Source organism: Arvicanthis niloticus, chromosome 1 (genome assembly GCF_011762505.2).
Source record: "Arvicanthis niloticus isolate mArvNil1 chromosome 1, mArvNil1.pat.X, whole genome shotgun sequence".
Taxonomy (NCBI): Eukaryota; Metazoa; Chordata; class Mammalia; order Rodentia; family Muridae; genus Arvicanthis; species Arvicanthis niloticus.
In genome coordinates this window covers 137,094,821-137,238,999 of record NC_047658.1, presented here as the reverse complement: position 1 = coordinate 137,238,999, position 144,179 = coordinate 137,094,821, and the positions used below count along the sequence as shown (strand labels likewise).

Below are 144,179 nucleotides of genomic sequence, written 5' to 3'. Positions count from 1 at the left end.
GTAAAAATCTGCCACAGGAGGAACGATGATCCATAGTCAGAAAAGTTACTGCAGCTTAAACAGGAAACCCTTCCTGTTCAGGAGTCTCAGAGCCACGGTTTGCAAAAAGTGCAGCTATTGATTAATGCAATGTAGTGTCAATTAGATGTACATTCCTGAGGTCTTTTATCTATTGTAGCTCTGTCTTTTTCTTTTCATTACATCAGGTGGTATATTGCCCTGTAAATTGTGGTAGTGGTACCAGGAATAAAAAAATTAAGGAATTTTTAACTTAAAAAAAAAAAAAGTCTTTATGTCAAACAGCTGTCTTGTCCAACAGGTAACCTCTGGACACATAGGGCTTATTAAGTTTGGATTTAAGCCACAGTTTGAAAATCATAAAAACTTTACTTCTTTTGTGATACTGGCTAGGTATCAAACACTCCCGAGCCACAGCCAGTTGGTGGTTGCAGCAGAGAATGGGTACACAGAATACTTCCATCACTGAGAAGTTCTATTGGACAGCACAGAAGGATTCACATTCACATAGCCACTAATGATTATACAAACTGAGACCTGCTTTAAAAGAAACCATGGATGCCGAAATAGAGCAGGTGTGGCTCTAAACAAAGCAAGACTGATCTTGAGGAGTTAATCTCTGAAGCTGGGTCTTGAGGAAAAAGGAATTATATAATTCTCTCTGCTAACTGTATATTGAAATTTTTCTAGAAGAGAGAGGGAATACTTTTTTTTTTTTTTTTTTTTTTTTTTTTTTTTTTTTTTTTTTTTTTGGTTTTTCGAGACAGGGTTTCTCTGTGTAGCCCTGGCTGTCCTGGAACTCACTCTGTAGACCAGGCTGGCCTTGAACTCAGAAATCCGCCTGCCTCTGCCTGGCCTCGAACTCAGAAATCTGCCTGCCTCTGCCTATGAATATTCATTTTCTTTCAACAATAATAAAAATGGTCTACATGTCACATGATATTGACAGCATGTCACACATTGTTTATATTTTGGCATGTATGGTGTCCAGTACTTCGTGATTATTATGTAAAATGTCCCCAAAAGCTTTTTACCAAGCATATGAAGTTATTCTTTCTAAAGGCTACTACTCAGTTTTATACTGCATTTGAACAGTCCAGTGTGGATGACTGTACAGAGTGGATTTGAAATGTAAATGGAGAAGACTGAAAGTTACTGCCCTGAGAGAAAATGGATCTGACTGGCATAAGTGAAAGAAGGTATAAACCCACAAGCCTACAGTTAAGGAGGTTTTGACAAAGCTTTCAGGAAAACACAATGAGAACAGGATCGTGTCTTCAATACGATAATGGGATAATCTTCAATAGATGGCACTTGGGAAATGGACTGTCCACATGCAGAAGAATGGGCACAGACCTTCTCTTCACTCTGTAAGAATCAGTTATAAAACAGAGCAAGGACTCACAAAATGAAGAACCCCCCCCCCCCAGATGAAGAGCAGTGAAGGAAATGTGTGGGGAAAGCTCTGTAGCATACAGAAGAGATCTCTCAGATGTGACCTCAGGAGCCTGCAGGTAACTACAGGCTAAGGGAATTGCATCAGCCTGAAAGGTTTCTGTATAACCCACACATCTGGGTATTTGTAGATAGTATTTCAGATAAGGTGATAAAATCTAAAATCTGCAAAGAAGTCAACAGCAAGACAATAATCTCTTAAGTAGGCAAAGGTCCTGAATGAGCATTTCTTAAGACAAGACAAATGGGGAACATATTTGAAAAATACTCAACATCTATAATCACCATAGGCATGCAAATCTAAACCACAATGCTTATCACTGTACATCTGTTATACTGCTTGCTATCTTTTAGATAACGTGGGAATGGAGGTGGCAAGGGGGAATTTCTACACTGTTGCCAATCATGAAAAATGTATAGTCTTTCTGGAAAATGTGAAAGCTCCTCGAGCCACTAAAAGGAGAATTACCATATGATTCAGCTATCTCAGTACTCGTCATGGCCCCGAGTGAGTGAAAGAATCTCCAGACTAGAACTTTCACGGCACCGTTACTCAGAACGCCTAATACATGGGAAGACGCCAGATGCCCATCGATGGATGAAGGCATGTTTTAAAAGATGTTAGTTTCTGTGTGGAATGGGATACTATTGTCTTTAAACAAACAAATAAACAACAACAACAAAAACAAGAGAAACAGGGCATTCTGTCGATGTGGCAGTGTGGACAAACCTGGATGGTGCTCTACCGAGTGAAGCTAGGCACAGAGATAAACACTACAGGATCTCACTTATGTGAGAAATCTTTAAAAGCTGGGCTCATATGTTAAGTAGAGAATGGAGTGGTGGTCACCAAAGGCCATTGGAGGGAAGAGCTGAAAAGTGCACACACTAGGCAGTGGGTGCAAAGTTGGTGAGACAGGAAGGGTTCATGCTGGTCACAGGGCAAAGCAGTTAAAATGCATTAATATTTCAGACTACATAAAGGCGTATTTAAATCTTTTCACAGGGAAAGGATACGTGATTGTGATGATGGGTTGAACAGTTATCCTGATTTGACCACTCCATAATGTGTACATGTATCAGAATATTATCTCATAACTACATACGACTATTTGTCGATTTAAAATAGATTAAGTTTACAGGAGTATGGGGCTGAGACACTGAGAGGATAAAGCTATAGAGTTGCTTCTCTCCTTGTACATTTACATAGGCTCGGATATGGATCTCAGGTCATCAGACTTACAGATCAAGCAATTTTACCCACTGAGCTATCTTGTTGAGCCGATAACCCAGCTTTATAGGTAAAAAAACCAAATAAATAAATTACATTACATTGCAGCTTCAATGCATGAACTCTCCTGATTCTGCTTCCTAAGTATAAGGAATGAGAGACAACAGAGAGAGAGGGGTTGTGTTGGATAAATAGCAATGCAGGTCCTCAAAGAGAGCACACTCCTGTGGGAAGGAAGGACTAATGAGTTCTGTTTAGAGATGCTGCAATCAGGCATCCCTCTGCAGTTAGAGGGAGGAAGCAATTGGCCACAAGCATCTAAAGTCAGCAGAGGGACAGAGACCCTAAGGCACTGGCATTCTGTGACTAAAACAAAGAGAGTGAACTGAATGATCTCTGGTTCTTCTGGACCTTGTTCTCATCTCCATCTCTCCATCCTCAGGAACACACAGACAGAGTGGGGCTGTGCGGCATGACTGGGGCTTGTACAAGCATCTTTTGTGAACACACAAAGCAATGAGATTAGTGTTTCAAGAGGTTGCAGGGTGGAAGAGAGGGCCAGGGAGTTCTGATTATTATTCTAGTCAGCTACATCAGTAATAACAAAAGCCTAACCTGATTAGTGCAATGGGCATGAAAATGAGGGTACGGACTTGGAGAATAATTGTGTTAATTAATTACTCTTTGAAGATTTGAGGCACATGGGCCTACTCAGAACATCTCAAGTGGTAGATTCTGAAGAGGACTGAGGAAATTTAAAAAATGAAACTATTTAGAGCAGAGAAATGGCTCATTGTCAGAATGTTACACAATTCATGTATCCTGTTACTTCAGATTTACTCAGCAGATTTCTGACTACACATGACTTCAGTACCCCATAGCTTTTACTTTTAGACTTCGTTTCCTTCCCTGTGTGTGTATTCTTTAGCATCTGGATGTCTTGCATTTTAACTCCCTATGTGGAAGGTTGCTGGGTTGAATAAGCCATTAGAAAATATAGAATAGGCTCGTTAAGAAGCTTTGCTATTCCACTGTAGGTTTCTTCTGAGATCCCAATCCTTCTTTAGCTTTGTTTGCACATCATGAACAAAAACATCCTCTGGTGAAGTTCAAAATAAAAGTTTGGTTTGTTTGCACTCTTGCCAGGAGAAGCTGGTAGGCATCTAACTCCTGGAAACCTTCCCAAATGGTGAGTTTCTCACAGTTTCTTCCTTGGCTTTAAAGTCTAAAGAATGAGTTTTAAAATGTGCCATGATCGAAAGTATCGCTCAAGATTAACCATACATATATATCCACAGAGTCTAAAAGATGAACCGTTGTGCCAATTTGTCAATTGGCAATGGGGAATTCTAACTTATCAGGACCTAAACTACTGACATGCAACTTACACATTGCCTCCACTAGGAAGACTCATCTGCTTCTGCTGCAAGAAGAAATATATAGTCACCAACCCAAAAATTAAGCTCGAACCGTAGATGACAAGAGATTGAAGTACTAAGAGATACAGAGATTTTGAGTCTTGACAGTGAAGGAAAGTCCCAGGGTGAGAGTGTGCAAAGCCTGCAAGGAAGCAAGTACACACAGGCCGTGAAGCAAGGTGACCCATGCATGCAGCTGATGAGTTTGTTCATGCAGCTCTGGTGGAACTTGGCACTAATCAATGAAAGGCACAGAACGCTGAGCAATGAAAACAGAGCCAATTAGAAGGACAGGAAAAAGAACTCTTAAGTCATAAAACGCTATAGAGGCATTCTGGAAATGTGCTGGTACATGCGTTTTTTTTAATATCTTTTTTAATTTTATAATTATATTTATGTACAGAAAACTTATCGGTGTACAATTAACCCAGTTTAGTGGCGAGTTCTTTAGCCTTCGACTTTTCCAGCTTGGCAATGTGAGCCACAGACTTAGGACCCAGTGGAGGCAGATCTCATCATATCTGCCACTCTAATTGGTCCTAATAGCTCCCACCAACTTCCAAGTTAGCCTGTGTGAAGGCAACAGTGGTGCATGTCTTCCTGTGGACCAGGCACCCCAGCCTGGTTTTCCCTTGATGATGCAATAGGGCACCCCCATCTTTCAACACAGGGCAGACAGGAAAGCCACCAGCTCAATGGGGTCTACATCATGGGCAATCACCACCAGCTGAGCCTTCTTGTTCTCCACCAAGGTGGTGACTGTATTGACTCCTGCTCGGAGGACAGATGGTCTCTTAGTTGGGACGTCCCCTTTGCCAGCAGCCTTCTTCTCAACACAGGCCAGAAGCCTTTGTTTCTTCTCTTGCTTTGTCTCCTTCCTGTACTTGTGGGCAAGCTTAAGCAGCTGAGTAGCTGTTTGCCTGTCCAGGGCCTGGGTGAACTGGTTAATGGCAGGAGGTACTTTGAGCCGCTTATGGAGGATGGCTCTTTGCTGCTGCAGCCTGATGTAGCACAGCCATTTGAAAAGCGTGTTAGATCTTTTTTGGGTTGGATGTCCTGCACAATGCCGAAGTTCTTGAGCCTGTTCTCAAACAAAGGATTGACTACCTCTTTGGCCTCCTGTTTCTTGACGACGACGGGAGACGGGCCACCTTCTTCCCCTTGGCCTTCTTTCTTTTCGGCATCTTGCTCGGCTGATGGAGAGTGCTTTTAAGATCTTTGAGTCTCCATATAAAAACAACATCTGGGGCTGGAAAGACAGCTCAATGGGTAAGGTGCTTTCTGCACATGTCTAGCAACCTGAGTTCAATCCTTAGAACTCACACAGTGGAAGGAGAGACTGGATTCCTGAAAGCTGTCCTAAATATACATACACAGCATGATGTGCACATGCCTTCTTTCACACTCACATAATCATCACCATCATCATCTGCAACTACATAGTACACCAAAATACATCACTTATGACACAAATAATAAGTTATCCCCACAAACCCTAAAACACAAGTAGTTACAAAACTCCCAGAAGAAACTACAGGAGAAAAATTCTGCAGCCTTTGGTGTACACAAAGATTTCTTAGGATATAAAAAATCATGAACTATAAAATAAAAATTTATAGTTTGAATATCAATTTTACAAAATTACCAAATTAAGATAATTTACACCTCAGAAGACACGGCTAGTAGTAGTGAAAAGACAAGGCTGGCATCATGGCAGGCACCTGTAATCCCAACACTCTAGAAGCTTGCAAGTTTGAGAACAGCTTCAGCTACACAGTGAAACCCTGTCTCAAAAATTAGTAAATAAATCAGCAACCCAAAAAGGTATACTATATACATGAGATTTATATAACTAACAGCAGACTAATGTTTCAAATAAAGAACACTTAAAATACAATAAAACAACTTGATTTTTAATTGACAACATACTTAAACACTAGACAGGAAAAGATCAAAATAGCCCTATACCAATAAGAATATTAAAAAATTCAGCATTATTAATTTAATTTAACACCAATAAGGTACAACTCTCCAGTCATTAGAATGGCCACACTCAGTCTGAAATATTACTTGATGAAGGCCTGGAAGCTCATCTGGTTTTGGAAAAGCCAGTGTCTGAGAGACTAGTGTTGGAGGAAAGAAAGGCTTTATTCTGGGGCCCAAGGAGAACAAAGTAGAAGCTTTTGCTAACAAATCAACTTCTTGACTCCAGGGAGTTGTGGGTCATAGACGCAGTGGGGAAAACCAGGGAGAAAGACAGACCAGTGGAGAAGAGAGATATGTGTGCCTTTTCAGAGAACAGATAGAGATATTTTGGGTGTCATATCTGTTTGTTCCTTTCATGTTCCAGTGTTCCCAGTTATGGTGGCTGGTAGGTGTCATTTAAACTTGAAGAAGGAGAGAGACCAAGCAAGTCCAGGTCAAGTGACCCTTGTGTCGTAGTTCTAGACAAAACATTGCTTAGTGGTCTACATGTCTACACAGAGATGACTAAACTCTGACCCAAACACAAAGGCCACAGGGAGTCAAACACAGTAAGAACACAGAGATGCCAAGGCTTTTCATCTGATCCTACTAAGCTACCAGACATCTGTAGGCCCAAGTAAAGGGTTAATGGTTTCCTCAAAAATAGACTCCAGGTCCCAGAGAAATAACCTGGATATCCTTTATCATCCTATCCTATGGTGCAAAGTTATCTCACTGCAAAGCTAGTGGGAAAACAGACTCATATCACCCTGCAGTGTAACCTTCAACACTAGGGATCGTGTAAGTCAGTAAGAACAAGCAGACTTACAGAGTGTATCTAGGTTTTTGCTCGGTAACAAAATGCCAAGTGTTGGTGGAAGTATAGACCAGCTGCTTTCTCATGCACTGGTCATGTGGGAAGAAGAAAATTATTATGGCACAAAAATCTACTAAAGGTTTGCAATATACCTACCTTAGGATTTCAGCCACCCCACAACTAGATATTAACCCAAGAGAAATGTAAACATATATTTTTGCACAATGACTTGTGTGAAAACATTCAAAATGGTTTCATTTTAGCAGTCACCCCAAACTTAAAACAATATAAACGTTCATCAAGAGCTGAAATAAAATACCCATTTAAAAAGTATACTGAGCAATAAAACTGCTAAGCCATCCTTAGCCATGCAAACTGGAGGAACCTCATTTATTTGAGTAAAGGAAGCCATACCAGAGGCATGCCTATCTATTTATATAAAGTTCTAGAAAATGAAAAATGAGAAACGGCTTATAATGACAGAAAGCAGACTTGGGTTGCATGGGCCAGAAGCAGGTGGGGGATTTGACTGTAATTAGACAATGAGAAGACTTGAAGGACTTCCTCTTGGTACCGACACAAAGGTATTGTATTGATCTGAATGAGAATAGCCCCTATAGATTTTTATGCTTGCACTTGGTCTGCAGTTAGTTGAACTGTTTGGAAAGGATTAAGAGATGTGGCCTTGTCTGAAGAGGTGTGTCATTGGGAGGTAGACTTACAAGTTTCAAAAATATATACCATTCCCACCCCCTCTCTCTTTCTCCCTCTGCCTCATGTTTGGAGACCTAGATGTAAGTTCTCAGCTACTGTCCCAACATCATGCCTGCCTGCCTGCCTGCCTGCCTGCCTGCCTGCCTGCCTGCCTGCCTGCCTGCCTGCCTGCTGCCTGCCTGCCTGCCTACTGCCTGCCTGCTGCCTGCCTGCTGCCTGCCTGCCTGCTACCTGCTGCCTGCTGCCTGCTGCCTGCTGCCTGCTGCCTGCTGCCTGCTGCCTGCTGCCTGCTGCCTGCTGCCTGCTGCCTGCTGCCTGCTGCCTGCTGCCTGCTGCCTGCTGCCTGCTGCCTGCTGCCTGCTGCCTGCTGCCTGCCTGCTGCCTGCTGCCTGCTGCCTGCTGCCTGCTGCCTGCTGCCTGCTGCCTGCCTGCTGCCTGCTGCCTGCTGCCTGCCTGCCTGCCTGCCTGCCTGCCTGCCTGCCTGCTGCCTGCTGCCTGCTGCCTGTTGCCTGTTGCCTGCCTGCCTGCTGCCTGCCTGCTGCCTGCCTGTCTGCCTGCCTGCTGCCTGCCTGCCTGCCTGCCTGTTGCCATGCTTCCTTTCATGATGATCATGGACTCACTCTCCAAAACTGTAAGCCTCTAATAAATTTTTCCTTCTATAATTTGCCTTGGTCAGTATGTCTCTTCACAGAATGTAAAAGTAACTAAGACAGGTATAGGGAGCTATAAAATTCATAGACTATTAAGTATACTTTTAAAGTAGTTTTGCTTCTTTTATGTAAATTTTCCTGAAGGTGGTCATTTTATGTGTCAACATAATTATACCATAATGTGCCTAGATACATCGTCAAACAGTTCTGAACATTTCTGTGATGGAGATTTTTGAATAAGATTAACTTTCAGTCAGTAGCCTGAATAAAAGATATTATTCTTCCTAATAGGAATGGGCCTTATCTAGTCAATTGAAGACCAAACCAAAGGGAAGGACTGATTCTCCCCCAAGTAAGAAAAATTTTTTTCATATCTGGTTGTCTTTGACAATCATCTTTTCTTTAGATGTCTTTACATTTGCATCTTTACTTTTTTTTTTTACTCAGATTGAATCATCAGGATGTCCAGTCTCAATCTTAACAGCTTTTGGACAGGAACTACACTCCTGGCCTTCACAGCTGTCAGACCTTCTGACTCAGACTAGAGAGAAACCATCAACTCTCCAGGCCTCCATCTCCCCACCTCACCTTGAAGATCTTTGGACTCATCTCCATACTTGCATGAGCCAATTCTCTATAATGATACTCCTTACATAATATAGATACATATATGTATGAATTCTGTTCATGTATTTGTGTGCCCATGTTTGTCTAAATGAAGAATCCTTATTGTTTAACCCAACATTCCCCAAAGTAGTGTGAGCCTTTATGTTTTTTCTTTTATTTTTTTAAGAACTATTATCTTTTTGTAAGTTTTTGTTATTGTTTTGCTGGGTTTTTTTTTTTTTTTTACATTTATTTAGTTAGTTCACGTGTGTAGGTCAGAGGACTAGTTACAGTTGGTTCTCTTCCCACCATGTATGTACCAGGGATCCATCTCAGGTTACCAGCATTGGCAACATGTGCCTTCACCCTCTGAACCATCTTTCTAGCCCTTTATATTTTTCCAAATAACAATCAACATTCCTGAGGTAACTGTTTCCTGGAACATCTTTTGAAAAGTATCTCTGAGGGACTAGAGCAGTGGTTCTCAGCCTTCCTAACGCTGTGACCCTTTAATACAGTTCCTCATGTGCTGACCCCCAACCATAACATTATTTCATTGCTACTCTATAACTGTAATTTATGAACTGTAAACTGTGTGTTTTCCAATGGTATTAAGTAAATCCTGCAAAAGGACCATTCAGTACTCCCCAGCAGTTATGACCACTGGGCTAGACAACTCTCAAGATCTACAAGGAAGCTTACAATTGTCTCCAACTCCGTTTTCAGGAGATCTGATGCCCTCTCCTGATCTCCTCTGGCACAGCATCCTTGTGATGTATGGATATGCATGCAGATAAAACACCCATATGTAACCAGGCTTTTCCACCCATGCCCCAGTTCCCAAATAATGACTTGGAGGGTTGTTATTTCTTAACAAATACCTAGGCCCTATGCTTTTGCTTGTTCCCACTAGCTTATAACTTATATTAACCTGTTTAAACTATTCTGTATCTACCACAAGGTTAGTTACCTCTCCTCGGTGTCATGCACCCAACTCCCCCAAGTCCCATGCCTAATTCTCAGAGTTCCAGTCTCTCTACCAGAATTCCCACCTTCTTCTCCTGCCTTCTCCTAATAGGCCATCAAGCTTGTTTTTTATTGACACATGATGTTTCCCCAATACACAAGATATTCTTTCTATACCCATACATATAAAATAAATTTTTAAAAACTCTGCACCTTGAGGGATATGGTAATACTGGAACTGAGTAGTGAGTATCTGAACCGAATTCAAAAATGGAGCTGATTAGACTGAGGGAAAGAGGAAGAAATAATGAAGAAAGGAGAAGGAGTTATGAAGTTGATGTCAAAGTTTCCAAGCCAGAGCAACTCTGTGTATGAGAGAGATTTAAGATGGGAAATCTTGAAGAATGTTTCTGGGAAGAAGAAAAAAATGTCAACTGACACATGACTTTGTGAAAGTTGAGGAGTCACGTTGTGTGTGGGAGCAAGCTGAAAATGATTTTGTGACAGTTGCTCTTGCTTGAATATGCTTCATCCTTTCTGAAATTGATTTTGAAATTGTATCTTTGTTGTAACAATGTAGAGGGACGAGTGTATCATGGAGCCACTGCCCTGATGAGTAAATGGACACAGTGTTTGCAGGGCTAGATTATCTGTTGTGAAGATGAGTAATTACAAATCAAGGCATTCTGGTTGGATTTTGTCAACTTAACATGAGCCAAGGTCATCTGGGAAGAAGGAACAATTGAGAAATGTCTCCATCAAATTGGCCTGTTGCTAATACTTTAAATTATTTTCTTAGTTGATTAATATGGAGGGCCCAGCCAACTGTGGGTGGTGCCATCCTTGGACAAGTGGTCCTGGATTATATAGGAAAACAGGCTGAGTAAACCAGTAAGACGTGTTCCTCTATGGTCTCTGCTTCAGTTCCTGCCTCCAGGTTACTGCTCTGAGTTCCTACCCTGACTTCCCTCAGTGATAGGCTGACCTGGGAGTTATAAAATGAAAGGACACCTTCTGTCCTTAGTTGTCTTTGGCCATTGTATTTGTCACAGTAGTGGAAGGCAAAGCAGGGCACATGGCCATTCTTGTGCTTACTGCTCCTCACACACACCCTGGCCCTTCCACCTCCGCCCTGTAGCTCTGAACCAAAAAAAAAAAAAAAAAAAGCTATGACCTAAGTAAGCTTGTTCTCCCTATAAATTATCCAGTCTCCATTGGCTCATTATAGCAAAGAATGCACAGCTAAACCAGATGCTAAGAAAACGCTGTCCTGATTGTTACGGGATTATTGCCAAGGGGAAGTTTTGGTGGCAACAGAAGAGCCGAGTCATTAGGAATAAAACTCCAAAATCAGAATGTGTCTGGAGATATTTAAATAAGCAATGGAAACTCTGAGTGAGGACAGGGAGTTGCCATGGTGGGCAAAAGGGATTGCAGCACAAGGTTGGCAGCCTGAGTGTGGATCCTTGTAATCCATGAGAAAGCTGGAAAAGATATTTTCTCTGACCTCTAAATATATGCTATGAAATGTGTGCACCCTTGTGCACCAACAGGTACACATGCATACACAAAAATAAATTAGTATCTCAAGAGAATGAAGAGAAAAAAGAGAGAAAGGAAGGAAGGAAGGAAGGAAAGAAGAAAGAAAGAAAGAAAGAAAGAAAGAAAGAAAGAAAGAAAGAAAGAAAGAGAAAACAAGCTGAGCCATTGTTCTTCCATTTGGAAACTCTGGGCCATATTTCGTTCCAGTGGGCCACTAATACCACTGACACTGACATCATTTGATACCTACTGAGTGAGATGGACCTTCAGAGATGTAACGGAAATGACCACTTCTTGGTGAAGTCCTGAGTGAGCAGGTCGGTAGCTTCAACACTGGGTGCAGAGCTGGAGAAACCGGATTATAGACCTGTTATCTATTTCAGTAATTGGGAGAATACTCGAGACAGTTTGAAAGCAGTATGTGCAGGCCAAAGAACCACAATCATGAGGAAAAACTAAATATCTTAAAGAGTGATACCCAGCATCCATTAGTTCCAAGAGCAGGTCAATGGAACAACTGAGGAAATGACCAGAATAATCAGAAAAGGGGAAGTAGTAGACGCTAGACATGAGGAACAGACCACAGGGTGCTTTAGGACCTGAATCTCAAAGTGCCATGTTAAGTCGGGTCCATGAGTGACCCCTTTCTGTGCTCAGTGTGGTTCCTGAGGCTTGAGGTAAACTTGATGGAGTTGTTCCGGGCATCAGAGGAATGGGAGAACAAAATTGAAAGGATGGAGACCTGTAAGTGGCCCTAAGGAGCTTGTGCCCAATGTGTGTGCCACCACAAAAGGAAGAGACAGAGAGGTACGTCTAAATAATCCATTAGGCTAGACCCTCATAGTGATCCGGAGAGAATGGATTTCCTGCTCTTAGCTTCATCCTGAACTTTCTTTTAGGAATGTTCTGAACTCTGTCAGGTAGGAACAGAGTAAACAAGTGACACCATATCCCAGGCCTCTGGGAAGGACATGAGTCATCGCACAGAAACAAGTCCATTTCTGGTTTTATTATTGGCTTTTTTTTTAAAGCTGCACTCTTTTTTTTAACTTTCTACTGAAGCAAAAGCAGTCATACAAATTTTCACTTGAAAAAAAAAAAAAAAAACAGAGTTTAGAAACAACTGTGGTTCTAAACAGTTCTAGAGAATGACTTTATGGAAGCAGGTTCCCAGAAGACCAGTGTCTGGTTTCTTATTCCCTATAAATACAGAGGCCAGGCCACCAGTGAGTTCTAATAAAGTTACCTGTCAAACTTGGACCCTATTGTTCGCCATCATTTCTGCTGGCAAGACCTTACCACCACACTCTTCTAATTTTCCAGTTTATGCACATAAGTGTCTGCCAAGAGAATGTTTTTAAAGGCAGAATTAGGACTCTCCTGCAAATAAAAAGTGAGACAGAGGGTAGACGATGACTGGGGAGAGAAGAGAGGAGAGAGAAGACAACGGAGGAGGACGACTGGGAAGCAAGAAGTAGAAGGACAAACGCAGAGTCTGGAAAACCCTCAAGTTATAAGGGTCTCATAGCTGGGGAACAGAGTAGTGTAGGGGTATCTGTCCAATCTAGGCTTACAGAATATATTCATAATTACTGAGTTGTGTTTTCATTGAGCGGTCCTATTCTGATTGGAGATTCAAATATCTCCCGCTACAGGTGTGCCAAAAGACTTTTACTTTTTGCCAGGGAACTAATGAGTTGCTTTGCCCTCTTCAAAGGAGAACTCAGACACACACACACACAGAGACACACACAAACACACACACACATATGTATATATATACACATATATATGTATATATATACCTCAAGGGAGAATAGGAATCTGAGGGAAGAATTGAAAAATGAAGCAAACCTAGAACAGATTGCCCCTCAACTTGACAGAATTCACTTGAACATCATGGATTAGGATCATATGAGTGACTGCAGGTTTCTAAATTTAAAGCTATACAATGGTTCATAAACCATTAGAGGCACAAGCCTGTATAACCTCCCTCTGTGTTCTAGTCTCCTATCTTTTGGTTTTTTTTTTTTTTTAAGTAAAAATTGTAATTTAAAAATATTTACAGCCAGTGCCGTTCCAGCTCCAGAAACTCATCTGTTAGGTTCCTAGGGCTCAAGCTGTCACAGCATGTGTTATAAAAATACTCCTGACAACTTAAGGCTTTTGTACTCACTCCAGATTTCTGTTCCACTGAAGTGACATCCATATTAACAATATAAATACTTTAGGAAATAGACCACAAAAGAGCATAGCTGCCCATGTTGACTGTTTCTATCTTTTGTTTTTTAAGGTCGTAGCTTTGACATTGTTTCCCCAGAGTTGAGCCATCCATGAATTAACCCTTCTGTGAATACAGCTGTCCAGATCTGCCAGATTTTCTGCGGGATTGCAACTCTGTTGGTTTCTTTTTTTTCTTCTCTCTTCTCCTTGTGTGTTTGTTTGTAACATGTTTTCTTCATGTAGCACAAGTTAGTCTTAAGCTCTGTGACCCTCCCACCTCAGCCTCCAGACCACTAGGTTACAGATGGATACCCCCACACCCAGAGTGATTTTTTTTCTAAATTCTTCTCCCCATATCTTTCTAGCCATATTATAACTGGTTGCAGTGTTTTATGACCTTATAGTAACATCATTTTCTGGATGCAAGCACTGTGGGAGAGAAACCTGTAAGAGACAGTGAGGTTATGTTGACAGTAAATCTATTAGAAATAAGTAGCCACGCAGTTCAGGAAGAGAGGAAGAACCAAGGGTCTGGGTGAATTGGTGGGGATTAGAGGCTATTAAGAAGGGTTAGAGACTTAGGAAATAAAGCTATGACTGAATGAGGAAAGTGGCTATAGTGGGATGGAGTAGTTTAGCCCATTATAAAAAGATCAAAGACTACTGAGTGCTGTGGGGAAAATACAACCATCCTTAGTCATAAAGTTCTATCATGTTTCCTTTGTCCGGAGTCCAAACTAAACACAGAAGGTATGTACTGTGGACTCTAAGCTTCTATAAAACAAAGGGACTTTATAATGCTTTTCATGGCCTCTTGCTTCAGGAATTCGGGGGAAAAAAAGGGGGAGGGACTAATGTATCAAGTTACAATAGTGTTTCCTTTAATTCCTTCAACTTTCAGTTAAAACATATCCTCCAGAATGGATTTCCTCCTTGCTGTTCTTACTGCCTCGGAGTTTAAATGGCCTACAGCTAAGCACATAAAGCATCTCTCAGGGATACTGGAGCCAGAACAGAAGCCCAAGGCTCATCTATATCCTGCCTCCAGGGTCGGGTGGTGGGGTGGGGGTGGGGGGGCACATAGCACAGGTTCTTGAAAATTGCAGAAGATCTGGAATCTGCACTACAGTCAAAAGCCTACTCCTTGGACTTTGGGTTACAAACAGAGGGAAAGAAACTCATTTAAACATCAAGCTTTTCTTGCAACTGTGTTCACTGGAAGAAATTAAGTTCATTGGAGAGAATATTAAAGTAGACAGAAAAAAATCTAAAATCCTACCAATTACAAGATTTGGTACTTGTGACGATTTCTAATTATATTTGTACCCTTAGCAGTGGTTCTGGGCTGGGGAGATGACTGGAGTGTGTAAAAGTACTTTCTACACGAGCATGATGACTGCAGTTCAAATTCCCAGAACCTACCTATACAAAAAGCTAGACGTAATGCCTGAGTGTTTGCATCACAATGCTCCATCAGGGAGACGGAAGGCAGAGACAGGAGAGAACACACACACACACATGCACACAATGGTTCTGATCCATATATATGTGTATATGTTTTTATTTTAATATATTTTAATAAAATGTCTTATGTTAATGAAAAACAACATATATTTTGTTTTGTTTTTCATTAACATATATATGTGTGTATGTGTGTATGTTGCTTTTCACTAACATAAAACATTTTATTAAAATTCACTTATCTGGGACTAAAGTTCTGCTCAGTAGGTAGAGAACTTTCATACAATACACAAAGCCCCGGGTTCTCTTCCTAGCAATACATAAATAGGCCTTGGTCGCACATTCCTGTGTAAACCCAGCACTTGGGGTCTGGAAGCAGGAGGATCAAAAGCTTAAACTTATAAACAAGCAAACAAGTAATGAAGTTAGAGTCATCTTCTCTTACATATAGAGTTCAAGGATAGCTTAGAAAAATAGTCTGCCAAAAAAAGAAAAGAAAAAAGAGAGAAAGAGAAAAAAGGAAAACTTTTTAGTTTAAAAATTACTAAAACTGGTATTTAGATGCATAAATATTAATAATCTGCTCACATAGCATTCACCAAAATTTATTCTAGATATTTGAAGCTATAATAAATGCTGAAACTACAGAGCTAAGCCATAAAATCCTAACACTTAAGCTAAAACTATGAAGAAAATAGAAAAGGACCTTTGCAATCTAAGCAAAGTATTTTTAGAACAAAAATGTTACTAGTCACAAAGAAGAACAGATCGGATCCACCAAACTTTAAACATCCTGCTCACCGGGAAAGTGCTCTTCTTTAAAAGTGAAAGGAAGAAAAGCAAGCTGAGATATAACATTTGTTCACAGGAGAGGATTTTAAGTACCCAAATGTATTTAGGTATGTGGCATTGTAAAGTTCATCTGCTATATGATGAAGCACAGGGAAAGGAAGATGCCTCTATATAAACACTATATAAACAGGGTGCCCTAAACGGAATATACAATGTCTTAAGCAAATCTGTTTAAAATTGGGCCCCAAAATAAAAAAGAAGTAACAGAATTGGAAGAAAATATTTCATATAAGAGAGGATTTGCATATGGAACGTGTGTATGATTCCCTGGAGCAGCGGTTCTCAACCTTCCTAATGTGTGACCCTTTAATACAGTTCCTCATGTTGTGGAGACCGTCAACCATAAAACTATTTTGTTGCTACTTTATAACTATAATTTTGCTACTGTTATGAATTATAATGTAAATATCTGATATGCAGGATATCTGATATGTGACCCCCCCACCCCCAAAGGGGTGATGACCCACAGGTTGTGAACCCATGCTTTGTAAGATGTGCTGAAAGGACAATCCAGTTTCCTCACCTGAACTCATGTTAAGGCACAGTCACGGCGTTGCAGGTAGTTCTTAGAGAAGTGGGGCCCAACCATGGGGAGGCAGAGGTAGGCAGATCCTACGAATTTGGAACCAACTTGGTCTGTATACCAAGTTCCAGGCCAGCCAAGTGCTACATCTTGAGACCCTATCTCAAACAAAACAGCAAAACCAGAACAATCATAACAAAAACCTCTTTTATCTTTAAACTCTAATAAATCTGTCTTCAGCCTTCAAAGAAGAGAAGGAAGACGGAAGAGGAGCGGAAGCGGGTGGCTTGCCATGAAGCAGGAGCAGCCTTGAAACAAGGAGGTTGTATACAATCGAGGAAACAAAAGCATAAGAGAGAATATCAAGACAGTAAGAAACGGGAAAGACAACTAAGTAGACTAAGGAGTTTGGATTTGGGTCTCCATCAGCAGCCAACTTCTTACATAACAAATAGCCACAAAATCTGCGAGACCTGGTGAGATGGCTAAGTGGATGTCTTAAGGTTTCTATTGCTGTGAAGAGACACCATGACTACGGCAACTCTTTTTAAAAGACTTTAAAAAGAGTCATCTTCCCATTCCTTCATAACTGCCCTCTGCCCTTGCAACCTCACTCCCCAAAAATAAAAACAACAAAAAAGAGAAAAAATAACATTAAAAAAAAAATCTCACCACGGAACCCGTAGTATGGTCTCAGTGTGTCCCACAGTATACCTTTTTCCCACACATCTTTACTGCAACGAGTTGTTGGTCTGGTTGGAGGCCTCTGGTTTCTGCTACGCTAACAATATTAAATCCTCACTGGAACTCCTTTCAATATCTTATGTTTCCATGTGTCATGGAGATCTCACACCTTTGATTATGCAGGGTCAGCCCTTTCATGCGATCCAGCAGTTACAGATGGGATAGATGTTGGAGTGGGCCAACCCAAAGCTCTGGATCTGGGCCTGAGTGCTAGCTGTGTTGTTCAGCCCGCCAGCTCTCCTGTGCCTTCTCCACCGGGGCCAGTTCTCCCACTTTGCCCAGGCGAGGAGTAGGGCCAGTTCTCCTGCTTGTGACAGCTGGTGGAACTGGCTCTTCACCATTGTGTCATCGGGATCAGCTCTCCAGCACTGCCCTGGCTAGGAGAGGGGCCTGAGGGGCTCTCTCTCCTGAGCACCACAGAAATTGTTATAGAAGAAAAGATTTAATTGAGGCTGGCTTACAGGTTCAGAGGTTTAGTGCATGATCATCACAGTGGGCAGCACACAGGCAGACATGATGCTGGAGAAAGAAGGAAAGTTTTACACTGAAAGCAAGAAGAATGAGCAATACATTGGGCCTGGCTTGAGCTTCTGAAACCTGGTACCAACAAGGCCACACCTACTCCATCAAGACCATGCATCTTAATAGAGCCACTCCCTATGTGGTATGGGGTGGGGAGCATTTTCATTCAAACCACCATGGTGGGGAAAGGAGCTTGCAGCCAAGCTTGGCTGTTGAAGCTCATTCCCAGGGACTCACATGGTAGAACTAAATGAGACTCACTCTCAAAGGTTACCTTCTGGGGCTGGAGAGATGGCTCAGTAGTTAAGAGCACTGACTGTTCTTCCAGAGGTCCTGAGTTCAAGTCCCAGCAATAACATGGTGGCTCACAACCATCTGTAATGGAATCACAGGATTCCAAACTAAATAAATCTTTAAAAAAAAAAAAAGTTACCCTCTAGCTACATGCCCACTGTGGCATACATGTTCATATGTGTGCTCATGCATGCACACACACATAGAAATAAAAATAATTGCATTTAAAATGCTTAAGGGAGCCATGGGGAAAGCTCAGCATTTGGTAAAGGCAATTGCTGGAAAGCCTAATGCCCTGACTTTGATTCCTGAGACCTAAAGGTGAAAGGAGAGAACCGAGTCCTGACCTCCATACATGCTCTATGGCATGTGCACATATGTCCACATGCCTGAAGCACGTGCAGATGCAATCAATACAATTTTAAAATTAAATTTGAAAATACATCTATTTCTTATGTGTAAGGTTGATCGAGGTATCTCCATCTTACACCGTACCTCCACCACAACTCTACCCCAAACCCTAGTAACTGCGGTGGCCGCTTTCAGATTTCTAGGACCCAGGATGAGAACAGAACACTTACTGTGTGGCCATTTTCCTTGTGATGATGGAATGGCAGTATAGTGCAGGCTTTGCTCGACTTACATATTTCAAGCTTCTTCACCAAAGGAAGTCCTGCTGGTTGAATCCACAGTTAGTATGAAACTACCTGCCTCACCAGCCATAGTGGTGCATGCCTTTGATCCCAGCACTCAGAAGGCAGAGACAGACAGACCTTTGTGAGTTAACACCAGCCTGATCTGCGAAGTGAATTCCAGGGTGCTGCACAGTGAGACCTTGTTTCAAAACAAAACAAAATGCAAAAACCCAAACCACAAAACAGAGCAAACAAACCTATCTACTTTCAGAGTAGTGGAGGTTTTTGTTTTGTTTTGGAGGTATGTCTCTCACAGGAAGATACCAATGATGCCTTGAGACATTTACGGTTATCACAGTATGGGTAATGAGAAATTATTAAACTATGTATGAAATAGAAGCCAGGGTGCTCCCAGTTTACCATGCTCAGTGATAACACACACACAGACACACACACACACACACACACACACACACACAGAGAGAGAGAGAGAGAGAGAGAGAGAGAGAGAGAGAGAGAGAGAGAGAGAATCTTTCCTAAAAGAATCACTCAGCCCAAAGTCTGCTCTACTGAGCTTGAGAACCCCTGACTTAGAAGGGAAATTTGACAAGTTAGGCAGCAACAGAATGAAAGATGTTGAATTTGAGCCATTTATTACATCCAGCTCAATCCTGAATGCGAATAGTTTTATTAGACTTCTTCACTGAGATTTTTCATAAAGAGTTATCACTTAAAATTGATAGCCTATAAGAAGTAAAACATAATATGGCAATCTAACCCTCTCAATTCCCTTCAGAAGCTTGTAGTTTCTGATTTATTTTCCCATGCCTTGTGTAATGGTTAGTGTTTTCAACAAACAGAATCACCCTGGAGAAGGGTCTCTGGCCATGCCTGTGGGGAATTACCTTGATTATGTTAAAATTGAGTGTGGCAGTTCACTAATGTGGGCGGCACCCATTCCCAGCGCTGGGATTTTAGGTTTTATAACATGAAGAACATGAGTGGAGTATAAGCACCCCTCCCCCTCTGCTTCCTAATCCTGGGTGGATGTGACAGGATGTGACAAGCTTCTTCAAGCTCCTATGGCCTTGATTCCCCCACCATGAAGGATGGGACTTTGTAACTATGAACTAGAACGACCCCTTTCTTCTTTAAGTGGGTTTGCCAGAGACATTTTATCACAGAAACAGGAAAAAAAAAAACTTAGACTGATATTGGTACCCAGAAGTAAGGCTGTTGCTGTCATAAATCTGACAGTGTGGTTCTCAGGCCATTGGAACAGTTGTGTAGCTGGAGTGTGGAAGAGCTTGAGACCTGGGATTAGAACAGTTCCAGAATGCAGGACTCCTTCCTTGTTCTCTGCTTGTTGATGGGTGTTGAGTAATGTGACTGATGAGCTTAAAGCCCCTGCTGCCTTAACTTCCTTGCCATGGTGGAGCTGTGAACTGGAATAAACCCTTTCTTCCTTAAGTTGCTTTTTCCCCAGGGTATTTTATTACAGCAACAGGAAAAAAAACTGGGACAGAAATAGCGATGGCATCGTGATGGTTAGCGTTGTCAGCTTGTCAGAATCTAGAATCCCTGGGCATGCCTGTGGGTGGTTACATGGTTATGGTGAAGTGGAAGGACTTGCCCACTGAGCTACCATTCCTAGGGGGATGCTGGGCTGTACAAAATGGAAAGTAAGGGAAGGACAATCACTCATCACGCTCTACACCCCAGCCACGGGTCATGTGACCTCAACCACCTGAGGTCATGACTTCCCCATCTCAAACTGGGAACCCAAATAAACCCTCTCTTCCTTGGGCTGCTCTTGTCAGAGTACTTCATGGCAGTAACAGGAAAAGGAACAAAAGACACCTTGACTCCCACGTGCTACTCCCACGTGTCCATCTTGGGTGCTATAGTTTATTGTACATGTAAATTACTATTAACAAGCATGTGTCACTGGCAAATGTCCCTGGTGTCATTTCTTTTTTTTTTTTTTTTTGGAAGATAATTTTATATTTATGTACAGAAAACCCAAGTGTACATTTTTAACCCAGTTTAGTGGCGAGTTCTTTAGCCTTTGCCTTCTCCAGCTTGGCAATGCGAGCCACAGACTTAGGACCCAGGACGTTGCCTCCCCAGTGGCGGCGGATCTCGTCGTATCTGTCATTATAATTGGTCCTAATGGCTTCCACCCGCTTAGCTAGAGCACCCTTGTCTTCCGAGTTAACCTGTGTGAAGGCAACAGTGGTGCATGTCTTCCTGTGGACCAGGCGCCCCAGCCTGGCCTTTCCCTTGATAATGCAGTAAGGCACCCCCATCTTTCGACACAGGGCAGGCAGGAAAACCACCAGCTCAATGGGGTCTACATCATAGGCAATCACCACCAGCTGAGCCTTCTTGTTCTCCATCAAGGTGGTGACTGTATTGACTCCTGCTCGGAGGACAGGTGGTCTCTTAGTTGGGACGCCCCCTTTGCCAGCAGCTTTCTTCTCAGCACAGGCCAGTAGCCTTTGCTTCTTCTCTTGCTTCGTCTCTGGCCTGTACTTGTGGGCAAGCTTAAGCAGCTGAGTAGCTGTTTGCCTGTCCAAGGCCTGGGTGAACTGGTTAATGGCAGGAGGTACTTTGAGCCGCTTGTAGAGGATGGCTCTTTGCCGCTGCAGCCTGATGTATCGGGGCCACTTAACGAAGCGTGTTAGATCTCTTTTGGGCTGGATGTTCTGCCCAATGCCGAAGTTCTTGGGCCTTTTCTCAAACAGTGGATTGACCACCTTTTTGGCCTCCTGTTTCTTGACGACGGCGGGGGCCGGGGCCACCTTCTTCCCCTTGGCCTTCTTTCCTTTGGGCATCTTGCTCGGCTGGAGGAGAGAGCCCTGGTGTCATTTCTAAAAGCAGTTTGAAAAAGGTAAACTTCAGAATATCCTCTAATAGGTCAGATCCCCAAAATACTGCCTATGCTCAAAATTAGTCTCCCTTGAATCATAAAAGAGCACAGAGTCATGGGTGTCCCTTTGCACAGAATGTCTGGCCAGAGATGGTTGTTGTTACCATAAAAATTAAAAACATTTCCAGAAGGTACTGATAAAGGGAGATCAGGTCAGATCCCTCATATCTGGCTTTGACCATAAATAGCATTTCTAATAGTCAAGACTTTATGTTAGGGATATGATTGAATTTAATCTTATATACACCTGTATTTAAATGTTGCTTTAGAAATGTCTGTCTTAATAAGCCAAACAGAACACAAACATGGGAACAAAGAGGAAAGCTAGCATTCTTTCATTGAACTTCATTGTGAAGCTGAGGCATAGTCTAGGGGTGCCCTGAAGGGTCACTTACACTATGGTGTGATTGGATGATATCATTCAGCCAGCACTCTGGTTTTTCTTCATAAAAGGAAAACTTAGTGTTAAACATTATGTGTATATTTAAAGCTATAGCGCTGAAGCAGAAGTCATCAAGTTAGCAAGTGGAAATTCTGGAGTATTGATACACATAAGTAGGAATTTGGCTGACATGAACCTTGAATTTGCCTTTCAGAAGTTTATTGTTAGGGAACTTAGCAACCAACAACAGAACTAATAGTTAAAGAAAGGAGGAGGAGGAAGTGAAAGAGGAGGGGGGGGTAACAAGGGAACTCATTAAAGGCTAGCTGTTTGCTCACAGACTGTTGGAGGACCAGAAGTCAGCCTCTGAGGCCATACAGCCAAAGGAATGCACAGGTGACTATGGGTGGAAGCTAACTTTCCTGAGCTCATCACTGCCACCACCCTAAGTGCCAGAGGAGTTAAGGAACCTATGATGCTCACAACACAGGGCCACAGGTTCATTTTCTGCCTGAGTCACACCATCCCTGCTATCTGTGGTCCTCTCCTCACTCTGCATTCGGAGAAATCTGAATCCCTCTGAATACATGTACAACAGCAACACCAACAATAATGCTTTAAATGAAACAGAAATATATTCCTTCTGAGTCAAGGTGGACATCAGAGGTACAGAGGTGGTGTGGTACACTGTGGAATGTAGACCAGGCAGAGTCTTCTGATGTTCTTGTTCAACTCTGCAGCTTTAGCCTCACTGTTTAACTGAGATACACTGAGATAAACTCATTGTTTATCTACATCCTAAACAACTGGGGACAGGACAGAACAAATAGACGGCACACTTGTGTTCTCCTAAAATAAATGTCCCAGGAGACAAGGGAGTCCACAGACAAAATCTCAGGTTCCTGGTATAACATCAAGCATTTACTGAGTCTGATGAATGGTTTGAGCCATCTTGACCCCGTGACAGTCCAATGATATCTGGTCCTTTCCTGATCTTCTCTTGCTTAGGACAACAGCACCCCTGGGTGTCCACACATTCTCCTGGTCCCAGCTTTGTAGCTTGTACTTCAACTCCTCACAGCCTTTCAGGGCTATATCACAGTTTTCCATCGTCAGCACCTGATAGCCAATGCATCTCAGGAGGTGTGAGCAGTGTCCCATACTGTGCCCAGGATGCCCATGATTGATGTGAGAGCTCCTTCTACAGCCCAAGTGTGGTATGCAGCAAGACCCTCTCTGTTCACTGTCCCTCGGTCTGGCTTCCTTCTTCACCACAGTCCTTTGTGGCCAGAAATGACACTCAAGCCTCTGGCTTCCTGTAAATCACATCATCCTAATTCCAAATTCCATCTCTTGGCAGAGCCTTCATGATAGCTAAAATGTGGAAGGGAAAATATTCAGTTTACCAGTGAGATAACTGACTGCATTACTAATAGGGTTATAAGTAACTTTTGGTTTAAAGGGAAATGCTTTGCTTTACCATTAACAAATTGTTTCTTTTAAGAGAAGCAAGTGCTGTGCATGCATAACAGAATAAGTTGTGATCGTTACTTGGCCTTTTAAAACTAAAAATAGAAATGCCTTCTTTATCTTATTCTGCAAAAATCTTTAAAACGGGGAGTTTTTTTGGATCTGAGGAGATGGCTCAGTTGTTAAGAGCACTGGCTGCTTTCTCCGAGGACCCGGGTTTGATTGCCTGAACCTGCACAGCAGCTCACAACTGTCTCTAACCCTGGTTCTAGGAGGTCTAATGTCTCTGTGGGCACTTTGTGCAAATGGTGCACAGACATACATTTAGGCAAAATATCTATGCATATAAATGTTTATATATATATATATATATATATATATATATATATCCTTTTACAATTCAAAGAAAAAACAAAAATTTTCTGAATACTAAGAAAGATCAGTTAAAAGGGGTTTTACCCCTCTGTGTGAATGGAAACAGTCATAAATTTTTAAAAGTATTTTTATTAATGCTTTGGAAATATTAAATTTCATGGATATATATATCTCATGTATATGATGTATGTGTATGTATATATCATAAATGAACATAAAACAGATTCTTTAAAAGAAGTATCCTTAAATGAACCATCATTAATTAGAATAAACCAGCTCAGTCCTCTCTGATTTTGAGCCCTGAAGAATTTACAATAGTAAGGTAAAAATGTACATTTTTCCCTTGCTCCTTCGTGTCTGAAAGCTAGAGCTTTTTGTCTTCCCTAACTCTGGACTTTGTGTCCCCAGTATCACCCATCTGCTTATCCCAGAGTCACCCCAAACAAAAGGACAAGACAACTGATACTTTGTTTAAAAACTGACTTTCCAAGTTAATACAATGCGGATTTTTTTTTTTTTTCCCTCGCAATCAAATTGAGGTTTGAACAACATGACGCAGTACTACACATTCATCAGGTTTCTTCGTTTCCTGTGAGGTACGGCTTTCTCTGTGTCAGTATTTAGCCTTTCCTTCCTATTAACTCTGCGTTTTGGTGTGTATTCTCACACAGCCTTGATCGCAAGAAATTCAGCTTCTTGGCATCGCTCTCTTAAGCATATGCTGACTTTATTCTTAATGAAAAGTTTTCAAATATATACAAGACCACAGATTAGAAAAGAACCCTCTATTTATCCATCACCCTGCACAATGAATTTTTATTTCATCTGTAACTCTGCTCACTTCACTACAACCACCTTCTCTCCCAACTTTTTTGAAGTAAAAAATTGTTATTTACAATCAGGTGTTGATTTTTGCCAGTATAACCAGCTCTGTGTTATGTGGGTTCTGCTGTTTTATATACCAGACTGTAACATCTTAATTAATGGACTTGCATTACATCTGCTAGACATCTGTAACTTTCACTTAAAGTTTAAGACTATTGTAACTTTCTGGGCCTAATTTGTAGCAGGAGCATGGCCGCCTCTATGTAAACACTCGGAGCTGTGCAGCTGCAAAAGCATCTCCTGCAGGAGGATCTAACTGACGACTGCCTGAAAGACCAAAGATTGCTAGTGCAAATGATGCCAGCCAATCAGGAACTGTTGTTTAGAAGAGCCGCTTTCTTGGGACCAGCTAGGGCATGGGTGGAGGGTACTAAGGAGCTTGCAGCAGTGCTCAGATGAGCTTGCTGCTGCGCTTCTCACCTGCTCCCAGAGTCTGTGTTGTTGACTCTGTGTCAACTAGGGTTAGTTGGAGAGCTGTCCTGGGCACAGGCAACACTAATTCATTCCCATTGTTCCTCAAACCTCTAGGAAGGTCCTTTGTGGTTGTTCAACAGCTTGCTTCAGTCGGTTTCACTCTTAAAGCAGGAGCGCCACCCACTGGTAAGATGTAAAATGCTGCCTCACACCGATTGTGGTTATATGGATGGCAAGGCCCCATAGATGCAGATGTTTGCTTGGCTCCCTGTTGGTGAAACTGTTTGGGGAAGGATCAGGAGGTGTGTCTCCGGAGGTGAGCTTTGAGGTTTCCAAAAGCCAAACCACTCCCTTTTACCTCAATATGCCTCCTGCTTGTGTATCAAAATATAAGGTCTCTAAGTACAAGGTCTTAGCTGTTAATAGCTCTAGTGCCACGCCTGCCTGCTGCCATGCTCCCCTCTTTGATGGCTATGGACTCACTTTGTGAAACTGTAAACCACCAAGAAACTCTCTGTCTGTAAGTTGCCCTGCCTATGGTGTTCACAGTGTAGAAGCTAACAAAGACACTGACAGAACTTAAAATTCTTAACCATTCTGAATATTTAAAGTAGATATGACTGATTTTTATATAAAAGCTTACAGTTGTGATTCTTTTTTTTTAAATTATTTATTTAATGTATATGAGCACACTGTCCTTGACACACCAGAAGAGGGCACCAAATCCCATTACAGATGGTTGTGAGACACCATGTGGTTGCAGGGAATCAAACTCATGACCTTTGGAAGGGCAGTCAGTGCTCTTAACCATTGAGCCATCTCTCCAGCCTCAGTTGTGATTCTTTTAAGATTCTAAAAGATTACTTTTATTTTTTGAAAGGATTTTTATTGGATATTTTATTTATTTACAGTACAGATGTCATCCCCTTTCCCCATTTTCCCTCCCTAGAACCCCCTATCCTATACCCCCTCTTCCTTTATGCTTTTATACCCCGTTTTGGTTACATGCATGTATTAAGGTCAGTTCTAGGTCGAGGGTCTAGCAATACAATAGATGCAAATAGTCGAGGAACAAGCAATACAATAAACACAAAGAGTCAAAGAGAAAGCAAGGCATTAAACCCAGTTGGGTCAACACTCCCATGATCACTGTTTCTAAGGGCTTGTCAGGATGACCAAAGTATCTGAGCCTACTTCCCTATCCTAGCTCAAGGTCATTTTCATGTCTGAAGCCTACTTCCTTGTAAAAGATTACTTTTAAAGATAAATAACAAGATAATTATTCTCTCTTTGTAATTGAAAATTACTGCCTGCCAGTAAAAGAAACTGGATGAAAAAACTCCTTTGTTCGCTCACACTTTGCTAATAATCTATCACAAGTTGCTTAGTTGGAAATGCACATGAGTTTTGGAAAATAAGTTTTGTTTTCTTTACCTGTACTACACAATGTTATTTCTGGTAAAGGCATCGGGGAACACATTGCTTTTCGTAATCATTCATTAGAAGAAAAAAAACTAAAATGTGATCACACTGTAATTTTACACTGCTTGAAAGATTTTGTTGGGATATATAAGCTGTGAAAGAAAGAATAAAGTATGGGGGGCTGGGACATTGTTCCTTCTATCCGTCAACTATGTGTGCATGTATGTACATATGTAAAGCTTGTCTGGGTGTGAGTGGGAGCTTGCTCCATCACCAATTGTGTATATATGTGTGTGTATGTATATGAATGTATGAGATGTTTGGGGCCTGCTTGATGGAGATTTGCTCTAACCATTCTATGTGTGGATGTGTATATGTCTGTCTTAGTTCTATAGGTATGCATGCATGTGTGTGTGTGTGTGTGTGTGTGTGTGTGTGTGTGTGTGTGTGAATTTTCCCTCTTTCCTTCTCTTTCTCCCAAGCCCCAAGGAATTGAAAGAGTTCATAGTTTTTCTGCTGCCCACAGGGAGTGCCAGCCCCAGTAAATTAAACTTGGTTCCCTCAGAGAAAAGCCTGCTGAGTAACTTCTCTAATCACTGGCTGCCATAGGCAGCAGTCACTGTAGGTATCTGGATCCACCCCTGTCAGTGGCTATAAGCACTGGCCCCCAAAAGGCTGCCTGCATCAGTTTACCCACCACATAGATGCCAAAGCCAGTTATTGGCAGTTCCTCTTTCCAGGTGTGTCAGCTTGATTACTGACACTGACCACGACATGTGCCAAATAATTCTCCAGCACACTGGATTTCTGGACTCTTTCTCAGGTTAGTTTTAAATAGATATAGAGAAGATCAGAGAGAAAACAGATTGCATGGAAATACTGCTGCATCTATGTATCCCTAGCTCCAGTCAAGCTATAGCAGACTTGGAAGATGCCACTTTGGTTCCTTTGGAAGCAACTCCTCTCTTACTCTTGTGATTAAGAATCATTATTCCAAAAAGGCTTCAGGAATTTAATTGTCCTTTTGTGCTATTTGATGTAAATATGTTTATGTTCCTTTATATTGAAGATATAAAGGAAGTCTCTATACAATAAAAATTGTCTACTTGGTCCCAGCTCGGCAGGTAAAGGCACTGGCTGCCGAAACTCATGACCTGAGTTCCAACCCTAGGACCTACTTGGTAGAAGGAGAGAGCTGATACCCTTCAGTTGTCCTCTAGTTATTCTACCTCTATCTGTCTCTGTATGTCAATGAATATAATTAAAATTTCTTAATTGATGATTTGGAGAAAAATATTGAGTTGTGTGCCCAAGTTCTATAAATTATAGAAATTTTGATGGTTTTGTCAAGGAGAAAAAGTAGACTCTATAAAGTGGTTCAGACTGCTGTTCTGCGGTGTCCCAGCTTACCCTGCACGCTTTGCAAAGCCTACGAAGCGGTCAGAGTACAATTAACAGCACTCTTCAACTCCTTCCTCTAAAGAAGGTGGGCTACTGAGGTTTCTGCTGAAGTCCCCTAGGAGAGCTAAGTAGCTCTTATCCCACTAGAGGGCACTGTGATTCTGGTCAAATGGGGGCAAGACAGCCAACCCTCAAGAATGAGAGTCCCTCATAAATAACCCTCAAGGAAAAGGTAGGCACGTGACTTCAGGCAAAAGAAGAGAAAGCTAGAGGAAACAGCAACATTGTACATTTTTTTCTAAATTCCTATCTTCTCTCATTTAGATGCTACAGTGATCTAGTGAAGTAAGCTTTATTATTCCTCATTTAAAATGAACAAAAAGGCATTTACTTTACAGATCTTCCCAAGTTCTTTAAGGACCAGCTGTAATTTAAAATAGTTACTCATCAGTCTGAGGCCTTAGTAACAATGAGCAGTGTCCCACTACTGACCCATAGTGACTGTTTGACATGATTGTGAAGTAAATCTCATATTAAACCTGAGCTATTTCAGGATTAGGCATTATTACTCATTACTCCAGCATCACATAACCTATTTAAGGACCTGTTTAAATTCATTGAGAGCCAGGTGGGGTCATGTGGCAAGGGTATCTGGTCTGAGTTGGGTTTTTGTTTGTTTTGTTGTTGTTGATTTTTCTAGAACTCAGGACTTCCTAGTGTTACTTTATCTTGGTATTTTACAAAACACTTCTTAGAACATCTGACTTCTACCAAGTGTTAAATGTGTTTTCAAATGCAACTTAATTTGAGAAAATAAATATAGGATACTCATTCCTCAAATAATGCATTTTCCTCCTGATCAAAAAATTATATGATGTCAAATGCCAGAGGTGCAAACAGACAAAATCCTCTGCTTTTGTAAGGCTTACACTCTAGAGGAAAGGGCAAATTATGAATATGATGCTATTATGTAGCGCACAGCCTCGCCGATAAGGAGAACGCCACACTCAGGATTCTTCTGACAGCATTTATTGAACAGCTCTCATGATGGTGAAAAGGGGAAGGACGCCGAGCTCAGAAAGCCCGCTGCTTAAATAGAGCTTTGGGAGACGTGCAGATCCCTCATTGGCTCAAATCTTTCATCCAATTGTCATACTCAGTTTTCGCGCCATGCGCAGGCGCATTCTCAAGTAAAGCTTCCGTGAAGAACCAGGAAGCAGAAGCCTGAGCCATCTTTTAATGGCAAATGCGGCTCCTCACACTATTATATACATAGTACACCAGAAGGTGCTAAGTGCTAAGGAGACACACAAGGCAGAGAGGGCAGGTAAATGCCCTCGAATAAGGCTACACATACTAAAGTCTGAGAAGTTCTGATGTAATGGAACAATGGTCTATAAAGCTATGATGCAGACTAAGGGATGGAGGTACCTGTCAAATGCAAACCAGCTCTTTGGGTAAGCAGGGAAAGATCCCAGATCAGTTTTAGTGATGGTGTGTTGGGGGTGGGGTGTTAGAGCCAGACACTAACATACAAGTGCAGGCACACCCTAAGTTTGTTTGGATGCGTTTGTTTTGAAGACAAGTTCTCACTAAGCAACCCTGGCTGACCTGGACCTTGCTGTATAGACCAGGCTGGCCTTAAACTCACTGAGACCCCTACTGTATTTGTTTCCCAAATACTAGGATTAAAGGCATGACGCTCTACACTCAGCCCAAGATTTTTTAACCTTATATTTTAGACGTGAGTACATATGTATACGTATGTGACTGCTTACGCGTATTAATGTACTATTAGAAGAAATCTTGGTTTTTTAATTGTGCTTATAATATTAGTCATTGTGTTGCTATTGTAAAAAAAAAAAAAAATAAGCTGTAGACCACAGAGGCTATATCAGAAAGATTACATTCACATGTAACCAAATTAAGGTAGCTTTTCTCCAAAAAAAAAAAAAAAGTATGTGTTACTTCTTAAAATCAGAGTGAAAATAAAAATGTAAATGTAAAGCTCTCTGAACCTCTGAACAGAGGTTCCACTGTCTTTGCCCTAATAGTATCTCATCTCAGGCTTATCTCTATAATTCCAGGCACCTCCAGTTCAACTACGGTTTTGTGTGTGTGTGTGTTGTTTAGTTTTGTATTAAAATCCTGTCCCATCCCATGGGTCTCATCAAGAAAAAAAAAAAAAAAAAAAGTAAGTAGAGAACTCTCTCTGGGCTTCAGTCACAGGATCCTCCGCTGAGATATTCATTACTCAAACTGACATACCACCTTGTTTTGCACATGGTATTTTCCAGGGCTAGGAGCTATGCGTTTGGCAAGCAGTCTCACCTTCAGACCATGAACATGAAAGGACCCAGCTCAGAAAAGTGTAGTTCCCCAGCCTTACAGAACCTCCTTCATCTCCATAAACCTGACAGAAATATCCACTCTCTCTATCTTAATTCTTTCCCTGAAAGGACACCCAACATCCTCCCTGTTCCTTCTTCCTTACCCCTAACAAAATCTCCTGGATGAGCTGAAGCTTCTACAGAGCAGAGAGAACTCTCTTCAGACAACTGCTCCTTTCCTTTCAGATAGACCCCGAGGGAAAACAGCAAATAGCCTTGGGAAATGGAGAACAGAAAAGGTGGAGGCAACAATCCAGCATTAATTAATGTTGTACACGTTTTCTTTTTCTTTGGTTTTTTTTTTTTTTTTTTTGGTTTTTTTTTTTTGTTTGTTTGTTTGTTTTTCGAGACAGGGTTTCTCTGTATAGCTCTGGCTGTCCTGGAACTCACTCTATAGACCAGGCTGGCCTCGAACTCAGAAATCTGCCTGCCTCTGCCTCCCAAGTGCTGGGATTAAAGGCGTGCGCCACCACTGCCCGGCGTACACGTTTTCTATATTCATATTTTTGCATATTTAACTGCCTCAATGACCCATTGAAAAGAATTTATTTATTATTTCCATTTAAGATGAACAAACTGGGTCTGTGGGAGCTTCTTAAAATCAGAATGACAATAAAAATGTAAAGCTCTCTGAACCTCATATCCCTTAGTCATTATTAAGCCTTCAAACTCCTGGGCCCTTCATTTCGTCTAAGCCTTGGCTACGATTCTAGCCATGGCTATCGATATCAAAGGTCCCTTCGAGGTTCCACTAGGTGCATCCTCTCCTACTGAGGCCAAAAAAGGCAGCCCAGCTAAAAGAACATACCCCACATACAGGCAACAGCTTTTAGGATAGCCCCCTGCTCCAGTTGCTCAGGACTCACAGAAGACCCAGTTGAACATCTACTACATACGTGTGGGGAGACCTAAGTCCAGCCCGTGTATGTTCTTTGGGTGATGGTTCAGTCTCTGAGAGCCCCAAGAGTCTATGTTACTTGACTCTGTTAATCTTCCTGTGGAGTTCCTATCCCTTTGGGGCCGCAATCCCTCCTCTTATTCTCCCATGAGTCCCCAAGCTCCGTCCACTGTTTGCCTGTGGGTGCCTGTGTCTGTCTGAGTCAGCTGCTGGGTGGAGCCTCTCAGAGGACAGCCATGCTAGACTTCTGTCTCGTGCAGGGCTTTTGATGACTCGGAAACTCCAAGTTTTCCTAGACAGGTCCATATCACAACGAGGACTCAGGCACCAGTGGCCTCTCTGCCGACATCCTTTCACATTCGCCATGTTTGACACAGCGGTACAAGAAACACACCACTCAAAAAGAATCCAACTGTACCAAAGTGTGAAGAATACATAAGAACGTCCTTTTGTTATTAGGGAAATGGTGGCTCTCCTTCTATGGTTCTTGGCCATTAAAATATTTTTAAAAGGGACTGAGAAGGAAACTCATTCATAACTATATTTAAGCTTGAGAGAAAGAGAACTAGGGAGGCAAACAGGAAATCTTGGCAGCTGCCTAGAAGAGGGAAATGGAAAAGAGGAAAGGCATGCCCTTTGCAACGGAGGTTGGCAAGCAGCTGCACGGACAAAGGGGTGTGGTGGGCTTTGGAGAAAGAGCAAGAAAGCCCAGAGTGCCCAGGAAAGCATGCTTTGGCCAGTGTAAGAAGGAAAAATTAGAAGAAAGAAAGGAAAAAAGTAGGCAGTGGTACTCCTCCAGCTCTGTCATCTATGACACACATACAGCCTGCCTAGTTGGCTCGGGTTGGCTCTACTCCGCACCTGCTACTGTCCTCCATGTTTGTTCCATGATCCTGGTATTTTGAATGTCCTGGGTTCTCCACTGTTAAGTGAAGCTTCACATAAATTCATATACATGTACACATCTTAAAAAGCAGATATATTGTGTTATATAACTTTAGCAGATATATTGTGTTATATAACTTAGGTAGATCTTACTGTTCTACCTCAACCCCTTAGGATACAGAGTAATGCATATAAAGGCAAGTTTACGTAAAATGTGTATGAATAAAGCTAACAAGTAGCTGCAGCATATAACCTAAATCGCAACACACAAAAATAACATGATTATATTTAATCATTTATGAATGGCAGCTTTGATCAGAAGGCAGTTTTTAAGGTAGGTATAGGAAGCCAGGCATAGGAAATCTCTGACCACACAACATTACAATATATGAAGTTACTTAGGTCTTTAAGAGTTTTTGAGATTGATAGTACAATTTTGAGCCCACTGGGATTGTGGACAGACAGTGTTAGATTCCTAGATTCAATGATGACCATTATAGGGCATGATAAGTCAAATCAGTGAAGTGGAATAAGGGGAGCTTATACCCTTGTAAAAATGGTCCTTGCACTGTTGCATTTCCTCTTGGACATGTAACTGGTGTCACAGTCAATGTAAACATGGGTGCCGGATACAGAGTTGTCCACACTTTGTGGTAACCCACCAACTTGAGGGTTTCACTGATGTATTTGAAAAATGTTTTCATTTCTGACTTTCTTTGTTCTGCTACTTAAAAAGCTCAATGAAAAAAAAAAACTATTGCAATATTGGAACATGGAATTTGGAATAACCTAAATCTATCCTCAGGCCACAATCACTCATACTGTGATACTGAATAAACTATCCCTCATTCTCTCAGAGGTGAGAGCTCTGTGTGTGTGTGTGTGTGTGTGTGTGTGTGTGTGTGTTTGTTTGTTTTTAAGGGTTACAAGAGGTTGCTGCCTTCAGAAAGAAGGACTATTGCTGAGGCAACCCAGAGAAAAACAGAACAAGAAGAGATCCATCCCTTTTTGACCTCACCTCTTCTTTTTAACTGTCCAGTCTCTTGAGGTTCTTGTTAGTAGAACCCAACAAAGATCCAGCTATGAATGGAAGAACTTGTTTCCAAAGCCTAACCTTAGCATCAGAGAACAAATTATACAAGTATAGATGGAGAGTGAAGAGACAATTGACAAATGGCACTTCCGGTTTCATAACAAAATTTAAACAGTGATTTTCAGTGGCTTTAGCCTAAACTCCTTAGTTTGAAATTCCCAAAGTATGTTTCACCTGCTGGTCACCATTACTTAGATTCATCATTTCAATCAGTGTTAATGGCAGAGTGATTTTCTGACTGAGGCATCCTTTTCGCATTCATTAGGTGGAGTCTGCACAGAGCAGCAGTCACTCACCAATGATCTCAATCTGAATTACAATTTGTGTGGGGGAAAAAGATGGGAAACTTGTTTATTCCTTTAAGTCCATTTTCAGAGTTGCCAACTTGGGAATCTTGAAAGACGACTAAGGGGTTAGTAACCTTTGATGTTAGAAGCTTGTCACATTTGTTCATATTTTTGATCTTTTAGTCTACTGTAGGCATTATTCTTTTTTATATTGAGGTTGTCTCATGTTACTTAAAGTGTTGGTGGCATTTTTTTTTTCTGTATCTTTTTTAGTTTCGGATTATTCTTGAAAAAATATCAGCAAGATCAACTTAATTCTATCCCTCTCGTTTGGCTCTAAATCTCAGTTCTTCAGTGAAATTAGTAATTTATCCTGAATTTTCCACCACTTGGTAAGATGCTAACAAACACCTTAATTATCTAGTGTTGAGCTACTCTGGGGAAATAATCTTGAGATGCCCTCTCTACCAATACAGCAAAGCTAGTGTTAATTATAGAACTTAAAATTGTTCAATTCTAACCAAATTGGCAAACCAATTCTGGGTATTATGTAATAGTCTTTCCCCTGCTTCTCAAGGGGGAAAGAAGGGGTTAACAATGAAAAAATAAATACAAGAGAATTATTCGTTCTAAAATATAGAGCTAAGATTTTAAATCATCTTGTGTTTTTCCAAAGCAAGAAGTCAAAAATGGTTGCCCTAAAATGGGTTCAGTTTTGCTCCTACTATTGAAATTACAACTGTCATTTGAACATGTGGGGATCAGTGAAAGAACAAATTATGGACCCCAAGATCCATCTATCTTGAGAAAAGCTTTTTCCTCCCAAAGAGTTAGAAGTGTGTTGACTGACACTAACACTACTTTTTATTCTTCTAGAAGTAAATAAGCTAGCAAAAAACAGCATGCCATCGAACCAGGTGACTGGGCCAACTCGTGGGAAGATGTCGTCGTCACCTCCTGGTTAGTGTGTGCCACTGAGGCCTTGCCCTCTTTACTCCCATCAAATGCAGCTACTGAAAATTTAGATTTTCTGGTTAACTGAACTAGGTAATTGATCTACTAAATGTCTATTCTTTATGCATCCGCTTCACATTCTTGCTAAAGAAATCTTTCTAAAATTTGATTCATACCACTTGATTCAAATCTTGTTACCTTAGGAAAAGAACCCACATTTCTTAGTGTGGAATATGATACTTTCATCATCTGCTCTCTACTTACTTTCCTGCCTTGCTCCTTACGGCCCCAGTCCCTTGGGCCCCACACCTAATGCTCTGACCCTGGCCTCTGCACTTCAGCAAGTTGTCTTGTCTACTTTGGACAATTCTCCCCCCCCCCCCCCCCCCAGGTAGCTAATTAGGACTCATTCTCAAAAGCCAGTCAGACATCACTTCCATCTGAGACTCCTGTCAACTCTGAAAATTGACTAAAAGAAATAATCAGGTTTCCCCCTGCCCTTTACTGAGCAAATTGTAACTCAGATCAAGGGAATGTTGTTCTGTGCAAACTCCCAGCTGACATCCTCTGCACCTCAGTGGATTAGCTGCCTCCATGATGCCAGGGCAGAATTATCACACTAATTCCCTGAGTGTGTGATACTTACTGTCTCCCATAAGCATCTTCACGTAGTTGATCTTTGTGTGTTCGGTGTATGTTTGTGTTCATGTGGGTGTGTGTGCATTTGTGCAAGTGGAGGTCAGAGGCCAATTTCTGGTGCCTTCCTAAATTACCTCACCTTATTGAGAAAGGGCCTCTGACTGAACTTTGAGCTCATGGATTTGGCTAGGCTGGCCATTGAGCTCTAGAGATCTGCCTGTCTCTTCCTGCTCCCAAACAGTACTGAGGTTATGTATGTACAATGGGATGCCCAGCTTTTCTATGGGTACTGGGATCCAAACTCAGGTAGTCATCCTGTTTACATAGCAGAAACTTTATCAACTGAGTCATTTCCCAAGCTCCTCTCGTATTTAATTTTTGGTGTCTAGCACTATGATCCATAAAGCTCCAGTGAATGTTTCCTGGTGAAATAAATATACAGCAGAACAATTTTTAAAAATTATCTTATCCATTTACATTCTAGTCGTTGCCCCTCTCTGGCCTCCCCTCCCACAGTTCCTCATCCCATTCCTCCTCCCCCTTACCTCCAAGAGGGTGCTTCCCCCAGACTTCCCCCTTCCCCTTCCTGGGGGCCTCAAGTCTCTCAAGGGTTACGCATATCTTCTCCCACCGAGACTAAACCAGGCAGACCTCTGCTACACATGTGCCAGGGGCCTCAGACCAGCCCATGCATGCTCCTGGCTGGTGGCTCAATGACTGAACAATCTTAGCAGCATTTTCAATTATTCTTTCAAGCTGTATTAATTTATATATACTCTGAATATACATTCCAAACACTGGAGGGTCTGTCATTGGATCTCAATGTGACTTTGATAAGTCCTTAGTATGCTAATGATGCAGCTATAGGGAAGGCATTTCTCCAGAATTCATTAACATTCCCTAAAACTGCTGACGCAGAGATTTTACAGCCAAACTTTTTCTAGGAGCAGTAAGAAAAGCAGTGAGTCTGGTACAAAATGAAGAACTGTAGATAAGATCTTAGAATCAGAACAAAAATTGATTTGTTCCATAATTATAAAGTTTAAGTATTTATATAAAAGCTCCCTGTGCTTATTAATTATGTATGCTTGAGTTACAGTTCTAAGAATTCTAGAAGATGGGACCATCTGGAAGATGGTCCTAACATCTGTATTTTAAAATAAACACCTGAAATGGCCTTGAAACAGTCCACAGAATGAGAAACACTGTTCAGAGACAGTTTCATATTACAAATTAATTCATAAGACCACCTATTTGGTCAGTCATCTTGTTAATGTGAAAACTAGCCTTTCTCCACTTTGTGTGTATATGCAGCAGAATTTCACAAAACTGAAATTCAGATTTCTTGGCAAAAATTAAGACAGAACACAATAAATAAAGGTCTCTGATGATGTTGCAAAAACAAAGAGCAGTTATTGAAAGAAAGACGAAAGAAAATCCGGCCGCCGTTTGGAACAGACCACTCCAGACCACGAGGTTCCAAAGGGGGGGGGGGGTAGGTCTATTCAGGGGAAAGGGCAAAGGTGGGGAGAGATAGGTGGGAGAGATAAGAGGTTAAAGAGAGCACGAGTAGGGGGTCATGCCTGTTTTATATGGGCGGTGACGTAGTATCTCCCAGGTAAAGGTGAGGTAGCCAGGTGGATTCTGGGAGCCTGCGGCTGTTGCCTCGGCAACGATGTGGGAGTCGCCTAGAAGTCACTGGGTTCGGAGCCTGATACCAACAGTTATAGGGGAAGTTATGTGGTGACAAAAGGTATTCCTGCCTTAAGAATAGGTAGAATTTAGACTCATCTGTTATCTTAGGGAAGGCCTCAGCCTCCCTGGCTCATCATTTCTTGTTTTAAAGTAGTACTTTATCTGTCTTTATCAGCCTTACAAAATTACCTAAGGCTGAAATGAGTGTGACAAAGGCTGACAGAGAGGAAGATCTGATCACAGACTGTTACACCTTATAATTATGGTTTTAAATAACTCATCTGCCTAAATTAAAGATACGTAGCCTCAGGAATTTGTTCTTAGAATAACCTTTGCAGCTTCCAATTAATGGGTAATTAGGATTCTAATAACCGAACTGTCATATTACAGTTTAGAAACATGTAAGGAAAATCTTGCATAACAAAAATAGAAAAGTAATTTATATAGAAGACCAGGATTCGAGAAGCTTCTTTATTACTCCAGATCAGCTTCCACCTTACTTACTTGTCTTTCCCACTCTGTTATAATCCACAGGACAAGAAATTCTAATGTACGCCTGATTTTGTTTTACTGTTTTACTTCTTTGGGTGTGGTAATGGGGAGAAAATCGTTATCTTTTAACTGACCATATTTTGCAAACAGCTTTATTATGGTTTTCCTCATTATACCCAATTAACAATTTTAATTGTATAACTCAGTAGTTCTTAGTATAACGGCATGGCATTGGGGAACCCATCATCACTATCAATTGCAGAACATTTTTATCAACCCTCAAAAAGAAATCCCCAGACAGCAGTTATATTCCATTCTTACCTCCTCCCCCACTCCATAGCTAATTAAAGTCCGTATAGACGTGCTTATCCGAGGTCTTTTATAATAGATAACGGTATCATACAGTATGTAGACTTTCGGAGTGAATTTCTCTCCATCTCCTTCCTGCCTCTTCAGGAGCACACGGATTGGAAACCTAAGGACGATACCCCTAATAAGCACCCAGCTACCTCCACACTGTAAAACCCGGACCCCCGCCTTCCAGCTTCAACCCGCCGCAGCGGAGGGAGCAGCGCCCCACCCATCCCCGGCGTCGCCTCACTGACGTCACTGCTCCCAGCCGCAGACTCCCTCCCTCCTTCCCGGTCGCGGTAGCTTTGACAGGACGCGATGGCGGCGGCCGGGTCTGCTGGGTTGCCGGCGACCGTGACTGAAAAGCAGGAGTTTTACCAGCTTCTGAAGAACCTGATTAATCCAAGTTGTATGGTGCGGAGGCAAGCCGAGGAGGTCTATGAGAATATCCCAGGTCTGTGTAAGACTACATTCCTCTTAGATGCCGTCCGAAATAGAAGAGCAGGTTATGAGGTGAGACAAATGGCTGCCGCACTGCTACGACGGCTTTTGTCCTCTGGGTTTGAGGAGGTCTATCCAAATCTACCTTCTGAAGTGCAGAGGGATGTCAAGATTGAACTGATACTGGCCGTTAAGTTAGAAACACATGCTAGCATGAGGAAAAAGCTTTGTGATATTTTTGCGGTGCTGGCCAGGAATTTGATTGATGAGAATGGCACTAACCATTGGCCAGAAGGTCTGAAATTCCTCATTGATTCGATCCACTCTAAAAATGTGGTTCTGTGGGAAGTTGCACTTCACGTTTTCTGGCACTTTCCTGGGATTTTTGGGAACCAAGATCGTCACGACTTGGATATCATCAAGAGGTTGTTGGACCAATGTATTCAAGATCAAGAGCATCCAGCAATCAGGACATTATCTGCTAGAGCTGCAGCTACGTTTGTCCTTGCTAATGAAAACAATATTGCTCTATTCAAAGACTTTGCAGATTTGCTTCCTGGAATCTTGCAGGCTGTGAATGATTCCTGCTACCAGGATGATGATTCGGTGCTAGAATCCCTTGTTGAGATTGCAGATACTGTACCTAAGTACTTGGGTCCCTATTTAGAAGATACTCTGCAGTTGAGCCTGAAGTTATGTGGAGACTCTAGGCTTAGTAATCTGCAACGCCAGCTGGCTCTGGAAGTAATAGTGACCTTATCTGAAACTGCAACTCCGATGTTGAAAAAGCATACGAATATTATTGCACAGGCTGTGCCTCATATATTAGCAATGATGGTTGATCTTCAAGATGATGATGACTGGGTAAATGCTGATGAGATGGAAGAAGATGATTTTGACAGCAATGCAGTTGCTGCTGAGAGTGCACTAGACAGACTAGCTTGTGGACTTGGTGGAAAAATTGTTTTGCCAATGACCAAGGAACATATCATGCAAATGCTTCAGAGCCATGACTGGAAATGTCGACATGCCGGATTAATGGCCTTATCAGCCATTGGAGAAGGTTGCCATCAGCAAATGGAGCCAATTCTTGATGAAACGGTTAACTCAGTTTTACTTTTTCTTCAGGACCCTCATCCGAGGGTAAGGGCTGCTGCCTGTACTACACTTGGACAAATGGCTACAGATTTTGCACCTAGTTTCCAAAAGAAATTCCATGAAATAGTGATTACAGCTTTGCTTCGAACCATGGAAAACCAAGGTAATCAGCGTGTGCAGTCTCATGCAGCTTCCGCTCTTGTTATTTTTATTGAAGACTGCCCCAAATCATTGCTAGTTCTATATTTGGAAAATATGGTAAAAAGTCTCCATTCCATCTTGGTAATTAAACTTCAAGAGCTGATTCGGAATGGAACTAAGTTGGCCTTAGAACAACTTGTGACAACCATTGCCTCCGTTGCAGATGCGATAGAAGAGAGTTTTATTCCATATTATGATATATTTATGCCCTCACTCAAACACGTTGTTGAGCTTGCTGTTCAAAAGGAACTCAAGCTTCTTCGAGGAAAAACTATCGAGTGCATTAGCCATGTTGGACTTGCTGTTGGGAAGGAAAAATTTATGCAAGATGCATCGAATGTGATGCAGTTACTGTTGAAGACACAATCAGACTTAAATAACATGGAAGATGACGACCCTCAGACTTCTTACATGGTTTCAGCCTGGGCAAGAATGTGTAAAATCCTTGGCAAAGACTTTGAGCAATATCTTCCGCTGGTTATTGAGCCTCTTATCAAGACTGCCTCAGCTAAACCTGATGTTGCTCTCTTAGACACACAGGATGTGGAAAACATGAGTGATGATGATGGCTGGCAGTTTGTAAATCTTGGAGACCAGCAGAGCTTCGGAATCAAAACTTCAGGACTTGAAGCAAAAGCAACTGCTTGCCAGATGTTGGTTTACTATGCTAAGGAGTTAAGAGAAGGATTTGTGGAATACACAGAACAAGTTGTGAAGATGATGGTTCCTCTGCTGAAATTTTATTTTCATGACAATGTTCGAGTGGCAGCTGCAGAAGCCATGCCTTTTCTCTTGGAATGTGCAAGAATTCGTGGCTCAGAGTATCTTTCACAGATGTGGCAGTTTATATGTGATCCCTTAATCAAGGCAATCGGAACCGAACCTGATACAGATGTACTCTCAGAAATAATGAATTCTTTTGCCAAGTCCATTGAGGTAATGGGAGATGGTTGTCTCAACGATGAACACTTGGAAGAACTGGGAGGAATTTTAAAGGCAAAACTTGAAGGGCACTTTAAAAACCAAGAGTTACGGCAAGTAAAAAGGCAAGAAGAAAATTATGACCAACAGGTCGAAATGTCTCTTCAAGACGAGGATGAATGTGATGTTTATATTCTGACCAAAGTATCAGACATTTTGCACTCATTATTTAGTACTTACAAGGAAAAAATTTTGCCATGGTTTGAACAGCTACTCCCGTTAATTGTAAATCTGATTTGTTCAAGTCGACCATGGCCAGATAGACAGTGGGGACTGTGCATATTTGATGACATCATAGAGCACTGCAGTCCAACCTCATTCAAATACGTTGAGTATTTTCGGTGGCCAATGCTTCTCAATATGCGAGACAACAACCCTGAAGTCAGGCAAGCTGCAGCTTATGGACTGGGAGTTATGGCACAGTTTGGTGGAGATGATTATCGTTCTTTGTGTTCAGAAGCTGTTCCACTCTTGGTAAAAGTTATTAAGTGTGCAAATTCCAAAACCAAAAAAAATGTGATTGCTACAGAAAACTGTATCTCAGCAATCGGAAAGATTATGAAGTTTAAGCCCAACTGTGTAAATGTGGATGAAGTTCTCCCACACTGGCTATCTTGGCTTCCGCTGCATGAAGATAAAGAAGAAGCTATTCAGACTTTGAATTTTCTCTGTGACCTAATTGAAAGTAACCACCCAGTTGTGATTGGTCCGAATAATTCCAATCTTCCCAAAATCATCAGTATAATTGCAGAAGGAAAAATTAATGAAACTATTAGCCATGAAGACCCCTGTGCCAAACGCCTAGCTAATGTTGTCCGTCAGATACAGACTTCTGAAGAATTATGGTTGGAATGCACATCCCAACTTGATGATGAACAGCAGGAAGCTTTACAAGAGTTACTCAGTTTTGCTTGAAGCAATTTAATACCATCCATTATAAAAGTAGCTACAAAGTGTTGTGAGTGGATTCATTACAAATGAGAGATACCATTTCTCTCTGCTAAGCATACTTCTGTGTTTCTCCAGGATTAGTGTTAAGGTCTTCTGTTTATTTTGCACGTGTCACCTCTTAAACTGTGGTTGTAACTTGTGCTTCCAGTTGTCCTGGAGTTATGTGTCACCTTTTCCCTATTTAGTGTGAAATGTATAAATCATTATTTGTCTGAACTATTGATGCTGGGCAGATGGTATACTTGGTGCCAAGATGTCTGTGACTGTCACAAGATGCAAAAAGCTCATGAAGGGAGACTTCCAGAATAAATATTTCTGGAATTGAGGGTGAAGAATACAGTGGCAGAGTTGTTCTTCCTTGGTAACACTTCTGTTTGTTATGGTGAGGGAAGGATGCTAGAAGTGAGTATGTCAAGGTACTGCAGTGGATGTAGGAGTTGTTTTCTATAATATAAGTGAATTTTTCATATGGTACTCCTGAAAAATGGCTAGAGCATGTCTAAATTCCAGTTCCTAAAGTGTCCAGCTGAGAGTTAGAAGAACTTTTAAATCTCCGTAACCAAACTGGTCTTAAAAAATTATCTAGAACTGAAACACTCATGGGTGTAGAGGAGGAAGACATTTAACACTGAAAGCATTTGACAGACTATTACAGCGTAATAAATACTAAATAGTCAGTGTTTGTGGAAGTCGGGTATTGTTACATGTTTTAGCCAAGTATTACTTTGTGTTTGTATGTCATATCTCCATTATCCCCATTTCAAACGTTAAGGGAAACCTTGATTCAGAATGGGGGTTATTTAAATAGAGTTCTGTTTTGAAGCACTTCCTGACAGATTCTACAGAAACAGTGAAACAAAATGTTATCCTTAAACATTTAAAAGAAAAGAGCTTTAAGACTAGTCATATATCGGTGTATGTGCATTACAAAACAGCTATCAATTTAGGGTTAATTACATTAAATGGAATGTCTTTAATGTTGAAGGGGTTTTTGGTAGGATAGAAAAAAAATTCTACTTAACAGAACTTCATTCAAAACTTATAAACAAGAATGTCTGCTGTGACTTCCTGAGTCTATTGTGAGTACTGTGTATGTAACAGACCAAATATGTCCAGACCAGTAAGTGCTCAATAAATTGTCAGTGTTACTACTGTTGATTGTTCTTCTACTGTGTTTTTGTTTTTATACTTTAGAATTTATTTTACATGGAATTTCCTCCATACTAGGTCTATCTAGACTACTGCAGACAGGGATATAGTTAGGATTGTAGATAGTTCAGAATTTGATATATACAGTAGTTACAATTGTATTGAAATAAATAGAAAAATAGCTACCTTGAAGTTTATGTTTTCTCTGGGTGGTGGAACTAAATGGCAACTTTTTCTCTTGTCTATAGTTTACCTACCAACAACATTTTTCTTATTAATAAAGTTTTTTTAAGTCCAAGAACCTGATTTTTCTTTCGTTGATAACTAGGATTAGTTCACGAAGAGAGTTAAGGTTCCTTCTACTTATCTATAACTCTTTCTTTTTATATGTATAAAGAAATCTTTCATCAATATACTTTTTTCATTTTCTGTAGTCTTGTGAAAATCTGACAAATGATTTGTAATTGGGCAATTGGAGTTTTGAAGTATGAGTTCTTGAATTTGAATTTTGTCAAACTTTTCCTAAGTGTTAGTTTCCCCATCTGAAAAATAGCCTAATATGTACCTTATGTGGTTGTTGTGAGAGTCAAAGAAGACAATGACTATCAAGTGCTTAGCAGCACGAGGTTCAGAAAGTGGAAGCTATTGTGTACAGTTTTGAAATAGGTCTGGTGGTTAAAAGGGGACGTTTGGTTGGCTTTAGATTTGTGAGCATTGTCAGGAAATGAAGGAAAGCCTAGCCAGACATGTTTGCCAGTTGCTGAAGTACAACTGGCCCCACCTTTTTTTCCTCATGAGCTGAGAGGTCTCTCTAAGAGAAAACCATAAATGCCAGGTAAAGACATGCATGTGTGTAAGTCTGTGTGTGTGTGTGTGTGTGTGTGTGTGTGTGTGTGTGTGTGTAATACTTTAAAAATCTGTGTTTTTGTTTCAGTATTTTACCTACAACTGGTATTTAACTTACTGAGCCCCCACAAGAAAGTTTTAAGCTATTACAGTTTTTCAGTCCTTTAAGTTAAAGTCTTTGTTTATAGAGATATAAACCATTTTGAAGATGAGATTGTCTCAATCTTTTAGTTATGAATGTTTAAATTGCATTTTGGTTTTATGTTTCATTCCAAGTTTCAAGCAAGTAAGTCTGAATATTATGTGCATTAGAAAACAGTAACATCTATTTGGGGTTTGTTAATTTCCCCCTTATTTTAAACAACACGTAGCGAGTTTTTTTTTTTTTTTTTTTTTCCCCCAGACAGGGTTTCTCTGTGTAGTCCTGGCTGTCCTGGACTCACTCTGTAGACCAGGCTGGCCTCAGAATTCCTCAGAATTCCACCTGCCTCTGCCTCCCAAGTGCTGGGATTAAAGGCATTTGCCACCACTGCCCGGCACGTAGCGAGATTTTAAAACCACACCAATGACAAGCTGTACAGCTTAGAGTAGACATATGGAGACATTTTAGTGGGATTGCATTCTCTTAAATTCTTAGCCGAACTCAAGAATACAGGTGTTTTTCGGTTTTTAAATTTCAATAGAAAACAGGATTCGTTTTCAAGCACTAGAGTTCTACAGGCTACCACTCTTCTTTTGTGGAGTCCTTAAACTTTCTTTCTAAACTTTTCTATATGCTGTTTTTATGTAAAAGTAAAACCAAACCCAGATACAAGGAAGGAGAGGCACAGAGAATATTTTACAACGGAGATTTAATCTTGTTCATTCTCGTTATTCATTTGTGTTAACAAAGGTTATCTGGTAACTGCCTTGAGAAGACTAATATTAAATTTTTTAGTACTAGCAAGGGTCTCTTGCCAAAACGAAACTCTAGTGATCGCCTTCCAGACTGTGCAATAGCGCAGGCGCTGTTTCTCCCTCCACCCCATCCCTTACAGAAGGCCGCCTATTGATGACATCATTAGTCCGCGCAACACTTTCGGCCTCCGGGCCGGTAGGGGATCCAAGTCCAGCTTTTTGCGTAGCAGGGCGGGCCCAAGGGGGGCGGGGCCATCCCGTGCTACAACGCATGCGCGCCGGGAATGGCGACGGTACTTCTTTCTTTGCTTCTCTACAGGGCTCTCCCCGGCCGGGGGGGCTGAGTGCCCTCCCCCTTTCCTCTCCGCCCCTCCCCTTACCCCCTCCCGCCCAGCGGGGCTTCTAACTGACAGTTGTCGCCCGGCCCGGTCCGTGCGCCACCTCCTCCTGCCCAGGTCCCCCGCAGGTAGACAGGGGCGGGAGGGGGTGTGAGGGAGAGGAGGAGCCGGAGCCGCGGCGGCCCGGGGCTGCGGCCCACTCGGGAAGGAGCAGAGCCCTCTTACTCCTCGCCCCCTCCCAGTGCCCCGTCGGCCCGGGAGGGGGTGGGGCGCCGAGGCCCCGCCGGCCCGGCCGGTGAGCGGGCGGGAGGGGTGTGGAGGGTGAAGCCGGCGCGGGCCGCGCGCCGCCGGGGGGAGGGGAGAGGAGGGCACCTAGCTCTCCTCTCCCCCCTCCCCCGCGCGCCATGTAACCCCGCCCCGCGGGCGCGAGCCTGAGACCCCCGCGCGCGCGGGTCCCGGCCGGCCGGCGACTGAAGGGAGCAAGGCCCGATGCGGCAGGGGCTGCGCGGCGCCGCCGATCTCTGAGGAAGCGGCCCGCGCTCACGCGTCCCCCGGCGCCTCGAGCGGCCGCTCCTCTCAACCCAACCTGGGCCTGCCGGGGGCATGAGCGTGCCGGAGACACCGGGGGAGATGGAGCGGCCGCCACCGCCGACCGGAGAAGGGAACGAGGAGGAGGTGGTGGCAGCGGCGGCCCGGGCCTCGGGGCTGGTCCGCAGGAGGAGTGACTCCTCGGTGGACGACGAGGAGGAAGAGGCGGCGGCGGAGACGACGGTGGTCGCGGGCGGTGGCTGCAAGGAGCAGGAGCTGACCTACGAGCTGCAGCAGGGCTACCGCATCCTGGGCGAGTTCCTGCAGGAGAAGCACCGCGGCCTCACCGCCCCTTTCCTGCAGCCCCTGGGGGGCGTTGCCGCCGGGGAAGAAGAGGTGGCGGACGGGCGGCGCAGCGGGGGCCGGGGCAGTCGGGTCCTCCCGCAGCAGCCGGGCCAGGGCATGTGTCTGTTGAAGATGGAGGAGAAGTTCTCCAGCGGCCAGTACAGGGGCATCACCGAGTTTGTGGCGGACTTCAGGTTGATGCTGGAGACGTGCTACCGCCTGCACGGCGTCGACCACTGGATCTCCAAACAGGGCCAGAAACTGGAGATGTTGTTGGAGCAGAAGTTGGCGCTTCTCTCTCGGTAAGCGAGCCCGGTCCCCGGTGGGACTGACAGACCGACACAAACACACCCGCACACGTGTCCGAGGAGGGGCTGGGCCAGGGCCTGGGGGGCGGCGCTGATAGGTGCTGAGTTGGTGCTGGAACCGCGGGAGGAGGAGCAGCAGCGCTGGGCGCGGGACCCGAGGGGTGTGGTGGGCCGGGCGTGAAGGGTGAGCGCGCGCACGCCGAAGCCGAGAAGGTAGCCCCCGTCCCGTGAACCCCAAACTCGGATAGCAGGTAGATAGGTTCGAGATGTAGGAGCTACGGGAGTAGGCGGAGGCAAAGCTTTTTGTAGGATGGAAGTTGAACCCGCTACTTGTAGACAGTTTGAGCATGCCGTTTACAATGGCACGTGGGGCGAAATATCTTTAGAAAAATAATTTTGCTCGTAGAGAAAGATGGTTGAACAAAATGTGTATCTTTTACTATCGGTTTCAGCTATTTGAAATTTAAGTGTTATTAAATGTTTCCTTTTCATGAGGAAATTGGATGTTTGCAGTGACAAGAAATGAACGCACCAACACAACGTATTTAAGTTTAGACTTGCATGGTGTGGGTCAGGCTGTCGGTCTGTCTTTTTCTTTTTCCACTGCTAGATAGAACAGAGGGTTTCAAGCATACTAGACAAGCATTCTACCACAGAGCTAAGAACCCAGCCTCAGACATTGTTTATTCTACTAGAAATTAGGTAATTCAAATTGTACAGTGCTTTTGGTATACATCATCTATATATGCTCCCCCCTTTTAGTAAGAGAAAACAAGTTAACATAGGACACTGAAGGTATTTTATACAATAATCACTATATAGTGAATATGAACCCAGTTAATTTAACTTTTTCAGTAGTAGAAAAGTTTTTAAATATTAGAAATGTTAATTAAAGTGGGTTAATTAATTACCAAGATTTCTTTATTTTTCGTGTATGAGAGAGTATATGTGCACTATGGGGGGGGGCATGATCATGCAGTGGAAATCAGGTGAAAGTGTCTGGCGTCTGCTATCACTCTATACTTTCTCCTTTGGGAAAATGTGAGATTTGCATTTTTTTTTAGAGACAGGAAGCTAGCAAGCCCCAGCCAGCCTCCAGTCTTCATCTCCCTTGGAGCAGGGATGACAGGTTTGTTCCGTGGTAATAGGATTTGAACTCAGGTCCTCTTAATTGAGCATCAAGAGCTGTTAAGTGCTGAGCCATCTCTACAGCTCCTGGAATAGGGGTTTGAGTATTTATTACCCGGATGAGCTTGACTGATTGACTTTTTTGGCCTGTTTCCTTGTCTATAAAATGGAGTCTGTAAAATATTATCTACTTTAAAAGGTTGCTGTGAGGAACTAAATGAGTTTTTTTTTTTAAACAAAGTCAATAATAACAGTCATGTAATTCAATGTACTGCAATAAAATGAATATTATCTCAAATCTGAACTTGGGTATTATATAAAATATGTAAAATAATGTTGTTCATTTTCCTTTGGCTTCTCATATGCTATTTTCAAATCTATTACTAATTTCACTAAAAGAATAATATAGTGAGTATTAACTCATTAAAAGGCACATTCTCTTTAAACAGACTAAAGTTGTTTTTGCATCCTGCAGTGAAATAGAAGAATTATTTGGTAATAGATTAAATGTTTACAAGTTAGCTTTGTAAGTTAGTTTTAATATTTTTTTTTTTACTGTGTTACTCTTTACAATGCATTGTGGAGGAAATGGTACATATTTAAAAAGCAGTCCATTCGAATGTCATAAATTTTAAAAACTTTTTTAAAAGAAGATTTATTTTTAACTAGTGGAAAGGAGGTCATATATGCACGTGAGTGCAGTTGCCTGTGAAGGCCACAGTTTGTCAGATTCACTGGAGCTGAAGTTACAGGTAGTTGTAAGCCACCTGAAGTGAGTACTAGGAATCAAATTCTTGTCCTCTGGGAGAGAGCAGTATGTGCTCCTAATCATCCGAGCCATCTCTCCAGTCCCACATGTCATTATTTTTAAATAGCTAAATATACTCCAAACTGATGTCACAGGCTTTTAAACACAGAAGGAACCTTAGAGTTCTTGTAATCCACCTAGTTTTATAGATGACAAAACTAGCATATAGAACGAGACAGAATAGATGTATGGAAGTTCTAAAAGGCAGCATGTAGACACAGCTAACTGGGAGAGAGATTCAAAGTTACTGTGTGCATAGCAACTCTTTGTCCTATAAAATGACAGGTTATTCTCTTTTGCATAAAAAAATGTATAAATATTATTATTCCCAACAGCTTATGCCCAGAAATATCCCCATGTGGTCTACACTTAGAATTTAAACTTGTTAGAATTTAAACTTGTAATGTTGTAAAGTTAATAAAAAATAGATGTCTCTGATTTATTAAAAAAAAAAATCCATTCATTTTCGTAGCAAAAGTAATGTGTTGGTCTCAAATAGATAGTTTTGAGAATCCCTCGTGGGTGGTTTTGTGCCAGTATTTGATATATGCAAACATTTTCTAAGTGCTAGACTATATTTGTGAATACTAAATTTTTTCTTCTTTTTTTATATTAGCTTAAAATCTGAATCGTAACTAAGCAAGTAGTTTGAGTGGGCAGAACTAAGTAAAAGCTACAGCTTCTTGGATACAAGTTGGATTTATAGATGTTCAAGAACAGTATTCCACAGACTTTTTTTTTTTTTTTTTTTTTTTTTTTTTTTTGTTTTTCGAGACAGGGTTTCTCTGTGTAGCCCTGGCTGTCCTGGAACTCACTCTGTAGACCAGGCTGGCCTCAAACTCAGAAATCCACCTGCCTCTGCCTCCCAAGTGCTGGGATTAAAGTTGTGCGCCACCACTGCCGGCTTCCACAGACTTTTTATGTGATTATGATTTTCAGAAAATAGATGACTTCATGAGTACCATAAAGTTAGGTGTGGTATGTTAGTAATTAAACCAGTTATCACATATTATCTAAGTTTTATCTTCTGAGTTTTATTTTTAAATGGTAAAAATTACTTTAAAGTTGTTACATATAAGGAGCTGGCAAGAATACTCAGTGGGAAAAGGTATTTGCTGCCAAGCCTGAGTCCTGATTTGATCTCTGGACTCCTATGATAGAGTTGAGGGAGAGAACTGACTGCTGAAAGTTGTCCTCCCACTTGTGGCATACACAACCTCTTCCACAAAGATATGTGAAAATATTTTTGTTTTATTGTGACCTGCTACATATACTATTGAGCTTTCTATTGAGCAGTTGATGAGGTATTAGGTAAAGAGGATGCCACATTATCATTAGTGAGCAGCCTATAAGAAATCCCTGTTTCATCATCCATACAGTGACAGTGACAATAAGCTAGATTAGATGGTAGTATACGTATTTCTGAATTTTCTTGTTGGAATTGACTGGAAATCTTGGCTTAGCTTATAAAGTACTCTTCTGTGTTCCATGGGAACATAGTTTGGGAATGCAGTGATGATCTGTGTTCTAGAGTGTTAGAGGTATATAGACATGGGATAAACTGCTGGCGTGGGGGCAGGAGTGAAGTTTAAAATAATGTATATCTTAGTCAAGACATTGTAGTTTTGAACTAGATGAAATTGATATCATTGAATATGTATTTGAGCAGTTCTGTACTAGATAGTGCATAAAATCCTCTAGATATATTGGTAATCATTAACTTGTTCCTTCAGGTTGACAGGTAGAGATCAGATCTGGAGACAGGAGAATACAGTGTTGGACAAGGGTACCAAGGCAGAGCTTTATATGAGAATTGTTGGTCTTTAGCAGTCTTTTGGGAGAGAGAAGGATTATAAAAGATTGTGATTAAAGTATATATACCATATATTGAAAGCTGGGCAGCTTGATAGAAGGCTAGGAAGAGTATATTATGGCACCAATAAAAGGTATTATTTTTAGTACTGTAAACTTTATCTAAAGTTTCTGTTGCACTTAAAAATATTAGAATATTATAGATTTCTTACAATAAAAATGCCTTGGTGTAGAGCACAATGTGCTTTTACTTTGTAGCCTATTAGTATGGTTGTAAACTCCAGTACTATGGCCATATACCTGAGGAAAACAATTTTAAGAAGTTTTATTCTATTTTATACTTGTATTTTAGCTTTCAGATCACTTTTAGACTATTTTCTTAAAATTAGAATTACTCAAAACAAATAATCATTTTTAGTGTCCACAACCTTATATAATATTATACATCTTTAACATTCTTATTAAATTACCTGAGCTTTGTTTGTTTTGCTTTAGCTGGGAAAGACTAATAAATCTCAGTGGTAGGTAATATTATCTACCCAAACCTTTTGCTGTATCACCTTCCGCCTGAGCCTTGTAAGTGTTCTAGAATTATTCATGCTTAGAGTTGAGGATATTGTGTGTATATACTTTGAAACAAGAGAATTTTTTTAAAAAAATTAATTGTGGTTATTGCTAAGTAGAATTTGCTAAATTTATCTACCACCCTCTTTCCTTTCCTTTTCATGGAGTCTTGAGTATCCTAAGCTGACCTTGAATTCACTGTGTAGTGGTAGGAATTGAACCCCAGGGCTTTGTGCATGCTAGAAAGGCACTGTGCCAACTAAGCTACATCCGTAGCCCCTTTAAAAAATATTCTGTATGTATTCCTAAAGTTTATATAGTAGACCTGTTATTTTGTATGTTGAAAGATTTTATTGAAAAGGTACTATTTACAAATTTGAATAAACTATATAGGTAAAAAGTTGGGTTTGAGTGTGAGTCATCAGGGCTGTGATACAGTATACTTAGTGTTGTAGTTGTAACTACACTGTAGAACTGCAGGTGTTTAAATTGTCCTTCTGCTCTCTTGCTTTTTCTGCAATGACTGTGTATTGCAGTTGTTTCTTTTTGGGTTTTGTTTTTTAATTTCACTCAAAATATAAAACCCATGAGTTTTCTAGATGCAATTTTAAGGATTTAAAATAGCTAATACTAAGGATTGAATCTAAATTTTACTACCTAGAGCTATTGAGTACAGACTTCTGAAAGTATTTTCAGATAGAAATAACTCTAAGGGTGCTATTTTTCAAATGTTAGTGTGTCTTAGAGTTCACATTTGTCCCTTTTGGTGTTGGAATCCATTAAAAGGTTAAAAATAATGAATATAGAAAATAAAACTGCTTCACCTTATAAGTGTTGCTCATCTGTGCTGTGAGGTTTGTCTTTTGTGTTAAAATCAGTGAAAGGCCATGCTAAGAGATAAAAAGCAGGAAGTGTTTGAATTGGTAATTTGGCACATGACATTTGCTGGGGGTCTTCTTTTCCCGAAGGATAGCCCTCTTTAGATACATTCCATTTGTTAAAGATATATTTTGTTTCAAATGATGGCATCCTAATTTGTAGGAAGTACAGCTTTGTTTTGTAAACGACTTGCAGGTTAGCAACTGAAAAAATTTCTAATCTAATCAAGTCTCAAAAAGACAAATCACATGATGTTTTTTCTTGTGTATATATAATAGTGTAGGGCATATAATGAAAATAAAAGTTGGATTATTGGGCATGTGAAAGAGTGAAAATAAAGGAGAGTCAGAGGTGATGGAGATTATACTCATTTTTATTCACTTATGGAAATGTTATAATAAAAACACCATTGTACAATTAGTATATGCTAACAAAAATAATTTTAAGGGGAAACTTTGGGTTGGAAAGATAAAGAGGTCAATAAATACCTGTCATTAAAGGGAGCATAAAGACCTGAATGTGGATCTCCAAACTTGTAAAAGCTGGATATAGTGGCACTGGGAGAGAGGTAGGGCAGTGCAGAGACAGGCAGGTTCCCAAGGCTTGCTGGCCAGCCAGTGTAGCCAGTTGAAAAGCTCTAGGTTCAGGGAGAGAGAGACCTTGCCTCAAAACAGAAGGTAGAGAGGATGAGAAGGATGGCTTGGTGGTTAAGAACACTGTTGCTATTGCAGAAGACCCAGGTTTGATGCCAAGCACCACATGGTGGTTCCACAATCCTACATGACTAGTCCTAAAGGATCCAGTGTCGTCTTAAGGCCTTCCTGGCACTAGGTATGCACATGTTGTGCACATATGTACATGCAGGTAAAACACTTATACACATAAAAGAAAGTAAATAAATACTGTCAAAATAGTAACATAAAGAGTGACAAAGAAAAACACCAAGCCTTGATTGCTGGCCTACATATGCATTTCTGCACTAACCCATGCATACACACAAACATGCACACATAACACAATTTTTAAAAAATACAATAAATTATAATCTATTAGCACATTATATGTGGTAGTACACATTCTCAGCCTTTTTGATCAACATCAAGAAGTCTTTTCCACAAACTGTGCACTTAGGCAGAATGTTATTTTTCCAGTAGCATTTCACACTTTTGTTTTTATTTTTTATATTTCTTATTATATGTATTTATTTGTATGTTTATATGTATTTGTACACACATACACAACACCATGCTTGTAAAGGACAGAGAACAGCTTGAGGAATTCACCTTTCTCTTTCCATCATGTGTGTCCTAGGGATCAAACTCAGATCATCAGTCTTACCTGCAAAGCAATCTTACTGGCTCATATTTTTTGTTTTAAAATTGCTTTTCAGACAAGCCTGAGTGTCCATGCCTCAAATTCCTGTATATGGAAGGTCAAGGTAGGAGAATTAATTCAAAGCCTGCTAGGCTTTATGAAGCCTTGGAAAAAAGTAGAAACAAACTACTATACCAGACTTGGTGGCGCATACTCTTGATCCTACTGCTTGATCATAGAGGCAGGGAAAATCCAAAACTAGAAAACAGCAACAACAACAAAAGGCTCTTTGAAATTTTACTAAATAAACTATTTCTACAAAGACAATTCAGAATATTTTCTCAGGTTTGTCCTAAAAACAAAAGACTGTATATCACACAGAAGGAAACAGGCCATTTAAAAAAACGCATTACATATTTTTCCTGCAGTTACAAAAACAATGTTTTTGACATATCTGAAATTTTTAAATTAGAAGATGAAAATTCTAGAAAATAATCAATGAAATTGAAGACATTTTATATTTGCTTTGAATATGTGTCCCTTGGAGTATACTACAAATACATTTGTTCTTGACTCCCTTATTTTCTTCTCTGATGCTGGCTTATCTGAGACTTCCTAACCATTCTTTCTTAAGTCAATTTCCTCTTTTGGGTCACTGTCATCTTTAATGTGCTTTGTTCTTGATAGGGTTTTGTTTTGCAACCTGATGCATAATGTCATTCCATTTATGTCATATATAATAATTTCTCTCTGAGCACAGGAATTTTTTCTACTTGGCATGCTGCTATTTAACTTTTATGACTATTCACTTGAAATTAAAAAGTAAGTAACTCTTTAAAAACAAAGGATTTTAGTAATTACTTGTTGAGTAGAAAAGAGGCTTCATACTCTCTTCCTCAAGGAAGAACAGTTTTTAGAATACAGTTTTTAGAAGCCTGATAAAATTCATGTCTGAAGTTAGGTTAGTTTGGCCAGTTTAGTGAGACCCTACTGAGAGGGCTTGGGGACACTGACCTTGCCTGCTTTAGATGAGGTGCTGGTAGGTTCAACTGTCCATACTACAGAAAGAGAGAGGGAAGAAGTGAGGAACTAACAGACAGATGTACAAGTGTGTATATAATGAAAGGTAGTGTAGGCTGGGGATGTTGGTATTACAGCACTTTAGCAGAAGGATTTCAAAGATCTCATCCCAGTGGGAGCTATACAGTGAGACCGTATCTTAAAAAAGGGGGCGGGCAGTGTATAGTTAATGGTTAATGTGTGCTAGCTATCGTCTAGACTGAATAAGAAGAGAAAGTGAGTTGAGTAACAGTATTCATTTGTCTCTGCTTCCTGACTGTGGGTCCAGTGTGACTATGTGTCTCATGTTCCTGCTGACATACTTTGCCTGCCACGATGGACTGTACCCTCAAACTGTGAGCCAGCTATCCCTCATTTCCTTAAGTTGCTTTTTCAGGTATTTCTACACATACATTAGAAAAGGAACTAATAGAGCTAAAAAAGAAAAGAAAACCACTTTGACTAACTCTAAGTTGATGCCATCAATCATACCATGATGATTTTTAAAGGAATTATAAATAAAACTATACCTTACAAAGTTTGGTATTTGGTCATACAAAGTTGGCTAGTTTTCTAGTGTTTTCCTCATTTCATTCTAAAGTATTAACAGTACTCATGATTGGTTTATCAGTCTAGAGAGATGGTTCTCAACCTTCCTAATGCTGTGACCCTTTAATACAGTTCCTCATGTCATGGTGATACCCCCAACCATTAAATTACTTTGTTGATACCTCATAACTGTAATTTTGCTACCGTTATGAGGTATTATATAAATATCTGATATACAGGATGTCTGATAACTCCTGTGAAAAGGTTAGTCATATCCCCACCCACCCACCCCTAAGAGTGGGTTATCGACTCACAGGTTGAGAACCACTGGTCTAGAGCAAGGAATAGAAAAGGCCTGTTTTGGTTGTCTGTAATATATAAAATCTTAGAAGAAGTTTTGAAATTATATTTTAACATTTTAACACTAGTTAACATTTATTGTCACTGCAACCTTGTTTGAAAGTCTTTATATATGTTGTTATTCTCATAGCTCTTAAGATACTTATGAGAGACCAGAGAGATGATTCACAGGATAAAAACACTAGTTGCTTTTGTAGAGGATCCCAGTTCAGTTCCCAGCATCCACATCAGGTGGTTCAATACCACTGTGAACTCCAGTTCCGGGGAATCTAGTACCACTCTCTCGATTCTTTGGGCACTGACACACGTTACACATGCACACATGTAGGCACTTACACATATACATAAAATAGAACTCTTTAGAAAGGTAGTTACTGATTTCATGAACTGTTTTACAAATGGAAAAATTGGGTACTAAGAGATTAGTTTACCCAGACTAATTAGTTGCGGGACCTGAATAGGAATGTAGGTGCTTTGGCTTAACAGCCAGTATTTAACCACTGTACTGTGTTTCCAGAAAATGTAGGGATTGAGAAAAAAGGAGTCTCTCTACTGAGAGACTGTGGAGGAAATGGGTATAAGGAATTTCAAGGCATAGGGGCTAGAAACCTTGTGTTGTAGGATTTACAGTATTTGTAATATTATTAAAAATAATAACATGAGTCAGGTATAGTGACATGTTCTTATTCCTAGTAGATGGCACAACAAGGGAAATGGATCTCTGAGTTTGAGAGCAGCCTGGTCTCCATAGTGAGTTATAGGCTAGCTAGAGTTACACAATGAGACCTTGTCTCAAAAGGCAAACCAACAGCAGGATTCATAAAAATAACTGTTATGGAAATCCAAAGAAACTAATTAGCAATTCAGTGATTAATGTTTGCATTATTGTTTATTAATTTAAGAAATGATATGTCTATCTGGTAGCAAAAGCTAAATGGCATAAGAAAGAAAATTTTTCTAATAAGTCTCCTTGACCTAGGGAGTTGGCTTAGGAGATAAGGTGCTTGTTGTGTAAATTAAGAACCTCAGCACTCACATTAAAAACTGGGTATGGTAATGCATTCCAGTAATCTCAGTATTGGGAAGCAGAGATGGGAGGATGCTGAGGAGCTCAACAGACCAAACAGTCTAGCCAGTTAGAAAGCTCCAGGTTCAGTGAGAGATCCTGTCTTAGAAAATAGGGTAAAGGCAATTGAGAAATATACCAGAGATCAACCACTGCTCTCCACATACCTATACACAGGTATGGCATTTGCATAAATATGTATTTTGCACATGCATGCACACTTTATGGGGAGAGAGAGGCAGAGAGAGATAGAGACAGAGACTCTAACCAGCACTATAGTCTATTACTGTTTTGAGACCACAATTGTTTCCTATATCTAATTGGTATCTAATAACTATTTCAAACATGTTTAAGCCTGTACTAATGGCTTGCTTTGTCATGATAGTAGGGGTAGTTTTACTGTTGCTAAGCCTATGTAGCTCTGGCCAAAACACTTGTGTTTTTTCAAGTTTCTTCTGTTTCATTTCCCTTATTACAGATGTCAATTAATTCTGAGCTTATGTATTTCTAATGTTGCTGCTTAAGTTCAAACCATCACCATTTCTTACTTGTAGTTTCCTAATTTCTTTTTCCTTTGAGTTCATTTTCTGTCCATCAACCATTTAAAAATATATATTGAGAGAAATTAGTAAGTGCTTCCCTGGCATTTCGGGTATGTTAAAGAATTTAACTCTGTCCTTCCTACTTATCTGCCAGACCACCTCCCTACCCCCTCCCCACCCCACCTCACCCTTCCCCATCGTCTAGTTAGTTAGTGTTTAAGTGCTATGGCTCTAGAGTGGAGGACAGAAGAAAAGCTGGGGAGAGCAGGGCCTCTCTTTCCATCACATAGGTTCTGGGGATCAAACTTGGGCCATTAGGCTTGACAACAAGACATCTCACCACCCTCTAAACCATTTCTCATCTCATGGCTGTTGAACTTGATCTTTTATTTTGAATATATATTCTTAAATTTTTTTGTGTGATTTTGGTTTGGTTTTGCATGGTTGACTCGCACTGTTATTTCCTTTACTTTGAGTTTGTATATCTTTACTACAGCAGTTGTACCAGTCCCTAGCCACACTACCTATTAGTGTCTAACTAATATGAATGAAGGCATAAATAAGGTGAAAAAACTGAGTGGTTCTATGTAGAATTTGTTAGTCAAGAAATAAAGTTGAATTCTAGCTGTTTTGTTATTCTTGTGTGCAGTCAGTTGTTACAACATCACATTTCTCCATTGTTTTGAAATACCATCTTTATGATAACATCCTGGGTGTATTTTGAACTCTCCACTCTATTGCTGATCTTTACTTATTTGTATTTTTATAATTTTGTGATTTTTAATTTCTTTTTGTGTGTGTTGGGGGGAGAGGGAGAGAGAGAATATACATGCATGTGCATTCTGCTCACATGTGTGTGGAGGCCAGAGGACAACTTAGGTGTCATCCTCAGGAACACTGTCCACCTCTTTTGAGGCAGGCCTACACTAGTGACCAGCAAGCCCCAGGGAGCTTCCCTTCTCCATAATGCTGGGATTACAGGTATATATTGCCCCACCCAGATTTTCTTACCTGGGTTTACACAGTAAAATTAGGCCCTCAGGTTTGCAAAACAAGTGCTTTTTACTGAGTGAGTCCTCCTCTTCAGACACTAAAATCCTTTAACATGTGGTAAAATGGGTCCTCTGCCAAAACAAATATTTTACCTGTTTACTTTTCTTCTATTTTTCTATAAGAAGTTTGTCTTTTTAGTAACTGAAGAGGAGAACTCACTCAGTTTTTCTATAAGAAGTTTGTCTTTTTAGTAACTTGATAGATTGGACGTTTGTAAAAACTTGTTTTGGTCCTTTGTCATAAGAAATATATGAGAAAACCATATCAATTACTGGTTCATAGAGTAGATAAATGGTATTTTTGTTTATGAAATAAAAGATTAAAAAATCAGTTCAAGCATTAAGTATTTTCTGTAGATATCACAATATTTAATTGATGTAGCCTTCTGATTTCAGTTTTGTTGTTACCTTTTGCCAGGTTCCTCCTACTTTGTTAGGACTTGTTACTTCAGTTTGGCAAAGGCAAAACTTGAGTTTTTCTCTGTAATTTTTTTTTGCAATTATATTTTTTATTGGATATTTTATTTAAATTTCAGATGGCATCCCCTTTCTCCATTTCCCCTCCCTAGAGAACCCCTATTCCAGTCCCCCCTTATCCTTTTTGCTTTTTATTCAATTTTTTAATGTTAATCAAAGGCTTTATAAGTTTGGTAATGGTCAATAACAAGATGCTCATACAATCAGAAGTGTAACCCAATACCCAACCTAGATATATCAACTATCTTTGACTGGCGGAGACACTCAAACATCCGCCTCCATGTTCCCCACCCCCCTCTCTCTTGTCACCTAGCTCCTCCTCTCCTTCTCCTCCTCTCCTTATTCCTCCTCCTCCCACCATAGCTCCTCCTACATATCACCTTTCCTGTTAAAATAATACTTTTCTCTCAAAATACAATTAGGGCATAACTATTCCAACTTGTGTCAGTAAGGTACAAGATAGACCTAATACCCAGTCCATCATTTTGTTGACTACACAGAACCTCTGTCATCTCTCCTAACTAAAAGACTTAGTTCTAAACCTGGCTTTTTTCTTGGCTTTAGAATGAATGTCAGCTGAAAACCATCCTCTCAAATCTTTTCTCTCAAAGTAAATAACCAGGATTGGCTATGAGACTATAAGTTTTCAACCCTGTCAGAAATCCAGAATGACTGAGTTAACTGAAATTATGGGAAACACAAAGCATAGCTTCTAAAACGTAGCCAATTAATAGAGACCGCTGAACACCTGGACAGTCCCTATACTACAAAATGATGGGGCATCTGATCTTCAGCCTTCTGGCCCAGGATCATCTGAAAAATTGTTTTCCAGCCTTTTACTCTAAGGTAGAGTCTGTCTTTGTCACTGAGGTGGGTTTCCTGTATGCAGCAAAATGCAAGGTCCTGTTTATGTATCCAGTCCATTAGCCTAAGTCTTTTAATTGGGGAATTGAGTCCATTGATGTTAAGAGATACTAAAGAACAGTAATTGTTGCTTCCTGTTATTTTTGTTGTTAGAGTTGAAATTATCTTTGTGTGACTATCTTCTTTTGGATTTGTTGGAAGAGGATTACTTTCTTGTTCTTTATGGGGTATAATTTCCCTCCTTGTATTGGAGCTTTCCCGCTATTATCCTTTGTAGTGCTGGGTTTGTGGAAAGATATTATGTAAATTTGGTTTTGTAATGGAATACCTTGGTTTCTCCATCTATGGTAATTGAGAGTTTTGCTGGGTATAGTAGCCTGGGCTGGCATTTATGTTCTCTTAGGGTCTGTATGTATGACATCTGTCCAGCATCTTCTAGTTTTTATAGTATCTGGTGTAATTCTGATAGGTCTGCCTTTATATGTTACTTGGCCTTTCTCCCTTACTGCATCTAATATTCTTTCTTTGTTTTGTGCACTTGGTGTTTTGATTATTATGTGACGGGAGGTATTTGTGTTCTGGTCTAGTCTATTTGGCATTCTATAGGCTTCTTGTATGTTTATGGGCATCTCGTTCTTTAGATTAGGGAAGTTTTCTATAATTTTGTTGAAGATATTTATTGGCCCTTTAAGTTGGGAGTCTTCGCCCTCATCTATACCTATTATCCTTAGGTTTGGTCTTCTCATTGTGTCCTGGATTTCCTGGATGTTTTGTGTTAAGAACTTTTTGCATTTTGCTTTTTCTTTGACAGTTGTGTCAATATTTTCTATGATATCTTCTGCATCTGAGATTCTTTCTTCTATCTCTTGTATTATGTTGGTGATGCTTGTGTCTATGACTCCTGATTTCTTTCCTAGGTTTTCTATCTCCAGGGTAGTCTCCCTTTGTGATTTCTTTATTGTTTCTACTTCTATTTTTATGTCCTGGATGGTTTTGTTCAATTCCTTCACCTGTTTGGTTGTGTTCTCTTGTAATTCTTCAAGGGATTTTTGTGTTTCCTCTTTAAGGGCTTCTACCTGTTTACCTGTGTTCTCAAAATTTTTGAGGGTGTTATTTATGCCCTTCTTAAAGTCCTCTATCATCATCATTAGAAGTTGCTTTCCTAGTGATATGGGGAATTCAGGACTTTCTTGTGTGGGAGAACTAGGTTCTAATGATGCCAAGTACCCTGGGTTGCTGATGCTTATGTTCTGTGTTTGCCTTTCGCCATCTGGATCTTCTTAGTGCTACCTGCCCTGTCTCTGACTGGAGCCTGTCTTTCCTATTATCTTGGTTGTATCAGAACTGTGTGGGGTGGGTGTTACTACTGGGGTTAGAGCTGGAACTCAAGATCTGCTCAGTGCTCAGGCTCAGACAGGAAGGAACCAGTGATCCGGGCCAGGAGTGACTTCCTGGGTCCTAGTGGGTCCCAGTTACTCCCTGTTTGGGGCTGGTATTGCTGTATCCTTACCTAAGATACTGCCTGGGTTAGAGCTCCTGGGAGGCCCACTTCTGGGTTCTGTGAGATTGGGGGCAGAGCTGCTGCCCAAGATCTGCTCAGTGCTCAGACCCAGACTGGAGGGCTTTCTCTGTATTTTTGTGCCATTATCAAAATATGAAACTTTCCTGAGTTTATAATCTACTATTTCAAACTCTCATAGATGTAGGTGTAGGTGTAGGTGTAGGTGTAGGTGTAGGTGTAGGTGTAGGTGTAGATGTAGATATAGCTTGGTAAGGAGAAGAGCCAGACCCAGGAAGCTAACTGCCTACCTTCTTTAGAGCTCATTATTATTCAGGTATCTTTTAGATAACACAGATGTATTTGGACAATGAGTTAGTAACTCAGTAATGAGCTTATTTATGTTCTGCCTGCCCCGAAACTTCTTGAATTATTCCATGTGGCAAGGAATAGCTGTAAGTAATAGTAATATGTTTGAGAGCTAACTAGAAAGCAAACTTGCCAAGGTTGATAAGGCACTGTTCAGACAGTATTTTTATATAAAAGTAAACAACTTTAGGTTTACCAATGTACCTTAAATTCAAATAAATAAAACTGAGACATAGATTTATTCTAAGTAAAATGTGTGGTTTTCTCTGGACCATAACGTTCTTTTACATACCAAAAGTTACCTCCCTTCCTGGTGCCCCCCCCCCCAGTTCTTCACCCCATCCCCTCCTCCTTGAGAGGGTGCTCCCCCACCCGCCTACCCTCCCACTCACCCCTCCCCCCCCAGCATCCTTCTTCCCTGGAGCATCAAGTTTCCATAGGATTAAGTGCACCCTGTCTCACTGAGGCCATACAAGGCAGTCCTCTGGTACACACGTGCCCGGGGCCACAGACCTTCCCATGTATGTATGTATGCTCCTTGGGTTTTGGCTTGGTCTCTGGGAGCTCTGAGGGGTCCTAGTTAGTTGACACTGTTGTTCTTCCTATGGGGTTGTAATCCCCTTCAATCCTTCCTCTGACTCTTTCATATTAATCCCTGACCTCAAACCAATGGTTGGCTGTAAGTATCTGCATTTGTCTCAGTCAGTTGCTGGTAGAGCCTCTCAGAGGACAACCATGCCAGGCTCTTGTCTGCAAGCACAATGTGGCATCAGTAATAGTGTCAGGGTTTGGTGTGCGCCCATGGGATGGATCCCAAGTTGGGCCCATCTCTGGGTTCCCTTTCTTTCAGTCTGCTCCATTTTTGTCCCTGCATTTTGTTTAGACAGGAACAATTCTAGGTTAAAAATTTTGAAGATTGGTGGGTGGCCCCTGCCTCAAATGGGGGCCATGTCTATCTGTTGGAGGTGGTCTCTTCCAGTTCCATCTCCCCACTGTTGTGCATTTTAGCTAATGTCATACTCATTGAGTCCTGGTAGCCTTTCATATCCCAGGACTCTCTAGAGGTTCCCCCCTGCCCCATAACCCCCACTGCTGCATATTTCGATTGATTCTCCTGGCCCTCTGGGCCTCCCTTCTGTCTCTCCCCATACCTGATCCTGCCCCTCCTTTTCCCCTCCTCAATCCCGCCTCACACCCAGGTTTCTCCCTCCCTCTGCCTTCATGATTATTTTGTTCCCCTTCTAAGTGAGTTTCAGGTGTCTGTCTACACTTGGGTCTTCTTTCTTATTAAGCTTCCTACAGTCTGAGTTGTATCATGGGTATTTATCTCCATGTACAAAGTTCAAAATGTGTGGTTTTAAAAGCTTACAGTGGTCTCTCTTCAGTTCTGGGTAGTACTTTTATTGATCTGCTGCTGTTTCAATAAATATCTAAGGCATAGAAATGTTTAACTTGAAGGGTCTCAGCAGTTAGTTCCTACTGAAGTTGTCTTTGACTTTTACTAAAGATGAATGCCTTCTTTCCCAGTTCTTGGCTTTTATGTTGTTCTTTCTCAGTCAGTTTGGAAAACTAAAGAGTTTAGGTCACTTACCAATTAAACTTTTGGTCTGTTTTTTGCATTTTTAAGTTAATCCTTAACTCATCTTTTCAATATTGTTTTGCTGGGTTTTTCCTTATCTGTAAGTAGTTCCTGCAATTGTGCCTTTAGAACTTCTATTTCTGCATTTATCCTTCTAAATAAGTTACTCATTTCCCATGGCTTTATTTACCAAAAGATTTCCAGGTCAGTATTTTAAGCCCTCCCTCTCTTATAAAAAATAACTTATTTCTGTCCATAAAACTTTTTTTTTCTTTTTTGTTTTTATAAAGACAGGTTTTCTCTGTGTAGCCCTGGCTGTCCAAGAACTTAGTCTGTAAACCAGACTGGCCTCAAATTCAGAGATCTACCTGCCTTTGACTTCAGAGTGCTGAGATTAAAGGTGTGTGGCACAACTTCCCAGCAGAACTTTTCTAATTAGTTAAATAACTGCTACCTCAAAAGTATCAACTATTTCTAACCCGAATCTTTGTTTTCTATTCCGACTTTCAGAAATATTTTAGGTTTTTGTAGGCATTGTCACCATTGTTTCAGCTAGAACATATCAATCATCTTTGATATCTATACCTTTAATACCATATATACACAAACTGTCAGTATGTTCATTGTTGAATCTTCATTGTTTAGTAGATGTCTGAATGAATTTGAATTATATGAATGGATATTCCCTCTTTACTTTTCTATCCCAGAAAGTCTTAATTGTGTAAAGTTACAGTTAATGGTCTTGAGAAAAGAGTGGCTAGATGCTAGAGAACTTGAGTAAAGTTCTCTAGAACTGGGAAGTATCCCTTTAATTTCCTCACAAGGAGAATGGGAAGAATGATTCAGTGGAGTATGTGCAGGCAGGCAGTTGCCATGTTAGACTGCAGTGTGAATCAAAGGACTAGCAGTTTATGTTCAAATATTTTCAAGGGCAGTGGCTGTTTTTCATGAGACTTTGACATGATTTTATGCTAAAGGAATGCTCAGGAGAATTCGTGACATATGAGTGTTGAAAACCTGTACAACAATTGGTTTTGGATCAAAGATGCTTTTTACTGAAACATTGACAAATGCCTAAATTCAGATAGTCTCTGTTTTTCAAAAGTAGAAATTAATGAATATCTTACTGAAGAACTACTTTACTAAGTTGTAGTGGGTGATAGCGTGAAGCTTTTACATAATGATAGCATTAGAAGTGCCTATTATGGTGGCTAAGAGAGGATGTTAATTACTTTCAAAGAAGTAGTCTTTGTCTAGGTTGAATCCATTTGTTTATAACTAAAAAATAAACTACAAGGCTTTGATTTTGATAGTATTGCTTAGTAGTATATGAGCAGGGGGGCTTTAGGCTAAGATGTAAAAGAGGCTAAATACATGGGAAATTTGGTCAAGGGAGGGAAGAAAACTTGCTAATACATTTTGAGTTCCAGCTTATTTATGACTAATGAAAAGAAGCTGGATTCTGTTAGAGCAAATGAAAGTCAAAGCAAGATTCTTGTTTTCTGGGTGAGCTGAGAATTTCAAGGGGAGTAAGAATAATAACTAGGGAACAGGGAAGGAACAGTAGGAAATAAGTAGTTGTGATTAGTGCTTTCTTACAGATGTTTTTTTTTTTTTTTTTTCCTGAAAAAAAGAAATCTTGGATATCAAGTACCTTAAAGATAAAAGAAAGCAGTAGTCTCCAACTTTAAAAAAAAGTTAGTATATATTATTTGTACAAAATGATTGGATTCACCAAGACATTGTCAGGTTTCTAAATTTTTATAAGCTGATCTTTGAAGGGGGGGGGAACTAGTGTGTGTACTATAGCTTGTTTGCATTTATAAATTGCAAGTAAGCATTTATCCAAGCATTAATAGTACAAAAATTATTTTTTATGAGAGCATTGTGATTTGTTTGTCAGGATTTGGTTTAGTACTTGCCTGTTGAGATACCTGAAACTTCTTTATGCTAGGTTTATTTGGATGCTTGGTTTTAATGATTAGTACAGCTTAGAACTCATAAAGATGTATACGTTTAGAAGTACACACCAGCTGCAATGACTATATTGCTTACCTAGCAAATGTGCCCAAGTTTCTGTTGAAGTCCCTAGTAAAATTTCTTTCTTTTCTAATTTCATTCAGTTGTTCTTGAAAACTAATACTCAGGTTGTGCTTTGCTGGTAGTCACCATATGCTTCTCCAAATGCATTCTCCACCCTTGTATACTCTGCTCTGTGCCCCAGGAGGCTGATTTCTAAGGACTGCATCAACTGGTCTGCCTTGTCCCCTGACTTCTGATTGGGTTCAGCCAACGGAAGGCACTAACAGGAGGACCAAGAGGTAGGAGTATTTACTTTAAAGTCTTCCTCTTTCCTGGCCTTCAGGTTGTGAGTGACTGTGCTCAGTCATTGTGTGGCGCTCTTCTTAAATTGCAGTTCTCTTGGTCTAATAACTATTCCCCATTCCCTTCTCTTCCTCTTTTAGGCTTAGAGTGGGAATAACTCCTTGTTATACCGTAGATACAGTAACACTTCATCATCTCTTCCTAGACTACTCTTAGCCTTGCCTGCACATTTGTAAATAGTCCCTGCATTAAACAGCACTTACTGTCTTTTACATGTCCTTTATTACTATTGGACCCTGGGTAATAGTTATAGTTATGTTTTAGCCTTGTGTAAGCTAAATATATTGTCTAGTTGTATTACTAATGGCATTCACATTGCTTTTAGTAATATAAAAAACCTCAATAATTGGAAGCATTTCTAAATATCTGGTTTTAATAGGTATCTGTGTGTATTTATCAAGTAAATAGCAAGTATATTTTATATCAGTTTTAAGTATTAATTACTTAACATCAATTTACTTCTTGTTAATACTTGTTTTAGTCATTGTAAGTAGAATTTAGTCTCTGAATTCTGAAATTCAGAATGTATTAGTGTAGAAGACATTTTATGTTTTAAAGGAAAAAAACAATAGAAACAATGGTAAAAACTCAGTGACTCAGCTATAATTATTGCTAAGGTTTTGTGTATAGTTGGCATTATATTCTTTTCAAACTACTGTCATACCGATTTCATGAAATAATTTTCTTACTGGAAGAAAATAGCTTATTTTTTTTTAAGGGACAAGTTATTTTCATGTATTTATGTGGTTCTTGATCATTTGACAGTTCCTGTTAGGAGGTGAGGGGAAATTTATTTATCTTAATTTATAGGACTTCATTCTCTAATAAATAAAAACCAAATAACATGTTTCATCAGGACTCTTATTGTGGACAAATATACATAGGTTGGAGTTTAAAAATTTAAATATATTCGTAACTGAAACTGTGAAACAGCTTGATTTGTATCCTTTCAAAGATATTTAAACATGCATACACACACATATATATATGTATCTACACACACAAAAGTGTATATATAAACAATATGTATACTATAGTTTGGGGTCAGAAAGTACAGCCAATAAGGAGAGGAAAATTCCTTATATTCCTGGACCTTTCCTTCTGGTTGAGGATATGTAGGGGTTTTTTTTTTATTAATTTTTTAAATTTTATGTACATTGGTGTTTTGACTTTATTTATATCTGTGTGAGGGTGTCAGATTCTCTGGAACTGGAGTTACAGACAGTTGTGAACTGCTACATGAGTGCTGGGAGTTCCAGGTCCTCTGGAAGAGTAGCCACTGCTCTTAGCCACTGAGCCATCTTTCCAGCCTTAATAGATATTTTTGTAATTGAAAAAAATTTTTCCATACAATATATTTTGTATGGAAATATATCATGTTTTTCTTCTTCCCAGATCTTCTCCACCTCCTATGCACCCAATTTTGTTTTTTCCCCTTTTCTTTTTAACAAAGCAAATCAAGAAACTCACCACAAAACCCACACAAAAATGGAAACCAAATATATAAGCAAAAGACCAGTAAATACAAAAAAAAAAAACAAAAAACAAACAAACAAAAAAAACAATAACAATAACAACAAAAACCACCCAAAGCAAGTTAAGGCAAAAAGTGTACAAAAATGCCATTGAGTTTGTTTTGTGTTGGCCAACTACTCTTGGACATGGGGCCTACCCTGAAATGATAGCAGGTGTCAAATGCAATTCTTGATTAGGGCTGAGAGCCAGTGCTTGGACCCTGTCTGAACTGAGCCCATATGGGACTTGTGTATGCTGCCACAGTCTCTGTCTGTTCTTATGTGCTTCAGTCCTGTTATGTCTGGAAGACACTGTTTTCTTGGAGTCATCCATCAGCTCTTGCTCTTACAGTCTTTCTGCCTCCTATTTTGCATAGATCCCTGAGTTCTACCAGGGGTGGGGTGTAGACAGTTATTAAGTAACTACTATTTAACACTGTGTTGATAAGTAACAAAAAGACAAAGAAACCAGTATAAGGTCATAGAGTGATAGGGGAGGTATTATTAAACATCACAGTTAGAAACCTTTTCAGATTTGGTGGCATCTAAAAGATAGTTGAAATGAGAGGGGCCTATACATGAGCATCTGGGGAAGAGTATTTTTATGAAAGAGGAATGAACTGCAAAGATTCTAGGGCAGTAGGTACATTGGTGTGCTTGAGAATAAGTGGGAGACTGGCTGGCATGCAGAGAACAAACACTTAGAAAAGCAAAAAGGGTGCTCTTAAGGAGATGAGGAGCAACGATATAACACTAGGTCTTATAGATAATAAGAACATCGATTTATTCTGAGTATGACTAGAAGATTTGGGAGGAGACAGCAAAGTAATGAAATACTCCAAGTCGTTTTTAAAAGTGTTATGCGGGTGTCTGTATTGAATAGAACAGAATGAAAGAAAAAACCTTGCCATGAAGCATTTGTAATAATCTAGGTTAAGAAATTGAACTCATACATACACAAGCACACATACTTCTAGATGCATTTTATTTGTGATGTTTGTAGATTACATTATTCAAAAACTTTTTTATACTTGTGAGTACATATACAAGCACCTGATCCTCTCAGATGAATTGGTTCTAGGGTATGTTAATTAATGTAATCTGGGCCATGGAGATGGCTCAGCAGGTAAAGGTCCTTCCTGCCAAGACTAATAACCAGAGTTCACTCCTTGGAACCTCCATGTGGAAGCAGAAAACTAACTTTCAGTTGTCCTCTGATTTCTATGAATACCAGCCTGTGCGCGCGCACGCGCGTGTGCACACACACACACACACACACAAAATACATAAATGTAAAATTCTGTTAAAAGGTAGAAAGAATGTACTGACACTTGAAAGCAATATTCTTATTTTTACAAGCATATTGTGGCATGTATGCCCTTCCAAACATACAATGAATGTAAATTTTTAAATTAAAATATTAATTTTTTAAAAAGATAACTGCCTGAAATAGCAAACCAGATTAACTCAAAGTCTCCATTTTTAGAAAACTAATGTTCTTATCTATGTAAAGCTAAGTCAGTTAGTGTTACCTCCTTGTAACAAAAAAAAAAAAAAAAAAAAAAAAAAAAAAAAAAAAAAAAAACCTACTAGTACAATAATTCAATAGAATCTATTCATGGGATCCAGATGCCAGTGAATGTAAGGATGATAAGTCCATCTAATTGATAGTCATAAATCAGTGTGGACACTGTTTAAGAAGGGTGGGACTTTAATTGTATCTCATAGTGTAAAAGTTTATGCTTCAGTGACCTTTTTGACAGTTTTTAGGAAAGCAAGGAAATACAACTGTTGCCAACATTTAATTCACAGAAGTTCTATTTTGTATGTCTGGTTGCTTAAGCAGAGGGAATATAGATTTATTAAGGTAAAGTAAGAACACTCAAGAATGGGAGGAACACCTAAGGGAGGGACATCTCTTATAACTTATTGCAACATATTTTGAGTGATTTTGAGTATTTGAGTGACATGACTCAAGTTCGCCATTCTAGAAATAACATGTGTGAATTTTTTTTAGAGGCTTTGGCAAACTCTACAAAGGTAGAAGAGAGATTTTATCTGAGTTTTTTTAAAAATTTCTTTTTTTGATTGATTGATTGATTGATTGAGATAGAGTTTCTCTGTGTAGCCCTGGCCATCCTGGAACTCACTCTATAGAGCAGACTGGCCTCTGTTTCAGAGATCTGCCCGCCTCTGCCTCCTAAGTGCTAGGATTAAAGGCAAGTTCCACTACTACCAGGCCTAAAATTTGTTATAATTGCTGTTTATGTAATGAATACAGTCCTAAAAATCAGTAGTTGGACTAGCCTTTAAAACTTTGCAAGGTCAGTATAATGTTTTCTTTTCCAGGGTAAATATATTCTTACTGGGCCCCCCCACCCCTGCTTTTTGACAGTATTGTAGATCAATCTTAGGGTTGTAACACTTGTTACCTCTGAACTACATCCTTAGGTGTATTGTAAATGTTTTTAGTTGTTTCAAATTCATTATGATGATTTGTGAATAATTAAGTGAACTGCTGAGATACTATTTTTAAGCATTAGACCAGTATCTCAATAAATTAATAAAAATATTGTAAAAGACACATTTGCATTGAGATTGTAAAAGAATTCTAGAGTTAAAATTCTTTTTATGCTTCAGTCAGAAGTCAGGTTTCATTACATTGTTCATTCATATTTCTATTAATATTTTCTTTCATTAGTATTGATAAGTAATTAATCACTTTGTAAAAACACATTAAAATGAACTTCTAATCATCCATTCATGATTTGCTATTGCTAGGCGGCTGTTTTCCTTGGGCCTTATAATTCCTTGTTCTCCGCCCATATAATATAATTGCTATATATTGTAATACTGCACTTGTTAATAATTTCCCCAAAGTATTTATGTATCAAAAATCTTCTTTCTCAAAATGTTTTAGATCATTGAACATTTTCTCATACATTAATAAACAATATGATCTCTATTTCAAACAAAACTCTGTTAAACAATTAGTGTTTTAGTCCTTAGTGTGAATGCTTCAGGCTTATATTTTTTAAATGTAGAAGAGGTACTGTCCCTCAGTGGATTTTATGAAAGAGTTAGAATCTTGTATGGAAAAGATAAAACTCAAACATGGCAAAGAAAGGTTTGACTAAGTATTTTGTATGTAGACAGAAAAGAAATTCTGCTTAAGGTACTAGTTGAAAGGGTGTGTTGCTTATCCAGAAGATTTGACCTTGTGAATTGACTTATTCTTCTCCAAGGCACTTGAGAGAAAAGACAACGATAGCAGTTACATCTAGAGGCTATTATGGATTGGAGGAGGAGAAGGGAACTGCATGTACGTCAACAAGGCGTCGGTCAACACCTCGAAGTTTGGCAGGTTTGACAAGTGGAGTTTTTGAGTCTATAATGGTTCAAGTTTTGAGACAGGAAGAACAGCTGAGAGCAAAAGAAGAAAAAAGGTAAATGTCAAAATGTTTAATGTTCAGATTTACAAGTATAACTTTTAAAAGTGTAGCTCCATTTATATGCCAATATCACATTTTTGGTCCCGTTTTAGTAGGATTCTGTATTTAGTAGTAGTGTACTGTCAACAAAATATGAATTGTTATTGGATCACAGTGAAATTTGTTTTAAAGTATAGTCTTAAATTGTAAAACAATTATTTTGACACTATACAAAAATAATATTTAAAAAACATTTTTTAATTTTCTAGAAATTTCAGGGTAACTTAAAACTACAGCAGTTTTTATACAGACTAGTATTTTTAGAATGGAATCACACACCTTTAAATTACTACCAACTCCAGAAATAATGACATTCAAGAGTGACATAGGGGCTGGCATAATGGCTCAGTAGTTAAAAGCTCTTACTGATCTGGCAGAGGACCTGGGTTTAATTCCCAAGCACCCACATGGTAGCTCACAACTCTTCAACTCTAAGTTCCAGGGAATCAAACACCCTCTTTTGGCCTCTTAAAGCTACCAAGCATGTACATAATAATACACAGACATAAAACACCCATACACATAAGATAAAAAAATTAAAGTTTAAAAAATAGAATGACATAAATCTATCTCTGCCATCTCCTTCATTTATTAACTTCTTGGATAACTGCTTGTTCTAGACTCTTCAGAAAGGAGTTTTGTACTCAGTTAGCGGGTACCTTTTTGTGCCCAGGAGCATAGAATGATGGCATTATGTAATGTTTTATTTGTAACAAGCAAAATAGAGCCCCAAGAGGTAAGTGAAGCTCATTTCTGTAATTGAGTAGTGATTTCACACAAAATCAAATCTCAAACTATACTAGGAATATTTGCTGATATAATTAGAATTTGCTAGTGCTAGTTGAAGGCAACTTAAACCATTTTGTTGCTCTTATACTAATAAATGTAACTTGCTTTGCTAATTGTATGGCTAAAACTCAGTCATGATACTTTTAGCAATCTAACTTTTTTTAGCAGTGATTCATTTCAGACACAACTATGAGTACAGTTGTGTCTTGTACAGAGCCCACTTGTACAGAGCCCCAGAAAGTTTTTCTGCTATAGGAAATGGGGATTTTTAGAAAGAATTAAAATTAACCTGACAGTAGTGCATAAATTGATTGGAATGGAGTAGTCAAAAAATTGGCAGGCTCGTGGAAGACAGTGGCTTCATTACTAATTACCAAGAGCAGAGAGAGATGAGATTGCTCTTGGAAGGCCTAACAAGACCTTATACCTTCCTTGATAGAAGTAGAGCAAAGGCATAGCTGGGTGTAATAGCACTTGTCTTTAATCCCAGTACTCAGGACTCAGTCAGGTCTGTGAGTTTGAGACCAGCCGTACACAGTCGGAATGACACTGTATTAACAAGGAAGAAAACTTTTGAGTGTAGTATTTAGTGAGCCAGGCTGAGGTCTCAACATGTGTAATCAGTTTGTATCCTGAGTCACAGAAAGTAAAGTAGTTTGCTCAAAGTCACATAGTTTTTGAGCCTGTGTTACTAAGCAGTACACTACCCTGTGTATGATTTGCAAAAAGTCAGAATAGCAAAGAAACTAAGTTTGAAAATGAGAAGAGACAGAGAACTTGTCTAAAAATAAAGGTATTGAGATGATAGCAAACATTTAAAGCATCCCAAGTATGAATGTATAGCAAGAAGCTACAAATAGTTCCAAATCATCTTTTCTTTCAGCCTTACATGTGTTTACGTGTACTCTTGCCACAAATAAAAAGAGGAGAATAAGCCATGCACCACCACACCCAATTCCCATATGTTTTCTAATTTAATTTTAAGAATTCTTTATATACTCAAGATGTAAGTCATTTGCCAGACAAATATGACTGGCAGAAGAAGTACTGCATACTTGTAAATTTTTAATTATAAAAATTAACTCATTATTGTACAAATTAGCCAGGCATGGTAGTGTACATGCATAGTCTTAGCACGTGGAAGGAGCTGATCAAGAATTCACATCATTCTTGGCTACACTGGAAGTTTGAGGGTCAACATGGTGTATGTTGGTCTGTGTTATGATCCTGTCTCATAAAACCAAATCTGGGCTAGGGAGAAGGCTTAATGGGTAAAGTGCTTGTTGGCAAAGCATTAGGACCTAAGTTTGATCCCTACTACCTGCATAAAAAGCTGAGTGTGGCAGCACGCATCCAATACTAGGAGGCAGAAACAAGAGGATCTCATGGCTATACTACCCAGTCAGTCTAAGCAATTGGTGAGCTCCAAGCTCAGTGGGAGACCCTGCTTCAGAAAAGTAAGTTGGAAGGTGATAGAGGAAGACATACAATATCAATCTCTAATTTCACCAAGCACATACTCCCCTGCACACATCTGCACATACACTTGCATGCACACATTCAGGTGTACACACACATGTACATGCACTTTTAAGTTTTAAACAGAAAAACAAGAAAGGAAAATTATATTATACTAGCAGACTATATTGACTTTAATGATAATGTGTGTCGTCAGCTGTTTGGGTTGACATCACCAAAACAGCTCTTCCATAAAATGTGTACTTAGAATATTATTTTCTCACTAGCGTTTCATGGTTTTATTTAGTAAGAGACCCTTACTCCATAAAATGAGGTGAAATGCCTGGTGTGATGGCATATGCCTTTAGTTCCAACACATGAAATGCAGAGATAAGTGGATGTCTGTGAGTTCCAGCCCACCCTATTCTACATAGAGAGTTCAAAGACAGCAGGACTGCATAGTGAGACCCCATATCAGACATATCAAACAAACAAAATCAAAACAACAGGATAAGATGGAGCACAGTAGAAGAAAATAACATTAACTTTGCCTTCATAATGCCATAGGTATATAATAACATACACATAAAATAAAATATATTGTACATATTAATTGATCAGTTTGGTATTTGAGTATTTTGTTGAATTACTATAGCATATATGTCCATCAAGAATGTTACCCTGTAGTTTTCTTTTTGTTGTTTCCTTTTATTAATTTTGATATCAGAGTAAGACTGATTTTGTAAAAATGAATTTGGAAGCATTTCTTCCCTGCTGCTTCATAGAATTGTTAAGGGAATAGTTTCTGGTACTCAGGAAGGAGTTATGAAAAATTCTTTAGAAAGTGTAACATCTCCTATTAGGGTTCAACTCAAGCTAAGGAGGGAGCCAAAAGAGTAAAATAAATACTTTCTCATTAGTTCTCAGAGGTCTCCATTGACTGAACTCAAGGGCACTTAGAGGATGAGGTTGTCTATAGATAATCTGTACAGCAAAGAGTGGGGTAAATGTAGAGGCAAACAAAAGATACTTGCTACAGTATCTTTAAGTTATTCATATCTAAAATTACAAATGTACAGGCTTACTTCTTAAGACTCAACATTACTGCAGGGCCTTTTTTTTTTTTTTTTTTTTTTTTTTTTTTTTTTTTGTGAATGATACTACCATCTATTGAGTTGTACACGTTAGAAATCTGGAGTCCATTCTAGAAATGTTCATATTTCTTACATGCATTTTGAATACACCTAAGATTATGCCAGTTTATTTCCCAAGTATCTTTCATATCTATGTATGTCTTTTATTTCTGACTTCATCTAGTTAATTTATCCTTCACTTAAACTAAGGAGATTGTTTTTTTATTGGTTTAACAGTATCTATGCTCTACTCATTCTAGTGTGTTTTACACATTAAACTATATGGAGGGCTGAGGGTATAGCTGAGCTGGTAAATTTATAGTTAGCTATCTTTAGGAAAATGATGACAGGACAGCAAGCTGTTTGTGCTAATTGGTGCAGAGAGGGTCTTTTGATTTAGAAAACATCAATATAGTAAGTCAAAGACTTTTAAAAAATAAAATTTGTTACAAGTACATATGGCTCTCCTTACATAAAATCTGTGAATCTAGAATTTATGAGAGAGAGAGAGAGAGAGAGAGAGAGAGAGAGAGAGAGAGAGAGAGAGAGAGAGAGAGAGAGAGAGAGAATTTTGTTTTAGTTTCTTTGTCTTATGGGACAAGTGCTGAGATCTCAGGCATGCATCATCTTATTCAGCATAGAATATGATGTTATCTATAGTTATGATAGTCCTCTCATATATTTACTTTTTATAAAACTTAATGTTTGAATTACCAGAAATTATATCCTTTAATATTCATTGTTTCACATACCTGTATGAACTAACTCATCTTTTGATTTGAAATCACAATTAAAGCAGTAAGTAGTTTCTACATATTTGTAAAACAAAAATTCTGACTTTATAATTTATTTTCAAATTCTCTTAACAAAAAATAGCAGTAATATTTGACAGTTACCACCCTGCATTTTTATAGCTTTTTATTCTTTTGCTAATTTCTCTTTTAAAGATTTGTGTATTTATTTTATGTATACAAGCATTCTATCTGCATGCTAGAAGAGGGCATCAGATCACATTATAGATGATTGTGAGCCACCATGTGTTTGCTGTGAATTGAACTCAAGACCTCTGGAAGAGCAGCCAGTGGGCTGAGCCATCTGAACTACTGAGCCATCTCTCCAACCTGCCTTTTACTAATTTTCCATACAAATCTTGACATCCAGGTCAAATGCCAAAAACTTCATATTCTCCTAACTACTTGCATCTAAAGTGAGGACATGTAACCAGGTATATATTTCTTAAGAAGAACTGCTGAGACAGGAGACTATATATCTTGGCAGTGGTGGTAGTAGGAGTTTCTGATTAGTCTAGATTCTTGTTTTCAGAAGTGTGAAATACTACTAGCAGCCTAATTTTCCTGGAGAAATACATAGATATAATTTAGGTTACTTTGTGCTTCTTTCTTTTAAATATTTGTGTGTCTGATCCTACACAGGACTTCTGTAACTTTCCTGCTGAACTTTAAATTCCTTTTTGGTTTTAATTTTGAGATTCTGTTGTTAGCAGAAAAGTAAAAAACCTGGCTGGTAAATTTGTTATGAGTGGTTAATGTTCCTAAAATGTAACATATATTACCTATTTTAAAATGCAAATACCTTCGCTTCCCTTTGTCATGCCTTCAGTTTGCTTCTGTTGTAGTGTTTCCTTAATGGATAATTTTTAATGGAAGCTTCTGTGTTTGTACTGGATTACAAACTCTTGAAAAGAGGGATTTATATTTTTTTTCCTCCTTTACTTAAAATAAGCACTCACTAAAAGTTTGTAAAACTAGTGACACTTTCAAATGTGATGTTTTTTAGTAAAGCCATTTATCATTAGCAATTTTCTTTCTAAATTATTCATAGCTAAAATAACTATAGAATTTGTTATTATTTCATACAGTAGCAGGTAAATGTAAGAAACAGACCTGTAAAAAACAACATAAGAGCCAGTTGTTTTGTTCATTTAACTTTTTAAATGAGTAATTGTGGGCTTTATGATTCTTAGTCTTTTAATATTTCCCCAAACAGAAGGGTTAGAATCATGAGCTAACATTCTAAAACCATGTACTGTTTTCTTTTATTTATTATTTAATGTATGAGTGCTGTGTCTGCATGTATGCTTGCAAGCCTTCAGAAGATGGCATCAGACCCTATTATAGATAGTTGTGAGCCACCATATGGTTACTAGAAATTGAACTCAGGACCTCTTTAAGAACAGTCAATGTTCTCAACTGTTGGGCCCAGCTTTCTCTTATTCTACTACTGTGCCTTTCAATGAATTTTTGATGAGCTGGTTTTAAAAGTTTGTCTTTATCAGGAAAATGTGGAAAACTTCAGATAGCCTACACCAATATGTACCTTTGACTGGTTAGTAACTTACTATGTGAACTATGACTGTACTTGCTTCTGTTTCCCCAGTGCTGGGATTAAAGTTGTGAGCTACATTGTCTTTTAAAAGCAGTGGGGAGAGGGAGGGAAATGGTTCCAGTGTTTAAGAGCACTGGCTACTCTTGTGGAAGACCCAGGTTCAATTCTCAGCACCCAAATGAGGAGGCCCACAACCCTCTGTAATTTTAGTTCCAGATAGCCAGTGCCTTTTTCTGTCTTCCACAGGCATTAGGCACACATGAGGTTCATATACATACAGGCAAAACACTCATTCATATATATATATTAGATAAATTAAAAATTGGTAGATTACATACATTATCTCTAGAGCTCTAGATACTAAGGCTCTCCCATTCCCTATTTACCACATTGTTGAGAATCAGTTGAAAAACTCCACAGTCCAGTTTTTAAGCCCAGAATGTAGTACTCACCAGGAAGATTTCTGCAAGGTCAAGGTTAGCCTGGAGTATATAGTGAGCTCCAGGCCAACCTGGCCTGCATAAGTGAGATCCTATCTGAAACAAAACAAGAAAGCAAACAAACAAAAACCCATAGCAATGTGTGCTTCCCTCCACCTTCTATACCCCTCATTAGTGAAGCCAAAGTCTTAGACTAGATTCTAGCATCCTCCCCTGGAAAATACAGTTCATGGTGAGTAGCATTGTGAACAGTGTCCCTTAAGTAACTGTACATAGTGCATATAGAGTTGTCAGCATCATATTTCAACTGCATGGTGCCTCTTCTAGGGACCTGACCTAACAGAATGTATATATTGTATCATTGATTAATTTCCTTCCAAGAGTAACCAATTGATGCTAACTTTAGTCTGCCAAGTAAAGTCTGTACTTAACACTCTCTTACACCAACCTGCTATGGAATTCTGAAGACGCCATCTTCTTATCATTCTACATGTATTCTTTAGTGTCTCCATTAAGTGAATAGTTTCAGAAAATACCATGCCAATAACCTAATAACCAAAGTCTCCTTAATGCTGATTTAGGCAAAAGTAGTCCATAGTTTTGTTTTGTTTTGTTTTTTTTCATCTGCTCAGATTTTCTCCTTTATTCATCTCCTAAGCATTGGTTGCTTTTCTTTCCATCTCTTCAGAAACATGTAATTTTTCTTTATCAGTACAAAGAATAATTCATTGATATTTATGTATTGCCTCTAGAATACCATGATTCTGTTTTATTCTCTTTCTCTACTTGGTGCTCATTATTGTTATTATCACTATTATTATTATTTTATTATCTTATCTACTCTAGTATTTGGTGTTTCTTCATAGGAGTTGAGCATACTGGATTCAAATAAAAATTAAAAATTTAATACTCCCAGAATCTGATACTTTGAAGGTCTGACATGACACCACAGATGTATATTTTTACACCTGATGAAATTTACACTCAAATTTAAAAAGTTTATATGGGTTGCATTCAGTGCATGGCCTCATTAAAATGCTACATATGCATAAAACTCCCTTCAGTCAGCATGTACATGATGCATGTGGAACATAAATTAATTTTATGTTTAAATTTGGATTCCATCTGCAAGATACTTTTAAGTATATGCAAAAACTATGAAATCCAAAACTTTTTGTCCCCAGCATTTCCAATAGAGATACTCAGCCTGTGAATTCATTCTTTGGGCAAAAACAAAGTATGACACGTTTTGTTTTGTTTTGTTTTGTTTTAATTAGGTTTTTCATTTATTTTTATTTTATGTGTATATTTTGTTTGCATGTATGTATATACAACATACATGTACCTGATGCCTATGGAGGCCAGAAAAGGCTTTCTGATCCCATGGAACTGAAGTTACAGACATTTGTGAACTGCCATGTGGGTACTGGGAACTGAACCTGTGTTACCTGCAAGATGAGCAACTACTCTTAGTTGCTAAGCCATCTTGCCAGCCTTGAATTTCTTTTAAATGTGGGGGTGACAGAGACAGAGATGGGGGGGCATATATATATATATATATATATATATATATATATATATATATATATATATATATAAAATGAATGAATGACAGAGGGCAGCTTAATTACTAAGCCATGTCCCAGGCCCTTACATTTTGATTTTAAATTAGAAATTTATCATAAATGCAGTTAAATTTTGCTTGTGTGTAGTTACATAGAGATCTCTGGACTTAGGATTTGAGAGGATTTTATAGCCACTAATTGATTTTACAGTGAGTTCATAATCAAAGATTATACTGAAAAAGTTAATCAAACACAGAGACAAGTAAACAACCCTTTTTACTTACCCTGGTAAGTAAACCACTTTTTTTTTAATGTTTGACAATCTAACAGATACAGGATCTTACAACAGCCTTTTAAGTTTAATTAAATTTTATGGGAAATGAAAAAAAATTCTGTATACTTAACAGCAGAATTTTGAAAAGTCTGCTTAACCTAGTTTATAAGTCTAGAGAAACTTCATTTATTGGTAAACAATAGAATCTGTACTTTGAATTAGATAAACAGGATCTTCAAATAACGACCTAGCTCATCTTTAGGTTTTAAATTTTTGATTTAAGATTTATTTTAAAATTTGTAGACTATGAAGTCATATAGTACTGTTAAGGCTTCTAGTAAATGAGAATAGTCTCAGGCTGGAGAGGTGGTTAAGAGCACCAGCTGCTCTTCCAGATGGCCTGAGTTCAGTTCCCAGCAACCACAGGGTGGCTCACAACCATCTGCAATGGGATCTAGTGCCCTCTTGTGGTGTACAGGTGTACATGTAGGCAGAACACACATACACATAAAATAATAAATGAATGAATGAATAACAAGATGATTTTAGGAAGGGAGGGAGAGAGAAAGGGAGGGGGAGAGGAAGATAGAGGGGAGAAGGGAGGGAGGGAGAAGAGAAAACAGTCTCATTACAGCTTATTTTCAAGTCCCAGATTCAGAATCACCTTTTTCTTGCCCTTTTTAGTATAGCAATATATATTAATGCCTTCTATTGGAACTATTTCCACCAGTAGAAAAAGTTGCATATTCTACTTTTGTCTTGATTTTGACCTCTTCTGCTTCATCTTTTTTGTTTTGGTTATGATTTGGGGGATTGTATGTTTTTTTTTTTTTTCTTTTCCCACAAGACGTGGGAGGAGGCAGGTGGGAGCGAGCAGGATTCGAACACACACAGAGAGGAGGGACCCGCGCCCTCTGCAGGCGGACGCCTTACAGGCTGAGCCACCGCCGGTTCACTTGGTTTTGTTTTTTGAGATAGGATCTCACTGAGTAACTCTGGCTGTCCTGGAACTCATTAGGTAGACCAGGCTGGCTTTGAACTCTCAGAGATCCACCTGCCTCTGCCTCCCTCATGCCCTGCCTATGTTGTTTTGTATTAATAGTTTAGCCATCTTATTTTAACACCAAACTAAACACTGATTTTTGATTAATATATTTACCCATATGATTAACAGTTTATTTCTAATCATTCTTGTATAATTTCTTTCTATGACATTTTTTCTTAATTAAATGCTCCATTATTTTCCTCTGGATTTGTTTCACATTCACCACATTCGCTGACCTTTCTTGTTACCTCTAATTACGGTTAATCCCATTTAGTGTGCTTTTTTTTTTTTTTAATCTCAAACATTTTAATTTTCATCAATAAAGGTTCAATTTGTTTTGGCTTTTGGTTTTGGTTTTTGGTCTTGGGTTTTGTTTCCAAGACAGGGTTTCTCTGTGTAGCCCTAGCTATCCTGGAACTCACTCTGTAGTCCAGGCTGGCCTAGAACTCAGAGATTTGCCTAACTCTGCCTCCCAAATGCTAGGATTAAGGGTGTGGGCCACTATCACCTGACATTGTTTTGTTGTTTGTTTGTTTGGTTGATTGGTTAAATGAATTTTGTTGTTACTGTTGTTCTGTTTTGTTTACTGTGTTTGAGACCAGCTCTCACTAGATAGCCTTGGCTAGCTAACCTGGAACTCACTATCATAAACCAGACTACATTTGAACTTGTAGCAATTTACCTGCCTTTGTCTTCAAGTGCTGTGGATTTCAGGCTTGTGCCACATACATCTAGTTTAAGTAAACTACTTGACCTTGTCAAAATGTAGCTTCAATAACTACTATCACAGTGTCTGCTATTTCTAACATCAGTATCATTTCTGGATTTGTTTTGATTGATTTTAAGATATATTTGTTAATTTTTTGAGAATTTCATTCTATGTAGTTTATTTACCCTGACTCCTCCTTTAACTCCTCCCAAATTTACTTCTGTTAAGCTTTTCCCTCATTTTCATGTATTCTGTCTCTTTTCAGAATAACTTAGTGAGTCCAGTTCGTGCTGTCCATGTATATACTGCTGGGGATGTCAGCAGCCAGTGAGCATGGCCAACCTACCAAGGGCCACACTTTTTAAGAAAACTGACTCTTCCTCCCTGTGGCACCATCACTTGTCTTTAGCTTATCAGTTATGGGTAGAATTTGTGAATCCTTTCCCCTTCATGGTAACATGTTGACTAGCTGGATATTGTGTGGGACTTTGCCAGCAGCCACCGCTACAATGACTTCATAAGTACAGCATTGCTGTTATCCTGTCCTCCCTTACCCCTCATTCTTACTGTCGCTCTTTCCAACTCCTCTTCTACAGTGGTCCCTGAGTATTGGAGTGGGATGTGATATAGTGTCCTAATCATGCTTGAGCATTCCATTGACAACGTATTCTCTGCATTTTGACTAGTTGTGAGTTCCTGTTTTTGCTATCATTCACTAAACATCTCTGATGAGGTCTGATAGCAATACTAATCTGTGGCCAGAGAGAGCGATGGATTAAACCCAACCAGAACGTGTTTATCCCCATAACAGTTGTATCACCATTGGACCCATGAGCATATCTCACCATAGTGTTTATTTTTATAGTTCACAGGTTCTCAGCTGGGGGAGACTGTTGACTTGTTTACCCAGCAGCTTACATAACACCTTCCAGTACTATGAAAGCCATCAGGAATGAAGCTCTCTGCTCAGTACCAACTTGGTTTGTCCATATCCTGTGACCTATGGATGTGGTGTCTTCAGCAGTAGGGGCTTACCATTAAGTTCTAATAGGCAACCAAGAGCAATTCAGTACTGTGTATTGCTTTAAGGATCTCTGGATACCTCTGACCAACAATTCACAGAGAAGTATCACATCCCTGCCACTGGGCTTTTTATTTGGCAATGTATGCCTTTGCCAAGAAACAAAATTCCCTGTGTAAGGTAACTAATTAAATGCTTATAAAATGACTTTTTCAGATATCCTCAGTGCTAATTATAAACAGTGCATCCCTCTTGACAATCTGTTCCTGGTTTTTTAATTTAGCTTTCTTTATCCTCTCGGTCAAAATTTTAACATACTCTATAGCATCCTTATTTTTCTTAGTATGTTGTTTCTTCTGGACAGTACTTAAACAGTTTATGTTGAAGGACACATGGAATAGCTAGACACTGAATCATGGATGCTTTGGTCCCGGGCTTCTGACCATTGTTTAAGGGTTTTCTGACAATACCATAGACAGAAAAGCTTATGGATTCTGCCAGCCTGTAGACTTTAGGCCTGACCTGCTAAAGTGAACAGTTCAGTCTGTGAATACATTCTTTCCCTTTTTTTCCTCTGTTTTTCAGTAATCAAGGTGAAACCACTGAGACTGGCATCTTTTTAAATGGATGAAGCCAAAATCTACCAATATGATACTACTGCTACCTCCCACAAAGTAAAAATAAAATTCTTCAAAACTGTAAAGATATTTTAGAAGGAGTAGCCTTTTGTTTATGTTTTTTTTTAGATATAATATCATGAAATTTTTTAAATTTTTGATATATTTATGTTTGTTCCTATACCTGCATATAGCATGTATTTGGAAGTCAGGGGACACCCTGTGAGAGTTGAATCTTTCCTTCTGTCCTGGAGATCAAATTCAGTCATCAGGTTTGGCAACAAGTGGCTTTATCCTCTGAGCTATCTTGCTAGCCCTCAAGAGCTGAATTTTGTTATAATATTTAACATTCTTGGGATGGCCAAATGTATGCACATACTAAATCACTAATGGAGGTATCTGTATAAATCTTACTTAATAAACTAAGTCCATAAAATAAGAATAACTGATTCCATTTTTAATATAAGTGGGATAATAGTGTGAATTCTTAGCCAAAACCATAAAACAGGATTAGTCTATAAAAGAAACTCCTGATATTTGTCAATGTAGTTTTTTTTTTCTTAACTGTATTTTTATCTTAAAAGATTACAGTTGCTGAAACTTGGAATTAATTCTTCCTGTCTGTGTTCTGGTATTTTCTGGCTGCTTTTTACAGTCCTTTTTGCTGGTCTCTCGTGATTATTGTTTCACTTGGTTCTTCTATTAGATTGACTTTTTGGTTTCTACAAATCAGTGAAAACTTGTAACCTTTGTCATCTGATTATGGTTTGTTTTATTTACATAATTATTTCCAGTTCCATCCATATTGCTAATAACAGAAAATAATTCCTTTAGTGTCTAAGTAATACGTCATGTCTGTTACCACATTTTTCCTTATCTGTTTATCTGTGATGGGCATCTTGACTCATTTTATATAGAGGCTTATCAGTCTATATAATTTTTTAATATAAATAATATAATTTTTTGTGTGTTTGTGGTGTGTGTACATGTATTTGTGGGTGTGTGGTATTTGCAAGTACACGTGTGTAGAGACCTGAATTCAATATCAGATGCCTTTCTCTATCTCTGTCCCCTAATTTTTTTCAGGCAGGACTTTCAAGTTAGCTCCTTGTACCCCTCACCCTCCACACATAAGCACTGACTCACAATGCGTACATAGCACTGATCCCAGCTTCTGCATGAGTGTTAGACCCTGAACTCACAACCTCATGTTTATGCAGCAGGCACTTTACTAATGTCTCCTACAGTTTCTTTATAGTCTATTTTTTGTCTAATAAAGCTCCATGTAACAATAACAAGCATATAACTTTTGCTTAAATCATTTTTATTGTTGTTTTATTATTGTTGTTATTTACCATAACCTTTCTCTTTTTTTTTTTGAGGCAGTATTTCTCATATTCCAGGTTGATTTCATACTGATTATATAGCCAAGAATGGCCTTGAGCATCAATTTTTATACAGTAATGGGGATCAAACTCAGAACTTCTTACAAACTGTCTTTATTCACAGCCCCATTACTGTAAGTTTTTAGAAATGGAATAATGTAAAAATGTAAACTTTTTTTGCTTTTATATGAAGTCATAGTATAGAAATAACTACACTCAAAGTTCACTGTGTTTTATTAGCTAAAGTAGATATATGTTGTAAGATGAAATTTCACCCTGGAGATGGGGTTAGTGATAGTTCTCCTTTAGTAAAACTGAAGATATAGGGCTATATGTATCTCCTTAAGGGAATTGAGGGACAACATACTTTTAATGGGGCACTTTTTACTGATGTGGAAAAGTAGAACAGATGTCTTTATGACTGAGGATAAATATAACTTTAAATTTTAGTGTTTTGTGCTACTGTCTTTAAGTAATAGTAGTATTCAATTTTGTTTAGGCTTCGGGAGCAAGAAAAAAAAGAAGCAGAAGAAGCTTGCCAAAAGGAAGTAGAAGAGTGGGAAAGAAAGCTCCTTGCTCAGGCAGCTCCAGCCTGCATGGAGAATATGTGGGAAATCCCAGCCATTGGGCATTTCCTTTGTTTAGCCCAACAGATTCTAAACTTGCCAGAAATTGTCTTTTATGAACTGGAACGCTGTCTTCTGATGCCTCAGTGTAATGCCTTTCTATCTAAAATAATGACTTCTCTACTAAGCCCTCCCCATCGCAGACCTACCTTACATCGAAGACCTACTTTGCCTTATAGGACTTGGGAAGCAGTGCTGAGACAGAAAGTGCAGCAGTGGTACACTGCTGTGGGGCAGACTGAGAACCCCGATAACTGTGCTGAGAAGCTTGGCTTGTGTCCTCAGTTTTTTAAGGTTCTTGGAGAAGTTAATCCATTGGAAGAAAGACCTTTTCACGAGCTACCTTTCTACCAGAAAGTATGGCTACTTAAAGGACTTTGTGACTTTGTGTATGAAACACAGAAAGAAGTTCAAGATGCTGTGCTTGGGCAACCTATTCATGAGTGCAGGGAAGTTATCCTTGGTTATGATTATCTGGAGAATGCTTATGTACATTTTCCTCAGTTCTGTGGTGCAGATGTGCGCATTTATAAACAAAGACCCTTTCAGGCCCCAGAATTTCCAGTTCCACCCATTAAAGTAAAAAGAGTACCTCGGATTAAACTGGAGAAATTCAAGTGTGACTATGTTAATACAAGTAACGGAGAACACAGATGTAATAGAGAAGGCCTGTCTTTGGCTTTCAAGAAAGAGCAGGAAATTGATTTTGATCCAGCCTGTTGTCCTGCTAAAATGAACTTTGATAATCATGACATCACTGTTGAAATGGAAGTAAAATCCAACTGTGACATTAAAGTTCACAGGCCTTGTGAAATTGAAAAAACTGATTGTTGTAAAGAAAATTTGCAGAAACCCAGAAGTCCAGGAGAAGTTACTGGCTTTGGAGAGCCACTCAGTCCAGGTGAAATAAGGTTTATAGAAAATCAGGAAAAATACAGTGAAGCTTCCAAAATAAAGACAGAATCCAATCCATTGAAAGAAAATGCTCTGAAATCTTGCCAAATTCATATAAATGGAAGTCACATTGAGCATCTAGACATTAACTGCCACAAAGTTGTACGGGATATATTGTTAGAGCACTCACTGCAGAGCCACAAGAAACTCAAACTAACTAAAATGAGGGCAAAAAAGAAGAAAAAGAAAAAAAAGAAATTGAAAGATGTTTTGAATGAAAATTTACAAAGAAAGCGTGAAGGTCTTCATTCTCTTCCCTTCAAGTCTTACAAACCTGAGATCCAGAATAAATTATTGATCATCAAAAAGAAAGGAAAACACAAGAAGCACAAATCTGGTAAGATTACTTAATGGGCAAGACTTACATTTAAGTGTAATTCATACTTTCTTTCAATTCTGTATCATGGAAGCTCTGATTGATAGAATGAAGTGAATATGTGTACTTACATGGGTGAGGGTCAAGCTTTATTCCACATGGTTAAAAACCCAGGACAGGTGAGATTTCTATATACTCACAAAAAATTAATTAGTATAATATGTTTGAATAATTCTCAATTTGACATATGAATATTATACTTTTATTTTTTCTTGTAAATGATGTCTTATCACTTATATTAAGTGATTTTTTTTTCTTCCAAGCTAAGGACAACACAAGTATAGATGCTCATTTCTTTATCTAGAGTAACATATGATTTACTTGAGTTTGAACTTATTCCCTGTATCACATATTTCTTGAGCACTTTGTTTTCAGTATATATTTTCACATCTAGAAAAAACGGAGACTGAAAATTATGTCAACTAATAAAATACAAAGTATAAGTTATATACTTATAGAAGGATTTGTGTGTCTTTTGCTCAATTTAAATACTCTATATATCTGCCAACAGCCTATTCTGTGTGATTGATGGCTTTTGAAGGGATTCTGTTGCTTTTGCTTTTTCTACTATCTAAGTTTGTGTCTCATTTGCCACAGGATAGGCATATTGTTGGTTTTATTAAACTTTATAAAAAATTGCTTGATGGAGAAGAAAGTAAGAATTGCTTACCAAAATGATTTGTGGTCCAGCCAGCATTGAGGGTCTCATTTTCACTCCTCCTCATAGCTGCTACTGAATCCCCAGATGAAGAAGTAACCTTTGAGTTATTGAAATAATTAAATAGAACTCAGTATGTTCTATAACATGTATGTAATAAATTATTAAGTACAAGGCAGAGAAATGTTGACAAGCAAAAGCTCTTGCCACCAAGCATGATGACCTGAGTTCTTATAAGCACACACATGCACACACATACACACACACACACACACACACGCATACACACACACACATGAAGGGGGGTTAGGGGTACACACAATAAATATAAGTTTTTAAAGAAGTAATATAATATTTACTACCAAAACCAGGCCCAGTTTCTTGTACTAGAACTTCAAAATTGGTTCTTATTGACCTAATTTTTTTAAAGTAACTCAGAAATAAACCTTTGGATGAAAGTTTACAAAGAATGTGTGAAGGTCTTTATTATCTTACTTTCAAGTCTTACAAAACTGAGATATAATGATATTACATCAGATGTTATAAGAATAAAACATTTGTTTTACATTATTTCATGCCACTTATTTTGTACATTTTTATTAGATGTTGAGGCAGCATGTCCTTTTATAGTTGAGTTTCTGCCATACTCGAGTCCAACACTTCCTTTGTTGCACTTTTTAGAAAGTGAGTTTCATGGTCATAGATTTGACAAGGTTTCCTCTTACTGTGTTTTAGTATAGGTTCATAGTGCATTCTGGGAAACTCCTATCACATTTATTTTGAAATTTAAAAAAATGTTCAGATTTTACAGGAATATCATCATGTATCTACTATTAAATAACATCCCTAATAGGGCTTGTGGGTGGTTAGATCAAATGAAACGAAAATTGTTTTTAAAAGCTTATCATATAGTTCAGGGATGATTTTTTTAACCATATAAATGATTTTAAAACTATTTTCAGACAAAATTCTAGATAAATGATTTGGGGCCTGTATATTAGCAATTCTGGAAAACTTTAAAGGAAAGAAAATTGTTAGTATTCTGTCTAAACTCCACCTCCACAGTTACCTGGCAACAGCCAGGTATGCCCCTCCCCAGTTACCTAGCAACAGCCAGGTAGGTCTGGTTCACTATAAAAGGGGCTGCTTGCCCCCTCCTTACTCTCTTAATCTCTTACTCTTTTACTTTTAATCTCTTATCCTTCTACCCTCTTGCCTCTCTGTCCCCTCCCACCTTCCTCTCTCCCCACGTGGTCATAGCCTGCCTCTACTTTTCTTCTTCCTCTTCTTCTCTGCCTCTCTCTCTCTCTCTCTCTCTCTCTCTCTCTCTCTCTCTCTCTCTCCCTCCCTCCCTCCCTCCCTCCCTCTCCCTCTCCCTCTCCCTCTCCCTCTCCCTCTCCCTCTCCCTCTCCCTCTCCCTCTCCCCCCTCTCCCCCCCTCCCCCCTCTCCCCCCTCTCCCCCCTCTCCCCCCTCTCCCCCCCTCCCCCTCTCCTACCCTCCTGGCTCCCCTCCCCATGCCCTCAATAAACTCTATTCTATAGGTGTGTGACTGGTCCCTCCCGGGAAGAGATGCCTCTACATGGGCCAACTGAGACATCCCCTTCCCCATACCTCTCCACACACCCACAGAACATACTCTCTTTATCTCTTTATCTTTTTTATAAACACTTCAAAAATAATTTTGATTAATGTAGTATTTTCTTCAGATTTACTTTGACACATAACTTTTCAAGTAATGGATAGCTTATGTGCTTTATAGAGCATACTTTGGGATAAGCTATGTCATCCATGACGGATTTATGAATATGCAGTTGGAGTGGACTAAATTCTACCTGTGGTTATCTGGTCCACAACATATTGATTACTACAGGCTTTAAATTTTAGACATTTCTAAATTTTAATTAAACTTATTGTTGTGACAGATGATTTTTTTAATAGAAGGTACAAAGTCAAATCGATTTGAATGATTTGATAAATTTTGTACACTGTGATCCGGTTTTGTAATTTTTAAACATTTTATCTGCTTTTCAGACTTGAGTGTTTATTTCTGTTTTCTAAATTGTGGTTTCATTTTTTTCCAGTCATTTATGCCTTTTACCTCTTTCATTTATGCCAAGCAAGTAGAACTGACCGAAAATAGAGATAATTTTTTATATTTATTTTATTATTTTTGAGATTGTTATACAGGATTATGTAGAAAATTTGTGCACATCATTTCTACTCTACACTTTTCCCATGTCCCTCAATCCCTTTCAACTTCACAACCTTTTCTTTAATTACCGTTGTTATACACACACACACACTCTCCTCAGTCCATTAAGTACCTCTGGACGCCCTGCCACTAGACGAAAAGAGTTGCAGGCAATTAATTGCTGCTAAGAAGGAGAATCAGTCTTTTCCAGAAATGAGCCTCATGCCCACCTCCACTGATACATTATCCAATCATAAATGATCAACTGTAAACACACACACATGTAACACTAAATAGAAATAATTTTTTCAGAGGAAAAAAATACTAAAAAAAAAAAAAAGGACAGATTATTCTTTTTTTTTTTTTTTTTTTTTTTTAATGTGCCTTGATGTTTTGCCTGTATGTCTGTCTGTATGAGGGTGTCAGAGCCCCTGGAACTAGAGTGACAGGCAGTTGTGAGCTGCCATGGGTGTGCTGGGAATTGAGTGGGGATCCTCTGGAAGAATAGCTCATGCTCTTAACCACTCAGCCATTTCTCCAGCCATGGCAGATTCTTTTTAAAGAATTGAAAACTATTAATTATTAATTATTGCTATTAGTAGAAATGCAAAAGCAGTGCATTTTCTATCTACTATTAAGTAAAAATTAATTTTTAAAAAAGATTCCTTATTACCTCATTTCTTTATCATTTCCTTAAAGAAGCTTCCCATTATTTTCTAAGTTTTCTTTTGTACATAATTAGAACACTAGGCATTTATTTCTTTATAATAATTAACCAGTAGTGATATTTGTTTCTAGAATATTTTGATGAGTGTCTCCCTTCTACTCTAACATTATTGAGGACTAAAAGATTTAGGATTTTACATCCCTAGCATCATGTTTAAGAATCTGTTAAGTAGCCAAATGGTGGTAGAGCTTCCCAGCACTCAGTAGGCAGAGGCAAGCGAATCCGTAGACAGCCTGGTCTGAGTGGGTTGCAGGACAGTCAGGGCTGCACGGAGAAGCCCTGTCTTGAAAAATCAAAAGAAAAAGAAAAAAAGGAAAGAATAAATAAATGTTTAATAAATGAACATATATGATTTCCCCATATAAATCCAATATTAACTAACCTCTTACTATGTATCTTTTCAAACATTTATTTATTTATTATGTATATAGTATTGTGTCTGCATATATGTCTGCACGCCAGAAGAGGGCATCAGAACTCTATAGATAATAATGAGCCACCATATGGTTGCTGGGAATTAAATTCTAGACCTCTGGAAAAGCAGCTAGTGCTCTTAACCTCTGAGCCATCTCTCCATGTCCTTTGTATCTTTTATATGGTTTTAACACATGTATTTGTAATACATGTAAACATACTTTTTATGCTTTACATTATTCTCACCTTACAGAATACATGAACACCTGTGTGCAATCGATAGCTCTTTGCTGCATCATTTTAAATGACTATTTAGGAGTTTGTATTTTGTAGTTAATAATATATCCTCCTTGGTAGACGTTTTGGTTGTTTTAGTATTGTTACAAATTGTGTGAAACAAATAGCTCAAATTAATTTAAAACATAAAGATGCATTCACAGTAATAAAAAGACTTATGTTACACATTTAAGTAGTTTTAGTTTAAAGACGTTCTCCTCCTCAGTAGTCATTCTTTTCAAGCAGATCATTTTGGGATACCTCTAAACTGATCTAACTAGATAAGGTCAAGCAGTCTCATTTTCTTATAGGTTAAGAAACTATGGTCAGCAAGAAGGCCCAGTTGAGTGAAGGCTCTTGCTGCCAAGCCTGATGACCCGAGTTCATTCCTTGGACCCAATTTGTGTGCGTGTGTGTGTGTGTGTGTGTGTGTGTGTGTGTGTTTGTGTGTATTTTCTTTTCTTTGACACAGGGTCTCACTATAGCTCTGGCTTGTCTGTGTAGACTAGGCAAGCCTTGAACTTGAAGAGATTCACCTACCTTTGCCTACCAAGTACTGGGATTAAAGGCATATGCCACCAAGCCTCGCTAACTTAAAAAATAAAATAAAATTAAGTTCAAAGCTGGTAAATATGGGTCTGTGGAGATTGCTCAGCTATTAAGAGCACTTGCTATTCTTGCAGACGACCTGAGTTCAGCTCCTAGCACCCACAAGGAGCTCACAACCATCTGCAATTTCATTTCCTCTGGCCTCTGCTGGTACCAGGTACACTATAGTATACGTAGTATACATGCAAACAAAAATTTATAAGAATCAATAAATCTGATTAAAACTGATAAACAGCCTTTTCAATGTAATAAGACTATATAATAAAAAATAGGAAAACTCAGTGTATGCCATGGGAAGATTTCACAAAGAATGAAGGTCTTTGAAGAATAAGTAGGCTTAAATAGTAAAAATTGATTAATACCATGAGCAAAAATGTAGTTATAATTAATCAAGTTGTAAAAGAATAGCACAATAAAAAGTAAAAGTTGAGGTGTTAGAAGCTATTTGAGAGTATACCTTTTGGGAGAGACCTCTTGTTTTAGTTATATGATACTAGTTTAAAAATAATTGGATTAAGATCCCAAGAGCAAATGAATGAGCTTAATATAAGATGTGTCAGATATATAAAAAGCAGTTTATAGAAAAGACCTGAAAATAATATAATTCATAATATTTAGTTACTTCCAGGGCCATATTTGTGAGAAGTTTGTAGAATTCTATATTGATAGCACCTAGAACCTAATTGTGCATCTTCATGGAACATATTTTTAGAACACCAACTAGAGACTGTGAGTAAAAGAATTAGCTGTCTTATCAGTTTATTTTTATATTTTTGCAGTGCTAGGAACGGAATCCAGGCCTTTATGCATATACCAGGCATGTATTCAACCACAAAGTTGTTATGTCCTCAAACCCATGCCATTTTTTCAGTCCCCTCTATTTTTTTCTCAGCATAATTAATATTCATGTAACACTGCTAGCCTTTGTATATATTATTTCACTTACTCATAAATATTCTGAAAGTAGATGGCTACTGTTATTTTTATTTTATGTATCTAAGTATTCTGCCTGCTTTTATAAATGTACATCACATGAGTACCTGTGCTGGAGAAAGCCAGAAGAGGTTCTTAGATCCTCTGAAACTGGAGTTAGAGATGATTGGGAGCTAATATGTGGGTGCTGAGAACTCAACCCTGCTCCTCCACAAGAGTAGCAAGAAGTCTTAACTGCTGAGTCATCTCTCCAGCTCCCAAGATTTTATAGACATTCTTTAAAATGAGGAACAGCAAGGTCTATTTACTTGCCCAGTGTTACACATCTAATGAATGGCAGGATTCAGAGAAAAAAAAATCTGAAAAGATAATTAAGGTGCCATTAAATAGGCATGAAAAGAAGCTGGTAGAGTTTAAATAAAGAGCTGGAAGATGACTGTGAATAGGAACTTAAATACAAATAAACAACGCCATGTACCTTTTCTATTACACTGTCAGAAAAAATATCCTCTTAAGAGAGGAAGGTGTACATGAGCTGGAGAGATGGCTCAGCAGTTAAGAGCACTGACTGCCCTTCCAGAGGTCTTGAGTTCAGTTCCCAGCAACCAACCACATGGTTGGCTCATAGCCATGTGTAATAGGATCTGACTGCGACGGTGTACTCAGACATATAAAATAAATCTTTTTGAGAGAGACAGAGAGACAGAGAGACAGAGACAGAAAGTAGCAGAACTTGGCATCTAATTTTTATTTTTTATTTTTCAGTTTCTTCTATTTTTTCTGAGAACATGTAACACTAAGTTAAAGAGAAAAATAATTGGATATTTAATAGTCATATTGTGTGATTAGGTAAAAGAATTGCCATTGTGACAAGATTTTTTTATAAGCAAGGAGAGTAATATGAAAATCAATTGTTTAGATGAAATTGTTTACTTACAGCAGTCCAGGAACTTCTGCAGATGAAACATAGCTTAAGACATGCATAAGTATACACGAATTAAAACATAGCTTAAGACATGCATAAGTAGAGACACGGATTAAACATAACTTAAGACATGCATAAGTAGACACGGATTAAACTCCATTTTTGTGGCTTGACATCCTAAGCACCACCCATATACAATGTCCTTGTTTGTTTTTGTTTGTTTGTTTTTGTTTTTTTACTTTAACAGTTTATCCCTTTTACCCATCTACTTAGTAAGAATCATAAACTGGAAAAAAAACACGGAAGTATTTTAAACCATGAAAAGGTTAGATCTAGAAAAGAATTGTTAAAAGTCTTTGAATAGATCAGTGGGCTTAAAGATAAAGACATGGAAAAACAAGTGAAGGATGGGAAGAAAGATAAGGAATAGAATGAAAGAAAGGAGAATTAAATTTCTGGTTCCAGGTTATAAAGGGCAAGTCATTTGTGCTTCATTTAGAGGATAATATATTTTTTAGTTACAACTTTCCTTTAGGTAGAGTATAAGTTTCTTAAGTTGTTCTGAGCATAGTGTTTTAGAAAGCTTCATTAGGAATATTTTTGTAACATTGGTTACACAGTTTTTATTAGGATTATTAAGATATTCTTATATGTTTTCCAACCACAAATTAACTTTGCACATCTAAGCATCATTTTTTTCAAAAATTCTGCTTGTATTTTAAACTGATTTCTGATTCACACACAATCTTAGGTGTAGTTTATATTTGGTTTTATGGAACCAGGTGATTTGGGGCTTTGAGAGTAAAAGCATTGAGTATCTTCAAGCCATGAGAATGTTCCACTGGTAGCAGTTAGTTATACCCTTGTTACAAAATAAAAACAAATTACCAAATAACTGGAATATGAAGGGAATCTGGCATCTTCACCCCATTAATCAAAGTTGATTTAGTTTACCTATCAAGCCAGATAGGTGGCCCTTCTCCCTCACTGTTGTTTATTTGTTCTCTTAAAACTGTTTGCTCAGTGAATGAGGACATCTTTTGCCTGATAGAAAAGGACCATTTTTCAGTTATAGATCTGGTGTCTGTATTTCACTGCTAGCCTCTCCAAGTAAACACAAATAATTGCTGTGTGGTTTTTGTACTAACCTATGCTTCATATAAAAAGTAATGTTTAATTTTATGGCTGAATTTTAGCAAACAATGGGAAACAAATATTCAGGCTATCTTTTGAGGTTGCACAAGGTGGCAAGCAATGGTGAATGTGCAAATCTTTTAATCCTAATTTTAAAAAAAAGATTACTCTGAGGTCAGTCAGAAGCATAGTTCATTTCTGCATAAGTCTGAAAGAAAGCAGTATTATATCATCAAACAGTACAACTGTGAAGTGAGGAAAGTATAATTAATATCTGTACTAGTACTTAGTAGCTATAAATCTTCCATTGATTTCTGTTTGCCGTCTTCTTATTAGTAAAAAGGAGCTAATATAGTGTCTAACTTGCTGTTTGGCTAGCAAGATAAATTAGAGTAGCAAATTCAAAAAAACCCTTCCATGCCTGTCACTTGATCATAGTGGGAATCAACGAATGGTAGCCTTGATTTTTGTGAAATAGAATTACATAGTGGAAGGAACTTGGACTTTGGAGTTAGAATCCCTGGGTGTGGTGCTTACTTCCTGGCACTTGAGTTAACTAGTCTTTTTTGATCTTTAGTTATCTCTAGTAACATATTGGTTATTACCTACTTTCAACAGTTGTTTTGAGAAACAAGTTATATAAAATCATTTTTAGTAAATATATCATATGTTAGGCTCTAATAAATATTAGTCCTTTTATAATCATTATAAATGTAAGTTCTCCTGTGTTCACTGTTAAATAATTTTTAAACTTTGGTAAATAGTATAAATTAAACCAGGAATGATCATGACCACCTATAATCCCAGGTGCTACGGAGGCTGGGGGCATAGGATCTCATGTTCAAGAACAAACTGCAATTTACCAAGACTTTAGTTCCAAATAAAGAAGGACTGGGGATATAACTCAGTGACAGAGTTTCAAAAAAGCATTGTGCCGTTGGGTTCAATTTCCCAGAGCTGAAAAAAAGAATTAATTTCTCATAGTAATTTCAGGGTAATCTTTAAAGCAAAATGGATACAAGTGGATGAACAGGACCACTGAGAAATAACTTGCCTCCTTTAATAAAAGCTGTGCATTGTATTATCAAGATTATATAATTTCTATCATCAGAAGTTTAGTTATGATACCCTGATAGGTGGTATGTTAGTGGACTTACTGTAAAAAATTAATAGCAGGGAACATAGGAAATAACAAAAGCTATGAAGAAGAAACAAGGAAAAAAGATTAAAAAGTAAGATTTGCAGGGCCTGGTGAGATGAGTCATCACGTCAGTTAAGGATACTTGCTCCCAAGTCTGATCGTTGAGTTCAGTGTTCAGAATCCACATTGTGAAGGAAAGAATCCTTTTTTTTTTTTTTTTTTTTTTTTTTTTTTTTTTTTTTGGTTTTTCGAGACAGGGTTTCTCTGTGTAGTCCTGACTGTTCTGGAACTCACTCTGTAGACCAGGCTGGCCTCGAACTCAGAAATCCGCCTGCCTCTGCCTCCCAAGTGCTGGGATTAAAGGCGTGCGCCACCACCGCCCGGCTGAAGGAAAGAATCCTTAACAGAGAAGGGCTGCAAATGTTGCTCTGAGCTAGAACAGTTTCCCAACATGCACAAGACCTTGGATTTAAAACCAGTACACACCAAAAAATTAGACAGAAACTTTTCATGCTCCTAAAGATCATAAACTCTAGAAGACAAGGCTTCCATTTGATAAGTCTTCATTGTCCTCATAAACTAGTGTCTTGTATATAATATCTGTTGCACATTTCATAAGTATTTTTCATTTTTTGTTATGTGTATGCATGTTTTGCCTGCATGTATGTCTGTACACCATGTGCATGCAGTGCCTATGAAGAAGACAATGATCTCATGGAAATAGAGTTATAGGCCACCTTATGGCATTGTTAGAATGGAACCCAGGTCCTCTGGAAGAGTAGCCAGTGCTTTTAAAACCCCTGAGCCATTTTTCCAGCTCACAATTAAATAAATTTGTTACTTGATAATTATATACAAGGAGATGTAATAGCTCGTATGTATGAGGCCAGCTTGGCTACAGTGTGAGATCCTCAATATTAAAGTAAGGAAAAATGCTTTTTAACATGTGCCTTGTCAAAACTGTGGTGCTTTGTGAAGTTAAATGCAAAGAAGTAGACAAATACTTGAGATGTATTCTAGAAATTGGATTTTTTAGGGATGAGGTGTATTTTTCCTCATGATTTCTGAGTGCACAAAGTACTAATTACACATTAAAGGGATATGCTAATTATACTTTTTAAAGTTTGGATATTAAATACTGCCAAGACCAGCCCATTAAACAAATGCAGAGCTAAAGAGGTGGCATCCTAATGTCGCTAAGGGGTTTGTTCCACTTTTGGTTAAGTAGTCCATAATCTTTAGCTACAATGGTTACCCAGGTTCCTAACTGCAGAAGTCACTGTTCAGGTAAGGCTCTGTTCTGTGCAGTCTTATGTAAGCTGTGAATGTAGATTTTTAACTAAGCTGTAGTTTGTGGCTTTTATGCCTATTCCTTTTAATAAACTCAAATGTTTATGCATCACCTTGAAAATGTAATCATTTTAGTTCTTATATAAATATGCAGCATTGTTAATATGTCTGTTACGGGTAGTTACAGTTTACTATTTGCTTTCACTGAGGCTTGTTTGATTCATCATTTTCATTTGACTTCTAGCAGCCATCTGTAGTTACAGTTTAACTTTCAAGGCTCTATGTTGGTTTCTGTTAATAAGGTGCTGTAAACAGCATTATGAAGTTTTTCTCTTTTAATCTTGAAAGGAAAAAAATCCATATCTAAAAAAGCAATCACAAAGAAGAGGAAAACTGTCACAAAGTCACCTGCTGTGCCGGAGTTTCAGGTAAATGTTTCAATATTGTCACCAAGTTTTTCCGTTTAATTTTTTGTTTTAGCTCCATTCCTTGTGAGAATGGCTGAATTTTAAGAAACTACAAGGTGTATACTTTTAATGTCTATTTCTAACAATGTGTTTCTCTTTAAAGTACAGATGTAGGCGAAATATTATTTTTTAAACCCCTTTATCTTTCATAAACCTTGGTATTTTTAGTTTCCAACCTATACTAAGTTTTGTAGATAGAGTTTAATCAAGTGTATATACATGTATCTCTCTTCTTTATGTCCATTTGCATATATTCCTGAGTACATATAAACAGATATGTAAATTAGTCTTCTAAGAAAATAAATCCTGTTTTTATAACTAGTGATGCTACTCTGATAATCCATTCTTATGTAATTTAACTAGTATAGGAATGGTGGACTGACCGACTGGAAAAAGAGGTGCTTTAACTCTTAACTATAAATGAACTATAGTCAGTAAAGGCTAAATATAATAGTCTTTAAACATTTCTGCAAAACAAGTGTTTGCTGCCGTATGTGAAGTACTAATACTGAAAATAAGCAATCTCATCACAATTATACTTTTATTCTCTATACAAATAGTATTTTTTTTCAACAAGTGATACTTTGTTTAAAATTTTTTGTATTATTGGAGCCAATTTATTTCTAAAAGTTTTATAAGCTCATAAAATAAAAGTGATATAATTAAATTTGTAGGTCTTAAGTAGTTATAAAATTATATGGGCCAAGAAAAATACTGTATAGCAGTATTATACTTCTGTTTTCAGTAAAATTCTTATTTAGGGGAAGTTGAAATTGATAAAAATCAGATATTCTTAAATAGTAAACAGAAAATATATATTTTATCATAGAATACTTTAATGACATTAGTATGAATTACATTCTTTAGAATTTTTTACGTAACCTTTATACAGGATTTCCAGTAAAATGCAATTTACTGGATTATGTATTAATGTGGCTGGAGGCCATCCTGCCATTCATTTCTTGTAACATGTTAATGGTATACTATTATATCTTTATGCTTCCACTGGTAAGCATGCTAGCCTTTGTTACTTCTCCCACTCATTTCCTCCCCAATTTTTTAATATAGAACTATATAGAGCTTAAGACAGAGTAGTTCATCCATTTTGGTATTTTTTGTAAGTGGACTTTATGTGTAAATAGTAACACAAACTGGATAAGTAATGCTTTGTACAGTTATAGGTGCTATTAGTGATATATGAAATCAACTCAGTGGGTTACATTTCTTTTTTAAGTTAATCAATTTAAAAAGAATTTGTCAGCATATCACATATAATTAGTGTGTCACATATAATACCATGAATATGTATAGTCGTATGTATTATTTTATGAAACTTTGGTTTTTGCCTCTGTGTGTTGACATGCATGGCAAAGTGTGTTTTTGACTCTGGCTCATGGAAACATGTTGGAAAACATTGTTATAAGTGATACTTCTAGTCAGTTATTGACCATTTGCTTATTGCTCAGAAATTTAAGGTCAAAAGTACATGTTTTGTTAAATTGAGCTGCTGTTCAAAATAAATAAAGTCATCCCTTTCCTTGTTCTTAAGGCATGAGGGGATAGAGGAGCACTGTGGGATGGGTGTGTGTGTGTGTGTGTGTGTCTGTCTGTCTGTCTGTCTGTAAGTCTATATTAGGCTAAGGTAGCTCTTCTAGTTTACAGTGTGAATACTATTTTATAATTCATGAATAGTACTTGAAACTGCCTTCTAAAGTAGAGATAAAGAGGCTGGAGAAATGGCTCAGCTATAAAGAGCTTTTGCTGTACTTGTAGAGGACTTAAAGTTTGGTTCCCAGTATCTACATGGTGGCTCACAACCATCTGTAACTCCAGTTCCTGGGAATTCAGCACCTTCTAGCCTCAAAGGGTGGTAGGCACATGTGTGGTATACATACATACATACATACGTGCAGGCAAATACTCATATACATAAAATACCAGTTATTATCTAATAAAGAAGTGAGGTTTTTTCTTCCCAAAAGTCCTGTTAGTAATGAACATAAAAAGTACTTTGTAGATATAAGTAGTCATTCTAAACTAAAATACTCATTCTTACTACTAAAAATAAAGAAAACTTTGGTGCATAAATATTCAGTTACTTTTATAAAACCTGACCTATTTACCAAAGGCTGATCTTTGACTGATAGAAAATATGTTTAGAAAGAAACAGGTTAAAGGATTAAATTTTTTAAGTCTTAATAATCTAAAAGAGTGAAGCATGTTTTGACCTTAACTTGTTGACTGTGTTTATGTTGACTTGTTAAACACTAGAAATTTGCCTCCTTTAGTTGCTTCATAAGAATTCGTGTTTATGTGAATACTATAAAACTCAGAGTCAGAAAGTGTCTTCACATTTCTATTTAGAATATGCACCAGGGACAGTGACTTGGGGTTCATTTTGTGTGTGTATTGTAAAGAAACTAAGAGTGTCTGTGTTACTTTTTCCTAAGAGCTATGCCCTTCCTTGTTAAAGTTTATAAATATTAATAATACAAATAATATAAATAATCTAATGCCTTTTAAAGTGAAGATTCGTAGGTTTTATCCTCCAAAGACCTTAAGTGAGTAGTGGGTATCAGTAATGTTCTAGTAGTTAAAACATGTGGACTCTGGAACTAGGCTGTTTGAGTTTGAATGCCAGGCCTACCACCTGACTATTCTATCACCTTAGCTAAGTTATTGAACCTCTAAGTCCAGTTCTTCATCTGCACAGAGGAATGATAGTAGCCATTACATTGCTAGAGCTTACTGTTCTAGCTGTTCTTACATTTTATTTTCCAAATAGGCATAGAGACTTCTGTTGAAAAATACTGCATTTTAAGTAGGAAAATTAATTAAGATTTTCCTTAAGAGCATCTGTTGCTGACTTTAGCATTTTTCCAGCTACTTAGGACATTAAAATAAACCTTGAATCTGGGCTCATTAAAATAGCACGTGATGGAAACTGTAAGTGAAAAAACAAATAATACATCTGACACACAGAGTGAAAACTTAAACTTCCTTACTCTTAATATTTTGATTAATATACAGTGGCATATCAGCAGAATTTCGGGATTTTTTTATCAGCAGTAACTGCAAAAATAGAGAACATTTTTATTTTAGATGATTAGAGTATTGATTAAGTTTTGTATCAAATTTAACAGTTATAATTTTTTTATTTTGTAACATAAAGACACTTAGACTCAAAACTAAATGTCATTTTTCCTAATAAAGTTGATTGCCCCATAAGAGCCCTTTTTTGTTGTTGTTGTTTAGTATTTGGGAAATATTATATAAATTCTCTTTTTGTGCTAAATTAAATTAGAAAGTATTTTTTAGCTTGATGTGTCAAGTCCCAGTAAATTCCACATTTTTAAAAATAATTGAAGAGGAGTTGGGAAAATGGTTCATTGGATAAGAGTATGTTCTTTGAAAGGCTCTGAGTTGAGTTTTCAGTACGTAAATCGGGCTGCTCACAGCTGCCGGCCTGTAGCTTTAGTGTCAGAGCATCTAGTGCCTCCAACCTCTGTAGGCGCTTGTACTCAACATGCACAGCACACACATAGACACAATTAAAAATAGTCCAAATAATTCTTAACATTTTAATAAGTAAGGACTGGAGAAATGGCTCGGCAGTTAAGAGCACTTGCTGTTCTTTCAGAAGACACAAATTCTGTTTGCAGTGCCCATGTCATGTGCTCACAAGTGCTTGTAACTCCTGCTCCACAGGATCTTGTGCCACCTTCTGGCCTCCATAGGCACTCGCACACTTCGTAGTCACTTAAACAGACATTCAATTAAGTGTCTTCACCATGTTTTTTTCTTTTCATTGGTAATCCCACCACATACAAATACACACAAAATACTTTTTTAATGAGTGTGTACTTGGCATCTGATCTATACATGTGATTCATCCTACAGGTTAAGTATATATTCATATAACAAATTGAGACTAAAATTAAAATCAGTTTTTAACTTTCCTATGTTATAAAGATCTATAGATTAAGTCATATTTTAATTGCTACTTCTTAAATTACATATCTCCAACTTAGGTTTTTTTAATTTATAAATCAAGATTTTTTTAACCTCTTTAAAACCTTTCAATTTTATTTAATATAAGGCATTAGAAAAACATGTTTAATTACATCGTATTGTTAAATATTTTGTTAACTTGTTTTTCAGAATTATTTTGTTTTCACATCAAGTAAATATTTGTTGTTATTTATTGTCTTTGCTGTAGTGGCATAGTGATCATAAGAGATATGTAATTTTCCTGTTAGCATAGTCTTAATAACTATTAATATAATTTTGTTTGAATACTATGTGGATTTCTAATTTGTATTCTGTAGTTGGTGTTAGAGTTGCAGATTTTCTATTTGTAGGACCTTTTATTAGAACTGTAGGTGAGAATGGCCCATTTTGTTTGAAAACGATTATTTTTACCTTTCACCATGATTTCCCCTTTGCTTTTTTTTTAAGATATGACCTACCTTTTTTTATTTTGCCTTATTTGGAAGTATTTTTCAACGTAGTGTGTCTCTACAAAAATGGAATGATTTAATGATTGAAGTAATAAGGAAATCTTTATTATATAATTCTCTAAGAGATATGGTCATGAAATTCTTTTACTTACATAGTACTTTTCCTTTTCCTAAAACATACATTCACGTATAATTTTTTAGTTGAAGAGGTGGCCTTTTAATACTGTCAATAAAAATAATACATTATGAATTTTATCCTAAAATTATGTGTCCAATTGTTGCTAGTTTTTAAATTTTTTTATTTTGTTTAGAAAGAGCCATCAGCATATGATCTAGTAGAAGGAGTTTAGAATTCTGTTGTCTCTTCTACCAATGCATCATCTCAGTCACTTCACACATCTGTTGCTTTTAGTTCTTATGGGTCAATTGAAGATACACCTGTCTAGCCTGCTCTAAGCCTGGAACCAAGTTAGATCATTTCAGTTGCTTTCATCTGTAAATCGGTTGATTAAGGCTCAGCCTTGATTCAGTCAAGTAAAAAGCTTACTTTAACACGACTGTGTCACTCTTGGATTCTCCCTGGGAAGGAAGGGCAGTAGTAACCTCTGGAGTATGAAGGACGGGCTCCAGGGGGGTGTGTGGTCTGGTCTGGTGGGAATCCCAGCAGCTCAGCCTCCTTCTTTTTCACCCAGGAGGCCCTGTGTCTCAGAAACACTTTCTAAATTAATCTAACAAAAAAAGGATTTACTGGGATGCTTTTCTTTGTTCTTACTAAATGTATTCTTGCTGCTAAAATGAATTTTTACTGTGTTGATTTTAATTGTAATAGAATTACCATTTGAAATTGAAGACTTTCATTCTTAAAAAAGAAGGAATTGTTATATGTGACATACAATTGGCATAAATCAAATTGTTTCTACTTGAGAATTTTGTAATAACTTTGCATGATTTTGTGTATTGTGTGATAGTCATGCATTAGTTATATAAAAATATGAAGAATATGTTTGCATATTAAGAGTATAAAGCAGGCCTGGTTGTGATAGCACATATCTGTAACCCCAGCACTTGAAAGGCTGAGACTAGCCATGGCTGCATAATTTTGAGGGCATCTTGCACTGTGTAGTGAGATCCTATCTCTAAAACAACGATTGTAAATTATTATATACATACTGAGTTATTTTAATGTACCCTCAAAATACCACTAAAAATATTCTGGTCCTTGAATTTTAAAAAAATTACACTTAGGACTTAGATAAGGTAATTTACTTTAAGAACATTATCCTAAAAATATCACACCCCCTAAATTTTGAAATTAATTGTGAGTTTTTATTCTCATTAGCTACATAGCACCAGAATGTTTCAATGTCTCAGTAGCTGTGCTGGTTTATAATTCACAGTCATTACGTACATGACTACTCAAAAGTGCAATCCACTGACTATAACTATAAACTTGTCAGATGTGAAAAATACTAAATCCAAAACTATCAAGGTTCCCCTGCATTGTATACACACTGAAATTTGAGAAGAGTTGATTTAGCACAGCTTATTAACTAGGCAAGCCACTTAGAGGTGTTACTTCATATAGCTTTTAATGTTTTGGCCTCAGCTGTTTTATAGTAGATGAAATATAATTAGTAGTTGATGTCATGAGTAACTGATAATTGAAAGATCTTTCAAACTTTTAGGATGTATTTAGTTTGTTGGGTATATGCCTTCATTGGTCCTGTAATTTCTACAAACTACACATAAAACATGTTCTTAATCATTTTAAGTGAGATACCTAGAATATAAGGAAAATTACTCTGGGCTTTGCCATAGGTAAGTGGAAAAAAATCTATGCTCTGATATTAACCAAAACACCAAGTTCAGTGAAAAAGAACAAATATGACATAGCAGTGATAACAGTCTGGAGTGCAAAGAAGCTGAAGTCTCCAGTGAGTGAGTACTCATTAAATCCACTGGGGAACTGGTGTTGCTCTGTGGCTTCATAGATACACTAGAAGCTGAAAATGTTATCTAGTTGTAGTTGTTCTTACCTAGCTGACCTGTTTGACCATCAACATTTCTTTCATAACCAGATTTAGCAAATTAGAATATGTGATTTCTAATAATTATCAGTTATACTCTCCTGTGATAATACCGTGTAATATTTTCTACTCTGAAGTTGCTTTTGTTTTTGTGTTTTGCAAGTACTCTACCATTGAACACATCCCCAGTCCTAAAATTGTTTAACTTGGATTACTTAACTATTTACTTGCCCTGCTTTATCAATGAATTTGAAGTTTTTCAGATATTTTTAATAAGTAATTGTTAATACTAATTATAGTATAATATATGCGATAATTTTTTAATCTCTTAGGTTGAACCATTTTGCCATTTTTTACTGAAAAATTTATATCAAATTTTCTTAAGGTTTTAGTCTAGTTTAAAGCACTTCCTGTCTCCTGTTTTTAATTACTTAATAACCACTAGCAGTTATCTTGTTGTGACCCACTTTGCTTGATACTTTTGTCTGATTTTCTAATGAAAGAATGTGTACTTTTTAAGAAAACAGTAACTTTACATTAATGAATATAATAAGCACACTGGTAAAGGTTAGTGCTAATTTATAAATATATAGCATATTTTAAATTATACAGTATAAACATCACAACATTTTCTTTGATCTGAAACTTTTTGTGTAGATGTAGTTTTGCTTTTGAATTTTCTATTAATTTTTAAAATATAGATGATCTGAAATTTCTTAAATCATTTTAGAAACTGGTTAAATATATTAAACTCACTGGACAAACACAATATAATTTTACAGGAACCATATGGAGTAACTAATATTTTTGTTAGTATTTCTTAATCTTCAGTTTATAAAACTTTAGTTAAGCCAAGCTAGGTCAGTTAATAAGTAAGAATTCATCATTTGGATCATTTGCCAGTGTTAACCAAATGAGCCACACAGTTATAGAAGGAAATAGATATACTGCTTGTAAAAATGTTTTTATTAAAACCTGTTAAGCTCAGTTGGGCTGAGTGACACACGTCTGAAATCTAGCACTTTATGGCGGAGCAAGAACATCACAAGTTTGAGACAAGCCAGGGCTACATGTAACACCCATTCTCAAAAAAAAAAAAAAAAAAAAAAAAAAAGCAACAGTAAAAATTATGAAAGTCATGGCAAAAATATGTACTTAATTGTGTTCCTATCTTAGAATATACAGTTTTAGTCCTCCTTTAGTACAGCTGCCGGCAACAGTAACTTAGTTTGTTAAAGTATATAGGTAGCAAACCTTAAGGCAAAGGGATAATGGCCACTTGCAGGCTTGTATTTCACCTGCTTGGAGACTGCCTGGTGGGGTTATTTCTTACAGTTGATTTAGTAACCTACAAAATCTAAAGAGTTTCCAGATCTTTGTCATTCTGGGCTAAAAGTTAATAATACTAAGAAAGTAGCAGGAACATAATGCAAGCGTAGAGGTGGGGTGTAAGATGAGACTACCAGTGTGAAACGTTAGCTTATTTTATATGAAGCCTGAAGTTCATACATCATAACAAGTAAATACCTCAGATATTAACTGTAAAACTTTCCTTGCTTTTATTATTGTGGAGAAATAGTTTTAATTTCAGTATATGTTAAATAATTTCTGTTACCACATTTTGGGTGTTTTATACTATGTGTTATCAAGCTGTGTTTTTGTGTTTTGTTTTAGCTTATTTGCACTAATCTTGATGAACTCAGGGAATTAATCACAAAAATCGAGAATGAACTCAAAGATCTGGAAAACAGTAGAAAAAAATCGGTAGGTGTTTATCCAAAAGTTCTATCTGTTATCGTCAGCATTAAAATTTATTCCTGCTTTTTTCCCAAAGTTTTTAAAAATCTTGTTTTCCTAATTACGTGCAAATTTACAATTAAGAATAGAAGCATTGTTTCTTTCATTTTTCCCGTGTGGTCTAATTTTCATTTTTAATACAAAAGATGGTATCGGGGCAAGAATATTAATTTTCTTCACCTGGTTTATAGCAGGTATTATAGTCTTAGATAGTATCTATATGCTGGGTGTTTTTAACTGGTAGCTTTTAAGATACTACATACTCTTGATTATGTATCTTTAATGGAAGCCTGTTACATAACCTCAAACTTAATTAGATATAGTATTAAACAGATATTATCAGGCACCAAATTCTTTCTATTTCTACCAAGATGATTCCTAAAAGAACCATTATCAGACTGTAGGCTTTTTAAGATTATTTTTTTTTACTGTATGTCTTAACAATAATTGATCAATGAATTTCCTGAATTTTTCATTGTTCCGAAGAGGCTGTTACATATATGAGCATATTATATATATGCTCTCACCTGGTAAAGTGTTCCACATTGTTCATTAATAGATAACATCTACTTAACTAGCATTATAGTCAGATTATGTTATATCAGAAACATAATTATATACTGGTAAGTAAAAGGAGAAGGTATCAAATATGTAAGAAAAATCAATCATTAAAATAAACTGTTTTCTCATTAAATCACTTTCTTTGTGCTTCACACTTATTGATACAGATATTATAAAATATGGTAAGTGATTCAGCAGGTTAATAGTAGCCATTTTACATGCTGTTACGAATGATATATATTGGAAGTACTTTGAAGAGATTAGGCTGAAGTATCAGGAAACTTCAGTCCTGTCTTAATGCAAAAAAGTGAAAAGACCTTAAGCCTTTCAGAAGTCTATCATACGATACATCTGAGAGAATCACTATGATCCCAGAGGTGAAGTAATGTTCATACTATCATCAGCCAAATGTGGTGGCACATGCTTTTAATAGCAGCACTCAGGAGAGGTAATGCTAAAAGAATGTCTGAGTTCAAAGCCAGCCTGGTCTGGGTAGTGAGAACCAGGCCAGTCAGCACTACCTAGTGAGACTGTCTCAAACAAAACAGTCTAAATAGTTACCAGTTAACAAGAAAAACCATATGGGAAAACATTTCAGAAATATCGTCATTTAAAAATATTTGAAACCTTTGTTTTCATATGTACTTTATGTATCTGAGAAGTCTCTTGATGTGGAAGGCTGTTTTATTAAAATTTACTATAGTAATATGTTCTACTCTAAAAAAAGTGATAATATTTTTAGCCAAAAAGGTTTTTTTCATCTTATTTAATATTTTATGTTCATAAAAGGCTGATTCTTTAGTAGGAAAGGATTATCATTTTTTTAAATCAGCATAAATTATAGTTTTACAGGAGCTACTTTGTTTTTAGTTATTGCCTCAGAAGCTGTTGTTCATGTTTCATAACTGAGTAGACTTCTGTAAATTGCTCAGCCTTTACTACACTTAAATATTACTTTATATGATACAAAGTTTGTTTCTACTTCATAGTTTTAAGCATAGTTGATTTAAGCACATACAGCACATATTACAGGAGAAAAAATTTTTGCAGATCTTCAAGATTTTCTTTGAAACAATCCTTCTCACTTCCTTAGAGTTGAAGTGGAACTGCAGTGTAAGCATACTGCCTTCCTTCATAGGGTGAATAGAAAACAAATTAAAGACATGAATTAAAGCTTCATGACACTGTAATCTTGGAGAGTGGGTTTATTAAAAAGTTTGAGGTTCCATAGAGAGTTTGATAGATTATATTTTGTGTCTCCAAACTTGTCCATGTCCTTTGTTATTTGAAAGTTGTTTTTGATGTTTCCATTCTTGAAGAAATTGGGTTCTTGTAAATGTACTTTACCAGGGATAATTTTACTGAAGTACCAATAGGATGTAAACTATTTCCCCTTGACTGAAACTATCTAAAAGATTGTTTACATAGACAATTGTCTTAGCCAGTGAAAGTGACTGGTTTTGATTTTAGAATTATCTCTCCCCACACATACCTTTTTCCCTTACAAAATCTGATGTTGAAGGTGATCTGTGTAAATTGTAGAAATTTACTTTGTATTTGTTTGATACCATTTAAGAGATGCTCTACTTAACAGATTTTTTTAGTGAGCATAAATGTTATCAAAAAAACCTTATTTGAATCATTTAATGATGTTTTGTGCCTCCTACTATCTGATCAAAATTTAAACCTCTGATTCAGTGATCGCTGTTATGAATAATATCAGTTGTTTTATTATTATAAAAATCTGTTGCTATTACTTGCTCTAATTAATATCTATATATTTTGAAAGATTATTTTGGTATATTTTCTTTTGGCCTTTTTTCCCCTCATTGTCAGGCTGTCTGTCAGTTATCACCTCTTATTGTGATCATGTATTTATACTAGTTGGTACTTACTGGAATTGGATTTACAGTGAAGACCATTGTAGGGAGGCTTTTTTTTTTTTTTTAATAAAATGTATGGACTAGGTGATAGAGATAGCTGCTTTGATGTATCCCTCATCTCATGGGCTTCCTTTGCTATTTTAAGAATGAGGATCGATATTTATCCTCTAAGAGGATTATTGTCAGGACTAAAATAGTATTTAGAACATTTCTTTCATTTAATATTGATTTTCATTATTTTATAACAATGAATAACAAAGAAGATGTAAATGTTTAGTTACCTGTAAGTTTCACTAAAGTTTGAAATTGCACATGGGATATTGATTTAATTCATTAATAAACACCTAGCTGTTTCAGAGTGTTTCTTCTCTCTGGAGTCTTTCCAAATACTTTTTCCTACAAGCAGGAAAAGCCAGGTATGCTGTACATCCCTGTAGCCCTAGCAGTAGAGGAAAGGGAAGGAGGACCAGAAGTTCCAGGTTATCCTTAGCTACATAGTGAGCTTGAAGCCAGCCTGAAATACATGTGACCTTGACCTGGGGGTAGGAAAAATTCCATTTTCTTATTCAGCCAACATTGCATTTAAAAGGTTATTTCTGATTTCTAATTAACAGACTTTATATTATAGAGCACTTTATAGTTAAATTTTAAAGACTTTCAAAAATATCTCAGGTTTTGCCATCTAACTGTTTATTACAATAGAAAGTTACAGTCTCTTAAAGTCTAGATTGTTTCCTTTGGATTCTGCCACTCTGTACTTAGTCATCTGCTTCAGTTTTGTCTAAAGTAAGGCATCTGGTTGAAGTAGAAAGAAACATAGTCTAACAAGACCTTTTAATTTTTCTCAATCATAATTTAGGCTACAGGATTTTTTAGTATTCTCAAAAAGGAATCCTATTTTTTGCTGCTCATATTCTTGTGGCTTTAGTTGAGATAAATTTCCATTCTGCTGAATTATTTGGGAAACATTCTTTCTAGTCTAGGAAATATTTTAGTCTTCTGGAACTCAGAGCATGGATGTTTCAATACATTTACCAGTCTTGCTGTATTTGAAATTTGTTAGACATATTGCCTTCTAGGTAGTTAAAAAAAAAAAAGAAGAAGATTTTTTTTGTCACTCTTTTTACCACTCAGCTATTAAAAACAATGAATTCGAGAAATCCTTAGGTAAATGGATGGAACTAGAAAATATCATCCTGAGTGAAGTAACCCAATCACAAAAGAATACACATGGTATGCCCTCACTGATAATTGGATATTAGCCCAAAAGCTCGCAATATCCAAGATACAACTCACAAACCACATGAAGCTCATGAACAGGGAAGACCAAAGTGTGAGTGCTTTGACCCTTCTTAGAAGGGGTAACAAAATACTCATGGGAACGAATATGGAGACAAAGCATGGGACAGAAACTAAAGGAGGGGCCGTCCAGAGATTGCTCCACCTAGGTATCCATCCCTTGTGCAGTCACCAAACATAGACGTTGATGTGGATGCCAGGAAGTGCATGCTGACAGGAGCCTGATATAGCTGTCACCTTAGAGGTCTGCCAAAGCTTGAAATATAGAGGTGGATGCTCACAGCTAACCATTGAGCTGATCATGGGGTTCCCAATGGAGGAGTGAGAGAAAAGACTGAAGGAGCTGAAAGGGTTTGCAGCCCCATGGGGAGAGCAACAATACCTGTAAACCAGGGTCTAAACCACCAGCCTGGGAGCACACAGGGAGGGACCCATGGCTCCGGCTGTATACATAGGAGAGGATGACATTGTCAGGCATAGGTGGGTGAGGAAGTCCTTGGTCCAGTGAATGCTGGACACCCCAGTGTGGGGGAAATCGTGGGTGGGGAGGTGGGAGTGGGAAGGTGGGTGGGGGCATATCCTCATAGAAGCAGGAGGAAGGAGATAGGATAGGGAGTTCCTGGGTGGGGGGAAAGTGGGGAAAGGGGATTACATCTGAATGTACATAAAATATCCAATAAAATTTTTTTTAATTTTTTATGTAACCCTATTTTTTTTATTATTTGCTCAATTTATGCTTTACCATAGTTTGTTCAAAGAGGCATCTGCCTTTAAGCAAAAATTCATGTATAGATTAAGCATAAGAGGAATTTATTTTTAAGTATCTGGGTTTTTTTTTTTCTCAAATAAAGAACGAGCTGCTTCACTAGGAATTTGACCCTGCCACCCAGGTTTTCTCTGTGTACAAAGCAGCAATGTTATCACAGTGGTAATTGTGGACTTTTATTCTTGATTTTTAATACTAATTTAGAAGTATATCGAATGGTGATATAATTACCTCTCAATGTGAGACTTAATCTTAAGTGAAAAGTACAGAGAGGATAAGAGAGAATTTCACCTGGCAATGTTAAAATACATTTGTAACTTTTTCCATAGTAATGTGCAGTCATTTTACTGTATTGTCAAAACTAGCCCTTTTTTAAAATGGACTGTATAACAGTGAGATCATGGTGTTATTTTGTCTCCTAAACTGATTATGCAGGACTGTGGAAATGTGCAGGCAGTTTTTTACTAGATGTAGTATTAATTTTTTATTTGCTATTACTTAGACTTTGGTTTATTAACATTGGTTTTGTTGTTTTTGGTTTGGTTTGGTTTTTCAAGTCAAGGTGTATAGCCCTGGCTGTCCTGGAACTCACTCTGTAGACCAGGCTGACCTTGAACTCAGAGATCCACCTTCCACTGCCTCCAGTGTTCAGATTAAAAGAGTTCACCACCAAGCCCAGCTAAAATCATTTTAAATTTTATTTGTGCTGTTTTCATTCATATGAGTTTACATTTCTTTGCAAGCCACTTTGAATTACATTTAGTTTTAAATGAGCCATCATTGATCATCAGGGATCTATTGACACTTTGACAGTTAATCTTATTTTTCTTGGAATGAGAAATTGGTATTTCTTTTCCATCATAAGATTTCTGTCTGTGGTAAGAATTAGGCCTGTGATAGAAGTATTTCGTCTTGTGATCCATGTTTCTTTCTATGTACTAATATTGTAAGCAAAAGCATGTTGGAAGTAGCATTCATACATTAACTATACTTGCCAGTGTTTTGGCTATGTGATTTTCAAAGGATAAAATGGTATGTATTTATCATGTACAACATAACATTTACCACCTACAACATAATAAAATTTTCTTTTTACAATACTTTTTTTAATTTAAAAAGGAAATTCTTTTGTATTAATACATTAATACTTCCTTATTATATGATTCCTAATAACCTGTTTTGATTATATACAACAGTACAAGAAAATCTTTATTTAAAAAAAAGGATGGTCTGTACAGAGCTTCTGAATTTATTAATGTGCAGACATATTACGATGATGAGATACTTAGTAAACCTAGAATTTATTTGTTTTCCCCCTTAGGTTTCCAATGTCCCCAGCATTAGCAGATTGCCAGCTCCCTCTTTGCAGCACCCTAGCCAGTGTTAAGCTGGCATTGTCAAACCCATCCCAGATTTCTACAGCAGGATGGAGTTGTTCTTTAGTTATGAGGTAAGTTTCCCCATACTCATTTCACATTCATTAAGATGTAGTTTTTCATTTTACAGTATTGTGTAGTTTTATAAGTTTATTTCTTTCCTCATGATTCCTTAGATTATTGGTGCATTATACTCAAAAAAAAACCTTATAAAACTGCATAATATTATAAAGGCTTACCTTGTGACCAAAGATCAGCTTCTTTTAATAATATTCTTCAGAGGGTCATTTTAAAACTCCATGGGTTTTAATCAAATACAAAGGGAGCTGGCAATCTGCAGATGCTGTGGACATTGGATGAGAAGCGATGAAAGGTAAGCTGCAAATTTAGACTATTAGCTGTTATTTTTCTGTTGAGTGCTTGAAATTCATTGTTCATATTAAAGTTTATAATCTAGTCACTTAAAAAGAAAATACCATTCTTGGTCTGGAAAGATGGCTCAGTGTTTAAGAACAGTTCTTGCAGAGGGACCAGGTTGAATTCCTAGCATCGACATGGTGTTCCATCACTCTAACTAATTCCAGGAGCCCCAACACCATTTTCTGACCTCCTTGGATATGAAGTACACACATAGCACACACATGCTGGATATGAAGTACACACATAGCACACACATGCTGGCAAAGCACACATAAAATAAAAAAATAAATCTTTTTTTTTTTTTAATTACTTGAATTGGAGAGATGGCTAAGTGGTTAAGAACACTGGCTGCTCTTCTAGAGGTCCTGACTTCAGTTCCCAGTAACCTCTGGTGTGTCTGAAGACAGCTACAGTACACTAATATACATAAAATAAATAAATAAACCTTTAAACAAATACTACTCGATTTTTATTAAAGTAACCTTTAATAAATGTTCATAATACTAAATTTACATAATGTATTTGAATTTAATGTTAAACTATTTTAATCCCTGAAAATGGTCAGGATTCTGATGATAAAAAAAAGGTTTTAATTTCACTTACTACTTGTTTTAAAGTTAATAATCAGATGATATGAATGACATTAAATAACACACTAAATACAATTTTAGCAAAGCTCTATCACTGTAGCATCTGAGTAGTTGCTCCAAATACCAATCCAATCTATTGATTCTTCTGTTTATCCATTTTAATTTTAGTTCTGTAATCAATACACATGAAAACTTTGTCTTTCATTTTAAAAAAATCAATGAAGTTCACATTAATAAACGTAGGAGAGTCCTCTGTTTTTCTTTTCTTTTGAAACACACTGTGGCCCAGCCTGACCTCAAACTTGCAGCAGTCTTCTTGCCTCAACTCCAGAGTGCTAGGAATGCAGGTTTGTGCCACCACAGAGGTTGATGTTTCCTCCGCTTTAAATTTAGTTTTAAAATATATCCCTATTTTAATTACTATTATGCTTTTAATTTTGCAAAAGTGTCTACACAATATAATCTATTTATACTTATTTAGGAATTGACTTTTCAGGGACCAGGAGAGACAGCATGATGTCTAAAAAACAAAGTGGATTTTAACATTTGTGAGATGCAGAATTTTAGTCTGAAGTCAATTCCATTTTACAAGTATTTCCCAAGGTGACTTTAGACAGCTTCCTTCTATAAAGGCATGCCCTTTTAAGTTTTAATAAATCCATCTTGGAAGAAATATCAAAATTGGTTTCTTTCTCATCAATGAAGTTAATCTGTTTGATTTGAAGTAGATAGTTTATAGTGGACCAGAGGCAAAGAGATTGTTACTAATTGCTTGTAAAAATGAATAATATTTATGCTTTTTGTAATAGTTCCACTGTGCACTGTGAAAGTGAAGTCACCATTCAGTACACAGCAACGATGTTGGGACTGAAGCTGGGCAGTAAAATGCAAGGCTTGGAACTCAGGCCCTAGTACCAGTAACAGGGGACACAAAATGCTATTATTTAATTGCGTTCAGATTGTCAGCATCATGTTTTAACCAGATAACACATGAAGCTTTGAGTTCTCTTTCATGTGAGAAATTGAGTGAAAACTTAACCTTAAATGCCAATGCATGTGATGATTCTGATCTTTTAATCACCTCAAGACTATAGATTCACACTCCCATGGCAGTGTACAAGTTTCCTTTCACTGGAGACATTCTATTTTTTTTATAGTTTTATACATTTTATTAATTTTCTATGGTAGAAGACCATAGGTATTTCCTTGTAGTCTTTTGGTTAAGTAGTATATTTTCTAGATGTTAATTAATTTAAAATTAATCAAAATTAAATATAAAATTTTCTTAGTCATTTTTAAATTCTTATGCTGCAGAAATTAATTTAGTAATTTAACACAGACACCACTACAGCAGTGTCTTGATATAAAGATTTCCAGATACATAGTCTACCCTTCCTGTTCCTCATCTGCACAGACCTAACTGATGACGTCTACATTTCCCACCCTGTAACCACTGTGCTAATCCAAACAGCAACTGTACCAGCCAGGTGAGCTCTGCAGGTATCCCTTTTCTCTTGTGGTCCCCACTACTTCTCTTAAGATTTCTAATCCTTTTAATAATGAATTCTACCACAGAGAGAATATTCTTTTTACTTTCATCTTTAACTTTCTTCCTTAAGTTTAAGGAAGTCTCACCATTTTATTTTCCACTAAGTAGTTGCTGAGTATAAGGTTGGCATCGGTAGTTCCAACACTTGGGAGGCTGAAGCAGAAAGCTCAAAAGTTAGAGACTTGTCTGAGCTACATAGTAAGTCAAAGGGTTAACATAGTGAGATCTTGTCTCTAAGCCAAAAGAAGTGTGGTTGCCCTAGATGCATATTGTTTGTTATTCTGTTTAACAGTTTTGTTTTATGGATTAGAATAAGCACCTCATATTATGTCACCAGTTCTTTTGAGAAAAGTTTGATTTTAAGGTATAACTCACTGCTTACTTGGGTCTCACTTGGACTTTTTTAAAAATACATTTGAAAAGAAAACAGGACTATTTAGTTATAGTAGCATTTCTCAGTCACGACCCTTTGGAGGCCAAATGATCCTTTCACAGGAGTCACATAAGACCATCTGCGTATCACATATTTATATTGTGGTTTATAACAGTAGCAAAATTACAGTTATGAAGTAGTAACAAAATGATTTTATGGTTGGGGTCACCACAACATGAGGAACTGTATTAAGGGGTCACACCATTAGGAAGGCCGGGAATCATGTTGTAGGAAATCCCATATTAACTGACCTCAGTTAATATTTGCTGATCTTGCAGAAGACCTGTATTCATTTACTACCTCCTACAAGAGGTGCACAAGCACCTGTAACTCAATTCCAGGAGGTCCTACTCCCTTCGTTGGCTTCACATGCATTACACACATGTGGTGCACTTATATACATGCAGGCAAACACTCATGCACATAAAATATATCATTTTTAGATGTGAGTTAGCATAAGGTTCAAATTTGGTGTGTCTGCAGCATATAACCCTACCTCTTCTTACTCTTCTAATAAATAGTTCCCTTTAAAATTCAAAAACCTCAGTCTGATGGTTGGCTGCAAACACCCGCATCTGTACTGGTCAGGTTCTGGCAGAGCCTCTCAGGGGACAGCTATACCAGGCTTCTGTTGGCAAGTGCTTCTTGGCATCAGCAATAATGTCCGGCTTTGCTGTCTGCAGATGGGATGGATCCCTAGGTGGAGCAGTCTCTGGATGGACTTTCCTTCAGTCTCTGGTCCACTCTTTGTCCCTGCATTTCCTTTAGATAGGTACAAAATCTGGGTTAAAATTTTTGAGATGGGTAGGTGTCTCATCCCTCAACCAGGGGCCATGCCTATCCACTGGATATGGTCTCTACAATTTCTATCTCCCCTTTGTTGGGTATTTTGGCTAATGTCATCCCCGTTGGGCACTGGGAACCTCCTGCTTCCCTGGCATCTGGGACTTTTTAGTGGCTATCTCCAGTCCCCCATGCCCTACTGCTACACACCTCAGTTTAATTTCCTGACCCTCTGTACTTCTCCCCTGTCTCCTCCTACACCTGATCCGCCGCCCCCATTTTATTTCCTCTTCTCTCTCTCCCTCTCAGGTCCCCCTCCCTCCCTCTACCTCCTGTGATTATTTTGTTCCCCCTTCTAAATAGGACTAAAGCATCCACACTTTGGTTTTCCTTCTTCTTGAGCTTCACATGATATGTGGGTTGTATTGCGGGTATTCCGAGCTTTGGGGCTAATAACCACTTATCAGTGAGTACAAACCATGTGTGTTCTTTTGTGACTGGGTTACCTCACTTAGGATATTTTCTTGTTCCATCCATTTGTCTGTGAATTTTATGAAGTTGTTGTTCTTAATAGCTGAGTAATACTCCAGATGCCAATGCCCGCAGCCAACCATCGGACTGAGCCCGGAGAACACCAATGGAAGAGTTAGGGGAAGGACTGAAGGAGCTGAAGGGGATTGTACCCCCATAGGAAGAACAATAATATCAACTTAACCAGACTCCCTCAGAGCTCCCAGGGACGAAACCACCAAACAAAGAGTATACATGGAGGGACCCATGGTTCCAGCTGCGTATATAGCAGAAGATTGCCTTATGTGGCATCAGTGGGAGGGGAGTCCCTTGGTCCTGTGGAGGCTGGATGCCTCAGTGTAGGGGCATGCTAGGGTGGTGAGGCAGGAGTGGGTGGGGGAGCATCCTCATAGAGGCAGGGGAGAGAGGGGGTGGCATGGGGGATTTGCAGAGGGGAAACTGGGAAGAGGGACAACATTTGAATTGTAAATAAAATAACCAACGAACGTTTGTCTCCGCCCGAGTCTCATGGGAAAAAAATAAATAAATAACCAACGAAAAAAAAGAAATTTTAAAAAAAGATTCAAAAACCTTAGAAGAAATATAGTTGTTTGTGTTTTTTTAAACACATATTCTTATACTTTAAAGTATTGAAACTTTTCGTCAAGCTGTACTATTAATGACTATGTTATAAAGTTACAGAATTGTCATTGTAAATAGTGAAGGTTTTGTGTGTGTACATGTGTGTGTATCTAAAAAATTGTATATACAACTCCATGTATATCTTTAGAATATACCTTTGCTATAGATATTTCTATATATGGACAGACTAACTCAACAGTTGCTTATAGAATGAAGTCTGATTTTAGATGTGTTAAATGTGATCTACAATATATAATTGTGTGTCTTTCATTAGAAATAATACATATGAATTATATGATACACAAATGTTATAGTTAAATACTGTGCTTAAATGTATTGTTCCTGTAATGACCAGATGATTCTATATTTGTTGATGAAGTATATCTCTACTTAAGGCTTCTATAAGCTATATCATAAGAGTTTATTTGTTGCTGTTTATTTCCTTGTTTTGTTTTGTTCTGTTCTTGAGCCAGGATCTCACAGTGTTACTGTGTAGCCCTGCCTGGCCTCAAACTCTTAGAGATCCAACTGCTGCTTCCTCTCTAATGCAGGAATTAAAGTCATGCACTACCACACCCAGTCTTTGTTGCAGTCCTGTAGTTCTAAGAACTTGGACATCAGAATCAAGCAGATGTGGATGTACATAGATATTGTGTACAAAGATACAGTGTACATAGATGAAGAGAGAGGGAGGGAAGGGGAGGACAGAAAATACCTGTAATACTAGCTAATAAGAGGGACATCAGTAATAATTAATTTTAGTGTAGTATTGTAGACTTTAAAAACTAGTTGACTGGTCTTAGGAATCGTAATCAGTGGGTACAAATGCTTGCTTTAGAAGGAAGAGGACTTGTGTCCTAATGTTCTCCTCTGCTTTCTACATCCTCCTGCACATGCGCGCACACAGACATCTCAACAGAGAAAATAAACAACAGTTAACTGCTTTACTTACTTTTCTATGCTAGAAACTAGTAAAATCATTGGAACAATTCTTAAGAAAGTTTGTTAAGAAGTCTCTTTTTCTCTCTCTTAGAAGTTAAAACTTTACAATATGAACCAAATTTATTTAATGAATGTATTTTAAATATTTGTGCCTTTACATTGTTTTGTTCATTTGGTTGGTAGGGTTTTTTCCTACTTTGGCGTTGGGGATTAAACCCAAGACACTACATACATTTACTAAATGGTATTTAAAATTAACATAATTAGACCATTTTTAAATTTGTTTTTTCTACTTAGATAATATGTGTTTGGGTTTTCCAGTATAGAATTGAGGTCATTAAACATATTCAGATTTCTTACAAAGTATTTCCTCTTTTTGTAAACTTTTGTGGAAGAAATATTTAAGGTGGATTATTGGCACTTTGTTATATTTTTATTAGAGAATAAAACTTAATTGACATTGACGTTAGATTAAGAAATTTACTTCTTAAAATTATGTTTTTAGGGCAAATGGTACCATCGGAGGCAAGCTGTAAAAGAATTACATAGTACACTGATACGCCTTTTAAATGAATTGCTGCCATGGGAACCAAAATTAATGAAGGCTTTTCAGAGAAACAGGTAACAAGCTTTGTGATATATGTAACTTATTTTAATTCCCCATTTATGATTTTGGGAAAATGTAATAAAATCATTTAGGTTTCTTTCCATTCATTTGTAATTCAGCAAATACAAAAACATCTCTGATTTACTTTCTAATGGAATATACAGATTCAAATGTGATAAATGCTAGTGGGAAAGAGCATGAGGAAGGGACTGTGAAGTTCTTTTTTGAGACTGTGAAGGCTACTCGTAAGACATACTCTAATATGTACACTCAACGTATACTCTAATAATCATTACAGAGAAAAATGAAATAGAAGGGGGCACAATCTCCAAATACAGAAATGTGTTTGGTATATACAGGAGGCACAAAGTCAGTTACAGCCAAAGAAAAGTGGCTGCTAAAGACTGTGGTTAAGACACAAAGGTAAGGATAGCCAAGTCAGGAAGTTAAGAGTTGATGTGGACCAAGGTGAAAAACTTTTCAAAGGTTTTTAACAGAAACGGGTTGTTTTCTTCTCTGTTGGGCTTGCTTGGTTGCTAACAATGCTAAGACTTGAATACAGATCTTTGCACATGGCTAAGGAAACACCACTGAACTGTATCTCTAACATTAAGTTTTTTTGGTTTGGTTTGGTTTGGTTTTTGTTTTTACATTGGTTGGTTGGTTGGTTAGTTGGTTGGTTGGTTGGTTAGTTGGTTGGTTGGTTAGTTGGTTGGTTGGTTGACAATTTTGTGTGTGTGAAGGTGGGTTATGGGGTATAGCCTAAACTACGCTCATGTTTGCCATGGTGTACATGTGGAGGTCAGAGAACAATGTAAAAGGAGTTGATTCTTTCCTTCCTACCATGTGAATCTTGGTAGTAGGCACCTTTACCCATATTGATCCAACTCTGCAACTACCTGACCTTAAGTTTTAGAGCATTTGCCCTAGCTGCCATTTTGAAATAGCTGTAAAGATGAGAGCAGTGGAACTAGTTACAGTGTAGTAGTTACCACCCCCACAAAAAAGAAAAAGAATAGCTTGTAGTATCATACATGACAGGAAGTGATTGGGATTTAGATATAGCTTCAATGTAAGATAGTTAAAATTTGACTAAATATTGTATTATGAGGTCTGTGATAGGTTAATGCTATTGTCAACTTGGTGAAACTTAGAAATGCCATGGAAACAAACCTCACAGACATGTCTGTAAGGAATTTTCTACATTGTGTTAATTGAGGTAGAAAGGCTCGCCCTAAATGTGGAGTGGACCCTGGACTGACCAAACAAGAGAAAGGGAACTGAGCTGTGGCACTCATGTGTCTCCTGATGGTTAGTGCAACAGCCCAGCCACTTCAAGCTTCTGTTGCCATGACTTCTTTGCCAGGATGTACTCTTAGACTGAGACAAATACACCCCTTCCTTCCTTAAGTTGCTTCTATCAAGTATTCTTTCCCAGCATTGAATGAAGTAGCTAATAAATATGGTAGAAAATCGTGAGTAAAATTCTCATGCCTAAACTTTTTATCTAGACAACTGTCATGGATTTGCCATTAACTGAGATAGGAGTGACTGAGGGAGAGTTGGGTTTGAGAAATGACAGGGATTGGATAGTTTGGATTTAAACATGTTAAATTTGATATACTTTCTAGACATCTACTTGGTGGTAGTGATCAAGCATAATGTAAGTTAAATAAGCAATTCAAGAGCATTACTAGATTTGAGGTACAAATTTGGGAGTTACCAACATTGATTATATTTAAAGCCATGAGATCAGTAGAAATTATATGGACAGAGGTCATATCAACATTTGAAAGTGAGGTAGATGAACAGGACACTTTGAGAAGAGGCTTTGGGAGAATGCTTAGTAAGATAAAAAGATAACAAAGGAAGAAAGGTCTCTTAGAAACTAGATAAGTTGAGGAAGAAGCTATAGAAGAGAATTAGGAGAGGAACTGTAATACTCTTTTGTGACCGCTGGCATAAAATGGAGTAGAGAAGTGAGGTAGCACCAAGAAATACAGATTGAGAGGTATAGAGAAAGCATTTGGAGTTTTTTTTTTTTTTTTTTTTTTCATTAAAAAAATTTGGTTTTGCCAGGCAGTGGTGGCGCACGCCTTTAATCCCAGCACTTGAGAGGCAGAGGCAGGCGGATTTCTGAGTTAGAGGTCAGCCTGGTCTACAGAGTGAGTTCCAGGACAGCCAGGGCTACAGAGAAACCCTGTCTCGAAAAACCCACAAAAAAAAAAAGAATGGTTTTAAATCATGTGTTTTGGATTAAATGGAGGAACAACAGTAGGGTAGTAACTAGACAAGAGAAGATACATGTTAATTGGTGGTGTTTACATAGGTAGAGAGATGGAAAATAGAATACAAATGAAGGTATTTGAAGATAAGATGTGAGCATATGAAATATTTTTCCAGTTATTATCTTCCATGAAATACAGGTAGTCAGTAGCTGAGGGTGAGGGTGGCATTCAACAATTGTATAGATGTTTCTCTATTCTAATCTTATAGATAGAAAGGGAAATTTGTTTCACAGTTATTCTTTGCTAACTCATGTCAAATCAAGCATGTATATGACATGCAGATCCATCCCTGGGGCTTGTTGGCCAGGCTTCTTGGTGGGACCCAGGCCAGTGACTCAGGCCCCTTTTTCAATTCAAATAGAAAATTTTAGTTATCTATTACTTTTTTTTTTAATAGTTCTAACCACAACCCTCAGAGAGATGGTGTGTTCAAACTTTATTCAGAAATTTTAAAATGTAACCTTTAAGTTTCTTAAGCTTATATCATACATTTTGTCTTCTTGGATAATTGGCAAGACTGAACTAATAGACATTTAGATACACTTAAAACACACAAAAAAAAATGTTTAATGACAGTTGAAAGGATTTCAACGTTTAGTTTAAAATGCTAAATTAATTCAACTTCCAGAAGTTTCATAGTACATTGGTTTATTTTAGGAGCCGCCTGAAGAAAGACTATGATGATTTCCGAAGACAGCCTGACCATGGTCAGTTCAGTAGAGAAGCGTGGACTACTGAAGAGAGTGAAGGGAACCCTGAGAGAGAGGCCCCTGAAGCTGAAGTCAGTAAGTCTGTGGATGCAGCAGAGCCTCTAGACAACCTGGAGAACGAGCAAGGTGATTCAGGTAGGCGTTCGAGCATTCTAAATGTAAGTATAAAGAGAATTTGCTCTTTGTTGTGAAGGCAAAAGGCTATCTGGTCAGTGAATGTAATTGAGGAAATCTGATATTTTAAAGAAATACTATTCACATCCTTGTAAGCAATTTCTTGGATATTATTGTTAAATTTTAAGAGTTTCTAAAGCCAGTGCCTAACCCTAAATTATATGTATGTCATTGCTTGTTACAGATCCTGCGCTACTAATCTGTTACCCCTTTGGAATTCATTGATTATCTTTTTATTGTTACTACTTGTAAAGTTCTGTTGGCAAAGTTTGCCATAAATGAATTGGACACGTCCTTAAGATTGTGAGGATTTTTTTTAAATGAGGTGTGGCCAAGGTTGATGGCCAACTGAGACCAAAGTAAACATATCATTCTAATAAGTCTGGGTAGCTAGACCAATTAATTAAATTGCATGTGACTTATTTTAACTCACTGGTTGCATTCTTTAGATATATAAGAAGGTGATGTGAAAACTTGTGATGATGTGTTAACATATTTCATGTCTTTTGTGAATTGTAAAAGTGGTCTTCTTCTAACTAGATATGACCATAAATTATTTAAGGGTAAAACACAGGAAAGGTTGAATATTTGCTTTCATTTAGAATCCATAAAAACAACATAGAATAGCAACCATCCTTCTATGGTATGAAGTTTTCCCTATCTAGAGAAAGAAAACTAGCAAGATTAAACTTTTTATCCATGAGTTTTTCCTTAACACACATAAACAGCAGGATTAGACCAAAACTAGTAATAGGTTGCTTGTAAACGTATTTGAGGTACAGAAGTCAGCTTGTCAACCTTCTTTAGTAGTGCAGAAGTTTTGAAATGTCTGTACAGTAGACTTCTTAAATTACATGCTCAGAGGGTGACTTTGTTTTTTTTTTTTAATTAGTATTACTCAGTCACTGTTTTCTATAAACAAAATGCTTGTTTTTATAATTTTCAGATGATATGAAATTATCAGAAATAGGCTTTCCTATGGCCAGAAGCAAGTTGTTGAAAAAAGAATTGCCTTCTAAAGATATAGTGAAGACACTGCCTAAAACACTTAAACGACAGTCCAAACAAAGTAGTTATCTAGACGATAGCACAAAAGAGCTTTCCCCAAGGAAGAAAGCTAAGCTAAGCACAAATGAGACATCAGCTGAGAACTTAGATGTCGACATGCAGATTGACTGTTTGAATGAATCAAAGCCTACAGAACTGCCATTTCTAGAGTCATTTGCCTCAAAGGATTCAGTACCAGTGTCTACTCTCCAAAAAGGGACCAAACCTATTCAGGCTTTGCTTGCAAAGAATATTGGGAACAAAGTGACCTTAACAAATCAACTGCCCCTTTCCACAGATAGGAGTGTTCCTGCTGTGGAAAAGCCAGCTCTATCTCCTGCAGAAACAAGCCCCATAAAGCCAGCATTGACCTGCCTCTCCAGTACAAAGGGACCTTTACAGATGGTGTACAAAATGCCCTGTGGTCAGTGGTTGCCAGTAGACCTTCATAGTAGTTCTGTCAAGATTCAGATGCAACCTGTGGTGGATTCTAAAACAGGAGAAAAGATCATGCAGCAAGTTCTTATTCTGCCTAAGAATTTTGTGATTCAGCACAAAGAGGGGAAAGCAGTTGGAAAAGAGATAGCACCACCTCAACAGAAAGGCCCAGAACTCTCTTCACCTTGCCCACAGACGACAAGTGTAAACTGTTCTGTAGTATCTGTTCCTGTCACCTCTGTGTCTACCCAACTGCCTAATACAGTTCTCAATAAGACAATTACACCTTCATCAAATGTGAGTGCTAGATCACAGCCTTTGTCACCTGTAACCTCTGTAAGTAATATATTAACATCACCAGTTAAGATTAGCCAGAGTGAAGCAGGAAAAGTCAAGAGTACAGTTTCATCCACCACATTCCCTCAGTGTAGTACTTCACCTACCATTTCATCAACAGTTCAGCCTCTCTTGCCAGCAACAACACTAAATGAATCTACAGATCCTGGCAGTTCTCTCCCCTGTTTTTCACAGCAAACTGTTGATTCTTCTGAGGCAAAGCAAGAACTAAAAACTGTATGTATAAGAGATTCACAGTCAATTCTTGTTAGGACGAGAGGTGGGAACACTGGAGTTGTAAAAGTGCAAACTAATCCAGAGCAAAACTCACCCAACAGTTTATCTTCAAGTTCTGTTTTCACCTTTGCACCTCAATTTCAGGCATTTCTTGTGCCAAAATCAACGTCGTGCCCTGCTTCCTCACAAGTAGCTGGAGTGACTACTGCATCTAGTGTACCATCTTTCAGCCAAGCGTCTACATCTGTGTCTATTTCATGTGGCTTTCATCCACCCATGGGGAAAAATCTCAAATCTGCATTAGGCCAAACCTTCAGCAGTGGTTATGTGGGGCCCATGATAGAAAAGCCGTCATACATGCCCTCTTCACCCTTGAAGTCCTCCGTTTCTTCCAGCTCACTGCTACCATCAACAACAAATAGTTCAGTTAGTGTAATTAGCATATCAACAGGAAATTTTGGGCAAACCAATACAAATGTTATTCATACATCAACTAAACCACAAGTAGATTATATCACAAAAAGTTACCCAGTTACAAGAGCAGAAGCAACAACAGCAATAAATGGAGACATGCTCAGTGAAACTCCAGGTCAGAAACTAATGCTGGTGTCAGCTCCATCTCTTCTTCCTTCTGGCAGTGTGCCCTCAGTTAATATGGCACCAGCACCAACATCTGCAGGTGTTTCTACCCAGAAAGTAGTCTTTATTAATGCTCCAGTTCCTAGTGGCACTTCATCCTCAACTATTGTTGCAGAATCATTAAAACAGACACTTCCTTCTCCCTTGAATAAAACATACATTAAGAATCCAGAGCAACCCCAGATAGTACTAATTCCCTCTACAGTAGGAGCACCAATAAAAATAAATTCTTCACCAACTGTGTCTCAGATTAAAGATGTGAAAATTGGACTAAACATAGGTCAAGCAATTATAAATCCTCCAGGAAATTTGCCAGCTCTGTCATCAATTAATATATTGCAAAATGTAATGCCAAAAGGTGAAGACAAAAGTAGTAAGGGCTGTATCTCCCCCATCTCACCAAGTGGTAACTCACTGCCAGCAAGCTCAAATATTGTGAATCACAATCTTCCTCCTGCTAGTGAGTCAGCAAGAGTTACAAATACATTTTCCGGAATAGGAGCAAATGTACCTTTGAGTTCCCTTTCAGTGACCTCATCCCCTGCTTCAGTAGGAACACGACCTCCTGTTTTAGTCAGTGGAAATGATACCTCTTCCAGAATTATGCCTGTTTTGTCAAATAGACTTTGTACATCAAATCTTGGAAACACTGTGGCTATATCAACTGTAAAAACAGGACACCTCGCATCATCTGTTCTCATTTCAACTACACAACCAACAGTGTCTCCCAAATGTTTGACATCAGCTTTGCAGATCCCTGTGACTGTTGCCTTGCCTACACCTGTGACTACATCTCCAAAAATAGTCAACACAGTTCCACAGTCAGCAACAGTACCAGGAGCCACACAACCTGTATCTCTCTCTAAAAGACAATCCCGAACTTCTCTCCAGTTTCAATCACCAGGGACTACAACTACAGTGCCAACAAATGCAAACACAAGTAAGCCTCCAGCTGAATTATCCCCCTCACCAAGTCCAGGTAAAATAATTAATATTTCCAATGTTACTTCTATGCCAAGCCAGCATATGTCCCCTTCATTAGTAAAAACAACTCTCAGTAATAATTCTATTGCAGGTGGCTCTGCCATTCACACTTGTTCACCACCGTCAAATATAACTAGTCTGGCAGGTGCTCCGTTCAGTGAACCTTGTATTCAGCAAAAAATAGTTATCAACACAAGTACACCTTTGGCACCAGGAACTCAAATCATGATGAATGGAGCCCGGTTTATTGTTCCGCCGCAAGGTCTTGGAGCTGGTAGCCATGTCCTCCTTATCTCTACTAATCCAAAATATGGACCTCCCTTAGTTCTTAACAGTGGCCAAAGCATACTGGCTACACCAGTAGATAATTCTGTCCAGAAGATCATACAGACATCAAATAATTCTTCAAGTGGACAGCCTTTAAAGCATTCTGTAAGAAACTCTACAAAGATTGTAAACTCTCTTGGAAGTCCAAGTTCTCTTTCTACAGTACATACCCCACCACACATCATAAACACGCCTGCTAAAGTGTGTGTTCCACCTGCACCACCAGCAGCATTGACTTCAGTAATTAAGTCCTCTCCAGCTACTCTTTTCGCTAAAACATCTTTGGTTTCTGCCATTTCCTCCAGTAATCCTCCACTGCCAAGTAGCACATCGGTACTTCATTTAGATACCTCTGTCAAAAAGTTATTGGTTAGCCCAGAAGGAGCCATTTTAAATACCATAAATACTCCAGCAGCTAAGGTATCTTCTTCATTGTCTTCATCTCTTCCTCCAGTTGTATCTGCTAGTCAAAATCTTGCCTCTGTCTTCCCTACTTTTTCTTCACCTGGTTTAGAGAAGCCTGACACAGCTGCATCTTGAATTTAGACTAACTGAGCCAGTTTTTAAATAATGGGGCATTGTTTTAACTCCCATAAAAATTTTAACTTTATTATACTGTTGAAAACATACTGTTCATACATGTATGTGTGTATGTGTGTGGAGGTGGGTGTGTGTCTTAATGTACCTTCATTAGTTTGCCCAAGACTTTGTTTTATTGGAGAGGAAAAAGTATACCATTTCATTCATTGGTGCAAGGATGTTTTCCAACATTTTTTGTTCAAAATATGTCATCAAGATTTACTTGTCTATATAACATAAATTGAACAAAGTCAGGTCTGACTATTTTAAGTAAGCTAGCCTTTTCACACTTATATTGATGTTTCTTCTTGAATTTGGATTGTTGTGGTGTATCTACAGTATAGTAGTATTCTGTGTCATTAGTGACATTTTTGTTTCTGTAAAAAGAATATATATATATTTATGCATTAAGAAAATGCAGTTTATGATGTAAAATTGTACATATTCCTTAAATCCCTAATAATCTGTACTAAATATATGTACAAAGAACAATACTGTCTTATTTATGTTTTGTTTACATAATGTATAGTTTTTTAAGTATTTTAGTAATTTTGGACCAGTGAACTGTTAGCAACAATGCAGAAGAATCTGCATATAATAAACTGAGTTGCTGTATTTCCTTGTTTGAATACCATTTTTATAATGTGTTCTTGTCCATTGAAAGAATACATGGTATAAATGAAAACAGTCCTTTAAAACTTTGTGTTAAAATTGGGAAACGTCTAGAAGTGATTGCACTTGCACAGACTTTACACTTGATAGAGCTTCCTTTCCTGTATCTCATTTTATTTCCACGATAACCTTGGGAGCTGAGTAGCATGTCCAGTCTTACATGGCTCATGGGGAGTAGAGCCAGGGCATGAATCTGAGGCTTCACATTCAGTCTCCATAGTTGTACTTTACTTCTATTTTGAGGTTTCCATTCAGAATTCCATGATTTCAGACATTTTAAAGAAAACAGGAAAAAAAAATCACCACCAAATTCTATAATGACAAAAAGAAATGAGTGTTGCTTTTTTCAGATGAGTATATTTGGTTTATGTCAATACATCCAAAACATGTTTCTTAAAAGTTTTTTAAAGGTTTCTCTGTGCCCCTAGGAAAACCTGGAACTTTCTATGTAGCCCAGGCTGGCCTTGCCTCAGCCTCCCTAGTGTGCCAGGGTTATAGACATGCCCTGCCATGTCTGGCAAAACTTAGTTTTTAATAATCTGAATTCACAAAAGTTTACAAAAGTAATGCAGAGTGGTGGTGTTACCCTTCATCTTCCTTCTCCACGTACATTTCTGTTTACATTAAGGGCTTGGTTCATTGTTATTGATCTTCCAAAATTATGTTTAAAAACATGAATTTCTTTGTCATTTGAAATTAAAAGCAAGAGAAAATAGTAATGCCCTTTCGTCTTTTACTCAGATTAGAGAGCAACTGCTTAAATTCTATTATGAAACAAATTTGATGGCTCAGTTGGTTTGACTCAGGGCTTGACTTTGTAGTGCTTCAGAATGTGCCTCATTATAAATAAAAGGTAGCTTTGTATTTACTGGAGCTTTATTATTTTATTTTCTGAGATGTTGATATATACACATTCAACTTACAATATTAAGCCTCATCACAGCATTTTAGTCTAAAACTTAAACTATTGGAAGAAATGGGCCTAGGCCTGTGAGCCAGCTCAGTGAGTAAGGGTGCTTACCACCAAACCAGAAGACCTAAGTTCAGTCCTCATGTCCCACATGATGGAAGGAAAAAGTCATGATGTTGTAAAAGTCACTCACTGACCTCCACAACATACACACAAAATACTATTTTAAGATATTTTTTTTCATTGTTTAAAGAAAAACTAGAGAGATGGCTCCGTGGTTGAGAGTATGTGTTGCTCTTCCAGAAAACCTGAGTTCAGTTCCTAGCACCCATACCCAACAGCTCCAACTGCTCGTAACTCCAGCTCCAGGGGATCCAATGCCTCTCTGGTCTGCACAGGTACACACACAAGCAACATGTACATTCCACATACATAAATAGAAGAGAAAAGGGAGGCCTAAACATTCCCATTCATATTACATCAAAATGGTGTCATTAAAGTGGAAAGGATAACATTTATTCCTAAAATGTTCACATTTCACAAACAATTGTTTTTTACTGATGGTAATTCAGAAAGTTTGGGGTATCTCCCTTTTCTGACTTTAAAGCTTGATTATAAGTTCTTGTTGTTCCATGTCTCCCCGCCATTGTCATGTGGCAGCTACCATCATGATACTGCAGTCACTTACAGCCCTGCTTCACCACTATATGTAAATGTCTGCTGTTCTGAAGAGGGACAGAACAGCACTGTTCATCAGTCACTGTCACCCCAGCAGCTGACACGGAATTTAACACACACTTGTTGACTAGAACCCTAGGTAGCTTAGTTCACTTTGTTTTGCCACAGCAGAATGCTTGCCTAGCATGTATTCATGAGGAGCTGAACTCAGTCCCCAGCACTGAGGAGATAGAATCGGGAAGGTCAGAAGTTCAAGACCATTCTAGATACGTAGTTGGAGACCAGCCTGAGATACACAAAGCTCTGGCTCTTAAAAAAATAAAAAGTAGGCTGACCCAGTCTACAGTTTCAGAAATGTTTTCAGACTCTATCCTTGGCAATCTCATTCATATTTTCATGTTGATGATTTTCTTTGCTGTTTTTTTCTCCCTCGTGGTTTTAGGTTTTGTTAAAAATTAGGTGTTTGGGTTTTTTTTTTTTTAACCCAAAGTTTTTAGACACATTTAAGATGTTTTGCCATAATTTAAGATTAAGAGATTTTGATGTCTCCAGTGGCTGAGCTTTTCAAATCAAACTATAAGATGAAAGCATTGAGGACTTCTCATTCCTTTGGAGATCCGAGATATCTCCAGGTCAAGTGGGAGCATTTTAACAATCAGGAAAGGCAGATGTTTACAAGTGCTCCCAAGCTCAGCATTTGTAGCTTGAAGTACAGTAATTTCATCAATTATTAAAGTCAGTCTTCTCACCAACTTAACCCTACCTTTTTGGCTAGTTCTTTTTTCCTTCCTTAAGTATGCCTGCTGTTTACCATAGCAACAATCAGAATATCCACATCAGAATCTGTAGGCATAAATTTTTGCAACCTACTTATAACAAGGGTTCAACCTCTCCTCTAGCCCACCACCCAGCGGAGATAGTGGAAGAGAAGAGTTATTACGATGTGGGGGAAGTGGACTTCTTGGCAGTAGTTCCTAGGGGCAGCTCGATCTCTGGCAGCCCCATAGCAAACACCAAATACAACCCAGCAGCTGCAGACCAGTCCTCTAAGCAGGAGGACACCAGGCATGAACCAGCAATCCAGTTCTTTCAGCAGGCAGACACCAGCTGTAGTGCAATCCTGAAGAAACTGCCAGGCTTGCCAACCAACCTGAGGCTAGGCTGCTGAAGCAGCAGTCTGCAGCAGGAACCTCACCAGCATTTCTTGAGCAAATTTCTCTCAGTGACAGCATTACCACAAATTGAGCTCAACAATGCTATATAAGGCAAATCAATCCATGTGTGTCATTAGGGAAGAATATCGAGGTGGAGCAAACCAAACCAATGTTCAGTGCTCACCCCCCCCCCCCCCAGTCTGTGGGGTCATATTTATACTCCTTCATCAAGTGTCCTTTCACGTGTTTGCTATAACCAAACATCATTTTGCTTGTGTCTGCTTCAGAAATATTGTTTCATGAGTCTGCTTCAGCAAGCCATCCTTTCACCCAGCAAAACATCATTTGGCATAATTAACTTTCCAAAGAAACTAGAAGTTTCCACTTCAAGAATCTCCATGGGAAATATGTAGCGGCTTGAGGCTCGAATCCGAGACCACATAATAGGACTGGAGGAGAGAGGCAAGATGGTTCTACAAAATTGTTCTCTAACTTTGTTACCTCACTTCAGAGTGAAGCTGGTGTTACTTGTCCAGTACCGTTGGCTAATTGGAAAAGGCTGTTTCTAATCAGAGGAGGCTAGTCATGCGTTCTGATCACTCTAGTCCCCACAGGACAGAGCAGCACCATGCCCTGAAACCCTTCTCTGACCGTAAGTGAGCACACTGCAGTGGAAGCCTGGAGCCCCATGCTTACCAGTGGGATTTGATCTCCTAGGTTCACATTTTCTACATCAGCAAGTAAGCCAATCCTATCTTCGATGCTTACAAGGATCTCCCCTCCCTGAGGCCAGTGTTTTCAGTCCAGGCAGCAAAGCACATGGAGCACTGAATTCAGAGCCTTGACCTAAGTGCTAATGATACTGGTCTTTAGTGTCAGGATACCAGTGCCTTAACATTCATCCATTTCTACCAAGATGTTTGTCCTCTGATTTAATGTGAGCTTCTCTAGGAGGGATAGACTCCTTCTGTTGTGACCACACTGGTCCCTAGCACCATATGGCCCTTCTGTCTTTAGCACAGGGCCCCCAGGGTTGCCTGCAGTTGATGGTGAGTCCAAGGAGTGCTCTTCAGAAGTAGGGCTAAATTTTGCACCTCCGGTTCCTTTAGTGTATATTCTAATTTCTCTCTGGTGGACTCAGCCCAAACCTATTGCCCATCACCTGATACTGTTAGAGGAACACTGAGGAGAAGCTGTCCACATGGAAAAAAAGATTTGTCAGTGTGTGACCGTATGAAAGGCTTAGGCCTTCCCCATCAAGCCATGGGTCCCTCTGAAGATGTGAATGAGATTCAGAGGTCTTGTGAAGCAGGGTGGGGGTGGTAGGGTGGCAAAATTCCTGATAAAGTCTTTTCATTTAGAATTCATCTGTCTGAAAGGAGAATCAGGGCACTGACTTAACAGTAAGAGTCACATAGTGAAAAACATTTCTTTAAACAGCCTTGAGTTTTCTGTGATTCTTAGCAATGCCTCAGCAGGTATCAGGCTTGTGGCTCTTTACAGTCATCCAGTCTTCCAGAACAAACTGTTCTTACTCTTTTCATTTTATAGCTCTACCTAGGAAAGTGATGCCAGTTGCACTTAGGGTGTGTTAAGTGTTAAGAGCATCAGGTCCACGAAAAGGAGCTGACACAATTACCTTTCAGAAGCTCTGCTTGGAAAGGGACTGGGAATGGGGAGGAGAGCGTAAGGAGAGGGGATTCCTAGTCTGGATTCTACTGCTGTGAGGAGCACTGTGGCCAAAGCAAGCCAGGGAAGAAAGGCTTTTGACTTAAACATCCCCATGATAGTTCATCACCAAGGGAAGTCGGGACAGGAACTCAAACAGGGCAGGAACCTGGAGGCAGGTGCTGATCCAGAGGCCACAAAGGAGTGTTGCTAACTGGCTTGCTCAACCTACATTCCTATGGAACCAGGATCATCAGCCTAAGGGTAGCCCTACCCACAATGAAATGGGCCTTCCCCATCAATCATTAATTAGGAAAATGCCCTACAGTCTTCCTACAGCTCGGTTGGCTTTTGTTTCTTGAGACAGGGTCTCTCTGTGTAGCACTGGCTATCCTGGAACTTGCTGTGTATACCAGGCTGGTGTCAAACAGAGCTTTGCCTACAGAGGCATTTTCCTCAATTGATGTTCCCTCTCTTACATCTGTGTGTCGAGTTAACATAAACTATCCAGCACGGGATGAGAGCAGACTTTCAGATCTGAAGAGGAGCTCCACTGGGGGGAGAGAGCTGCCGTGCAGAGCATGACCAGGACCTGAAGGAAAGAGCCTTGAAGTCCTCAAGACAAAGGGGACTTTGAGTTTGGGGAGATGGCAGGGGGTTCTGCACCCTGAGTTAGCCAGGGCTGTCTAGTGCTGAGGAACAGTGAGCCACTAGATAGGATCATAAGTTCACCTTGCAGTTGCATGGAGGAGGAGCTGGGCTTGCTTTGCTACTGTGGCCCAAGTGCAGCCGCCCATCAATTCTTTATCCTGAGTGACACATGGAGTGAGGGTTGGGTAGCCTGATTTCTGGCAGAGGGGGAGAAGCTAGTTAAAGGGTCTGTGATCTAAAAGGGTGGTCATAGGAAATGTGGACCAAAAAGACCTTTTTTTTTTTTTTTTTCCATAAAAGGCTGGGAATGGAGATCAGAGGGCTTGCCTAGCATGCATGAAGCCCAAGGTTCCATCCCCAGCATTGCACCAAAGCCTGTAGTCCCAGAACACAGGAAGTAGTCGGGAGTGCCAGCCTGGTCACAAGCTACATGAGACCTTGTCTCAATAATAACTAATGAGTTGACCAAAAAGTATTAGGTAATCGATACATGGATATGAAAAAAAAAAGTCACACACTGGGCTTTGTTGGTACACACCTTTAATCCCAGCATTTGGGAGGCAGAAGCAGGCTCTGAGTTGGAGGCCAGTCTGGTCTACAGAGTGAATTCCAGGACAACCAAGGCTACACAGAAATCCTGTCTCAGAGAAAAAAAGAAAGAAAAAGGAAAAACACGAAAAATGTTAATGTAAACTGTAATATCACTTCAGAATCTCTGGCCCTGTATGATTTACTCTGTCCTTTTGAGAATTTGAAAAGTCAAAACAAAACAAAACAAAAACCACCAACAACAAAACCAATAGGGGATGAGGGAGATGATTCCGTGGGTAGAAGAAGTGCAATGCAAGTCTGAAGGCTCCTAAAAAGCCAGGTAAGGTAGTGTGCACTGTAACCCCAGCAGTCCCACAGAGCGAGGGAAAGTAGAGACAGAACAGGCTGGAAGCTTGCAGGTTAGCTAGCCTAGAGCATGAAGTATAGTATAGTGACAGAAATAATGGACCCTGCTTTTAATTGTCTCAAGGACACTTAATACACAGACATCAACCAAACTAAAATTGCTTTTACTTTTTAAAAATCCTTACAACCGCTTTCAAGCTTAAGAGAAAACTAATTAACTTACCATCCATTATGAGCATTGAAGTAAAATATAATTAGTGCTACATAAGAGGTGTAGTTCAAAATAAAGACTCTTAGCAACGCTACATGGACTCAGTAGGTTTTCTGTATATATTTACATATACACATATACATATAAATGTGTATACGTGTGTAACAATAGTAATTACAGGAAAGAGGTCCTGGATTTGAGGAGTGGGGAAGGGTTGGATGAGGAAGGAAAGGGATGCAATGATGTAATTAACTGTACTCATGTCTGAAGTCCTCAAAAACAAAACTTTATAGTTTGACAAATACATACATACAGTTGTTAATTTTACTTTCTTCTGAGAAGATGACTTAGTTTGTAAGGGGCCTGCTACACGAGCTTGAGAATTTGGAACCCCAGAATCCACATAATAGTAAGATGTGGCCGCACATTAACTCCAGAACTGAGCAGTGGAAACAGGTGGGTATTTGAAGCTCCCTGGCCTGTGAGCCAAACCAGTGAACTCAGGGTTCAGTAAGAGACCCTGTGTCCAAAAACCTACCCAACACTGACCTCAGTGCTCACAAATACATAAATATACACAACAGAGAGAGGGGAGGGAGGAGAGAGAGACTTTACAATGTGTGCTTTGCAGGATCACTTTAGAACACAGAGCACCCAGGTTAACACTGTCCAGCCCACTTTTAAACCTTAAAGAGCACTCCATAACACCTGCCACAACTCTGCACACTTTGCACTGGCCAATGGGTTGCTTTTAAAAGCTGAGGAGTAGTTCATAAATTAGCTGCATTTCGTCTCACGGAGCAGTGGAAAGTCAGAAGAGGTGGCTGCGTTGTTAGTTAAAAGCCCCTGCTGCTCCCTCAGAGGACTCTTAGCCCCCAGCATCCACATCAGGCAGCTCAAAGCCTCCCAGAACTCCAGCTCCAGGGAACCCAACCACTTCCGGCTTCAGTAGGAATCGGCACGCAACTGCACACGCATAAATGTGGACACACATAAAAATAAAAATGTCTTCACCAATCAGATGCTCCCTGATCGTCCGTGTGAGTTCACCCCTCAAAATAATAACAACGATGATGATTTAATAGCATTACTGCCGGGACAGATAATAGACGTTAAGATGTTTATTGAAGCTTTGCCAAGGTTAATAAGTCTCACCATTCCTCACCACTCCTCTGCACTGGCCTGTTAGTAGAGGTGTACATTCTGCAGCATTCTAAAACAAAACATGGGCGTCTCCTCAGCCTTAAAGCAGAAGTGTGAGGAAAGTTGTTCAGTATTCTCAGTATGTTCAGGGCTCTCAGGGTGAATACGGTGGTGGCGAGTGATCTGAAGAGAGCTTCTCATAGGCAGGTGGAGCGTTGGGAACCTGTGAGGATGAGAGAGGAGCGGTACATGGTCTGGGGGCGGGGAAGGGGCTGGGGAGGACTGAGGCAAGGTAGTTTGCATCGCATTTATGCTTTTGCTGTGGGCTGAAGCTTCTAAAGGTTCATACGGATTTTTCACCCAATGGAGTAATTGTTAAAGTTGACAAATACGCATATTGAAACTGAGGGAAGAGAAAAAGAAACGAGGGTCTTCCCAAAATCAAAAAGTGTACTTATGCTCAGATTATCCGTCAGAATTTCCAAGTCCTAATGAAAGAATTTGGGTTTTGTTTGTTTAGTCATTTTGTTTATGGGGGCAGCACCTGTGCCACAGCACACAGGTGGATGTCAGAGAACAGTTTGGGGGAATTGGTTCTCTCCTTTCACCAGCTGGGGCTCAGGGGTCAAACTCAAAGTTGTCAGGTTTAGCAGCACTGAGACAACTCACCTACCCATGAATTCTTGAATTCTGAGTATCACTCAACAAACACTTCATCTTCACCACGTAGGTCCCTGTTCGTTATGTCTAAAAGCACATTTAGGGCTGGGGGGAGGGGCAGCTCGGTGATAGACGACGACATCGTTAAAAGACTGAGTCACAGACACATCGATCCACCAACTGAGCATAATGTGCCAATCATTCAGTTAAGGCTCACAACAGTTCAAGGAGATGTTCTCAAGGGGAAAACTAAGGCATAAAAAAGACACTTGGGCCAGGCGGTGGTGGCGCATGCCTTTAATCCCAGCCCTTGGGAGGCAGAGGCAGGCGGATTTCTGAGTTCGAGGCCAGCCTGGTCTACAGAGTGAGCTCCAGGACAGCCAGGACTACACAGAAAAACCCTGTCTCGAAAAACCAAACAAACAAACAAACAAAAAAAAGACACTTGGCCTGGCTCACAAATAGGAAGTCATGGAGCTAAGAGGCAAGCACAGCTGTCTGACTCCAGAATCAACGCAGTGCATCACTTTGCTAGGCTCAGTGTGCATTGGTGCTTTACAGCAGAAATGCATGCAAGTCACAAGCAGAATTTAAATGCCCAGTAGCCTTTTCCAAACTACTATGGTTCAAGTGTTTAATACATTTGGTTGCGGCTCGGCTCCTTAGGAGACAATTTTCCCCTTGTCTCTTACATGTAGGACTCACTGACTGTAAAATCTAAGTATAAAAAGACACAACTTTTAAAAAAGCCTGTTTCCCATGTTTGTTTGTTTGTTTATAAAATATACAAGAAGATTACCATTTTGACCTTAATGGGGGAGGAGCAGATGTGTGGCTTGAATCAAGCAAGCACTTCCTGGATGCAAAGCAAGTGCTCTATCATTGAGCTAAGGTACCAGCCCTAATTATGAGCATTGCCGGGGTCAGTTAACAGTTTAGTGACATTAAGTAGATTTAAGATTACACTTTAATAGAAATCACTATGTCTACTTGGGCTGAAAGCAGCAGACATGAGAATACCCAGATGCATGATCGCCACGTACCACAGGCTGATGGTTTTTTTCTTGAGAAGACAGTCGGCTGTCATAGTGATCAAGACTCTCACGTGAGCATCTTTCCCTCAAGGTATTTTGAATACCAGCATGATTCCTTTTGTCCTGAAATACAAAGTCATAAGAATGAATAGTAAATAATAACAATAACTGAGTACATTAAAGAAAAGAAAACGGAAACAATGCTTTTAAAATGAGTGTTAAGGCTCGAGAAATGGCTCAGTGGTTAAGAGCACTGGCTATTCCACCAGAGGACCCAGGTTTGAGTCTCAACCCCACAAGGCAGCTCATAACTGTCTGTAACTTCAGTTTCAGGGGATCCTACACTCCACAAAGACATACATGCATGCAAAACACCAGTTCGCATGAAATAAAATAACTTTTTAAAAAAAACCTGTACACATAAAAATGGGCATTAAGCTAGCTGCTTCCACTTACTAGCTGGGCATCCTCACGCCACTCCCTTACTCTTCATCCTGGTCCTGAGATCTGTAGTAGCAAGATGATACGGCCCATTTCTCAGAGTTGTCAGGGCCAACTAAAGACCCTGGCACACACTGCCACTAAATGGGGAGTCTGGAAGAGGAGACTGGATCTACAAACCGAACAACTGGTGAAATTATCCTTCAGAAATCAACTGGCCTCGAGAGACAGCTCTGTGGTGATGAGCTTTCGCTGCTCTTGCAAAGGACCCAGATTTTGTTCCCAGCACTGGTATTATGGCTCACTATTAACACTCCGGTTCCAGGGGATCCAGTACCCTCTCCTGCATGCACATGGTATAATTTCATACATGCATGCAGACATTCATAGGCATCATAGGAAATAGAATCTTATAAAAAATAAGAAGAAGAAGATAAAGAAAAAAATTAGGAGTGATGTTCTACCTGTATAATCCCAACACCAGGAAAGCCAAAGCAAGGGGACCATTAGTCTGAGGCTAGCCTGGGCTACAGAACAAGGACCCCCCTCAGAAAAGAGAAAAGATATGAAAAAGGAAACCAACTTGTAAGCCAGACAGACCATTTACTCCTCGAGTTGCTTTTAGTATTTTAGCACAGCAAGAGAAAGCAGCTAACACACAATACTTGCTGCACCATGTCACATAATTACAACACACTTGCCTAAAATTCTTAGGCTAGAGATTGCCAACTGGCCTTTCCAGGAGATCTGAACTTCTCAAAACAAGGTTTTAGTATTAATTCCAATAATATGGGCTGTGAAGGTGGCTCGGCCAGTAAAAGTTCTAGTGTAGTATCTGGAACTCATACAAAAGGCCAAGCGCAGCAGCATCCACCTGTAGCCCAGTACCCCTGCAGTGAGATGGTGCACAGAGACAGGAGACACAGCAGCATCCACCTGTAGCCCAGTACCCCTGCAGTGAGATGATGCACAGAGACAGGAGAGTCATCCAGAGGCTCACTGGCCAGTTAGCCTGAAACACACAGAGCTCAGGCACAAGAGAAAACGTGTCTCAACAAAGGGAAAAGCAAGAGCTGACTCCCAGAAACTGTTCTCCAACCTCCACCTGAATGTCATGGCGTGGGTGTGCAGGCCACCGCTCACACATGCACTTCCACACCAAGTAGAATGGAGCCTTTCCCTCCTCTTTTTACACTGGAGGTACTAAGAGCAGAATACATTTCTATCTTATAAAAAGTCAGAAACTCTGATTCGCTGATTTATATATAGGATAAATTTCCTTGAAGGACACTCATACGGTATACAGTATACATGTAGCGTAGAAGGTGACGCTGGAATCTTATCAACCGGTCAGGATTACAACCAAGTCAAGGTCTGCACACACAGCCACTCTCTTTGTATTCTTAAACTTGAAGAATGTAAGAGGAGAGAAATCACTGTCTTTGGGTTGTATCACGTCAAGCTAATAATTGTGAATTGAGTAGAAAATGAGTCCCAACACACTAACATGAAACACCAAGTCACTGTGGTTTTAACAAGTAGAAACACAAACGAACTTTTATTTTATTTTTTAAATAGAGAAATGGGGCTGGAGAGCTGGCCCTGAAGCTAAGAGCATTTACTGCTCTTAGAGAGGTCCTAAATCCAATTCCCGGAATCTACATTTGCTGGCTCACAACTGCCTGTAACTCCAAACCCAGGGAGACGCTCTTCTGGCATCTGTGGACACAGGGACTTTTGTGCACATACTGACAAACACACACATACATAAAATTTAAGATATAAAAATAAAAAATGAAGGCATGCTAAGTAAAACTAATAAACGTTTTCTGCCATTTTTATTTTTGCCATGGCTAGATGTTGTGTTTTATAAAACATCGGCAGAGCATCTGGGTTGGACCATGCCAAAGCTCTCCCCCTGAGAAGTCAAGTCATGAGACAGACCTAATATAAAGGCTTATTGACGAGAAGAGAAAGGAGGGAGAGAAAAAGAGAGAGCGAGGGAAAGAGATAGAAGAGGAGAGGAAAAGAGAAGAGAGGAGAGGAGAAGAGAGAGAAAAGGTAGAGAGAGCAGGTAGTAACAAGCAGTTCTACTTATATGCGAGCCTGGTACCTGGCTGTTGCTAGGTAACTGTTGGGCAGACCCTAGAGGAAATGCTAACATTAAGTATAGAATAGAGCCAGTAAGGGAAAAATTATTATCTCAGGTCACAAAGCAAGTCAGCAGTGGACAATGAAGCTGAATCCTGGTGCCCTACAACCTAGTGACTTCTACGTTATTTCTGTATAGCCTTAGACATCCTGGAACTTGCTCTATACAACAGGCTGGCCTCAAACTCACAGAGATCCACCTGCCTCTGCTTCCCAGGTGTCAGGATTAAAGATGTTTGCCACCACTGCCAGGCACAAGTGACTTTTATGTGCCTGTTTTTCTAAAGGGGGAAGATGAACTAGAAGACCAACTAATAAATAACCAAGTGCAAGGAGTGTCATCACTCCATGCCAGAAGGACACAGATGGAACTGAATGACAGAAGCTACAGTGTGTCCCCTACTCAACATGCATACCCAGTGGCAGCTATCCATCCTATGGACAGTTCTAGGCTTAAGGCAATCCCAGGCTTTCATGCAGGTTACTTGGAGGCTTGCTCACACTTTAGTATAAACTCACTAGAGGACTCTGCTTGGTGATGTGTGGGTTCCAATGTGCCTTGCCTCTTTGGATTACAATCTGGACCCTCAACTGAAAAAGGGCAATTAGAGAAAGGGAGACACAGACGCAGGCTTTCCCTGGCAAAGAAGCTTTTCAATTGGGACAGTAGAGAGCGGGCACTTAATAACTGTGAGTGTGATCCGGGCTTGGGGGGCAGCCTGGGCTCAGGGCTGGAACTTGGGGTTCTCCAGGCAGAGTTCAGATGCCTTCCAAGAAGCTTGAGCTGTGGCCAGTACTGGGGGTGAGGGTTGGGTGTTGTCAGAGTCTCCTTCCTCCAGAGAGGACGGAGTTTTCTGCAGTCTTGGGAAGTGTGGGTCAGAATCTGAAAGGGCTCACACTCCTAAACATTTCGGTTCACGTTGCCATATTTTACCTACCTGAGCTCAGTGCTTTGTTTGTTAGCATAGATTTGCTGTTTCTATGACAACACAGTCTGTTGATTTTATGATAATCTAATTTTGAATTGATGTGGTTGAGAGCCTGTTTGGGGTTTGGGAGGGGTGCTTTATTGTTATTTTTTTTTTTTAAACAAGTTCTTCCTGGTAGCCTACGGTGGCCTGAACTCTGCCCTCCTAAGTGCTAGAATTACACATAGGTGCCACCATACCTAGCTAGTGACTTGATTGATTGTTTGATTGATTGGTTGATTGATTGCCTATAATGTCTGATGTCTTGCCAGAATGTATATCTGTGCACCATGTGTATTCCTGGTGACTGTGGAGACCAGAAGAGGTTGACAGATTCTCTGGGACTGCAGTTTCAGAAGGCTGTGAGCCACCATGTGGGGTCTGGGAACTGAACCTGCTCTGGAAGAGCAGCCAGTGCACTTAACTGCTGAGACACCCCTCCCATCCAGTGCCTTCCATCTTTAAAGATTTGTTTTTACTGGGCAGCACTGGGTTTTCCTTTGAGATCACGTTTACATTTCCCTACCTTGCTATGCCTTGCTGGCCTCCAATTGCACAGACTTTGTTTTGGAACCTATACCGGATTTTAAGGCTCCCTTTCTAATGTTAGTGCTATGGATATGGTAGATGGATGGATGGGAGAAGGTGATTCAGTGGTGCACCTTATGCTGTGAGGAGGGTGGTTTTCTCATGCCGGTGTGATTATCAGTAAGATGCTGGATATCATGGACTACTTAGTGTGACAAAGACAGAAGAATTCAGCAGGGACCCAGCCCAGCAGGGAAGAATGTTTGCCACCCAGACTGACAAGCTGAGTTTGATCCCAAACCCCCACAAGGTGGAAGGAGAGACCCAACTTCAAAAAGTTGCCCTCTAGTCTCCACACCCATACCATGGCATGTGCACACACATTCGTATCCATTCACGGACATCCCCAGAAGTTCAGAGGAAGGATCAGACCCTTCAGGAGACCGTTACCCACCGTCAAGGTTCTGTATCCACTTCGTCTTCTACAATACCAGCAGCTGATAAGCATCGCAATCCCCAGGGCTACAATCAGGATGCCGATCCCTGCGGCCCTGGACAGGGAGATAGACATGTCCAACAGGGCTCAGAGACAACACTTTGATGAGACAACAACCAACCTTCTCCCTTTTTGTGGTCCAGGAATGCATCTTCTCATCTCCAAATAGTCTAGTTTACACACAGGGCACCTGACCAGACCTACAACTCCAGTATTCAAGGTCAGGGCCTAGTTTATGAGCCTTTAAGTGTGGTGTACCAAGTCTCAAGCATAAGGGCTGCCTGCCCTGGCATCTGACCCTCATGCAGACAGTTTATTTACTGAAGTAGAATAATCTTTTCCTCTCAACATGGCTTATTTAAAGCATTTTTTCCCAAGTCAATTCGGATAAAAAGAAGTGGAAATGAAGACTGACTCTGAACCAGTGGCTGTGCTGACCAGTTATGATAATCCTCGTAATAACTGCAGTGTGGATGCCATTTACTACCTCCACTTCACAGAGGAAGAAATAAAGTCAGAGGGCTTGCCACCCAGAGCTATCACAAGTCTGAGTCAGGGTTTGAGCCTGAGGCTATCCCTGCCCCAAACTCTGCTCTGCTTTGACCCCTGTGGTGTCAGCAGAGGAGTCTGGGCTGGACCTGCTGCAGAGTAATACCATCATTTATCTATGTCTCAGGTCCTGAGCATCAGGACACTGTTTTTTTGAGGCTCTAAGCCAGCCACTTACGTCCTGTGTCCAGAGACCCCTGGGAAACATTACAGTTGCCACAAATGCCCCGGGAACAGAGCTTGGTGTGTGCATTCCTGCACAGCACTGTCAGCGAGCTAGCATCTGCCACATACTCAGCTAGTATGATCAGCGCCGTGGCCGTGAACTCGCTAAGAAATGCTCTGCAGAGCCGGATGGCTGTTCCAGAGGGAAGCTCTACCCTTACTGGGTAGGAGAGTCCCTTACAGTAGCTGCAAAAGCCCCAGGAACCTTGGTTTTGTTTTTAGGTGGTTGTTTGTTTGTTTGTTTGTTTGTTTTTGTTTCCCAAGACAGGGTTTCTCTGTATAGTCCTGGCTGTCCTGGAACTCACTCTGTAGATCAGGGTGGCCTCGAACTCAGAAATCCACCTGCTTCTGCCTCCCAAGTGCTGGGATTAAAGGTGTGCGCCACCACTGCCCAGCCCCAGGAACCTTTGTAGAGCTACACTGCATGGCTCAAGCTCCCAGATCCCAGACACCGGGACCATTTTGTGCCAGGCACTGTGTAGCAATCCCCTGAGCTAGGGATAGTTCACTTTACAACGGCTGTCAGGCTTACAAGATGCTCAAGGCTGCAGAGCCAGCATCTAGAAGAACCAGCGGAGTAAGTGGTCCTAGACAGTTGTCATGGAAGCTCTAGGATTCAGGCCAGACCCACATCCTCTGTCCAGTGCTTTCCTGGAAGAACCGTCTCATAAAGTAAAACTGTCACAAAGAGTGTTCAATGGCTCTTATGACTGAAGGCAGCTGACAGTTCCCAGCATGCCCGTGCTCCAATTTCACCCTCTATTCTCCCTTTGAGCATCTTGACACTGATAGCTCTGTTCCAGCTCTTTGTGCACAATCATGCTGTACTTAGAACACATACACACACAGTGATTGAAAGCATAAAACATCCAAGAATGCCAGACACGCCAGAGGAAACTGCTGCCTAGCCTTGCAGGCTCCTCAGTCGCCCAGACACCTGGGCTGGTCATGTGAGATGAAATTAAAGTGCAAACTCTGGGGACCCACTCACGGCCTGAACTGATTCCTCTTGGAAGCAGCACCTAGGAATCTGAGTTTAGATAAGCTCCCTAGAATACTTATTTCCACACATGTAAGAACCGGTCCACTGAGGCTTCAGAGGGAGCTGACAGCCAAAGGTGGGTAGCCCTTTTTGACTGGCTATGGGAATTCACTTTATATTACTCTTCCTCACACCAGCGGCAGATTCCAAAGGAGGAGAAATATCCTTCGAGAACCTCAGAGATGTGTTGCTTCAATACAGATGCCTCTGCTCCCTGCTATGTCCGACCCTCCAGTTTAAACAGGGCAGCCAGAGGACCGAGGAACTTTCAGGATGAACCCTGATCTTGATGGTCTTGTGCAGTGGTTTTCTTGTATTCTTCCCTGCTTTCTTTCCTTGCCCTGTTGAAAATCATGTACCATGCTTCAAGTACTGGAGAGTTGTTTCCTTCATAGACTGAGATAAAAAGTGTCACTGCACTGGGCTGGGGCCTCTGGTGATGCTGATGGAAGTGATGGCATCCACCTATGCAGATTGAGCGGGAGTTTTTCTCCAATGGAACCCAGGACCTCTCTGTCCTCTCAGGGAAGACACCATAGTACTTGCTGTCCCTGAATAAGCATTTTGGTCAAGTTGTAAAAAAGAAAGCACAAGCCTTCAGTGAAGGGATTAGATGGTGGTGGTGGTGATGATGATGATGATGATGTGTGTGTGTGTGTTTGTGTGTGTGTGTGTGTGTGTGTGTGTGTGTGTGTGTGTGTGTGTGTGAATATGATGTATATGATGGTACTAAGTCACAGGTGCCTTTTGTAAGCTGTTGTCCTCAACTCCAAACCCACCTTCCTATGCCCTGCTCTGGGCTGCTGGCTCTGGACTCTGAAAACCCAGTGTCTTCCTTGCCAGTGTTGCCCCTCCATGCAGAGTGTGCCAAGTCCATGCAGGTCTGCATCCTGCTCTGCGCTCTGTTCAGCATCGTCTCACAGTAGCTCTTGACACTGTTAGTCCCTCAGTCGCCAGCTGTGGGAGCCACTACCGGCTTCACCACTGAGAAGGTGGCTATACACCACAAAGGAAGACCCAGCTTTCAGCCTACTGAGCTGATAACTCCTGCCTCCAGCTTCAGCTTGGCTGTTAGAGATACTGGTCGCACCTCCCTGCAAATGGGATTGTTCAAATATTTGCCTTCTTTAACCCACCAGCTTAGTGCTTCATAGGCAAACAGGCCTGTATTAAATCCCAACATCACCACAGCCTGCTGCACACCTCCTGGTTTCTCTAAGCTGTTCATGCATACAACACAGCAGGCAGATGTGGCTGTCAGGATGGAGGGGATAGAGAGACTGGGTGAGGGTTCATGGAAAACAATGACCCTAACCTTCCTTTGGTTTCTCACTTTCTGATGGGGAAACAAAAAGAAGATGGCATAGCATCTCATTTAGAAGCAGTGTGGAGGGGTGACAAACAGAAAGAAGGGAACTGACAGGCTAAGATTCCTGGACTACTGAGTGAGAGAGAGTGCAAAAATTCCAGTTGAAGAGTCTGTGGCGTCATCCTAAAGATGTGGAAACAATGCCATATACAATGTATCTCCCACCTAAATCGGATGTTATGGAGACAATTTGCTACAATGTATCACTTCTCCTACCTCCCCAACTGGCTATGCTGTGGTAGGGGAAATCCCCTGGGAAATGCTCCCAGCTGGAACGCATTGATGCTAACCTTGACTCTGGATCTCTGTAAGATTTTCCAGCAACTCTTTCTACAAGGGGAGCAGATCTGCAGGGGTTCTGAGCTGACAGCTCAAAGACTGTCTAAAACAGAGGTTCTCAACCTTTGGGTCATAACCGCCTCCCCATCCCCCCACCCCTGGAGATTGAACAACCTTTTCACAGAGGTTGAATATCAAATACCCTGCATATCAGATATTTACATTACAATTCATAATAGTAACAAATTTACATTTATAAAGTAGCAATGGAAATAATTTTATGGTTGGGGGTCACCACAACATGAGGAACTAATGGAGTTTCAGCATTAGGAAGGGGTGAGAACCACAGCTCTAAATGAAAGCCTGACTGGAGTCTCTGCTCAAGTTCAGCTCTGACCACACCCTTCCCACTCAGAGTACCTGCAGAGTGTGCCCTGCGTTCCCCTTACGTGTGCCTGGATGACTCCCTGCCTAACTCTCCCACTGGACTCTAGACCTTTTCAGAGATACAGAACAGTATCTCCGAATCATGTGCTTAGTTCTCAGAAGTAATAATCACATAAATACTTCTTACTGATTAACCCAGAAGCTCAAACACCTTCCTGTAGGATGGCACTCTCATGCAAAAATCATGGCCACCATCTTCTGCCTGGAGTCTGCATGCAGGCCGAGACCCACACGCATGCCGCTCACCCACACTGGCTCTTTAGCAACTTAACTTTGTCTATACAGCACCTGTAAGAGTCTTGAGAGGAGTTGGTGAATAGGCCTGAGGAAGGAGGTATTTGAGTCCTGGATAGATGTTTCCTAACTTCAGAAGCAACAACCAAAGCACAAGAATGCAGACAAAAATAGCAATATCTAACTTTTCTTGCTGTGAGTAGGACCATTGTAGGACCTCCAGATCTCCCCTTGGTGGCAGTGATTTTGTTCTTTGGGGAGATTAAATGTTAGAGAAAGTTACAGATAGACATGTGCATGTGGAAGTCAGTAGACCGTGTCTGCAAATGGCAAACTGGAAATCCCAGGTTTGCTTTGTAACTTACTCTTCAGCAGTGACATGAAAGTGGCTGTGTCCCTTCCGGGGATAACCGAAGTGAACGTCTTCTCGGGGCATTGTGTGGACTCAGCACAGGACACCTAAAGGAAGGGCACATGGGGATTACTTAGTGTATCCAAAACATCCTCATGTATATCACAGAGACACACAGGGACTGTTCTCAGGATGGGTATCAGCTAGCTGGCCCTGTGGGTCCTCCTCTCATTAATTCCAAGCCATTTGAGATAGCTCAGGCTCTGACACCTTCTACTTACTGGAAAACTAAGTTCTAGGAAGAGACTACAATACAAAGGAAACAGCGCTTTAAAGCTGAGTTATCTTGGGGGAGTGTCTACCCTGGCCTACAGTTTGACTCTATAATGAACTCAAGAGAGGATTTTAGTCATTCTGTCTTGACTTTTGCCAGCCTAGGGCATCAGTGAGTAAAACAAGAGGTAGGGATGGAGGGATGACTCAGTGGGGAAAGATGTTTGCTGCGTGAGTCTGGCAATCTGAGTGTGAGGCCCGGAACCCTCGTGAAGGAGGGAGAAGACCCCATGGTGTTGTCTATTGAGTCCCACACATACACATACACACACACAATGTAATAATAAATTAATGCATAATAGTAAACAATAAATAATAGTAAATAATAATAGTAAAATAATAAATGTAAAAATAAAACAATAGAAGAAGCTGAACAGAAGTGGCACACATCTTTAATCCCAGCACTTGGGAAGCAGAGGCAGGTGGATCTCTGTGAGTTTGAAGCCAACCTGGTCTACAGAGCGAGCTCCAGAACAGCCAAAGTACACAGACACCCTGTCTCAAAAAAAACAACACACACACACACACACACACACACACACACACACACACACAAAGAAACAAAAGAAGATGCCTTATTTTTCTCCAAAATTACCACTGGCATCAATCTCTGGCCAAGCAGAAGTTTACAGGGTTCAGTGAGAAGTGTTTGCCAGGGCACCCCAGCCGGAGCCTGGGCGGGGTGTGTGTAATAGTGTCAGAGTATGTCTTCCAAAACCACTTTTGAAACAAGGGACCCTGTTCTTGTTGGCCAAGTACATGTCCCCTGAGACAGACTGAGGAAGCCAGGCCTCCGTTCACCCAGTAGCTTCTTCCCCCTCTCATCCAATGCAGTTTCTATTTCTGTCTATCTGGCTCTCACGGCTAGGAATTAAAAACTTTTTTTTTTTTTTTTAAACAGTCTCGCTGCACTGCTCTGGCTGTCTTAGAACACGATATGTAGACCAGGCTGGCCGTGAATTTGTATAGATCTGTGTGCCTCTGCTTTTCAAGTACTGGAATTAATTAAAGGTGTGTGCCACTACACTCAAACCAAAAATGCTTTCAAAAACCCAAAACGTGCATAAATGAATAATAACAAGAATCTCGTGGACTACAGTGACCATAACTACCGTGAGCTGAGTAAAAGACAATAACAGAAGCTTCATCCCTTGTCATTATGGTCAGGTTTTTACCTTTTTAAAATTACTGTTATTATAAATTTTAAGGGTCTACCCCCATGGAATTTCATTAATTGGCTCAAATTTGAAGAACGGGGATAATGCGAGGCAGAAATCAGGATTTCCTTGAGCCCAGAATGTGGCTCTTATCCACAGGGCATTTTGCATGTGATTTGCCTTTCCCAGGTGTAAAAAGGAAACTACATTTGATCTCAGGGATCACCCACCTCAGGTGGGTAGTATACGGTGAGCCCTGCGTTTGACAGACAAGAGACTCAATTAACTCTGCATTAATTATTTCTGCGCGCCTCCACCTCAAGCTCAGAGCCTCAGCAAACAGTTTCAGAATAAGTGTACCTCACCCCAGTGAAGCCTACAGAAGTCCCTTTGGGTGACAGACTAACTGGAGTGCAAAAGGGGTTCCTGTCACCACCACCCCAAACGTTGATATCCTTGGCAACCTTGGAGGAATGAGAAAGAAGCTGAGAGACTCCGTACTCCAAAGGTGAGCCCATTATAAACATGGAAACTCTGCAGTGACTAAAGCTTCAGTGAGGCCCTGCAGGGAGACAGGCATCCATCAAGCCCTGTTCTGGAAGAACAGGACAGTGTACAGTTAACAAGAAGCCAGCACTCTTACCTTCCTTGAGGAGCAGACCTTCCTGCTGACTTGACTGGCCGTGTGTATGTGAAGACTGGCTTCTCTGGCTGTTAATCTAAAAAAATAAAAAAATAAATTTTTTTTTTCATTCTTGATCTTGAGTCTCATGAGAGTCATGAGGTTTGGATTCCTAATGGGTTGTCTGTGATTGCTTATTTGGCATGAAAGAAACCAACCTCATTCTACCCTTTAGGGGAAAAAAGAAAAAAGAAAAAGAACAGAGCCCTTGATGGCTTGTGCTTTCCCTAGTCCCCACACTGCCCTAGGCAAGCATTCCTTTTTAAGTTGCCAGGTAAATTACAGAGTACCCAGTTGAAATTACAATTCAGATAAACAAGTGTTTTTGCCATGGGTTTAATGTCAC

At 39.0% G+C, this 144,179-nt stretch overlaps 3 protein-coding genes and 1 pseudogene across 9 annotated transcripts; 3 read left to right on the top strand and 1 right to left on the bottom strand.

Moving 5' to 3' along the window:
- The window catches only part of LOC117717047 (heterogeneous nuclear ribonucleoprotein A3 pseudogene), a 1,229-nt pseudogene extending 1,153 nt beyond the window's left edge, over nucleotides 1-76 (top strand).
- A 37,790-nt stretch (nucleotides 77-37,866) lies between these two features.
- On the top strand, nucleotides 37,867-42,429 carry Ranbp6 (RAN binding protein 6). 2 transcript variants are annotated; one of them, XM_034516483.2, is made up of 2 exons: nucleotides 37,867-38,055; nucleotides 39,171-39,383. In XM_034516483.2, the coding sequence occupies exons 1-2, from the start codon at nucleotides 37,920-37,922 to the stop codon at nucleotides 39,239-39,241; spliced, it is 207 nt and encodes a 68-aa protein (XP_034372374.2). In that variant the 5' UTR covers nucleotides 37,867-37,919; the 3' UTR covers nucleotides 39,242-39,383. The 2 variants fall into 2 exon arrangements, with proteins under 2 accessions (XP_034372374.2, XP_034372367.1); XM_034516476.2 differs by having other exon boundaries at nucleotides 37,882-42,429.
- A 2,001-nt stretch (nucleotides 42,430-44,430) lies between these two features.
- On the top strand, nucleotides 44,431-123,517 carry Brd10 (bromodomain containing 10). 6 transcript variants are annotated; one of them, XM_076918995.1, is made up of 8 exons: nucleotides 44,431-45,678; nucleotides 68,749-68,949; nucleotides 82,276-83,693; nucleotides 94,380-94,459; nucleotides 102,660-102,749; nucleotides 115,042-115,157; nucleotides 118,089-118,276; nucleotides 119,661-123,517. In XM_076918995.1, exons 1-8 carry the CDS (start codon nucleotides 45,107-45,109, stop codon nucleotides 122,861-122,863), a joined length of 5,868 nt encoding a protein of 1,955 aa, XP_076775110.1. In that variant the 5' UTR covers nucleotides 44,431-45,106; the 3' UTR covers nucleotides 122,864-123,517. The 6 variants fall into 6 exon arrangements, with proteins under 6 accessions (XP_076775110.1, XP_034361121.1, XP_034361136.1 ...); XM_034505230.2 differs by having other exon boundaries at nucleotides 119,262-123,517; XM_034505254.2 differs by lacking the exon at nucleotides 44,431-45,678 and adding an exon at nucleotides 63,829-63,925 and having other exon boundaries at nucleotides 119,262-123,517.
- A 7,332-nt stretch (nucleotides 123,518-130,849) lies between these two features.
- Mlana (melan-A) lies at nucleotides 130,850-143,898 on the bottom strand. Its single transcript, XM_034491895.2, has 5 exons — nucleotides 143,795-143,898; nucleotides 141,675-141,768; nucleotides 137,123-137,219; nucleotides 132,590-132,703; nucleotides 130,850-131,109 (listed from the first exon to the last, which is right to left on the bottom strand). Exons 2-5 carry the CDS (start codon nucleotides 141,743-141,745, stop codon nucleotides 131,041-131,043), a joined length of 351 nt encoding a protein of 116 aa, XP_034347786.1. The 5' UTR covers nucleotides 141,746-141,768; nucleotides 143,795-143,898; the 3' UTR covers nucleotides 130,850-131,040.
- Nucleotides 143,899-144,179: the final 281 nt, after the last annotated feature.

What these genes read in the sequence shown, in the direction of transcription:
- Ranbp6 (XM_034516476.2), top strand. Translation starts at nt 37,920, where the DNA reads ATGGCGGCGGCCGGGTCTGCTGGGTTGCCGGCGACCGTGACTGAAAAG.
- Brd10 (XM_034505230.2), top strand. Translation starts at nt 45,107, where the DNA reads ATGAGCGTGCCGGAGACACCGGGGGAGATGGAGCGGCCGCCACCGCCG. An exon ending in AAGTTGGCGCTTCTCTCTCG is followed by an intron (nt 45,679 to 68,748) that starts GTAAGCGAGCCC and finishes TTCTTCTCCAAG; the next exon opens with GCACTTGAGAGAAAAGACAA. An exon ending in AAGGCTTTTCAGAGAAACAG is followed by an intron (nt 115,158 to 118,088) that starts GTAACAAGCTTT and finishes GGTTTATTTTAG; the next exon opens with GAGCCGCCTGAAGAAAGACT.
- Mlana (XM_034491895.2), bottom strand. Translation starts at nt 141,745, where the DNA reads ATGCCCCGAGAAGACGTTCACTTCGGTTATCCCCGGAAGGGACACAGC. An exon ending in GTGGATACAGAACCTTGACG is followed by an intron (nt 132,704 to 137,122) that starts GTGGGTAACGGT and finishes TTTGTATTTCAG; the next exon opens with GACAAAAGGAATCATGCTGG. An exon ending in AAAAAAACCATCAGCCTGTG is followed by an intron (nt 131,110 to 132,589) that starts GTACGTGGCGAT and finishes TCATCCTCACAG; the next exon opens with GTTCCCAACGCTCCACCTGC.